Genomic DNA, 130,000 nt, shown 5'->3' with positions numbered 1-130,000 from the left:
TTGTTGTGTTTATGTTGTGTTACGGTGCGGATGTTCTCCCAAAATGTGTTTGTCATTCTTGTTTGGTGTGGATTCACTGTGTGGCGCATATTTCTAACAGTGTTAAAGTTATTTATACGGGCACCCTCAGTGTAACCTGTATCGCTGTTGGTCAAGTATGCATTGCATTCACGTGTGTATGCGTACAGAAGCCGCACATATCATGTGACTGGGCCGGCACGTTGTAAGAATGGACGAAAAGCAGACGTGACGACAGCTCGTAGATGACGTTAAACGCAGTGCCTTTAAGGCACGCCCCCAAGACTGTGGTCCGGGTGGACTACGAGATATAATGACTGATGAACAACTTTGTTCGATAATGAAGGTTGCCTCAGCTCAAAGCCTGAGCCCCGACATTAATGAACTAGCATCCAAGAAAAGATGCCAGGTATCTGGCTTGGGCACATCAGATTAGATCAGTGTGTTGCAAACTGAGCAGTTTAAAGTCCTGAATGGTTGGTTTATTCATTGTGATTTTATTTTCTAATTTATTAGCCTGTGGAAAAAGTTAATGTTGATATTTACCTCAGAAGGCTGCAAATAGAAAAGAGGCATTTAATTTTTATTTAAATTGTATTTGATATGCCATTGATATTTTTTTATTATTATTATTTGAAACTCGATTTTGCATGTCACTATAAAGTTATATAAGCCTTGCTTGTTCAATATTCAATGCAAAACTTGTTTGGGTCCCTATTAAAAGGTTAATTTGTTCAACCTTGGCCCACGGCTTTGTTCAGTTTAAAATTTTGGCCCACTCTGTATTTGAGTTTGACACCCCTGCCATAGATACAAGCAGACAAAAACAAGAATAAACCAAAAAGCGGGCCGATAGCATGGGAAACTATGGCGAAGCTTAGCGCAGGAACAAGAATCAAGAATCACAGCAATAACCAACGTAACTTGTTGCGTGGAGCAAACAAAGAAGCCAGGACGAGTGTGGCGAGAGAGGTGAATAATACACTACCGTTCAAAAGTTTGGGGTCACCCAAACAATTTTGTGGAATAGCCTTCATTTCTAAGAACAATAATAGACTGTCGAGTTTCAGATGAAAGTTCTCTTTTTCTGGCCATTTTGAGCGTTTAATTGACCCCACAAATGTGATGCTCCAGAAACTCAATCTGTTTAAAGGAAGGTCAGTTTTGTAGCTTCTGTAACGAGCTAAACTGTTTTCAGATGTGTGAACATGATTGCACAAGGGTTTTCTAATCATCAATTAGCCTTCCGAGCCAATGAGCAAACACATTGTACCATTAGAACACTGGAGTGATAGTTGCTGGAAATGGGCCTCTATACACCTATGTAGATATTGCACCAAAAACCAGACATTTGCAGCTAGAATAGTCATTTACCACATTAGCAATGTATAGAGTGTATTTCTTTAAAGTTAAGACTAGTTTAAAGTTATCTTCATTGAAAAGTACAGTGCTTTTCCTTCAAAAATAAGGACATTTCAATGTGACCCCAAACTTTTGAACGGTAGTGTATATATATATATATATATATATATATATATATATATATATATATATATATATATATATATATATATATATGTATTCATACATATATATTCCTTGCGCACTAATTGACTTAAAGAGCGCACTTGCTGCATGTCACGTTATCGATGGTAAAAATGCATTTTTAGACAATATGATTTGCCTGAGTGGCTAGGAGACAGTAGAAAATGGACTAGAAAGGACAAATTCAACAACAACAAAAAAAAAAAAAACATTTTTTTTTTTTTTTAACCTGGGACTTCCCGCGGGCCGGATTTTGGACGCTGGGGGGGCCGTATCCGGCCCGCGGGCCGTAGTTTGGGGACCCCTAAGGCGCACTTAAAATCCTTTTATATATACGCTGTATATAAATCCCCTGTACCTCACCTGCTGTATGCAGGTTACAGAACTAGCGCAACCGATCCAATCGAACATGCCACAAAACACACATTTTCGTCATGTTCTAGTTTGTATTTGACACATTTTTCCGGTTTCCTTCCACATCTTCATACCCCACCCTGCACTCGTTCCCCTTCCCTTGGAGTGGGCGGTGTTAGCGATACCTCTGATTCATACACTTGTTTGAAGTAGGATCATATTTCCAGCTGTGCACATGCCCTTCAAGCAGGTATCCACCCACACAAACAACTCCTACAGCCCCCCCACGCGTCCCCTCCCCTCCTTACGCCCTTTCACGCCGCCGATGGACTTTTGGAATGCCGCATTTGAAAAGATGAGCCGCGAGCGTTGATAAAAGCGAGGAGTAAAAAAGGGAACGTTTTCTAAAGATAATTGGAGATTAGATGGTGAGCACATTTAAAGGGGATGTAACACCAGCACTGATTGTTTGGTCATGCTTCAAGATCAGATTTCTACTCTGCCAGTTTACTGTAAATCCAGCCGGGGTGAGTTGTTAGAACCAGACCCCGTATCAGGTGCTTGGCATTCATCCAGCCACCCGACGCAGGAGCCGTTAATCCTTAGAGTGGATGGAAGATAAGCGACCGGTTCTCACAAGTCGTTGTGAAAACTTTACGACTGTCGCTACCTGACCCGAAACGAAAGCAGGTTTACGCAACAAAAATGGGTTTGAAAACAGCATATTTTCCGGACTATAAACCACTACTTTTTTCCAATGCTTTGTACTTAATGTAATTTATAGATTGTTCTTCACTAACAACCATAGTGTTTTTTATTCAACAAACTGTCATGTTTTGTTTAGTTATGTTCTGTTAGGATTGGACTCCTTAAGTTCTTGTTTTGTGCACTTCTGGGTTTGTTTTGGTTACCATGGGTACTAATTGGTTTCACCTGCCTCTAATCAGTGTTCGCCACGTTCACCTGCCGCCGAGCACTAATCAGAGACCGGTGAAACCGATTAGTACCCATGGTAACCAAAACAAACCCAGAAGTGCACAAAACAGTAACTAAGGGAGTCCAAAACTAACAGAACATAACTAAACAAAACATGATCCGGCCTACGGATCATGACAGTAAATACTTAGCGAAGGAAACATAGAACTATGGACCTGGAACACTCACGAAACTGTGGCATGAAATAAACAAGACTTACGTAGTAGGTTGCGTGAAGCAAACAATGACGCCAGACCGAGTGTGGCGAGCAACGTGAATAAATAGCTCTCTGATTAGTGCTCGGCGGCAGGTGAACGTGCCGAACACTAATCAGAGGCAGATGAAACCAATTAGTACCCATGGTAACGAAAACAGACCCATAAATGCACATAAACAGGAACTAAGGGACTCCAAAACTAACAGAACATAACTAAACAAACATGATCCGGGCCCACGGACCATGACAGTACATACTTAGCGCAGGAAACATAGAACTATGGACCTGGAACACTCACGAAACTGTGGCATGAAATAAACAAGACTTACGTAGTAGGTTGCGTGAAGAAAACAATGACGCCAGACCGAGTGTGGCGAGCAACGTGAATAAATAGCTCTCTGATTAGTGCTCGGCGGCAGGTGAACGTGCCGAACACTAATCAGATGCAGGTGAAACCAATTAGTACCCATGGTAACCAAAACAGACCCAGAAGTGCACAAAACAGGAACTAAGGGACTCCAAAACTAACAGAACATAACTAAACAAAACATGATCCGGCCTACGGATCATGACAGTAAATACTTAGCGCAGGAAACATAGAACTATGGACCTGGAACACTCACGAAACTGTGGCATGAAATAAACAAGTCTTACGTAGTAGGTTGTGTGAAGCAAACAATGACGCCAGGCCGAGTGTGGCGAGCAACGTGAATAAATAGCTCTCTGATTAGTGCTCGGCGGCAGGTGAACGTGCCGAACACTAATCAGAGGCAGGTGAAACCAATTTGTACCCATGGTAACCAAAACAGACCCAGAAGTGCACATAAACAGGAACTAAGGGACTCCAAAACTAACAGAACATAACTAAACATCCGGCCCACGGATCATGACACAAACATGTTTCTTAGAACACGACAGAGACACTGAAAAGGTGTGTTAGTGTTTGTGCTATGGCGCCATCTTCTGTGAGTTCAGAATGTGCTTCGTGCGTCGTTTCTGGAACTGAAAGTACAACACGTTCGTTTATAACAGGGTCGACAAACCGGTTTGGGCCACATTGCAAGTACAGCTGTCCTCAGAGGTAACTGTAAGAGTGTATAATTTATAAGTATACATTGATTGCAATTCATTATGATTTCATTATATAATTGCCTATGAGTTTGATGAATATAGGTTTTAACAAACACTTAAAAATATATATATATATACCATATTTTTTGGATTATAAGGCGCACTTAAAATCCTTTAATTTTCTTAAAACTCGACAGTGCGCCTTTTAACCCGGTGTGCCAAATGTACGGAATAATTCTGGTTTTACTTACCGACCTCGAAGCTGATTTATTTGGTACATGGTGAAATGATAAGTGTGACCAGTAGATGGCAGCCACACATAGATATGTGTACACTGCAATATGACTCAAGTAAATAACACCAACATTTTATATATTCCATTGAAAATATAGAACATTACGCACGGCACTCAAAAATCGATCAAAATGTTTTAGTACGACTTTGGTAAGCTAATAAGCCGCACCACTTGATGGATTGTACTGTGCTTCAACATACGAGTATTATTATGGTGTGTGTATAAGGTAAGACATATTATATGGCGTTTTGTTTCGCAATATTATGCAAAAGCAACTTTTCTTACCTTCTGGTACCTGCTTTTGGGGATCTGCATAAGTCCTGAAAAGTTGCGTGGGTCCGCCTTTGTAGTCCGTGCACTGTAGTCGATAAGCTTCTTTTTTTTCCCACTATCTTCTTGTAATGGGACATTCATCCTCCGCTGTTGCCATTTTTAATATAAAGTAGTGTAAAGTTCTTACTTATATCTGTCAGTAAACTCGCCATGAAAGCGCTAAAATTCATCGGCAGTGCGCCTCATAATCCGGTGTGCCCTATGGTTTCGGAAAATATGCTAATTTTAAGTTATTACAGACACCAACATTTGGAAAAACATGCAATTTTATTGTCAGAATGTGATACAGGAACATTTTTTAAATGTTTTACTAGAATGAACAGTCATTTATCGGATCAAAACTCTGTAACAGTTTAATCAAAACTCCTGTTGGGTTTTATTTTGAAGGGAAATCTGCTAGCAAGCACTCATTTTTGCACTGGCGTATAAATTGACCTGATCACTGACCTTACAACAACCCATCCGCCTGTCAGGCAACCATCCGCAGTTAAGGTAAAGGAGCATGTACAGTCAAAATAAATTATGTGATTAATCTTCATATAAACATAAATAACCAATACTTTTTTGTAGAGATGTCCGATAATATCGGCCTGCCGATATTATCGGCCGATATATGCGATAAAATGTAATATCGGAAATTATCGGTATCTTTTTTTTTTATTATCGGTATCGTTTTTTTGTTTGGTTTTTTTTGTTGTTTTTTTTAAATTAAATCAACATAAAAAACACAAGATACACTTACAATTAGTGCACAAACCCAAAAAACCTCCCTCCCCCATTTACACTCATTCACACAAAAGGGTTGTTTCTTTCTGTTATTAATATTCTGGTTCCTACATTATATATCAATATATATCAATACAGTCTGCAAGGGATACAGTCCGTAAGCACACATGATTGTGCGTGCTGCTGGTCCACTAATAGTACTAACCTTTAACAGTTAATTTTACTAATTTTCATTCATTACTAGTTTCTGTGTAACTGTTTTTATATTGTTGTACTTTCTTTTTTATTCAAGAAAATGTTTTTAATTTATTTATCTTATTTTACTAATTTTTTTAAAAAGTACCTTATCTTCACCATACCTGGTTGTCCAAATTAGGCATAATAATGAGTTAATTCCACGACTGCATATATCGGTTGATATCGGTATCGGTTGATATCGGTATCGGTAATTAAAGAGTTGGACAATATGGGAATATCGGATATCGGCAAAAAGCCATTATCGGACATCTCTACTTTTTTGTGATTAATCGCATGAGTTAACTCTGTATTTTGACAGCCCTAAAATATGTATAAATGATGCATGGGCATTGATACAAAACACTTTAACACGTTAATTATTTTTAAATCAATCATTAATATGTATACCTTATTTGTTGTTTTTAAGACTCAAAAACGTTGACAAAATTGGGAAATTTACAAAATTGCAAATAAAATAAATATAATACACAATATTTAAAATGTGAATGGCATATTGAACAAATTAGACATAAACACTTTTAGTTGCATGTTTGTACGACAATAGCATTTAGGATTAGAGGCAAACTTTTGAAAACATTTAAAAAAAAAAGTCTTTATGATTAAAATAATACGCATTGGATAAGCTTTGATGTGAATAACGTGAAAATTAGTTTCTTTTAATTCAAATGTTGAGTTCGATTTTAGAGGTGTTCCCATATTGCGAATGAAACCACGCCCCACTCTCTACACAAGTTTCATCATGTCTTTTTTGAAAATGTTCACTGTTTAAATATATATCTTGAAGTTCTCACCGCTATTTTATTTTTTCCAGACATGGTCGAAAGTAAACATCATAAATGTTGTATAGATTCACCCGGCCACCACAGTAGGTGCACTTGCACACTCTCCGATCGATTCAGACTTTAGCATCATTTATGATGCTAAAGTCATAAATGATGATTGCATGTTGCAAGTTGCTGTTATGCACATGCCAAGATAATAGGAAAATAATAATGTATCTTTCATCATAGCCTGAAGCAGAGGGGGAGGAGCTTGACTAAATTTTTACATAAGTACATACAGATAATGTGTCATGAGACATGCACATATAAATTCAATACAGAGAGGACATAAGTAAAGGGAATTAAATGAGCTCAAATATACCTACAAATGAGGTATAAGAATGCAATATGTACACACAGCTAGCCTGATTAGCATGTTAGCATCGATTAGCCTGCATCCATGCACTGACCAAATATGCCTGATTAGCACTCCACACAAGTCAATACCATCAACAAAGCTCACCTTTGTGTATTCACACACAGTATAAAACGTTTGGTGAACAAAATAAGACAAAAAAGGACTGGCATATTTTTTTTTTTTTTTTTTTTTGTGGCAGCGTAAGAGAAAGTTATACAAGTAAACAAACTGTTGCGTCGCAGTCCACACGACAACGGTGAGTTCAAGGACCGTAGGACAAAACGGTGCACGCCAAATGCTCTCATCAGTGAAGCATACACACAAACATATTAAACATCGGGCTTTCTAACAATTACGAAGTTTTGTGTCTTGTTTGACAGAAACAATATTAAAACTAAAATTATTTTTTCTCCAGTCTTTTATCATTTTCGTACATTTTGGAAAAAGCTCCAGGATGCCACTAGGGCGGCGCTAAAGAACCGCGGGTTGCCGACCCCCGAGTTAAAAGAACACAATGTCTGATCACTAGGGATGTCCGATAATGGCTTTTTGCCGATATCCGATATTCCGATATTGTCCAACTCTTTAATTACCGATACAGATATCAACCGATACCGATACATACAGTTGTGGAATTAACACATTATTATGCATAATTTGGACAACCAGGTATGGTGAAGATAAGGTCCTTTTTAAAAAAAATTATAAAATAAAATAAGATAAATAAATTAAAATATTTTTTTGAATAAAAAAGAAAGTAAAACAATATAAAAACAGTTACATAGAAACTAGTAATTAATGAAAATGAGTAAAATTAACTGTTAAAGGTTAGTACTATTAGTGGACCAGCAGCACGCACAATCATGTGTGCTTACGGACTGTATCCCTTGCAGACTGTATTAATATATATTGATATATAATGTAGGAACCAGAATATTAATAACAGAAGGAATCAACCCTTTTGTGTGAATGAGTGTAAATGGGGGAGGGAGGTTTTTTGGGTTGGTGCACTAATTGTAAGTGTATCTTGTGTTTTTTATGTTGATTTAATAAAAAAAACAAAAAAAACAACAACAAAAAACCTATACCAATAATAAAAAAAACGATACCGATAATTTCCGATATTACATTTTAAAGCATTTATCGGCCGATAATACCACACATCTCTACTGATCACTACTATAAAATCTACATGCCAGATTATTCTCATAATTATATATCAATAATGCATGCACATTGATACAAAACAACACTTAAAATAATTAAATTATAGATACTCTTTTTTTAATTAAATCATTGAAATGTACACCTTGTTTGTTGTTTTCAGACTAAAAAATTATTGGTATGCAAACAATTGGACAACATTGGGTAAATGTAAATAAAATAAATATATTAAAATTTAGATAAACTGTGCACGGCGGTATTTGACAACAGAACTCTTGAACGCATCATAATTAAATGATCCCCTCAACTCCCCCCAAATGGATTAACTCGCTGGAATAAAAAAGACAATATAACATACATCCATAAACGTGGACGCATGTGAAAAAGTGCAATATATTTATCTGTACAGTAACCTATTTATTTATTTATGTATGCACCTCATTGCTTTTTTATCCTGCACTACCATGAGCTTATGTAACAAAATTGTGTTCTTATCTGTACTGTAAAGTTCAAATTTGAATGACAATAAAAAGGAAGTCTAAGTTAAGGGATGAAAGAGGAAAACTTCACATCTGAACACCAAAACTGCTTGTCTGCAGAAACGGAGGAAGTCATATTCATTCATAAAACGACAACCTCTGTAAAGCGTCCAGAATAGTGGGCGTTTACTGTGAAACATGACTCCCATAAGACCACGTGAACAGTGAACAACTTTTAACAATGCGAAAAAAACAAAACTTCTGCAGTATGCAAACATTTGGAAATTTAAATATTCTTCCATTCACATTTTTTTTCTCCTACTCTACCAATAGGCTCTTCACACACCCACGTAGGCGTAACACACACACATTATTGTATTTCTGACCTTCTTGAGACCTCAGAAAAATGCCTACCTCTTTAGGAACCCCCTTTCTAGATATATAAAGATTTGTATTTTCATCATCAATAATATATACATACTATGCAAATATAAAAAAAGGTAAGCTTTTAGTTATTTTAGATTTTTTTTTTGTAATTGGTTTTTAATTTTCATTATTTAATTCAAGTTATTACAGTATGTCTCGATATACATATTTATTTATTTTCATTTGATACATTTTGGCCAAAGGGGGCACATTTCAATACACACTTGTTATTACATATGTTGGCCAGAGGGGGAGCACTTACATTTTTTTACACACACACTTGTTATTTCACATGTTGACCAGAGGGGGAGCACTTTTAAAACCGACACACAGTCAATTTGAAAAATCTCTCCTTTTTGGGACCACCCTCATTTTGATAGATTTCACCACCAGGGGTGCAAATGAGACATTCTCTATTAGATGCAATGGTTTTCCGTATTGGGACCATGATTTATGTCCTAACTTGTTCACCGGTCCTCATATGGAAGGTACTTTTCCTTGTTGATGTCTCAAGAAGGGTGTAAATACAATAAACACACACACGTTTGTATTTGTTACCTTCTTGAGACCTCCAAAAAATGCCTACCTCTTTAGGACCACCCTTTCTAGATATATAAAGAATTGCATTTACAACATTAATAATATATACAAACTATACAAATATAAAAACGGCACGCTTTTATTTTTATTTTTTTTGTAATTGTTTTTTTAATCTTCATTATTTACTTCAAGCTATTACAGTGTCTAATAAATATGTACACATATTTATTTTATTAATTTTGGCCAGAGGGGGCGCATTTCAATTTCTGACACACACTTGTTTTTACATATGTTGACCAGAGGGGGAGCACTTCAAATTTTTACACTCACTTGTTATTTCATATGTTGACCAGAGGAGGAACACGTTTAAAACCGACACACAGTCAATTTGATGAATGCCTCCTTTTTGGGACCACCCTAATTTTGATAGATTTCACCACCAGGGGTGCAATTTAGACATTCTCTATTAGATGCAATGGTTTTCCATATCGGGACCATGATTTCGGTCCTAACTCGTTCATGGAAGGTACTTTTAAATACAAGAAAGACACACACAATCTTGTACACACACACACACACACACATTTGTATTTGTTACCTTCTTGAGACCTCCGAAAAAGGCCTACCTCTTTAGGACCACTCTTTCCAGATACATAAAGATTTGTATTTACAACATTAATAATATATACATACTAGAGATGCGCGGATAGGCAATTATTTCATCCGCAACCGCATCACAAAAGTCGTCATCCACCCGCCATCCACCCGAACCAACATTTTATCAAAACCACAACCGCCCGCCACCCGGGCGGTATTTATCATTATTATAATATTATTGTCATTTCCATTAAGAAAGTGTTGACTATTGTTGCCAGGAGTGCGTTCCTCACACTTTGTGTGTGCAGTTGCAGCAAGCAGAACGATGCTTTTAAGAAGTTAAAAAAATGTTTTAGAAAGACAATGCCTATATTTTCGTTAGGTAAAAAAAAATGTTCTGAATTTATTTCAATGAATATTAACTTGTTAACGTCAAAGTGCTCAAATAGGGACGAGGGCGGGTTGCACAGTGAAACAGTGAACAATTTTGCGACAAAGATGAACCTTTATTGATTGATCTGCAGCCATGACAAAATATCAGACAATCTCCATTGTCAACGACAGGCAGGTAAATAAAGATAAACACATAGCCTATGTTGTAGGCATAGGCTCATACGTTTTTAAGTTGAAATAAAAAAATAAATAAAAAATGTGCCTCATAGGCCTTAGGCTGTCAATCACGCGCACAAACTTAAATTATACAACAACATATGTATGTCATCCCTATTTAAATTAAAATAAATTAAATAAATAGTAATAATTGAATTATAATGAAAATAGACGGTCGCGACAAACAAAGCAGGCTAAATGGCCTTACATTGTAGCCAATCGGAGATGCGCTTCACTTGAAAGCGAGGCCAATAATAGTCAGGTTACTTCTAGACCTCCACCCCAGATCCCACCTCACTCCTACCCACTTCTCTAAAGTGGGCTGGCTCAAGGTGGAGGACAGAGTTAAACAACTTGCACTGAGCCTAGTCTATAAAATCCGCTACACCTCCCTGATACCGAAGTACATGTGAACCTACTTCCTTAATGTAAATGACCGCCATAACCACAACACCAGGGGGAGCTCCACTAACCACGTTAAACCCAGATTCCGAACTAACAAAGGTCTTAACTCATTCTCTTTCTATGCCACATCAATGTGGAATGCGCTCCCAACAGGTATAAAAGAAAGGGCATCTCTATCCTCCTTCAAAACCGCAATAAAAGTTCACCTCCAGGCAGCTACAACCCTAAACTAACACCCTCCCCGGATTGCGGATTGCTAACAATCAAATGTAAACAATCAAATGCAGATACTTTTTATTATGCCTTCTGATCTCTCTCTCTCTCTCTCTCTCTCTCTCTCTCTCTCTCTGTCTCTCTATGTCCACTACTTGATGTCCATATCCTACCCCCCCCCCCCCCCGCCCCCCCTCCACACCCCTGATTGTAAATAATGTAAATAATTCATTGTGATTATCTTGTGTGATGACTGTATTATGATGATAGTATATATCTGATAGTAAATATCTGTACCATGAATCAATTTAAGTGGACCCCGACTTAAACAAGTTGAAAAACTTATTCGGGTGTTACCATTTAGTGGTCAATTGTACGGAATATGTACTTCACTGTGCAACCTACTAATAAAAGTCACAATCAATCAATCAATCAAACACAGTAGTATAACTCCAATAGAAAAAAAAACACAATAAACAACACAATTGCCTTAATTCCTTTGCATTGTAGTGCGCCCAAACAACACGTAACCATCACAATTATTCAGCTGACCGAACTCAATATAGGTTAGACATGGTCTTATTTGGTATAGCCTAGGTAACGTAGACTAATTTGTTTAACATATCCAACCTTACTTACTTTTTTTCTTTTTAGCACTATGCAGGAATAAAATGGCATCTACAGTGCCAGGATTCATGCAGGCGAGAGTGCCTGGCCTCTAAAATGCGCCCTGCTGCGCTGAAGGAGCGCTCACTTGCGGCACTTAATTGTTGCTGGGACGCATAGGATTCTCTTTATACATTTACTATGTATATATATTTAGACTTAGACTTAGACAAACTTTAATGATCCACAAGGGAAATTGTTCAAGACAGTAGCTCAGTTACAATGATGGAAAGGACAATGCAGGTATAAATAGACTAATATAGCTATAAAAAAATCTAACATATATACGAATATATACATAATATGTGTACAGAGTAATTTATATACAGATATAGTATATTATGTCTATAACATATATACAATATAAACCAATGACCATGTACAATATTACAGTATATACAGTCTATATGACAGCAGCAGCATAAAATAGAGAGTAGGTCCAGCAGGAAATAGAAAATAGACATTATAAACAAAGAGAAGTAGCTAACATGTCAGGTGTCAGGTAATAGGCAGATGTTATCTATTGCTGTATGGCGAGTGATTATACAGCTGGATGGAGTGTGGAATGAAGGAGTTCTTGAATCGCACAGTGCGGGAAGGAAGTTGAAGGAGTCTGTTGGAGTATGAACTCCGCTGTCCCTTAATTGTCAGGTGGAGTGGATGGGCAGGATTGTCCGTGATGGCCAGCAGTTTGTCCAGTGTCCTCCTGTCCCTCACTGACACAAACGCCTCCAATTGTGTGCCAATAGTTTGGCCGGCTTTCCGGATCAGATTATCAATCCGGTTTGAGTCCCTTTTGCTGGTGCTGCTCCCCCAACAAACCACTGCAAAGTACAGTGCACTGGCCACAACAGACTGATAAAATATCTCCAACAGCTTGCTGCACACATTGAATGACCTAAGCTTCCTCAGGAAAAAGAGTCTGCTCATGCCCTTCTTGTAAACAGCTTTGCAGTCCGAATTGGTTCAACCGCCATCCGCCCGAATCTATTTAAAATCTATTTTTTTCGTCATTCATCCGCCCGACCCGCGGGTTACCCGCGGACACCGCGGATGTGTCCGCAAACCGCACATACATACAATGCAAATATAAAAAGGTAAGATTTTAGTTATTTTTTAATTTTTTTTTATTGTTTTTCAATAGTCATTTACTTCAAGTTATTACAGTATGTCTCTATATACATATTTATTTTATTAATTTGGGCCAAAGGGGGCGCATTTCAATTTCTTACACACACTTGTTATTTCATATGTTGATCAGAGGGGGAGCACTTTTAAAACGACAAACAATTAATTTGATAAATGCTTCCTTTTTGGGACCACCCTAATTGTGATAGATTTCACCACCAGGGGTGCAAATGAGACATTCTCTATTAGATGCAATGGTTTTCTGTATTGGGACCATGATTTATGTCCTAACTTGTTTACCAGCCCTTATATGGTCCTTGTTGATGTCTCAAGAAGGGTAGAAATAGAATAACACACACACACACACACACACACACACACACACACACACGTTTGTATTTGTTACCTTCTTGAGACCTCCAAAAAATGCCTACCTCTTTAGGACCACCCTTTCTAGATATATAAAGAATTGCATTTACAACATTAATAATATATACAAACTATACAAATATAAAAACGGTACGCTTTTATTTTTATTGTAATTGTTTTTTCATCTTCATTATTTACTTCAAGCTATTACAGTGTCTAATAAATATGTACACATATTTATTTTATTAATTTTGGCCAAAGAGGGCGCATTTCAATTTCTGACACATACACTTGTTACTACATATGTTGACCAGAGGGGGAGCACTTTTAAAACCGACACAGTCCATTTGATGAATCCCTCCTTTTTGGGACCACCCTAATTTTGATAGATTTCACCACCAGGGGTGCAAATGAGACATTCTCTATTAAGATGCAATGGTTTTCCGTATTGGGACCATGATTTATGTCCTAACTCGTTCATGGAAGGTACTTTTAAATACAAGAAACACACACACAATATTGTATTTGTTACCTTCTTGAGACCTCCGAAAAAGGCCTACCTCTTTAGGACCACCATTTTCAGATATATAAAGATTTGTATTTACAACATTAATAATATATACATACTATGCAAATATAAAAAGGTAAGCTTTTAGTTATTTTTTTTGTTTTTTGTAATTGTTTTTCAATAGTCATTTACTTCAAGTTATTACAGTATGTCTCTATATACATATGTATTTTATTAATTTTGGCCAAAAGGGGGCGCATTTAAATTTCTTACACACACTTGTTATTTCATATGTTGACCAGAGAGGGAGCATTTTTAAAACAACACACAGTCAATTTGAAAAATCCCTCCTTTTTGGGACCACCCTAATGTTGATAGATTTCACCACCAGGGGTGCAAATGAGACATTCTCTATTAGATGCAATGATTTTCCGTATCGGGACCATGATTTATGTCCTAACTTGTTCATGGAAGGTACTTTTAAATACAAGAAACACACACATTCTTGTATTTCTTACCTTCTTGAGACCTCTGAAAAAGGCCTACCTTTTTAGGACCACCCTTTCTAGATATATAAAGATTTGTATTTGCAACATTAATAATATATACATACTATGCAAATATAAAAAAGGTAAGCTCTTAGTTTTTTGTTTTTTTTTTGTAATTGTTTTTTAACAGTCATTTACTTCAAGTTATTACAGTATGTCTCTATATGCATATTTATTTTATAAATGTTGGCCAAAGGGGGCGCATTTCAATTTCTTACACACACTTGTTATTACATATGTTGGCCAGAGGGGGCACACTTTTAAAACGACACAGAGTCCATTTGAAAAACCCTTCCTTTTTGGGACCACCCTCATTTTGATAGATTTCACCACCAGGGGTGCAAATGAGACATTCTCTATTAGATGCAATGGTTTTCCGTTTTGGGACCATGATTTATGTCCTAACTTGTTTACCAGTCCTCATATGGTCCTTGTTGATGTCTCAAGAAGGGTAGAAATAGAATAACACACGCACACACACACAAACACACACACACACACACACACACACGCACAGAGGTGAGAGGTAAGTGTCTCTCCCACACAGTTACACAAGTCACCTTTGTCCAAAACTATAAATGTCACCTCGGAAAGGTTACAAGTGTGCACCATTATCTCCCCATATTTGAGCAATTATTGCCCCCCGAAATTAACACACCTGCATGTGCTCTCTCACACACACACACACACACACACACACACACACACACACACACACACACACACACACACACACACACACACACACACACACACACACACACACACACACACACACACACACACACACACACACACACACACACACACATCTTATAATAACTACTTTGTTATTTACTCACTTTTTTGGCTCTCCTTTTCACCCTCAAAGCACTTGAAAATTCCATTAAGGGTGGATAAATACGATTTTTTGTAAAACTAATATTAAAAAAAGCCTCTAAAGAGCTCGAAATGTTACGTATGACTTTTTGTGCAATACATGAATAATGTAATACCATATCCTCCTGAGAAGCAAAGTCCTCTGGAGTTATTTAGGTCTACTTTTTACACATTTGGGGGAAAAATATCCTTGTATACAAAAAAAACGATCTATCAAAGACTAGAACTATTTGACTATACAGTGGTTTTCAAACTGTTTTCACCAAGTACCACCTCATAAAAAACGTGGCTTTTCAGGTACCACCATAATGACTCAAACTGAAATAGAGTACTCTCCGGTGCTCATACTGTCAGCATAATGCTTTTGTTAACTACTGTGCTTTTTTGTTGTTGTTGTTTTTAAGCCTTTTCAGGACATTTTATTTTTATTTTTAGCTCGATATGATTCCAAATAAAGCAATGGACATGCGACGTGTGGTTTGAAACATCCAGGAAGTGTCCACAGCGTTGTCGAAACTGCCGCGCCCCCCCCTTCCACAGCATGCATAGAAGATTAACCACATGGTAAAGAATGCATTACCCCATGGATAAAATGTCTCTGCTAAATTTCTCAACATGTCCTTGATGATGGTTGTAGTAGTTTTTTGCAGCATTGTAGCCACGTCCATTTAACATAAAGATAATTGCTCATTTAGTGTTTAGATTTAAAGTTTATATTGTTGCCGGACTGTTTCCCAAAAATATATAAAAAAGGTATAAAGAACAATAATTGCATTTTATGTTTTTTACCAATTTATTGTGTTTTTTTTAACTTTTCAATTACTACCGAAGTGGCATAAAAGTTTAAAATGGGCTTATTGAACACATTTCTTTCCCCCTAGGACAGGAGTCGGCTACCCAAAAATGTTGAAAGAGCCATAATAGAATCTGTCTTGAGCAGCAAAAAATTAAAAGTCTTATATAAGTGTTATAATGAAGGCAACACATGATGTAAGTGTCTATATTAGCTATAATAGCCTACTATCAATACGACTTTAAAAGTCTTGTATAAGTGTTATAATGAAGGCAACACATGATGTGTCTATATTAGTTATATTAGCCTACTATCAAAATGACTTTAAAAGCCTTATATAAGTGTTATAATGAAGGCAACACATGATGTAAGCGTATATATTAGCTATAATAGCCTACTATCAAAATGACTTTAAAAGTCTTGTATAAGTGTTATAATGAAGGCAACACATGATGTAAGTGTCTATATTAGCTATAATAGCCTACTATCAAAATTACTTTAAAAGTCTTGTATAAGTGTTATAATGAAGGCAACACATGATGTGTCTATATTAGTTATATTAGCCTACTATCAAAATGACTTTAAAAGCCTTATATAAGTGTTATAATGAAGGCAACACGTGATGTGTCTATATTAGCTATAATAGCCTACTATCAAAATGACTTTAAAAGTCTTGTATAAGTGTTATAATGAAGGCAACACATGATGTGTCTTTATTAGTTATGTTGGCCTACTATCAAAATGACTTTAAAAGTCTGATATAAGTGTTATAATGAAGGCAACACATGATGTGTCTATATTAGTTATATTAGCCTACTATCAAAATGACTTTAAAATTTGTATATAAGTGTTATAATTAAGGCAACACATCATGTAAGTGTCTATATTAGCTATATTAGCCTACTATAAAAATGACTTTAAAAGTCTTATATAAGTGTTATAATGAAGGCAACACATGGTGTAAGTGTCTATATTAGCCATATTAGCCTACTATCAAAATGACTGTAAAGGTTTTATAAAAGTGTTATAATGAAGGCAACGCATGATGTAGGTGTCTATATTAGCTATATCAGCCTACTATCAAAATGACTTTAAAAGTCTTATAATGAAGGCAACACATGATGTAAGTGTCTATATTAGCTATAATAGCCTACTATCAAAGGCTGACGCAAATCTTCGTTGACAGAAATGTTGTATTTACATTCTTATGCCACACATTTTTGCAACTTTGGAAATCATTAGTAAAACTTTTCACAGGTTGAAATAACTTCCAGAAATTACTGGCTCAGAATGGCCAAAGGTATAGATGTGTCTGTCAAAGTTTAAATAATTGGCAAGATGTCTTCTTCTAATGGATTCATTACAATATTTGCAAGCTGGGTAACGTTTGCTGTGGTCTGGAACAACATGGCACACAAACAACTATGAGAAATGTGGCCAATATTACATACAGATAATGTGTCATGAGACATGCAAATATAAATTAAATACACAGAGGACATAAGTAAAGGAAATTAAATGTGCTCAAATATACCTACAAATGAGGCATAATGATGCAATATCAATATCAATTTAAGTGGACCCTGACTTAAACAAGTTGAAAAACGTATTCGGGTGTTACCATTTAGTGGTCAATTGTACGGAATATGTACTTCACTGTGCAGTCTACTAATAAAAGTCTCAATCAATCAATCAATCAATATGTACATACAGCTAGTCTAGCTAGCATGTTAGCATCGATTAGCTTGCAGTCATGGATTGACCAAATATGCCTGATAAGAACTCCAGCAAATCAATGAAAAAGGTCACCTTTGTGCAGTCACGCACAGCATAAAATGTTTGGTGGACAAAATGAGACAAAGAAGGAGTGGCATAAAACATGTCTTTCTGTGGCAGCATTGGAGAAAGTTGTACATGTAAACAAACTACGATGAGTTCAAGGATCGCTGAAATGAGTAGGACAAAACGGTGCTCGCCAAATACTGTCATCAGTGCAACATGTTTAATATAAACAGTGGGATTTCTAACAAGTAGGAAGGTTTGTGTCACGTTTGTCCTCCTACAGAAAATATGTTAAAACTTTTTTTTTTTTTTTCTTCATCTTTTTCCATTTCCACACATCTCACTAGGGCGGCGCTAAAGAGGACCTATCAACTATTGTTTTGTATTTTCATATGAATTTTGGACATTATCTGAAATATAAACACATGATTATTGAAAAAAATATTCAAATGAAATGAAATGTATTTGTCAATGTAATCTTTTTTGTTTATAGTTCATACGTGATTATTTATAGTACATACAAATATTTACATAACTTAAACTAATCATAAACATACCTTAACTACATTGTTGGCATGGCACGCCCAGACCGCATTCCTTTATAAATACGCAAATTATTATTATTATTAATAAATGTGCTTAAAGGGAATCTGCACTTTTTTGTTTTTTAATTTAGTTCACAATCTTTATTACAGATAAGAACCCAAAAAAGGTTTTGTTTTTTTTGCATTTTAATTTGTAATAATCGGTTCATTTGTGGTAAGCAATGCAGCTAATTGGACCGATCAATTATATCTCTAAATCACTTTAAAAATGTGTTAAAAAGTGGTCACCAATACTTAATTCACGTTCCGTAACCTGTATGATAACAAAGCTGTAGCCACATTGTTATTGTCAAAGTGAACACTGAGGAACTACTTTTCTAGCATGGTAACACATCCGCATGCTTTGGCATTAGCCGTGCTAATGTTTTTGTAATAACACGCATGACGTGCTACGTGTATCATAATCAATTATTACAATGTGACTCACATGATGGACAGTTGTGGGTTTGGTCCAGCTGGCCCGGGGATGTTTTTTTTAACGTTGTATCCGGGTAAGCACTCCATTAATGTCGAAATGGCATGGCTCCAAGCTCCACGTTCATAGCGTCAAAGTCACTTTCACCTCGCTCTCTCGGCTTCCGTCTGCTCCGAAGGCTCACCTTTCCTTCGTGCTGGCTTCTATGAGCAGCAGTTCATCCTCAGTATATTCAGCTTCAAAAAGATAAGGTTGTGAACCCTCATTTGTGCAAAAATAGTGGTCTTTGTTGTCCGTTATCGATTTTGTCACGATTAGAACACACACGCGCGTTTGTTACAGGAACTCGCACGGCTGCGGTAGTTGTGACCCCAAGATGCAGGAAACAGGAGAACGAGGTGCAGGTACGAGTCCTTATTGTACTCAACAGAGGAGGAGGAGCAGCCATGCATGCAGCAGAAGGTCCTTGGCATGATTAGTCCCCGAGATCTGACGAACGGGCGAGGCAGGCATAAATAGCAGCCTGATTGGCAACTGCAACCAGGTGTGCCAGGCCGCCAATCAGGGACAGGTGAGGGAAACGAGCGCTCAGGGAGACATGCAGGAAGGGGAACAAAAATAAGAGCGCCGACAGGAAACACACACCAACCAAGGAAGAGGTTATTGTGTTCTTGTCTCTCATAATGATCTCATGAATTCCCCAAAAAAGCGCAGTTACCCTTTAAGCTCGGCACGGTCTGACTAGGATTGTACGGTATACCGGTATTAGTATAGTATGGTGGTACTAATGAATCAAAAACGGTACTATAGTCTGTTTGAAAAGTACCGGTTTGCAATATTTATTTTTTAACGGGCATGACAGCGTGTCGTCACACCATGACATTGCCGGTTTTGCGAGCAGTGGAGCATGTTCGGCAGCGCACAATCACAGAGTACTTACAAGCAGACACAGTGTGTAGACAGAAAGGTGCTTTAAGACATGGCTAGATAGCTAGCGGCTAAAGTCCATCCGCGGACTGCAGTGTTTATTTAAATCACTAATCCTCGCCTCCATTGCGACAAATAAAGTATGTTTCTTACAAGTATCATTATCAGTGGAGAACGAGGAATAGCTAAACATGCTGCACTACACACCGTAGGAGGATATAATAGCTCACCGGCGTCACAATGTAAACAAACGCCATGGGTGAATCTACACCTGACATCCACTGTAATGATACCAAGTACAGGAGCATATCTACTCGATACTACAATGATTACATCGATATTTTTTATCATCACAAAATCACAAAAGTCCTGACTTAAACGTGTGGACAATGCTGAAGAAACAAGTCCATGTCAGAAAACCAACACATTTAGCTGAACTGCACCAATTTTGTCAGGAGTAGTGGTCAAAAACTCAACCAGAAGCTTGTGGATGGCTACCAAAAGCGCCTTATTGCAGTGAAACTTGCCAAGGGACATGTAACCAAATATTAACATTGCTGTATGTATACTTTTGACCCAGCATATTTGCTCACATTTTCAGTAGACCCATAATAAATTCATAAAAGAACCAAACTTCATGAATGTTTTTTTTGTGACTAACAAGAATGTGCTCCAATCACTCAAAAAAAAAAGAGTTGTAGAAATTATTGTAAACTCAAGACAGCCATGACATTATGTTCTTTACAAGTGTATGTAAACTTTTGACCACGACTGTACCTACAAATGAGGCATAATGACGCAATATGTACACACAGCTAGCCTACATAGCCCGTTAGCATCGATTAGCTTGCAGTCATGCAGTGACCAAATATGCCTGATTAGCACTCTACACGAGTCAATAACCAACAAAGCTCACCTTTGTGCATTCAGGCACAGTATAAAACGTTTGGTGGACAAAATGAGACAAAGGAGTGGAAGATTTTACATGTAAACAAACTGTTGCATCACAGTCCACACTATGGTGGGTTCAAGAACCGCCGGAGCAAAACGATGTTCACCAAACGCTCTCATCAGTGGAATATACACACACACATATTAAACAGTGGGCTTTTTCAGTAGACCCATAATAAATTCATAAAAGAACCAAACTTCATGAATGTTTTTTTGTGACCAACAAGTATGTGCTCCAATCACTCAAAAAATAAGAGTTGTAGAAATTATTGTAAACTCAAGACAGCCATAACATTATGTTGTTTACAAGTGTATGTAAACTTTTGACCACGACTGTACCTACAAATGAGGCATAATGACGCAATATGTACACACAGCTAGCTTAAATAGCATGTTAGCATCGATTAGCTTGCAGTCATGGACTGACCAAATATGCCTGATTAGCAATAACACCAACAAAGTTCACCTTTGTACATTCACGCACAGTATAAAATGTTTGGTGGACAAAATGAGACAAAGGAGTGGAAGACTTTACATGTAAACAAACTGTTGCGTCACAGTCCACACTATGGTGAGTTCAAGAACCGCCGGAGCTAGTCGGACAAAACGATGTTCGCCAAACGCTCTCATCAGTGAAGCATACACACAAACATATTTAACAGTGGGCTTTCCAACAATTGGGAAGGTTTGTGTCATGTTTGTCCTCAAACAAAAAAACATACTAAAACATAAAACATTTCCAATTTCAATCCTTTTTAAAAAATGATCCAGGGAGCCACTAGGGCGGCATAAAAAACGATGTTTTTTGTCATCGTGGCGACCTAAAATGCGCAAATTTGCAGAAGCTTTGTCAGAAAGTTGCGACGAAATTTGAGGCCTTTTTTTCCCCCTAATAACATTAAGGGAATTTTAAGTAGGTTTTTTTTTAAGCAGATTTTCTGTATTTTGGCCTGAATTAAGAATGTTCCTGCATATACATTTATAAATATGAATAAAATATCAATACTATAGTAGTATTGGACACTGGATAGAACCAAACTTACTAAAACATAAAAAATGTCAATTTTCAATCCTTTTTTAAACATGCTCCAGGGAGCCACTAGGGCGGCACAAAAAACGATGTTTTTTGCCATCGTGGCGACCTAAAATGCGCAAATTTGCGACAGCTTTGTCAGAAAGTTGCGACGAAATTTGAGGCCTTTTTTCCCCCTAATAACATTAAGTGAATTTGAAGTAGGTTTTTTTAAGCATATTTTCTGTATTTTGGCCTGAATTAAGCATTTTCCTGCATATACATTTATAAATATGAATAAAATATCAATACTATAGTAGTATTGGACACTGGATAGAACCAAACTTACTAAAACATAAAAAATGTCCATTTTCAATCCTTTTTTAAACATGCTCCAGGGAGCCAATAGGGCGGCACAAAAAACTATGTTTTTTGTCATCGTGGCGACCTAAAATGTGCAAATTTGCCGCAGCTTTGTCAGAAAGTTGCGACGAAATTTGAGGCCTTTTTTCCCCCTAATAACATTAAGTGAATTTGAAGTAGGTTTTTTTAAGCATATTTTCTGTATTTTTGCCTGAATTAAGCATTTTCCTGCATATACATTTATAAATATAAATAAAATATCAATACTATACTAGTATTGGACACTGGATAGAACCAAACTTACTAAAACATAAAACATTTCCATTTTCAATCCTTTTTTAAAAATTCTCCAGGGAGCCACTAGGGCGGCACAAAAAACGATGTTTTTTGTCATTGTGGCGACCTAAAATGCGCAAATTTGCAGCAACTTTGTCAAAAAGTTGCGACGAAATTTGAGGCCTTTTTTCCCCCTAATAACATTAAGTGAATTTTAAGTAGGTTTTTTTAAGCATATTTTCTGTATTTTGGCCTGAATTAAGCATTTTCCTGCATATACATTTATAAATATCAATAAAATATCAATACTATAGTAGTATTGGACACTGGATAGAACTAAACTTACTAGAACATAAAAAGTGTCAATTTTCAATCCTTTTTTAAACATGCTCCAGGGAGCCAATAGGGCGGCACAAAAAACAATGTTTTTTGTCATCGTGGCGACCTAAAATGCGCAAATTTGCCGCAGCTTTGTCAAAAAGTTGCGACAAAATTTGAGGCCTTTTTTTCCCCCTAATAACATTAGGTGCATTTTAAGTAGGTTTTTTTAAGCATATTTTCTGTATTTTGGCCTGAATTAAGCATTTTCCTGCATATACTGTACATTTTTAAATCTGAATAAAATATCAATACTATAGTAGTATTGGACACTGGATAGAACCAAACTTACTAAAACATAAAAAATGTCCATTTTCAATCCTTTTTTAAAAATGGTCCAGGGAGCCACTAGGGCTGCACAAAAAACGATGTTTTTTGTCATCGTGGCGACCTAAAATGCGCAAATTTGCAGAAGCTTTGTCAGAAAGTTGCGACGAATTTTGAGGCCTTTTTTCCCCCCTAATAACATTGAGTGAATTTTAAGTACCGTATTTTTCGGAGTATAAGTCGCTCCGGAGTACAAGTCGCAACGGCCGAAAATGCATAATAAAGAAGGAAAAAAACATATATAAGTCGCACCGGAGTATAAGTCGCATTTTTTGGGGAAATGTATTTGATAAAACCCAACACCAAGAATAGACATTTGAAAGGCAATTTCAAATAAATAAAGAATAGTGAACAACAGGCTGAATAAGTGTACGTTATATGATGCATAAATAACCAACTGAGAACGTGCCTGGTATGTTAACGTAACATGTTATTGTAAGAGTCATTCAAATAACTATAACATATAGAACATGCTATACGTTTACCAAACAATCTGTCACTCCTAATCGCTAAATCCCATGAAATCTTATACGTCTAGTCTCTTACGTGAATGAGTTAAATAATATTATTTGATATTTTACGGTAATGTGTTAATAATTTCACACATAAGTCGCTCCTGAGTATAAGTCGCACCCCCAGCCAAACTATGAAAAAAACTGCGAGTTATAGTCCGAAAAATACGGTAGGTTTCTTTTTAAGCATATTTTCTGTTTTTGGCCTAAATTAAGCATTTTCCTGCATATACATTTATAAATATGAATAAAATGTCAATACTATAGTAGTATTGGACACTTGATAGAACCAAACCAATCGGTACTATATCTTGGCCACTGATTGGCTCAGCCTCAGGCAGCATTACTATATTGCAGGGGTGTCAAACTCATTTTAGATGGGGGGCCACATGGAGGAAAATCTACTCCCAAGTGGGCCGGACTGGTAAAATCACGGCACGATGACTTAAAAATAAAGACAACTTCAGATTGTTTTTTTTTGTTTGAAAATAGAGCAAGCACATTCTGAAAATGTACAAATCATAATGTTGTTGTTTTTTTTTTTAGACTTACATGTTGCGGTTAATAGTATTCTATCTTTATTCGTCGTTATTTATACTTTCTGAATAAATGATGTGATAATTATCATCAGTCAACTCATTGGTGTTAATTTTCAATCTATCAAGATCAAAAAGTAATATCAAAATCAAATTACAGGATGTTATTTATGTAGTTTGCTCATTTTCCTCGACTGGTGCACTAACTTCATGTGGTTTATTTTTATTGTTTTACATATGTAGCATCATCTACAAAGGTACAAAGAATTGCTATTGCGACATCTAGTGGACACATTTACAACTGCTGTTTCTTTCATTCAAAAATTTCGACTGATTTTTATACTTACCAAACTCATCCCGCGGGCCGGATAAAACCTGTTCACGGGCCTGATCCGGCCCTCGGGCCGTACGTTTGACACCCCTGCTATATTGGATTATCTATCAATCAAAGTTTACTTATATGGGGCCGGCGTGGCGAAGTTGGGAGAGTGGCCGTGCAGGCAACCGGAAGGTTCCTGGTTTGATCCCCAGCTTCTACCAACCTAGTCACGTCCGTTGTGTCCTTGAGCAAGACACTTCACCCTTGCTCCTGATGGGTCGTGGCCGCCATCAGTGTGTGAATGTGTGTGTGTGAATGGGTGAATGTGGAAATAGTGTCAAAGCGCTATGAGTACCTTGAAGGTAGAAAAGCGCTATACAAGTATAACCCATTTACCATTTAAAGAGCCGACCCCCCCGGTATAGTGACTCTATTCAATATAAAATGCAGGATCTTGTGATTAAAATGCGAGGACGTCCGTTAATGTATGGATACGTTTTTTTTTCAGGCCATGATGGAGGCTCTTAAGTCGGCCACACTCCCCAAACTGAACAAGGCACAAAAAGCGACACGACCACCCTACTCATTCCGCGGACAAAAAGTTACGCCCGCGATAAATCAACGCCCGATTAAAAATGGCCGGCGCGCTACGACATCACCAATCATGTGCTGAATGCAGAAAAGGAGTAAAAACAACGCTATCCAGAGGTTGGGGGGGGGGGGGGGAGTGTATAGAGGTGGACATAGGCGCTTGAGGAGGGGGGGGATATAGGAGGAAGGGCCACCCTGATAGTCCAGCCATAGCGATGCAACGTGGGCACTCCAAGGATGGAAGGCAGAAGCTGGGGGGTGTGGGGGGTTGGTGTGTGTGGGGGGGGGTTCCTCCCTCTTCAAAGCTTTTCCGCTGGTTCTGAGACCCAGTGCATGGAGAATGTAGGTGGGGGGAGAAAGGGAGAGAAAGGGAGAATTAGGGAGCCCTCTCTTTGTGTGCTGGCATGGGGGGGGACACTGAACGCCTCGGGAAGATTAACCGGCCCAAGCCTGGTCGGAAGCTGAAGGGTGGTTGGTTGGGGATGGGGGGCTTGGGCTATAATGGAGGCCTGCTTTGTCTCTGGTCCATGATGGGATGCTGGAGAAGAGTGATGGAATGTCTAAAAAAAAAAAAAAAAAAAGGGCAATGATGGATGTGTACAGCGGTGAGGGGACAGAGAGGGTGGAGCTGTCAATCATACCGGAGAACTTCAAATATGGAGGAAAGAGGAGGGGATGCTTAGGTGGGAAGGAAGGAAAAGTTTGTTGGGGGGCTTTTTCCCTCAATACGGATTAGGGGAACTCCGTGGCGAGGGCCGAAGGACGGATCGGGGCGAGGAGGAAACTAAGGGAGGAGAAGGATAAAAGTTGGGGTGAGCGCCGAGGGTGAGAATGAAGAATTGTCATTCGCTTCACTCACTTCAGGACACAGGAACAAAGCATGATGGGAGGTACTTGACATAACACTCTTCCAGGCCGTGTGTGTGTGTGTGTGTGTGTGTGTGTGTGTGTGTGTGTGTGTGTGTGTGTGTGTGTGTGTGTGTGTGTGTGTGTGTGTGTGTGTGTGTGTGTGTGTGTGTGTGTGCGTGCTGCTCAGTATCTCATCATTTCAGGTTTGTGTTCTCAACCAAATTACCTAACACACACAGATTACCATGAAAAATCGCTCATATACTCTCTTGAGAACCAATGTCCCCTACAATGGACATTTGCTTTTTTAGGCTACTGCTGCTTAAAAAACAAACAAAAAAAACAATGGAAGTTTGAACAATACAGCAGGAATATTCAACAAAATTGTTCTGGAGGCAGCATTTCTCGAAAGCTAAGTAAGGACCGAGGGACGGGCTTCTCTCTTCACTATTAGTCTTGTTTTGTACAAGACCCCCAAAACCAGTGAAGTTGGCACGTTGTGTAAATGGTAAATAAAAACAGAATACAATGATTTGCAAATCCTTTTCAACCTATATTCAATTGAATACACTGCAAAGACAATATTAGCTCAGTCGGAATTTGATGCCTGCCACATGTTTCAAAAAAGCTGGCACAAGTGGCAAAAAGGACTGAGAAAGTTGCGGAATGCTCATCAAACACTTATTTGGAACATCCCACAGGTGAACAGGCTAGTTGGGAACGGGTGGGTGCCATGATTGGGTATAAAAGCAGCTTCCATGAAATGCTCAGTCATTCACAAACAAGGATGGCGAGGGTCAACACTTTGAGAACAAATGCCTGAGCAAATTGTTTAAGAACATTTCTCAACCAGCTATTGCAAGGGATTTAGGTATTTCACCATCTACGGTCCGTAATATCATAAAAAGGTTCAGAGAATCTGGAGAAATCACTGCATGTAAGCAATGATATGACGGACCTTCGATCCCTCAGGAGGTACTGCATCAAAAAGCGACATCAGTGTGTAAAGGATATCACCACATGGGCTCAGGAACACTTTAGAAAACCACTGTCAGTAACTACAGTTTGTTGCTACATTTGTAAGTGCAAGTTAAAATGATATTATGCAAAGCGAAAGCCATTTATCAACAACACCCAGAAACGCTGCCGGCTTCGCTGGGCCCGAGCTCATCTAAGATGGACTGATGCCAAGTGGAAAAGTGTTCTGTGGTCTGACGAGTCCACACTTCAAATTTGTTTTGGAAACTATGGACGTCGTGTCCTCCGGACCAAAGAGGACAAGCATCATCCGGACATCTGTGAAGGCACCATTAATGCTGAAAGGTACATACAGGTTTTGGAGCAACATATGTTGCCATCCAAGCAACGTTATCATGGACGCCCCTGCTTATTTCAGCAAGACAATGCCAAGCCACGTGTTACAACAGCATGGCTTCATAGTAAAAGAGTGCGGGTACTAGACTGGCCTGCCTGTAGTCCAGACCTGTCTCCCATTGAAAATTTGTGGTGCATTATGAAGCCTAAAATACCACAACGGACTGTTGAGCAACTTAAGCTGTACATCAAGCAAGAATGGGAAATAATTCCACCTGAAAAGCTTTAAAAATTGGTCTCTTCAGTTCCCAAACGTTTACTGAGTGTTGTTAAAAGGAAAGACCATGTAACACTGTGGTAAAAATGTGCCATTAAATTGTAAGTTAATGATTATTTGCAAAAAAAAATTAAGTCTCTCAGTTCCAACGTTAAATATCTTGTCTTTGCAGTCTATTCAATTGAATATAAGTTGAAAAGGATTAGCAAATCATTGTATTCGGTTTTTATTAACCATTTACACAACGTGCCAACTTCACTGGTTTTGGGGTTTGTACATAAGTGAGGCGTTCCTCAAAGCACCCCTTTCAGTCCTCTCCTTTTTGGTAGTTATATTGTTTTTTTTTGTTTTTTTTACATTGTGATTGATGTAACTAAGGTGTTGCTGTAGCTTGTTTACTTCAGATGCAGTCAGCAGTTATTTTTGTCATCTTCTTTAGTTGTTCTAGTGGTGTTCCTCAAGGTTCCGTTTTATCATTTTGGGCTAAGCAGGGGCGTCCATGAAAAAGACGTTGCTTGGATGGCAACATATGTTGCTCCAAAACCTGTATGTACACTACCGTTCAAAAGTTTGGGGTCACATTGAAATGTCCTTATTTTTGAAGGAAAAGCACTGTACTTTTCAATGAAGATAACTTTAAACTAGTCTTAACTTTAAAGAAATACACACTATACATTGCTAATGTGGTAAATGACTATTCTAGCTGCAAATGTCTGGTTTTTGGTGCAATATCTACATAGGTGTATAGAGGCCCATTTCCAGCAACTATCACTCCAGTGTTCTAATGGTACAATGTGTTTGCTCATTGGCTCAGAAGGCTAATTGATGATTAGAAAACCCTTGTGCAATCATGTTCACACATCTGAAAACAGTTTAGCTCGTTACAGAAGCTACAAAACTGACCTTCCTTTGAGCAGATTGAGTTTCTGGAGCATCACATTTGTGGGGTCAATTAAACGCTCAAAATGGCCAGAAAAAGAGAACTTTCATCTGAAACTCGACAGTCTATTCTTGTTCTTAGAAATGAAGGCTATTCCACAAAATTGTTTGGGTGACCCCAAACTTTTGAACGGTAGTGTACCTTTCAGCATTAATGGTGCCTTCACAGATGTGTAAGTTACCCATGTCTTGAGCATCACAGATGCTGGCTTTTGAACTTTGCGCCTATAACAATCTGGATGGTTCTTTTCCTCTTTCTTCCGGAGGACACAAGGTCCACAGTTTCCAAAAACAATTTTAAATGTGGACTCGTCAGACCACAGAACACTTTTCCACTTTGCATCAGTCCATCTTAGATGAGCTTGGGCCCAGCGAAGTCGGCGGCGTTTCTGGGTGTTGTTGATAAATGGCTTTCGCTTTGCATAGTGGAGTTTTAACTCGCACTTACAGATGTAGCGAAAAACTGTAGTTACTGACAGTGGTTTTCTGAAGTGTTCATGAGCCCATGTGGTGATATCCTTTACACACTGCTTACACGTTTTGATACAGCACTGCCTGAGAAATCCAAGGTCACAGGCATTCTATTACATGCGGTGATTTCTCCAGATTCTCTGAACCTTTTGATGATATTACGGACCGTAGATGGTGAAATCCCTAAATTCCTTGCAATAGCTCGTTGAGAAATGTTGTTCTTAAACTGTTCGACAATTTGCTCAAGCATTTGCTCTCTTTAGGGGATTTCGAAATCCCCTGAAGAGCAGGGAAACCTGCGAAACGGGCTGATAGGGATTAAATAGCCTCCGTGTTTTTCTCTCCTGACCTAACAAATATTCCGCTCTACAGTTAGACAGGTTTAGGAAATGACCTCGTAAATTGTATCAGGGTTTCCTTCCAGCTCAGAAACCCAAAGTCATGCTTTTGAAAAAAAAACAAAAAACAAAAATAAATAAAATAAAAGGAATGCAACATCTGTTCCCACGGCGTATGACCTGGGGGCCGCATTTCTTAAGTGCTCATTAATTACAGTGCCATTATCTCCACAGGTGATCGCCCACCGGGGTTTCACTTTCTGGTCTCCGAGCAGTCGAGGCCTATTTGCAGGTAAACATGAACATGTCTTTAAGGAGGATGGTAATGACAAGCTGTAGTAATGCAGAAGGTATGCGTCCTCACAGTGCGTGACACCTTCCTCACATGTTTGCCTCCCAACACCTTTATTACTCGCCTCCTGTCACAAGTGTCATTTTCTGTGGCAGGGTGCCCGCTAAAAATGGATACCCATGATCCCTTGCAAACAACAACAATTGGGCAGCTGGCGATGGCTTCAGAATGGACTTCTCATCACTTTTTATCTCTAGAATGCATGTTTGTTTTTTTTAAGTGGGCTAAGTCATTCAGCTTGGTGAGAGGGGTGGTATAAAGCTATATATCGCCAACATAACATGACCACATAACTGGTAGTCTGTTGTGAAACAGTTCCGAGGAAAACTGCATCTGTCAATCAGAAATTGAAAAAACATGCTAACAGTTAGCATGTTGACATAATTATGCTAGCATGCTTAACTTTGCACTTTTTTCACTAACTTTGCAGGCGTACACTTCAGAGTCAAAAACTTGGTACTTGCGAACTGCCAACATGCAAACAATAGCATGCTTTAGCAAATGTTACCAGTGCACACCACTGAACCATATACCTTGGTACTTGACACATGTGAACTGTAAGTATGCTAATTGTTAGCATTTTTAGATACATTTTCACTTTTTTTTCACAAAATTTGCAGGCGTACACCTCAGAGTCAAAAACTTGGTACTTGGTACACATGCTAACTGCCAACATGCAAATATTAGCATGCTAGTTTCTTTAGTAAATCTTACCAGTGTACACAATGAACCATATACATTGGTACTTGAGACATGTGAACTGTAGTATGCTAATTGTTAGCATTTTTAGATACATTTTCACTTTTTTTTCACAAAATTTGCAGGCGTACACCTCAGAGTCAAAAACTTGGTACTTGGTACACATGCTAACTGCCAACATGCAAATATTAGCATGCTAGTTTCTTTAGTAAATCTTACCAGTGTACACCACTGAACCATATACATTGGTACTTGAGACATGTGAACTGTAGTATGCTAATTGTTAGCATGTTTAGATGATTTTGCACTTTTTTTCATTAATTTTACAGGCATACACCTCAGAGTCAAAAACTTGGTATTGTTAACTGCCATGCAAACATTAGCATGCTAGTTTCTTTAGCACATTTTACCAGTGTACACCACTGAACCATATACTTTGGTACTTGACACATGCAAACTGTTAGTATGCTAACAATTAGCATACCAGCATTTTGAGATACTTTTTCACTTTTTTTCACTAATTTTGCAGGCATATACCTCAAAGTCAAAAACTTGGTACTTGTTAACTGCCAACATGCAAACATTAGCATGCTAGTTTCATCAGCAAATGTTACCAGTGTACACCACTGAACAATATATCTTGGTACTTGACACATGTGAACTGTTAGTATGCTAATTGTTAGCATTTGTAGATAATTTTGCACTTTTTTTCATTAATGTTGCAGGCGTACACCTCAGAGTCAAAAACTTGGTACTTGTTAACTGCAACATGCAAATATTAACATACTAGTTTCTTGAGCACATTTTTCCTGCGTACACCACTGAACCATATACCTTGGTACTTGACACATGTGAACTGTTAGTATGCTAACAATTAGCATACCAGCATTTTGAGACAATTTTGCATTTTTTTCACAAATTTTGCAGGCATACACCTCAGAGTCAAAAACCTGATACTTGTTAACTGCAAACCTTAGCATGCTAGTTTCTTTAGCAAATGTTACCAGTGTACACCACTGAAGCATATACCTTGGTACTTGACACATGCAAACTGTTAGTATGCTAACAATTAGCATACCAGCATTTTGAGATCATTTTTCACTTTTTTCACTAATTGTGCAGGTGTATACCTCAGAGTAAGAAACTTGGTACTTGTTAACTGCCGACATGCAAACATTAGCATGCTAGTTTATTCAGCAAATGTTACCAGTGTACACCACTAAACAATATATCTTGGTACTTGACACATGTGAACTGTTAGTATGCTAATTGTTAGCATTTTTAGATAATTTTGCACTTTTTTAAACTAATTTTGCAGGCGCACACCTCAGAGTCAAAAACGTTGTACTTGGTAAACATGTTAACTGCGAACATGCAAATATTAGCATGCTAGCTTCTTTAGCAAATTTTACCAGTGTACACCACTGAACCATATACATTGGTACTTGACACATGTGAACTGTTAGTATGCTAATTGTTAGCATTTTTAGATAATTTTGCACTTTTTTCACTAATTTTGCAGGCGTATACCTTAGAGTCAAAAACTTGGTACTTGTTAACTGCAACATGCAAATATTAACATACTAGTTTCTTTAGCACATTTTTCCAGCGTACACCACTGAACCTTATACCTTGGTACTTGACACATGTGAACTGTTATATGCTAACAATTAGCATACCAGCATTTTGAGATAATTTTGCATTTTTTACACAAATTTTGCAGGCATACACCTCAGAGTCAAAAACCTGGTACTAGTTAACTGCCAACATGCAAACATTAACCTGCTAGTTTCTTTAGCAAATGTTACCAGTGTACACCACTGAACCATATACCTTGGTACTTGACACATGTGATTTGTTAGTATGCTAATTGTTAGCATGTTTAGATAATTTTGCACTTTTTTTCATTAATTTTGCAGGCGTACACTTCAGAGTCAAAAACTTGGTACTTGGTACACATGTTAACTGCCAACATGAAAACATTAGCATGCTAGTTTTTATAGCAAATGTTACCAGCGTACACCACTGAACCATACACCTTTGTACTTGACACATGTGAAATGTTAGTATGCTAATTGTTAGCATTTTTAGATAATTTTGCACTTTTTTTCACAAATTTTGCAGGCGTACACCTCAGAGTCAAAATCTTGGTACTTGTTAACTGCCAACATGCAAACATTAGCATGCTAGTCTCTTTAGCAAATTTTACCAGCGTACACCACTGAACCATATACATTGGTACTTGACACATGCTAACTGTTAGTATGCTAACAATTAGCATACCAGCATTTTGAGATAATTTTGCATTTTTTACACAAATTTTGCAGGCATACACCTCAGAGTCAAAAACCTGGTACTTGTTAACTGCCAACATGCAAACATTAGCATGCTAGTTTCATTAGCAAATGTTACCAGTGTACACCACTGAACCATATACCTTGGTACTTGACACATGTGAACTGTTAGTATGCTAATTGTTAGCATTTTTAGATAATTTTGCACTTTTTTAAACTAATTTTGCAGGCGCACACCTCAGAGTCAAAAACTTGGTACTTGATACACATGTTAACTGCCAACATGCAAATATTAGCATGCTAGTTTCTTTAGCAAATTTTACCAGTGTACACCACTGAACCATATACCTTGGTACTTGACACGTTAATTGTTAGCATGAACACATTAACATGCTAGCATTTTTTAGCTATATTTACAGGCATACAGTACACCTCTGAGTTATAACTTAGTATTTGATACATGCTAACTTAGAGCATGTTAGCTTTTTTAGCTAGTTTTGCCGGCCTACACCTCAGAGTCATAGCACGCTATCCAACCAGCTGCCCATTTCAGCTAAGCCCGGTTTAATGCAAGTATTGAAGGGTTTTTGCTCAACTTGTCTTACAATTCTTCCCCAGGGAAACCAAAATAGTGATTTATCAAGCACAAAGTCATAGATATAAAACATAGTTGCTCAGAATCGATGGTTTAGCAGCCTGCGACTGTATTTGACCATATTTTGGTCGCCTCAAATGAAAGCCAAGTCAAATAATAGCTTAGTTTCACATGTTCACAGTTGTAACATTACAAACACACACCAGCAACAAGTAATTAAGCAGAATGTGAAAAGTACAATAACCCCCCCCCCCTCCCCCTTCGTCCATTAACAGTCCACTAAAAGAAAAGCCTGTTTCAACCTCTGCGAAGTCCTTTCTCCCAAAACAAAAACTTCCTTCCATCTCCTTTCCCTCATCTAGCTGGTTTCTGTCCTCTGTAAAGTCAGTGGTCCGACTCTGTCAAAGGTACCTAGAGACCCCAGCCTGCTCCCATTGGTCCCCGCTTTCTCGCACGCACTCAGTGCCCATGGCTCCTGAAGTGATGCTCTTTGTGTGGGGTTCAGGGGTCGTGCCTATTAGCGTGAAGAAAGCCCTGCTGGGTCTTATCCCGACCCGGAGGAGGACGTAGGCCTCTTCACCCCAACCCGGGCTCGGGCCAGCCCCCTCTCCTGGACAGGACACTTTCATCCTTTGTTGGGAGGTCAATGAGCGGACCCCCAGAGGGGAAGGAGGGCCTCCGCCAATAATGATATGCATGACAGTCATTGTATGACCCCCGTGGGAGGGTCATGGTTGGTTGAGGTGGGCTGGATGAGGGAGTTGGGGGGGGGTTATCTTATCCAAAAGTTGCAGAAATGTTGGTGTTAAATTTGAGGTGAATCCTCCTTGAAGTATGGGATCCAGTACTTTATCTCACGTCGCGTTTTCTCATTTAGCGTCATTATCGATAAATGCAACAAGCAAGTTTGATTATGAACAAGTAAAACTCGCATTTCTATCCTAAACCTCGACCTGACCCTTCAGCAGGGGGTTATGGATTTGATCTGGTTGGCTTTACATCCTGCACAAAAGTCAGCTGTTTTTCTTTTGGGGTGTTATGCAATGCAATCACATATCAAATAAAATCAAACCTAATTTATAAAGTGCTTTTTATACATAAAATAAATACAAGACAAAGTGGATTACAGATTTAAAATCAATGATCCACCGCCCCATTAATCACAGACACAGACACAGATGAATGCATGGCTGAGTACAGAGGAACCAGGTGAAGAAACACTATCACAGACTATCACTACACAAAAAGGTTATCAGACCACGGCCACCATGTAAGTAAGTACATTTTATTTATAAAGCGCTTTTCACAGATAAAATCACACAGCGCTGTACAAAACATAGGTGAAGTAAAACAACAATTCAATTAAAACATCATAAAAAGGATACAAAGTGGATTAAAATTGATAGTTAAAAGGTGCATTAACTGAAAGCTTTACTAAAAAGAGAAGTTTCTTAAACGTTTCTTAAAAGTGTCAACACAGTCAAGATCACGGAGGGACTGGTGCAAGTTGTTCCAGAGTCTGGGAGCTATAGCCTGGAATGCCAGGTCTCCATGGGTTTTAAAACGAGTTTTTGGGATCTTTAGAAGACCCTGGCCTGAAGACCGGAAGCTACGCTCTGAAGAGTAGGTCAAGTCAAAGCATGTCGCTGACACAAAGCATCCCCACAGCCAGGGCCGATATCATGCCTGACGCAGAGAGCCCCCTCCAAGGACGCCGGAAGGTAAAAATAATAAAACATACAATTAGTAAGAACCAATAGTAATAATAAAGGATAAAGTAGGAGTACAAAATATTAAGAAGATAAATATACATATATATTGAACAAAAATATAAACACTTTTTGCTCCCATGTTTCATAAGTTGAACTCCATCAATCCATCCGTCTTCTTCCACTTATCCGAGGTCGGGTTGCGGGGCCAGACTTCCCTCTCCCCAGCCACTTCGTCCAGCTCTTCCCGGGGGATCCCGAGGCATTCCTAGGCCAGCCGGGAGACATAGTCTTCCCAACGTGTCCTGGGTCTTCCCCGTGGCCTCCTACCGGTCGGACGTGCCCTGAACACCTCCCTAGGGAGGCGTTCGGGTGGCATCCTGACCAGATGCCCGAACCACCTCACCTGGCTCCTCTCGATGTGGAGAAACATCGAGAAAACTAATTTTGGCCGCTTGTACCCGTGATCTTGTCCTTTCGGTCATAACCCAAAGCTCATGACCATAGGTGAGGATGGGAACGTAGATCGACAGGTATATTGAGAGCTTTGCCTTCCGGCTCAGCTCCTTCTTCACCACAACGGATCGATACAGCGTCCGCAATACTGAAGACTGCGCACCGATCCGCCTGTCGATCTCATGATCCACTCTTCCATCACTCGTGAACAAGATTTTTAGGTACTTGAACTCCTCCACGTGGGGCAAGATCTTTTGCCCAACCCGGAGATAGCATTCCACGCTTTTTCGGGCGAGAACCATGGACTGGGATTTGGAGGTGCCGATTCTCATCCCGGTCGCTTCACACTCGGCTGCGAACCGGTTCAGTGAGAGCTGAAGATCCTGGCCAGATGAAGCCATCCGGACCACATCATCTGCAATAAACAGAGACCTAATCCTGCAGCCACCAAACCGGATCCCCTCAACGCCTTGACTGCGCCTAGAAATTATGTCCATAAATTGAACTCAAAGATCTAAAACTTTTACTACATACACAACATACCTGTTCACAAATCTGTCCAAGTCTGTGTTATTGAGCACTAATTCTTTGTGAAGATAATCCATCCCACCTCACAGGTGTGGCATATCAAGATGCTGATTAAACAGCATGATTATTGCACAGGTGTGCCTTAGGCTGCCCACGACAAAAGGCCACTCTGAAATGTGCAGTTTTGCTTTACTGGGGGTCTGGGGGTTCCGAAAAGCAGTCAGTATCTGGTGTGACCACCATTTGCCTCAAGCAGTGCAACACATCTCCTTCATTGATTAGGTTGTTAACACTAGAAGTCCCAGCATTTTTCTGTCTACCTAGAAGACCCAGAGAGGGGTCATTTGGCCCGACGCTTTTCCCGAATACACTAATCACTCATTTTGTTATGGTAATGAGGCTGTTAGGGGCAGTTTGTCTAGGTAGACAGAAAAATTATACATGTGGGAAATGCCGAAAGGAGCAATGGCAGTGCCAGGATTGTGAGTGACTGCTCAAATGTATGTCAGTCACGTTTACATGGACATGGTTTTTCATTCTTTGTAAATATGCTTTTTTCTTTGTAAATTTTTTTTTTTAAACTATTTTTGGCACACAAAAATAACAATTGCTTCTGCAACAACCCTCCACACCAAAACTGGGAAAACAGTTGCTTTTTCATTCTTTGTAAATATGTTTTGTTTTGTATTTTTTTTAACAATAAATGTCAGAGTGTTGATCCCTTCATTCTGTTGATCCTTGCAAAAACACACACAACCTACCTCAGAACTAAAGCTTGAGCTGTAAGGTCCCCTCCCCCACACAGGCTCAAGTGGCCCCCTGCCGTGTGCCACTAACAGCCACATTTTCATAACAAAAGGAGTGTCCACAGGGGGGACTAGGGGTCAAATGACCCTCTTGTGTGTTTTCTAGGTAAAAATGTCAATTGACCCTTCTCTGGGACTTCGCGTGTTAATAGTGGCCTGTGGAATGTTGGTCTTCGGCGGTCACTCGAAGCGAGTATGACGATCCTCCTGGTAGGGTGGTATCCCTTTATGGAGGATGCCTTTGCGTGACTTTGTTTAACGTGGGGAGACTGGTGCACAGACAGTCACCACACAATCCTTGACAGATCCGGGTCAGGGTCCAGTGGCATGGAGTCCAAGACGACTGGGGACCCTTTTCTGCTGCAGCCTTCTTCTGCCATCCCAGCCGTTGTGACGCTACATAGGGTTAGCAATCATTCTCCGCCTGTTCTACCGTTGAGGTCCTGGGTTGTTATTTCCCCATGGATGTGGGGATGCCTTATTTTGCCATCGCAGCCGTTGTGGTGGTTCTTACATCTACCGTCTTCCGCCTGCTTCGCCGTTGATGTCTTCACCGTATCCCTGGCTAGGGGGCAGTCAGGTACTAGGCCTTTGCCAAGGGCCACCTGGGGTAACAGTAGTAAAGGGGTTAACCTCCTAGTGCCCCAATACCCCATAGAGGAGCCTCCACTGCCGGATGCACTTTAACGTCATGCCCAGGACACGGAATGTTGGTACACTCCTCTTCAATGGTTGTGCGAAATTGTTGGATATTGGCAGCAATTGGAACACGCTGTCGTACACGCCGTATCCACAGCATCCCAAACATGCTCAATGGGTGACACGGCCAGTGAGTATGCTGGTCATGCAACCATGCAACAACTGGGATGTTTGTACAGATCCTTGCAACATGGGGCCATGCATTGTCATGCTGCAACATGAGGTGATGGTCTCGGGTGGATGGCGCAACAATGGGCCTCAGGATCTCGTCACGGTATCTCTGTCTATTCAAAATGCCATCGATAAATTGCATTTGCATTTGTTGTCATACCATACGCCTGCCCATACCATAGCCACACCCCCGCCATGGGCCAATCAATTCCCAACGGTGACATCAGCAAACCGCTCTCCCATGCAGCGCCACACACGTTGTCTGCCATCCAACATGCCAGGCGCCATCGAAAGTGAGTATTTGCCTCGGTTTAGGACGACAAACTGCAGTGAGGTCGAGACCCCGATGAGGACGACGAGCATGCAGATGAACTTCCCTGAGACCGTTTCTTACAGTTTGTGCAGAAATTATTTGGTTATGCAAACCGATTGTTGCAGCAGCTGTGCGGGTGGCTGGTCTCAGACGATCATGGAGGTGCACCTGCTGGATGTAGAGGTCCTGGGCTGGTGTGGTTACACGTGGTCTGCGGTTGTGAGGCCTGTTGGATGTACTGCCAAATTCTCTGAAACGCCTTTGGAGACGGCGTATGGTAGTCAGATGAACATTCAATTCAAGGGCAACAGCTCTGGTGGACATCCCTGCAAGTCAGCATGCCAACTGCACGCTCCCTCAAAACTTTGACGCCTGTGGCATTGTGTTGTGTGATAAAACTTCACATTTGAAGTATATTGAAGTGAAGTATATTTTATATAGCGCTTTTCTCTAGTGACTCAAAGCACTTTTACATAGTGAAACCCAATATCTAAGTTACATTTAAACCAGTGTGGGTGGCACTGGGAGCAGGTGGGTAAAGTGTATTGCCCAAGGACACAACGGCAGTGACTACGAGGGCGGAAGCGGGGATCGAACCTGGAACCCTCAAGTTGCTGGCACGGCCACTCTACCAACCGAGCTAGTCACCGTTTCAGAGTGACATTTTATTGTGGGCGGCCTAAGGCACACACATGCAATAATCATAAAGTGTTGCGTTTATATTTTTGTTCAGTATACATACATACATATATTTATACAAAACCCAAAACCAGTGAAGTTGGCACGTTGTGTAAATGGTAAATAAAAACAGAATACAATGATTTGCAAATCCTTTTCAACTTATATTCAATTGAATAGACTGCAAAGACAAGATACTTAATGTTCGAGCTGGTAAACTTTGTTATTTTTTGCAAATGTTAGTTCATTTGGAATTTGATGCCTGCTACACGTTTCAAAAAAGCTGGCACAAGTGGCAAAAAAGACTGAGAAAGTTGAGGAATGCTCATCAAACACTTATTTGGAACATTCCACAGGTGAACAGGCTAATTGGGAACAGGTGGGTGCCATGATTGGGTGTAAAAGCAGCTTCCATGAAATGCTCAGTCGTTCACAAACAAGGATGGGGCGAAGGTCACCACTTTGTGAACAAATGCGTGAGCAAATTGTCAAACAGTTTAAGAACAACATTTCTCAATGATCTATTGCAAGGAATTTAAGGATTTCACCATCTATGGTCCGTAATATTATCAAAAGGTTCAGAGAATCTGGAGAAACCACTGCACGTAAGCGGCAATGCCCGTGACCTTCGATCCCTCAGGCAGTACTGCATCAAAAAGCGACATCAGTGTGTAAAGGATATCACCACATGGGCTAGCCAAACCCATTTATCAACAACACCCAGAAACGCCGCCAGCTTCGCTGGGCCAGAGCTCATCTAAGATGGACTGATGCAAAGTGGAAAAGTGTTCTGTGGTCTGACAAGTCCACATTTCAAATTGTTTTTGGAAACTGTGGACGTCATGTCCTGCGGACCAAAGAGGAAAAGAACCATCAGGACTGTTATCGGCGCAGATTTCAAAAGCCAGCATCTGTGATGGTATGGGGGTGTATTAGTGCCCCAAGTAACTTACACATCTGTGAAGGCACTATTAATGCTGAAAGGTACATACAGGTTTTGGAGCAACTGTTGCTTGGATGTTGCCATCCAAGCAACGTCTTTTTCATGGACGCCCCTGCTTATTTCAGCAAGACAATGCCAAGCCCTGTGTTACAACAGCGTGGCTTCATAGTAAAATAGTGCGGGTACTAGACTGGTCTGCCTATAGTCCAGACCTGTCTCCCATTGAAAATGTGTGGCGCATTATGAAGCCTAAAATACCACAAGGGAGACCCCGGACTGTTGAACACTTAAGCTGTACATCAAGCAAGAATTCCACCTGAAAAGCTTCAAAAATTGGTCTCCTCAGTTGCCAAATGTTTACTGAGTGTTGTTAAAAGGAAAGGCCATGTACCACAGTGGTAAAAATGCCCCTGTGCCAACTTTTTTGCAATGTGTTGCTGCCATTAAATTCTAAGTTAATGATTATTTGCAAAAAAAAAAAAAGTTTCTTACGTCGAACATTAAATATCTTGTCTTTGCAGTCTTTTCAATTTAATTTAAGTTGAAAGGATTTGCAAATCATTGTATTTTGTTTTTATTTACCATTTACACAACGTGACAACTTCACTGGTTTTGGGGTGTGTATTTTACTCATTCGCTCCTCATCCTTTCCACCAATACAACCTCTGGAATTTACATGCATGTTGCGCGGCCCTTCGATATTTTTTGTAATTATTACATTTTCATGATCGTGAGAAGACATAATTGAAATCGAAAAATTTGAGTAATTGTTCAGCCCAAATACATGATTATCACAATAAAACAAAAATAGTGACAGAACCCAGCGAATGTTAAAAAAACAAACATGTTCATGAAAGCTACTTTGCGGAGACCCTTATTTGTTTGACCGGATTTGCCGCAGAGCGTTTTTATTGTGAAGGCCGGAAGTGTGTTGGTCTTTAGGGCTCTTGAATACTGCTTTGTTTTGAAGGCAGACAAGGCTGTGTTCATATTACTTCCTGCCTGTTGTCCTTTTTTTCAACATCTTAAACAACCTTTAATCACACTTGTGTTGTATTGTTGAAGTTCAGAGCGTCAGACTCTGTGTGTCTCTGTATTTTTGCTGAAGCAACATGTTAGAGATGTTGAAGTGTGATGATAATCTTTCATCTTCTCTCATTTAGAAATAAAACATCTCAACAATTCACAAATGCTCCTAATGTACTTTTCAAACATGAATGAATGTTTAAGATGGACAAACATTTTTCAATCGTAAAATAACCAAGTCTGCAACCTATGGACGACAGTGTTTCCTTCTGTAATTATAATCAACCATTACAATAATAGTTATAATGAATTAAAACAGTACAGTAACTTGACAATTAATTATGAGTATGTGCTTTTACTGCCACCTACAGTCTACTTTTAAGATGTGCGGTATGAAATAAGTAAAACATCAATAAAAAACATTTTTTAATTGTTGAAATCCTGTGCTTTTTTTTAGGATGAGGTAACAAAGAACACATAAAACATTAATAAAAACAAGTCATAAAATCCCAAGTTGATTAAATGTTATTAAGAAATAAGCCTTAAAGAAACTTTCTGAAAAACACAATACAAAAAGGCTACACAAAGTGTTACATAATGAATGGAAGGGTGTGTGTGTTCTTGTATTTCTACCCTTCTTGAGACATCAACAAGGAAACGTACCGTCCATATGAGAACCGGTGAACAAGTTAGGACATAAATCATGGTCCCAATACGGAAAACTGTTGCATCTAATAGGGAATGTTTCATTTGCACCCCTGGTGGAGAAATCTATCCAAATTAAGAGGGTCCCAAAAAGGAGGGATTTTTTAAATTGATTGTGTGTCGGTTTTAAAAGTGCTCCCCTTCTGGTCAACATATGAAATAACAAGTTTGTGTAAAAATGTGAAGTGCTCCCTCTCTGGCCAACATATGTAATAACAAGTGTGTGTAAAAAATTTAAATGCACCCCTTTGGCCAAAATTAAAAACATGTAATGTATATTGAGACATACTGTAATAACGTGAGGTAAAGCTGCACCATATTGTTCTTTTATCCTGCACTACAATGAGCTAATGTAACAAAATAGTGTTCTTATCTGTACTGTAAAGTTCAAATTTGAATGACGATAAAAGGAAGTCTGAGTCTAAGTCTAAATAATGACAATTAAAAAACAATTACAAACCAAAAAATAAAAATAAATAATTAAAAGCTTACATTTTTTTGTATTTGCATAGTATGTATATATTGTCAATGTTGTAAATACAAATCTTTATATATCTAGAAAGGGTGGTCCTAAAGAGGTAGGCCTTTTTCGGAGGTCTCAAGAATGTAACAAATACAAGAATGTGTGTGTCCATGTGTTTCTTGTATTTCTACCCTTCTTGAGACATCAACAAGGAAAAGTACCGTCCATATGAGGACCGGTGAACAAGTTAGGACATAAATCATGGTCCCAATACGGAAAACCATTGCATCTAATAGAGAATGTTTCATTTGCACCCCTGGTGGTGAAATATATCAAAATTACGGTGGTTCCAAAAAGGAGGGATTTATCAAATTGACTGTGTGTCGGTTTTAAAAGTGCTCCCCCTCTGGTCAACATAAGAAATAACAAGTGTGTGTAAAAAATTGAAGTGCTCCCCATCTGGCCAACATATGTAATAACAAGTGTGTGTAAGAAATTGAAATGTGCCCCCTTTGACTGAAATTAATACAATACAAATGTATACAGAGACATAATGTAATAACTTGAAGTAAATAATGAAGAATAAAAAACATTTACAAACAAAATACTTTGATTAAAAAAAAAACAATTAAAAGCTTAGTTTTTAGATTTGCATAGTATGTAAATTTTGTTAATGTTGTAAATACAAATCTTTATATATCTAGAAAGGGTGGTCCTAAAGAGGTAGGCATTTTTCGGAGGTCTCAAGAATGTAAGAAATACAAGAATGTGTGTGTGTGTGTGTTTCTTGTATTTCTACTCTTCTTGAGACATCAACAAGGAAAAGTACCGTCCATATGAGGACCGGTGAACAAGTTAGGACATAAATCATGGTCCCAATACAGAAAACCATTGCATCTAATAGAGAATGTGTCATTTGGTGGTGAAATCTATCAAAATGAGGGTGGTCCCAAAAAGGCGGGATTTATCAAATTTAAAAAGTGCTCCCCTTCTGGTCAACATATGAAATAACAAGTGTGTGTAAAAAAATGTAAGTGCTCCCCATCTGGCCAACATATGTAATAACAAGTGTGTGTAAGAAATTGAAATGCACCCCCTTTGGCCAAAATTAATCAAATAAAAATGTATATAGTAATAACTGAGTAGTCGTGAGTTCAATCCCGGCCTCGGGATCTTTCTGTGTGGAGTTTGCATGTTCTCCCCGTGACTGCGTGGGTTCCCTCCGGGTACTCCGGCTTCCTCCCACCTCCAAAGACATGCACCTGGGGATAGGTTGATTGGCAACACTAAATTGGCCCTAGTGTGTGAATGTGAGTGTGAATGTTGTCTGTCTATCTGTGTTGGCCCTGCGATGAGGTGGCGACTTGTCCAGGGTGTACCCCGCCTTCCGCCCGATCGTACCTGAGATAGGCTCCAGCGCCCCCGCGACCCCGAAGGGAATAAGCGGTAGAAAATGGATGGATGGATGGATAGTAATAACTTGAGATAAAGCTGCACCTTATTGCTCTTTTATCCTGCACTACAACGAGCTAATGCAGCGAAATATCGTTCTTATCTGTACTGTAAAGTTCACATTTGAATGACAATACAAGTCTAAGTCTAAGTCTAAGTCTAAAAAATGAAGATTAAAAAACAATTACAAACAAAAAATGTAAATGAATAAAAAATAATTAAAAGCTTACATTGTTTTTATATTTGCATAGAATGTATATATTGTTATATAAATGTACATTTTGTTAATACAAGATTGTGCGTGTCCGTGTGTTTCTTGTATTTCACCACCGCTGGCGATGAAATCTATCAAAATTAGGGTGGTCCCAAAAAGGAGGGATCTTTCAAATTGACCGTGTGTCGGTTTTAAAAGTGTTCCCCCTCTGGTTAACATATGAAATAACTAGTGTGTAAAAAATTTGAAGTGCTCTTCTGGTCAACATATGTAATAACAAGTGTGTGTAAGTAATTGAAATGTGCCCCCTTTGTCCAAAATTAACAAGATAAATATGTATATAGAGACATTCTGTAATAACTTGATGTAAATAATGAAGATCAAAAACAAATTAAAAGAAAAAAACAAAAAAAACAAATCTTACCTTTTTTATATTTGCATAGTATGTATATATTATTAATGTTGTAAATACACATCTTTATATATCTAGAAAGAGTGGTCCTAAAGAGGTAGGCATTTCTCAAGAAGGTAAGAAATACAAGAATGTGTGTGTGTGTGTGTGTGTAATTGTTTACAGGGGGTTTACTGTGGTTGAACAGAAAGGTGAAACGTTCAAGTTTACTCTATCTTGTTCCTCTTCTTGAACTCCAATGACATGAGACAAAAATCAATTCGGAGCGCCGAAGGATGCTCATTCCTGAAGGCGGAACTCTGCGCCAAGTGTAAAGTGTCCTTTCATCGATCCTGGAATATGTCATAGCATCATGTTCGGAAGCCATTTAGTAGCTATAAGAGACCCGGAGCGTATCTATTATTAATGTTCTCAGCAGTCCATTATGGTTGCTTCATTAAACATGAAAACTCCAGCTGGGTGCATCCCTCTGCATTACAGACAGGAGTTTTATTTCCCTTCCGAGAGTTAGTGTGCGGTCAACTGAACCGCTACAAATCAAACGAGAAGATTGCGCTTATTTTTGAAAGACACTGACATAATAACAGAGAGCTGTCAGTAAGGGGAAAGGCGGAGGTACAAAACCCAAAACCAGTGAAGTTGGCACGTTGTGTAAAAGGTAAATAAAAACAGAATACAATGATTTGCAAATCCTTGTCAACTTATATTCAATTGAATAGACTGCAAAGACAAAATACTTTTGAACTGGAAAACGTTGTTATTTTTTGCAAATATTAGCTCATTTGGAATTTGATGCATGCAGCGTGTTTCAAAAAAGCTGGCACAAGTGGCAAAAAAGACTGAGAATGTTGAGGAATGCTCATCAAACATTTGTTTGGAACATCCCACAGGTGAACAGGCTAATTGGGAACAGGTGGGTGCCATGATTGGGTATAAAAGCAGCGTCCATGAAATGCATTCACAAACAAGGATGGGGCGAAGGTCACCACTTTGTCAACAAATGCATGAGCAAATTGTCCAAAAGTTTAACAACAACATTTCATATTGCAACAAATTTAGGGGTTTCACCATCTACGGTCCTTAATATCATCAAAATGTTCAGAGAATCTGGAGAAATCACTGCACGTAAGCGGCAAGGCTGAAAACCAACATTGAATGCCCGTGACCTTCGATCCCTCAGGCGGTCCTGCATCAAAAAGCGACATCAGTGTGTAAAGGATATCACCACATGGGCTCAGGAACACTTCAGAAAACCACCGTCAGTAACTACAGTTTGTCGCTACATCTGTAAGTGCAAGTTAAAACTATACTAAAAAAGCGAAAGCCATTTATCAACAACACCCAGAAACGCAGAGGGCTTCGCTGGGCCCGAGCTCATCTAAAATGGACGCATGCAAAGTGGAAAAGTGTTCTGTGGTCTGACGAGTCCACATTTCAAATGGTTTTTGGAAACTGTGGAAGTCGTGTCCTCCGGAACAAAGAGGAAAATAACTATACAGATTTCTATAGGCGCAAAGTTGAAAAAAGATGGTATGGGGGTGTATTAGTGCCCAAGGCATGGGTAACTTACACATCTGTGAAGGCACCATTAATGCTGAAAGGTACATACAGGTTTTGGAGCAACATACACTATATTGCCAAAAGTATTCGGCCACCTGTCTTTACTCACACATGAACTTGCCATCCCATTCCTAACCCATAGGGGTCAATATGATGTTGCAGCTATTACAGCTTCAACTCTTCTGGGAAGGCTGTCCACAAGGTTGCAGGGTGTGTTTATAGGAATTTTGCACCATTCTTCCAAAAGTGCATCGGTGAGGTCACACACTGATGTTGGTCGATAAGGCCTGGGCTCTCAGTCTCCGTTCTAATTCATCCCAAAGGTGTTCTATCGGGTTCAGGTCAGGACTCTGTGCAGGCCAGTCAAGTTCATCCACACCAGACTCTGTCATCTATGTCTTTACGGACCTTGCTTTGTGCACTGGTGCGCAGTCATGTTGGAAGAGGAAGGGGCCCGCTCCAAACTGTTCCCACAAGGTTGGGAGCATGGAATCGTCCAAAATGTTTTGGTATCCTGGAGCATTCACAGTTCCTTTCACTGGAACTAAGGGGCCAAGCCAACTCCTGAAAAAAAACCCCACACCATAATTCCTCCTCCACCAAATGTCACACTCTGCACAATGCAGTCCGAAATGTAGTGTTCTCCTGGCAACCTCCAAACCCAGACTCGTCCGTCAGATTGCCAGATGGAAAAGCGTGTTTCATCACACCTGTGGCCGGGCCAAGTGATTAGGACACCTTAGTCTGATCATTTGGATGGGTGGCCAAATACTTTTGGCAATATAGTGTATGTTGCCATCCGAGTCATACATAAAAATGGGACCCATTACCTCCCTGCTTGGCACTCAGCATCAAGGGTTGGTATTGGGGGTTAAATCACCAAATCGATTCCCGGGCGTTGCCACAGCTGCTGCCCACTGCTCCCCTCACCTCCCAGGGGGTGAACAAGGGGATGGGTCAAATGCAGAGGACAAATTTCACCACACCTAGTGTGTGTGTGACAATCATTGGTACTTTAACTTGAACTTTAAGCAACATTATCATGGACGCCCCTGCTTATTTCAGCAAGACAATGCCAAGCCAAGTGTTACAATAGCGTGGCTTCATAGTAAAAGAGTGCGGGTACTAGACTGGCCGAAACATTGGGTGATGAATAAGAAAGTTACACTAATCGAAGTTTTCACATAATTCGCCACTGTGGAAAGGTGAGAGACCTACTGGCTGTTCATTACCAGCACATTTGGTAGATGATGTAACATATTCATACATTAAACTTTTGATTATGGACAGAAAACACACCGTGCTGTTCTAGGACACGTTCTGCTGAAGAGTTGCTATTTCCCGCCAAAAACTCTCTTGGCGGCAAAGACGACGTTAATTAAGTGAGCCGCAAACAGAGAGAGTGCCGACAGACGGTCAGCCACTTGACGACGCCTCCTGCCGGCCCCGTGACTTCCTGGCGGACTTTTTGGCCTGGCGGGGGTCACGGCGGCCGCAACGTCGCCGCGGCCGCCCTTTCTCGCCGTGCGCTCTCCAGACGGCGATGTGTGCGTGTCGTGAAGATGAAGAGTATTAGCCCGCTCCCCGCTGCTAGAGTTGTGAGTGTGAGCTGCCAGAGGAGAGGGGGTAATTATGGGACCTGTTGTGCTGAAAGGAAGCCAGGCCACCAAGGAGGGATTAGGCCTTCTTCTACTCTTGTCTCCGTATTCCCTTTGAGCCGAGTCCCAAATTATCCCCGAATCATCTGTTTTAAAAGACGTAGTCAAATATGTCAAATGTCTTTCTTAATTAAGTTCAACAATGGAGGTCCGGCAACCTTCTGCATCTTTCCGCTAAGACAGGGGTCGGCAGCCCAAAATGTCGCGCCATATCGGACCAAAAATACCAACAAAAAATCTATCTGGAGCCGCAAAAAATTAAAAGTCTTATATAAGTGTTAGAATGGAGACAACACATGATGTAAGTGTCTATATTGGCCTACTATCAAAATGACTTAAAAAGTCTTGTATAAGTGTTATAATGAAGGCAACACATGATGTAAGTGTCTATATTAGCTATATTAGCCTACTATCAACATGACTTTAAAAGTCTTATATAAGTGTTATAATGAAGGCAACACATGATATAAGTGTCTATATTAGCTATATTAGCCTACTATCAAAATTATGTTAAAAGTCTTATATAAGTGTTATAATGAAGGCAACACATAATGTAAGTGTCTATATTAGCCTACTATCAAAATGACTTAAAAAGTCTTATATAAGTGTTATAATGAAGGCAACACATGATGTACATGTCTATATTAGCTATATTAGCCTACTATCAAAATTATGTTAAAAGTCTTATATAAGTGTTATAATGAAGGCAACACATAATGTAAGTGTTGTGATGTGCGGTCACAAACCAACCTCCCAGAGACAGTTTTGTTTAAAGTTCAAATGCAGCAGCGTTGTTTTATTCAGTCAGTTTTTCTGAATAAAGGTTAACTTAAAGTTCTTCCCGATTGGGGCTTCCATTGAAACAAACAAATTGTCACTTTTTCCAAGTCTTGATCATGTCTCCTAAATTGCCTGGAACATATAGCAAAGAAACTGATCAGTGCAAAGTTAAATAAATCCCAGCATTCAATGAATCAAACATCTTACACATTTAGCAGACTAATTTACAAACTATATTTCAGTGGAGCAACACACTTACCGCCCGATGGAAGCAGACCTTTCCCAGCAGGGAGCCAGCCACACCATGAGTCAAACACCGAGGTGCTATTTAACTCCAACACAGTGATTGCCAACCTGCCACAGCTGCCTTGGGGCAGGTGGCCACACCTCAGCCTGATTGAGGATAAAATTAGGGATGTACTTGCCTTCAATGACCACACCTAAAGAGTGGCGTAGTTTGACCTCCTGGTGCATGCTTTCACTGTGATGGCTGGCCCTCTGCCCAGTCTCACCTGTTCGGAGGTATTGTGATGCTCCACAGTGTCTATATTAGCCTACTATCAAAATGACTTTAAAAGCCTTATATAAGTGTTACAATGAAGGCAACACATAATGTAAGTGTCTATATTAGCCTACTATCAAAATGACTTAAAAAGTCTTATAATAATAATAATAATAATACCTGGGATTTATATAGCGCTTTTCTAAGTACTCAAAGTCGCTTTACATGTTAAAAACCCATCATTAATTCACACCTGGTGGTGGTAAGCTACTTTCGTAGCCACAGCTGCCCTGGGGAAGACTGACGGAAGCGTGGCTGCCAATTTGCGCCTACGGCCCCTCCGACCACCACCTATCATTCATTCAACATTCATTCACCGGTGTGAGTGGCACCGGGGGCAAGGGTGAAGTGTCCCGCCCAAGGACACAACGGCATGGTAAGAGGCGGGGAGCGAACCTGCAACCCTCAGGTTACTGACACGGGCGCTCTACCCACTACGCCATGCCGCCCCCTTTAAAAGCCTTATATAAGTGTTATAATGGAGGCAACGCATGATGTGTCTATATTAGCTATATTAGCCTACTATCAAAATATCTTTAAAAGTCTTATATAAGTGTTATAATGAAGGCAACACAAAATGTAAGTGTCTTTATTAGCTATATTAACCTACTATCAAAAATACTTTAAAAGTCTTATATGGCGAAGTTGGTAGAGTGGCCGTGCCAGCAATCGGAGGGTTGCTGGTTACTGGGGTTCAATCCCCACCTTCTACCATCCTAGTCACGTCCGTTGTGTCCTTGGGCAAGACACTTCACCCTTGCTCCTGATGGCTGCTGGTTAGCGCCTTGCATGGTAGCTCCCGCCATCAGTGTGTGAATGTGTGTGTGAATGGGTGAATGTGGAAATACTGTCAAAGCGCTTTGAGTACCTTGAAGGTAGAAAAGCGCTATACAAGTACAACCCATTTATCATAAGTGTTATAATGAAGGCAACACATGATGTAAGTGTCTATATTAGCTATATTAGCCTACTATCAAAATGACTTCAAAAGCCTTATATAAGTGTTATAATGAAGGCAACACATGATGTAAGTGTCTATATTAGTTGTATTAGCCTACTATCAAAATGCCTTTAAAAGTCTTATATAAGTGTTATAACGAAGGCAACACATGATGTAAGTGTCTATATTAGTTATATTAGCCTAATATCAAAATAACTTTAAAAGCCTTATTAAAGTGTTATCATGAAAGCAACACATGATGTAAGTGTCTATATTAGCCTACTATCAAAATGACTTTAAAAGTCTTATATAAGTGTTATAACGAAGGCAACACATGATGCACGTGTCTATATTAGCTATATTAGTCTACTATCAAAATGACTTTAAAAGTCTTATATAAGTGTTATAATGACGGCAACACATGATGTGAGTGTCTATATTAGCTATATTAGCCTACTATCAAAATGACTTCAAAAGCCTTATATAAGTGTTATAATGAAGGCAACACATGATGTAAGTGTCTATATTAGTTATATTAGCCTACTATCAAAATGCCTTTAAAAGTCTTATATAAGTGTTATAACGAAGGCAACACATGATGCACGTGTCTATATTAGCTATATTAGCCTACTATCAAAATTACTTTAAAAGCCTTATTAAAGTGTTATCATGAAAGCAACACATGATGTAAGTGTCTATATTAGCCTACTATCAAAATGACTTTAAAAGTCTTATATAAGTGTTATAACGAAGGCAACACATGATGCACGTGTCTATATTAGCTATATTAGCCTGCTATCAAAATTACTTTAAAAGCCTTATTAAAGTGTTATCATGAAAGCAACATATGATGTACGTGTCTATATTAGCCTACTATCAAACTGACTTTAAAAGTATTATATAAGTGTTATAATGAAGGCAACACATGATGTAAGTGTCTATATTAGCTATATTGGCCTACTATCAAAGGCTGAGGCAAACCTTTGTTGACGGAAATGTTGTGTTTTAATTTTTTTCTACACATTTTTGCAACATTGGAAAACATTAGTAAAATGGAGGCTTCTCAGTGGATTAGATAACTCCTGGAAATGACTGGCTCAGAATTGCCAAAGGTATAGATGTGTGTGTTCAAGTTTAAGGAAACGGCAGGCTGGCCTCTTCTAATGGATTTAATACAATATGTGCAATCTGGGTAACGTTTGCTGTGGTCTGGAACAACATGGCGCACAAAAAACTATGAGAAATGCAGCCAATATTACATACAGATAATGTGTCATGAGACATGCAAATATAAAGGAAATACACAGAGGACATAAGTAAAGGAAATTAAATAAGCTCAAATATACCTACAAACGAGGTATAATGATGTATTATGTACATACAGCTAGCCTAAATATCACGTTAGCATCATGCAGTGACCAAATATGCCTGACTAGCACTCCAACAAGTCAATCAAATCAACAAAGCTCACCTTTGTTCATTCACGCACAGCATAAAACGTTTGGTGGACAAAATGAGAGAAAGAAGGAGTGGCATAAAACATGTATTTTCTGTGGCAGCATCGGAGAAAGTTGTACATGTAAACAAACTGCAATGAGTTCAAGGATCGCTGAAATGAGTAGGACAAAACGGTGCTCGCCAAATACTCTCATCAGTGAAGCATGTTTAATATAAACAGTGGGATTTCTAACAATTAGGAAGGGTTTTTTTCATGTTTGTCCTTCTAAAGAAACCATATTAAAACAAAAATTTGTATGCATTTTTTTTTTTAACTCCAGGGAGCCTCTAGGTTGTAGCTATACAGAGCTGCATGCGGCTCTCCAGCCACTGATGGCTGACCCCCTGGTGGTGCATGTCTTTGGAGGTAGGAGGAAGCCGGAGTACCCGGAGGGAACCCACGCACTCACGGGGAGAACATGCAAACTCCACACAGTAAGACCCCGAGCCCCGGGATCGAACCCAAGACCTTTGTATTGTGAGGCACACGCACCAACCCCTATGTGACCGTGCTGCCCTTCAGCTTGATCACTGCAACATATTATTTTCGGATCCCCCCCATGTCCAGCATTAAAATATTGTATTTGGTACAAAATGTAGCTGCTAGACTTGACTAGGACAAGAAGGTTTGATCATATGACGCCTAAACAGGCCCACATCACTGGCTCCCGGTTTACTTAAACTGCAATTTTAAGGTTTTGTTATTTACATACAAAATACGCAACAGTCTAGCACAGAGCTGGGCAAATGTTTTGACTCGGGGTCCACATTGTGTCTGGGGGGCCAATGTGTATGTGTGTATAAATTATCTATAAACATTTAGCTGTAAAAATCTGCTGTACAGTATTTTTTTTTGGTCCCTTTTTTTCAGGAACACTAATACCAAAAGTCACAATGTCCGATATAATTCTAAAAAAGTTATGACAGACCACCTGAAAAAAACCGGAATGGAATTTTACAGTTTTTTACTGAATGGGACACCCATTCATGAAAATAAAGAGAGGGGGATTTACAATATTGACTATGAACAATAAAACACTGAATATTAACAATATATGAACATATCTTTTACCTCTTAGACCAGCTCCTCGATAGTTGTGTATCTTTTACAATCAAGCAAAACACAAAATATGAATGCAAAGGGTAATAAACACCCACAATATGATATATTATCTTTTTTATGCAGAAATTTGGGTAACACTTTAATATGGGGAACACATATTCACCATTAGTTGCTTATTAACATGCAAATTAGTAACATATTGGCTCTTAATTAGTCATTATTAAGAACTTATTAATGCCTTATTCTGCATGGCCTTATTATATAACCAGTAAGCCATTAACTAAGAGTCTTCCCTCAATAACCTCAGAATTATTGCTTATTAGTAACCCTAACCCTAACCCTTATATGTTCCCCTAGTGTTCAAATAACTCTAAATTAAGTTTGTGTTTGTCACGACCAGGTCGCATGGTGCTGTGCAGTTCGTTCTCCCGGGATGCAAACGGACGACTCCGGACAGGACTTGCAGGTAGGAACATGATTTAATCTTAAAAAACACTCAACGAAGTGCAAAACGGAAAACAAACCGACGGAACAAGGTGCCGATCGCACTTGAAGCTAAGGCTACTGCTTAGCACAGACTAAAAGACAAACAAAACTTACATAATAGTAGCGTGACGCAAACAAAGAAGCCAGGATGAGTGACCGGCAAAAGCAGGCTTAAATAGTGTCTCTCTTGAGCAACAGGTGAGCGTCCCGAACACAAGAGGCAGGTGAAAATACTAAGCAGCTATGGTAACAACTCAGAGGTGCACAAACAGGAACTACTGGAGTCCAAAACTAACTGAAAACACAAAACATGATCCAGACCACGGATCATGACAGAGTTACTTTAATAAGCAATTCATTAATGGTGAATATGTTCTCCATACTAAAGTGTTACTGAATGTGTTGTAAATAAAGTGCATTTCCTATATAATTAACATTTCATTGAGTGATGTACAAGCGACAGACAGTCGCCATCCATTGGACCAGGGGTCACCAACGCGGTGCCCGCGGGCACCAGGTAGCCCGTAAGGACCAGATGAGTAGCCCGCTGGCCTGTTCTAAAAATAGCTCAAATAGCAGCACTTACCAGTGAGCTGCCTCTATTTTTAATTTGTTTTTTATTTACTAGCAAGCTGGTCTCGCTTGGCTCGACATTTTTAATTCTAAGAGAGACAAAACTCAAATAGAATTTCAAAATCCAAGAAAATATTTTAAAGACTTGGTCTTCACTTGATTAAATAAATAAATTAATTGTTTTACTTTGCTTCTTATAACTTTCAGAAAGACAATTTTAGAGAAAAAATACAACCTTAAAAATGATTTTAGGATTTTTAAACACATACACCTTTTTACCTTTTAAATTCCTTCCTCTTCTTTCCTGACAATTTAAATCAATGTTCAAGTAAATTTATTGTTTTTATTGTAAAGAATAATCAATACATTTTAATTTAATTCTTCATTTTAGCTTCTGTTTTTTCGACGAAGAATATTTGTGAAATATTTCTTCAAACTTATTATGATTAAAATTTAAAAAAAATATTCTGGCAAATCTAGAAAATCTGTAGAATCACATTTAAATCTTATTTCAAAGTCTTTTGAATTTATTTTAAAATTTTTGTTTTGTAAAATCTAGAAGACATAATGATTTGTCTTTGTTAGAAATATAGCTTGGTCCAATTTGTTATATATTCTAACAAAGTGTAGATTGGATTTTAACCTATTTAAAACATGTCATCAAAATCCTAAAATGAATCTTAATCAGGAAAAATTACTAATGATGTTCCATAAATTATTTTTTTAATTTTTTCAAAAAGATTCGAATTAGCTAGTTTTTCTCTTCTTTTTTTCGGTTGAATTTTGAATTTTAATGAGTCGAAATTGAAGATAAACTGTTTCAAAATTTGATTGTAATTTTTTTTGTGTTTTCTCCTCTTTTAAACCGTTCAATTAAGTGTAAATATCATTAATTATTAATAATAACATAGAGTTAAAGGTAAATTGAGCAAATTGGCTATTTCTGGCAATTTATTTAAGTGTGCATCAAACTGGTAGCCCTTCGCATTAATCTGTATCCAAGAAGTAGCTCTTGGTTTCAAAAAGGTTGGTGACCCCTGCATTGGACAGTAAATCTCACAGATTTTAACAGGAATTCGGTTGAAACCAGCTTTTTAAAAACACTTAATTAGATTGTGCTCCGCTTCTTAAGAATCGGAATAACATTAGGCGGAACCTGAACTGAACTTGCTGGCCACCAGTTGAATAGCGCAAACGATGAAAAAGAGAGGACCTTCAATGGAACCTTGAGGAACACCCCTAAAGAAGTAGAACAAATGACTACTGACTGCATCTGACGTAAACAAGCTACAGCAACACCTTAGTTTAATAAAACACATGTTTGAAAAATGTGTAACCGCCATACAGGAGAGGACTTAAAGGGGTGCCTTGAGGAATCACTCAGCTATGTAAACACTGGACCCCAGTGTTCTATGTTTGCTAGCATGGTTAAAATGTCAACATGAGAATCTGTGGTCCAAGTTCCTCTACACAACGGGAACCCTCTCGTGCACGGGTGTCAAACTCAAGGCCCGAAGGCCAAATCTGGCCCGCCACATTATTTTATGTGGCCCGGAAAAACCTGGAAATAATGTGTCAATCACATGCTTAATCTTTTCTTACTAAATATATTTTTTCTTTCCCTTTTGACATTAAAAATTATGTACTGCATGCAATTGCATATCTTTTAAAATTAAATATTATCAAAATCAAAATATTATATTATCATGTATTCCAAAAATATTTGTTGTTAAAATAAAGACAAATACTGTACTTAAATATCTGCTTATCTTATGATTTCCAAACAAATTATCAATCAAATCGTAGACTGTAAAATTGACGATAGATTTTGCGGTTAAATTCCGCCGACTGAGTTTTTTACCATAAAATCTTTGGTACTGTTTTTTTGGTACTCTAGTACTGTTTTTTTTCCATATACAGTAAGACACTAAAATGTAAACAAAAAACAAGAACAAAAACATTAAAACAACAAGATTTTACGGTAAAAAAAACAAGCTGGCAGCTCTGTTGCTTGAATTTTACAGCTAAAAACAGCGGTATTGTTTCTCCATTCCATTCTATTTATTCCATGTTTTTATATGCTGTAAAAAACACACTGCTTTTACTGTAAAATTCTGGTGACTGAGCTGCCAGTTTTTAAAGTAAAATGTAAATATTTGTACATATATATAAATATATTGTTAATGTATTACATATATATATTAGGGCTGCAACAACTAATCGATTAAAATCGATTATAAAAATAGTTGGCGATTAATTTAGTCATCGATTCGTTTGATCTATGCTATGCCCATGCGCAGAGGCATATTTTTTATTTTATTTTATTATTATTATTTTTTATAAACCTTTATTTATAAACTGCAACATGTACAAACAGCCGAGAAACAATAATCAAAATAAGTATGGTGCCAGTATGCTGTTTTTTTCAATAAAATACTAGAAAGGATAGAAATGTAGTTTGTCTCTTTTATCCGATTATTAATCGATTAATCGATGTAATAATCGACAGATTAATCGATTATCAAATTAATCGTTAGTTGTAGCCCTAATATATATACATGTATATTCATATATCTGAGGGCAACCATAACTGCGATGTGGCCCTCAATGAAAACCAGTTTGACACCCCTGCTCTAGTGTGTTTAGGAATTTGGTACCAAAATGTTTGTCTCTCTTTTAAGCTAAACTCATGCCATACCAGGTGGAAGGAGCCATTTTGTATTTTTGTAGGTCATGTCTGGCACAAACAGCAACATTTCTAATAGAGTGGTACCTCATTTTAAAAAAATATACGACCCACTTTTATTAGGATTAGATTATCGGCCAAAATATTTTCATTTCCGTATACCGTCTCGGTTATTGTCCAGCCAAATGTTGTTTGTAAAAAAAATTAAAATATTTTTTTTCCGGTTTATTTTGGGTACGCACTCTATTTATGTCAAAACAGCATGGCTCCAATTTCCACATTTACAGCTTTAAAGCCACGCCGACCTCACTCTCTCAGCTTCCGTTTGCTCCAACGTTTCACCCTTCCTTTGGGCTTGCTTCTATAAACGACAGTTCATTCTCCGTATTTTCATCTTAAAAAAAGATAAGGTTGTGAATCTTAATTTGTCCAAAAATTGTCGTCTTTGTTGTCTACTACCAAGGCTGCCATGATTGGTAAACACTCGCGGTTGTTTCCGGAAGTAGGAACACACATTTGTGTTCCCGGAAGTCAGAAATGCGCTGCTATGGAAACGTAAGTGTGAGACGTTTCTGTCTCGGGTTCCTCTTGGACCACCGGGGAAGGCACAACACTCTCGGATGTGGTTTTAACAATTGTTTTAATTCCCTTACACAAGTCTCTCTTGAGCTTTTCAGCTCTTCGCACACACAATGTCTCTACTTGGCTTTTCAGCTCGTCTCACATATAATGTCTCTTGTTGGCTTTTCAGCCCTCTCCTCCAGTGTCCTTCCTTCCGTGCTTCCCGGCTTTCCCTCTCATGGTCTCTGACGCTGCTAATAAAGGAACAGGTGATTAGATAACTCGTTCCAGCTGAGCCATCCACTCACCTGTCTGCTGCTTCATGGCCGGCCCCCGCACACACCCCGCCCGCAGGGAACACACGACCACGCCCCTCTCCACATGCCTCCACCGCTAGACTCAGGCCGGGCAGCCGTCCGGCCGCGCCCACACCCCCCCACACCCCCCATAGCGGGGCGAGAGAGGAAGTCGGCCACGGCCATCTGTGCCCCCGGCCCGTGGACCACCCGGAAGTTGTAGGGCTGTAATGCCAGATACCACCGGGTGATCCGCGCGTTGGCGTCCTTCATGCGGTGGAGCCACTGGAGCGGTTTGTGGTCCGAGCAGAGACTGAAGGCACGCCCCAACAGGTAGTAGCGGAGGGCCCGACCGCCCACCGGATGGCAAGGCACTCCCTCTCCACCGTGCTGTACCTTGCCTCCCGGTCCGAGAGTTTCCGGCTGATGTACAGCACGGGGCGGTCGACGTCCCCCACCCGCTGGGACAGCACCGCAACCCAGTCCCCGGCCCGACGCGTCCGCCTGCAGACAGAAAGGGATGTCAAAGTTAGGCATGGGCCGCACCGGCTCCTCGCAGAGTGCTGTTTTTACCTTCTCAAACCCCCGCTGGCACTGCTCCGTCCACTGGACCAGTTCTGGAGCACCCTTTCGGGTGAGGTCAGTCAGTGGGCCGGTCAAGTCCGCGAACCGGGGAATGAACCGGCGGTAATAGCCCGCCAGTCCCAAAAACTCCCTCACCTCTTTTTTTGTCTTGGGGGGTGGACAGGCCGCAATTGCCGCTGTTTTATCTACCTGGGGCCGCACCTGCCCCCCCCCAAGTGGTACCCCAGGTACTGTACCTCCCTCCGGCCAACTGCGCACTTCGCCGGGTTGGCGGTGAGCCCCGCCCGCCTCAGGGACTCGAGCACCGCCCCCACCCGCCGCATGTGTTCTTCCCAGCTGCCACTCTGGATGATGACATCATCCAGGTAGGCAGCCGCGTACGCAGCGTGGGGGCGCAGCACGCGGTCCATGAGACGCTGGAACGTGGCGGGCGCCCCGAACAAGCCAAACGGAAGTGTCACGAATTGGTACAAACCTTCCGGAGTGGAGAAGGCCGTTTTTTCTCGGGACTCTGGTGACAAGGGAATCTGCCAGTAGCCCTTGGTCAAATCCAGTGTCGTAAAAAACCGAGCAGTGCCCAGCCGATCTAGGAGCTCGTCGACCCGAGGCATTGGGTACGCGTGAGATCCGTGCGACCGGGCCGCGAGGAGAACACATCCGAGTAGCGCCGCTGTAACTCAGCAACCTCCGCTCTCTGTGCCAATGTGAGCTGGTCATCACAGGACAGCTGAGGGGCCGGGCCAGAGCACGGGACCTCCGGCCCCAACTCCTCCTCCTCCTTCACTACTGTCACCATGGAAACAGGCTCCGCCTCTTTCCATGCCTTCAGCAGGTTCAGATGGTAAATCTGCGTGTCTCCGCGTCGGTCCGAGCGCAGAACCTCGTAATCGACATCACCCACTTGCCGTGTGACCTCAAAGGGTCCCTGCCACTTTGCAAGTAATTTGGAGCTTGAGGTTGGAAGCAATACAAGTACTTTTTCTCCCGGTGGGAATTGGCGTAGTTGGGCCCCCCTGTTATACGTTGGCCTCTGACGCTCTTGGGCACGGAGCAAATTCTCACGTGACAAGTGCCCCACCTTGTGGAGTTTTGCTCGCATGTCCATGACGTACTGAATTTCATTTTTGCTGGAGCTCGGACCTTCCTCACAGCTTTCCTTAATGACGTCCAGCACTCCGCGAGGCCTCCGGCCGTACAATAACTCGAAAGGTGCGAAACCAACTGAGGCCTGGGGTACCTCCCACATCGCAAACATTAGGGGGTCCAACCATTTATGCCAATTCTGTTTGTCCTCGTGCATAAATTTACGGATCATGGTTTTCAGCGTTTTGTTTAATCTCTCCACCAGCCCATCCGTTTGCGGATTGGTACACGCTGGTGCGGATCGCTTTAATTCCCAGTAACCCGTAAAGTTCCTTTATCGTGCGTGACATAAAGGACGTGCCCTGGTCAGTCAGAATCTCTTTCGGGATTCCAACTCGGGAGATGACCTGAAACAGCGCTTGCACAACACTCTTGGCAGAGATAGAGCGCAAGGGCACTGCTTCGGGATAACGCGTTGCGTAATCCACCAGGACTAACACAAAGCGGTATCCCCGTGTGCTTGGGTGAAATGGTCCGATGAGGTCCATCCCAATTCTTTCGAACGGGACCTCCATGAGCGGTAATGGGCGCAAGGGCGCCTTCGGGGTGGCCGCTGGGTTCACCAGCTGGCAGTCCGGGCAGGCAGCGCACCAACGGCGCACGTCTGCCCGGAGGCCTGGCCAATAGAATCGGACCATGACCCGATTGAGTGTTTTATCATACCCTAAGTGGCCAGACATGGGATTAAAATGCGCCGCCTGGAAAACCATTTCCCGGCGGCGTTTTGGCACCAACAACTGGGTGTGTTCCTCCCCGGTTTGAGTGTCACGGCCCACTCGGTATAATCTATCCCGAATAATTGAAAAATGGGGGAATACCCGTGCTTTCCCAGGGCGCACCAGCTGACCGTCAATATAATCCACCTGGTCCCAGGCCTCGCGCAAGGTTTCATCACAGGACTGCTCGAGGGGAAAATCCTCAGTAGGTTGCCACCGGGGGGCCGGGGGGGCCTCCCGCGAAGCCCCCGCCGTTTCCCGCTCGGCAGTACCGGATGAAGCCGCGTCGCCGCTGAGAACTGCGCGGATACTCCCCTCTCCTACTGTCCGTGAACGCACCCCTACGCATTGTGTCACCAAATGGTTGAATCCCGGCCAATTCGTCCCTAGAATTACGGGGTGCGTAAGGTGCGTGCTTACGGCAACCTTGACATTATGCTTTTGATTATTATATAAAATTTCCACTGGCACCATATGGTACTCGTGCACATCCCCATGAATACACCTAATTTTCCCCCGTGTCGCCTGCCTCAACGCCCCGGGTCAAACCAGGTTTTGGTGGATCATGGTCTGTTTTCAGCCCGAATCCACCATCGCCCGATATGTACTCCCTTGTACCCTTACCGGGACACAGTACGTCTCTCCCCGATCGGGGGCGGGTGCTGGAGGCCCGACAACCCGCATCACCTCCATTACGGAGCACTCCCGCGCCGGGAGTGCTCCGGGCCGTCCGCACCTCCAGCACACCGGCCCTGGTGTTTGAGGTGCCATCTGCAAGGGAAGCCCTTTCTCCGCAGCGCCGGTACCCTGGAATGCACACATCGGAGAGATATTATAACCCCGTGTGTCCCCCTTTGTGTGTCTCTGGGTGCGTGTGGGTGTGTGTTCTTTTTTCATGCCCGCGTGGGGAACCTGTTCCCGGGCTCCGGGTGGCTCCGCCGGGCGTGGTCGCCGCTCCAGAGGCGCCCCCTCCACCCCTCCCCATAGCGGGGCGAGTCGCCGGCGGGGTGATTGGGGTGGGCCCCTCGGCCGTCTGGGTTTCCGCCTCCCGCTGGACCGCCAGGTGTTCCTCCGCCAATTTCACCGCTGCTTTGACGTCCGGGGGGCTGTGGTACTTTACCCACGCGGAGGTCCTGGCCGGGATGGCCTCCACGAACCGCTCCAGGACGATGGCTTCCAGCATTTTTGGATCCAACCCGTTAGGCTGGAGCCAACGGGTTACTGCGTCTCTCAGCTGGAACGCCAGCACGAATGGCCGGTCCCCTGGTCCCAACTTCATGGCCCGGAACTTTCGCCAATGGTTTCCGGGGCTGCTGCCGACCCGGTCCAGTATGGCGTGGCGCAAGTTTGAATACTGCATGCGAGCGGCCGCCGGGAGACACAATGCCACTCGCTGCGCCTCCCCCACCGGGAGAGGCAGCAGTTTCACGCCCCATTCCTCCTCCGGCCACTTACATAATGTCGCCGTGGCCTCGAAGACATCGAGGAATGTCTGGGGGTCCTCCCCCTCCACCATGCGCTCCATGGAGGACATGCCTCCCGCCGCCTCTGCTCTGTCCATTAGCGCCTGCAGCACCCGTGTCTGCTGCCGGCTTGCCGTTGACACCTCGGCCAGCACTTGGCCCAGTGCCTCCAGCGGGGATGTTGTCGACATACCTTCTGTGGTCCGCCTTGTTGGGTGCCACTGTGAGACGTTTCTGTCTCGGGTTCCTCTTGGACCACCGGGGAAGGCACAACACTCTCGGATGTGGTTTTAACAATTGTTTTAATTCCCTTACACAAGTCTCTCTTGAGCTTTTCAGCTCTTCGCACACACAATGTCTCTACTTGGCTTTTCAGCTCGTCTCACATATAATGTCTCCGTGTTGGCTTTTCAGCCCTCTCCTCCAGTGTCCTTCCTTCCGTGCTTCCCGGCTTCCCCTCTCATGGTCTCTGACGCTGCTAATAAAGGAACAGGTGATTAGATAACTCGTTCCAGCTGAGCCATCCACTCACCTGTCTGCTGCTTCATGGCCGGCCCCCACACACACCCCGCCCGCAAGGAACGCGCGACCACGCCCCTCTCCACAGTAAATAAATGTGCTGAGAGAATAAGTTCCGGCATTGCTTAAAATTACCAAATACGGTAAATACTGTACAGTCGTGGTCAAAAGAGTACAAACAGTTCAAGTTTTGTTTCATCTGACCACAGAACTTTCCTCCAGAAGGTCTTATCTTTGTCCATGTGATGTCAGAAAAATTTAGCTGTTTGGCCACAATACCCAGCGATATGTTTGGAGGAGAAAAGGTGAGGCCTTTAATCCCAGGAACACCAACCCTACCGTCAAGGATGGTGGTGGTAGTATTTTGCTCTGGGCCTGTTTTGCTGCCAATGGAACTGGTGCTTCATAATGTGTCATGAGAAATGCAGATATAAATTAAATACACAGAGGACATGGGAAATTAAATGAGCTCAAATATACCTACAAACGAGGCATAATGATACAATGCGTACATAAAGCTAGCCTAAATAGCATGTTAGCATCGATTAGCTTGCAGTCATGCAGTGACCAAATATGCCTGATAAGCACTCCATATATAAAATCAATAAAGCTCACCTTTGTGCATTCACACACAGCATAAAACGTTTGGTGGACGATATGAGACAACGAAGGAGTTGCATAAAACATATCTTTCTTTGGCAGCCTCGGAGAAAGTTGTGTACATGTAAACAAACTCCGGTGAGTTCAAGGACTGCCAAAATTAGTAGGACAAAACGGCACTCGCCAAATACTCTCATCATAAAAGCATGTTTAATAAAAATAGTGGGAATTTCTAACTATTAGGGAGGTTTGTGTCATGTTTGTCCTCCTACAGCAGGGGTGTCCAAACTTTTTCCACTGAGGGCCGCACACGGAAAAATTAAAGCATGCGAGGGCCATATTGATATTTTTAATTTTCAAACCATAACAAAGTATATGGATTTTGTTTGTTTTTTACCTTTAGGGATCCCGGGGACCATAAAGGGTCTAAGTCATTAAATTGTTAAAAACAAGTCAAATTATTATTTTTTTAATTTATATAACGCTTACAGTAAATCTGTACAGTATATCAACTTCAGGTTGATATAAAGTTTAAAAAAACAAAAAGGTTTTATGCCTTTTCTGTCAAAGACAACTTAGTTTTTTATAATACAATTGAAATATGCAGTATTTCCTCCACTGCCCAAAACATTCAGAAAGCAATGTTTGATGTGAAGTAATTAGAGCCTTAAAAATATCAATAATGCAAGACACCATTGATTTCAATTCATTATTATTTTTGAATAATCACAGTGAAAAGATAAATAAAATCCCATTAAATATATTTAGGATCCAAAAGGTGCCCCACTCAGAAAGTGATACATTTTTATTATTTTTTTTAAAACTTTCAACACTTAAGTTACGAGCTCAACTTCAGATATATCTGTCGATTTTACGTTTAAACTATTATTTTGTTTGTTTTATGCTCTTTTGTCAAATAAAATGTTGATGTTTTTGTATGGCAACCACACAATATATGCAATATTTCCCACATAAAACATTTTAAAGTGAAATATTTGAAATAATTGGAGCCTTGAATAGGTCAATAATTCATTATAACATTGATTTTTTTTTTTTTTTGGAGCAATGGCAAAAAAAGAAAAAAGAAAAAACAAAGATAGACAAAAGAAAGAAAAAAAGCCTGCATGGTAGCTTTGTGTCAACATTGCAACTTTGTCTAATTAGATTTCACCTCATTCCACTTTTTTAAATATTTTTTTAATTTTTGCAATAGCATTTCCAGAATGTGTGGCGGGCATGTAAACAATTAGCTGCGGGCTGCAAATGGCCTCCCGGGCCGCACTTTGGACACCCCTGTCCTACAGGAACCATTTTAAACAAAAATATATTTTTTCCTGCCCATCGTTTTCTATTTTCATACATTTTTGAAAGAGCCGCATGTTGCAGACCCCCGCACTAATGTATGGATGACGTGTATACACAAGCCTAATGGTTTTGTATTCTCTTCCAGTGGTCCCTCGCGGCACCTCAAAGTGTCCCGGGGGCATGTGAGGGTCCAAACCCTCCGTCCTCATGTTAAAAGCCTGTTCCTGCACATACGTTTAGTCAGTATGTGCTCACGCCCACAGATACAAGCACACAAATGCCATTGTGTCGTGAAAGGGGAGCCCTTTGACGGTTCCATTATGAAGCCTACACAGGCCAATTACCTTTTTTTTTTTTTTTTTTTTTTTAAAGGGAATGTCTGGCCTCCCCCTGACTGCCCTCCTTTCATCCCCAGCATCCCTCCATGCGTCACTCACACAGATCAGGTATATAACGTTTCCACCCGGCTCGGTAGTTGCTGCAAAATGTTTCCTGTCTTTGGCTCGCGCTGATGACTCGCAGATCGTTTCTCTTCTCGTCATCTTCCCTCATAGCTGATTGTTTGGGGCGATACGGCGAAACGACTTAACAACTGAGGTCGGTTGACAGAAAGTCAAAGGGGGTAAAAGTCTAAAAAGTAGGAAAATATGGATAATAGAGCGAGCGAGAGCATGACCGAGGTCTCCATTGGTGGTTTGTTTGATCAGGGAAGAGCAGGAGTCCCCCACCTTCCTGCAGCCCCAGTCACCCATGCCGATTCATCCAAATGGATACCAGAACACCCCATAGAAGCTCTAGTACAGCTAGCGCCATACATCACATAACACAAGCCAGACTCGTGTAATCACACACACCTCAGTGCCCATCCAATCAATCCGTCGGTAATTTCTCAAACTATCATGATCAGGCGACTGGATAGAACAAATTGCCAGACGCTATATTATTGCTGTGTAACGTCTACTTAAAGTGTTATTGGCGTCTATAAATTGTAAACTCTGCACAGCGTCAAATTCCCTGCATGATAACACATACTAAACTGCAATTAAAGACCACCAGTAAAAGTGCAAAACCCAAAACCAGTGAAGTTGTCACGTGGTGTAAATGGTAAATACAAACAGAATACAATGATTTGCAAATCCTTATATTCAATTGAATTGACTGCAAAGACAAGATATTTAACGTTCAAACTGGTAAACTTTGTTGTTTTTTGCAAATATGCCTGCAACATGTTTCAAAAAAAGCTGGCACAGGTGGCAAAAAAGACTGAGAAAGTTGAGGAATGATCATCAAACACTTATTTGGAACATCCCACAGGTGAACAGACTAATTGGAAACAGGTGGGTGCCATGAATGGGTATAAAAGCAGCTTCCATGAAATGCTAAGTCATTCACAAAACAAGGATGGGGCGAGGGTCACCACTTGGTGAACAAATGCGTGAGCAAATTGTCGAACAGTTTAGGAACAACATTTCTCAACGAGCTATTGCAAGGAATTTAGGGATTTCACCATCCACGGTCCGGAATATCATCAAAAGGTTCAGAGAATCTGGAGAAATCACTGCACGTAAGCGATGATATTACGGACCTTCGATTCCTCAGGCGGTACTGCATCAAAAAGCGACATCAGTGTGTAAAGGATATCACTACATGGGCTCGGGAGCACTTCAGAAAACGACTGTCAGTAACTACAGTTGGTCGCTACATCTGTAAGTGTATTGTAAGTGCAAGTTAATACTCTACTATGCAAAGCCAAAGCCATTCATCAACAACACCCAGAAACGCCGCCGGCTTCGCTGGGCCCGAGCTCATCCAAGATGGACTGATACAAGGTGGAAAAGTGTTCTGTGGTCTGACGACGTCCACAAACTGGAACAAAGAGGAAAAGAACCATCCGGACTGTTATAGGGTCAAAGTTCAAAAGCCAGCATCTGTGATGGTATGGGGGTGTATTAGTGCCCAAGGCATGGGTAACTTACACATCTGTGAAGGCACCATTAATGCTGAAAGGTACATACAGGTTTTGGAACAACATATGTTGCCATTTAAGCAACGTCGCTACCATGGACGCCCCTGCTTATTTCAGCAAGACAATGCCAAGCCACGTGTTACAACAGCTTGGCTTCATAGTAAAAGAGTGCGGGTACTAGACTGGCCTGCCTGTAGTCCAGACCTGTCTCCCATTAAAAATGTGTGGCGCAATATGAAGCCTAAAATACCACATCGGAGACCCCTGACTGTTAAACAACTTAAGCTGTACATCAAGCAAGAATGGGAAAGAATTCCAGCATTAAAACAAGTGAGAGTGAGTGTAGAGTTTGAGCAGAAAATGCTGTATTGCTGTTCTCTTCTTGGGTGTTCCAGTCGTTCAAATAGAGAGATAGGAAATAGCTTTCATAGAGTCCCGAAATAAGTGGTTCATGAAGGTAATAAAGTCAGGGGGAAAAAAGCGAAGGTGCGTCAAAGGAAATGGCTCTTAAAAAATATCACTTTAATCATCTTGTGGAATACAATCGGACCACTTGTGTCTGCAGCGATCACTTTGGAAAATGCTTGTTTGAGCATTCGATTTGTTTGAAAAACTTTCTGCGATTTAATCGAGTTCATTCTCTACTATATTAGTAGTTTGATCGCAGAATTAAAATGAAAAGGACAAGAGATCACATTAGTTTGTGTTCTTTTGTGGTTGCTATGCCTAAATATAACTACAAAGACCTGGTTTTGCAAATAAACTAACGTCATGTTAAGTCCTAGTGATAAATATTGTGATAGTTGGTCCAACCCACTATATTTTCACTGTCCATTTTCATAACAGAAACTAAAGTTTTGTTGTTGTGCAGGAAAGCCAAGTGCTTTATTCGACACTGATGACCACATTATAGCGTCTTTGGTGATATTTGTTAGCATCAAGAAAATATTCTAATTATTAATAAACAAGATGAATAAATCTCTTGTAAACTCAACAGCATATACTCAATCTTGATGTCGCGAGCAAACATTGCTGAACAACAGGGACATTTATAGTTAAATAATGACACAACATATGAACTTCACAGCATAAAAAGAACTACAGACATGAACTGTAAATGAGACTAATATTTGTAGTAGGAAATCAACTGCGAACAAACTTATCTTGTTTCTCATTAGCGTCAAGATTAAAGCAGCACTCGTTGTGTCAATCAAATATGTTACTTACCGATGCACGAATAAGTCCAACTTTGTCTTTTACCTATTTACTTTGTGGACCCCTCAGATGTAAAGACATGATGTGCTGCCCATCTTTTTTTTAGTTTACATTTGATTATTAGCAATCCGGGGAAGGTGTTAGTTTAGGGTTGTAGCTGCCTGGAGGTGAACTTTTATTGCGGTTTTGAAGGAGGATAGAGATGCCCTTTCTTTTATACCTGTTGGGAGCGCATTCCACATTGATGTGGCATAGAAAGAGAATGAGTTAAGACCTTTGTTAGTTCGGAATCTGGGTTTAACGTGGTTAGTGGAGCTCCCCCTGGTGTTGTGGTTATGGCGGTCATTTACGTTAAGGAAGTAGTTTGACATGTACTTCGTATCAGGGAGGTGTAGTGGATTTTATAGACTAGGCTCAGTGCAAGTTGTTTAACTCTGTCCACCTTGAGCCAGCCCACTTTAGAGAAGTGGGTAGGAGTGAGGTGGGATCTGAGGTGGAGGTCTAGAAGTAACCTGACTAGCTTGTTCTGAGATGTTTGGAGTTTAGATTTGAGGGTTTTGGAGGTGCTAGGGTACAAGGAGGTGCATGCGTAATCGAAAAAGGGTTGAACGAGAGTTCCCGCCAGAATCCTCAAGGTGCTTTTGTTGACCAGAGAGGAGATTCTGTAGAGAAATCTCGTTCGTTCGTTAACCTTTCTGATTACCTTGGTTGCCATTTTATCACAGGAAAGGTTAGCCTCTAGAATGGAACCTAGGTAGGTGACCTCATCTTTCCTGGTGATAACAATGTCACCCACTTTTATGTTGAAGTCATTGACTTTCTTAAGGTTGATGTGGGACCCAAACAGGATGGATTCTGTTTTACCCAAGTGTATGGATAGCTTGTTGTCAGCGAGCCAGGTGCAAGTTCTACAGAGCTCAGCACTGAGGATTTTCTCCACCTGTGACTTGTCCTTGCCGGATACCAGCAGGGCAGAGTCATCCGCAAACAAGAACAATTCACAGTCGCATGCCGATGACATGTCGTTTATGTATATATGAACAGTAAAGGTCCCAATATACTGCCTTGGGGGACTCCACAGCTCACCGAGAGGGGGGTTGGGGGGGGGACACGGTGCCGTTCACCTCTACCACCTGCTCCCTCTCCTCCAAGTAAGATTGCATCCAGCTCCATGAGGTTTTGTTAAATCCGATTGCTCTGAGCTTATCCATCAGTATAGCGTGGTTAACGGTGTCAAAGGCCTTCTGAAGGTCCAGCATGACCATGCCGCAGTATTTGCCCGCATCCACCTCATGTTTGATGTGGTCGGTCAGATAGAGAAGACATGTGTCAGTGGAGTGGTTAGTTCTGAATACCGTGAGTGTCAAATGAAGTGAAGTTGTGGCGAGCAGTAACGTCTCGGTGATGATAAATGGTTAAAATTCTTCAAAAAATATTGTTCTTAAGAGCATATGAATCCACTCCATCCAATTGTAAATATTTTTTTCATGATCGCTTACATATTTGCCTCTAAACATTTGAAAATATGCCTAAATCTGCACTCATGCAGGCAAATAAATGTAGCCTCTGAGACCCTAGAGTCTAGGGTCCCCAAACGTTTTGACCCGGGGGCCGCCTTGGGTTAAAAAAAATTGGCCAAGGGCCGGGCTATATATATATATATACACTACCGTTCAAAAGTTTGGGGTCACATTAAAATGTCCTTATTTTTGAGGGAAAAGCACTGTACTTTTCAATGAAGATAACTTTAAACTAGTCTTAACTTGAAAGAAATACACTCTATACATTGCTAATGTGGTAAATGACTATTCTAGCTGCAAATGTCTGGTTTTTGGTGCAATATCTACATAGGTGTATAGAGGTCCATTTCCAGCAACTATCACTCCAGTGTTCTAATGGTACAATGTGTTTGCTCATTGGCTCAGAAGGCTAATTGATGATTAGAAAACCCTTGTGCAATCATGTTCACACATCTGAAAACAGTTTAGCTTGTTACAGAAGCTACAAAACTGACCTTCCTTTGAGCAGATTGAGTTTCTGGAGCATCACATTTGTGGGGTCAATTAAACGCTCAAAATGGCCAGAAAAAGAGAACTTTCATCTGAAACTCGACAGTCTATTCTTGTTCTTAGAAATGAAGGCTATTCCACAAAATTGTTTGGGTGACCCCAAACTTTTGAACGGTAGTGTATATATATATATATATATATATATATATATATATATATATATATATATATATATATATATATATATATATATATATATATATATATATATATATATATATATATATATATATATATACATATATACAGTACAGGCCAAAAGTTTGGACACACCTTCTCCTCATTCAATGCGTTTTCTTTATTTTCATGACTGTTTACATTGTAGATTGTCACTGAAGGCACCAAAAAAGGTGAAATAACTGAAAACATGTTTTATATTCTAGTTTCTTCGATGAGCTTCAAGAGGTAGTCACCTGAAATGTTTTTCACTCCCCAGGTGTGCTCATCGAGAGAATGCCAAGAGTGTGCAAAGCAGTAATCAGAGCAAAGGGTGGCTATTTTGAAGAAACTACAATATAAAACATGTTTTCAGTGATTTCACCTTTTTTTGTTAAGTACATAACTCCACATGTGTTCATTCATAGTTTTGATGCCTTCAGTGACAATCTACAATGTAAATAGTCATGAAAATAAAGAACGTTTGGCCTGTACTGTATATACAGTATATATTTATATACTCACAGATTAGACAAACTGCCTTCTCCTTGCACTGAACAAAAAAAAAAGTCATATGTCCACTGATGTTTAAAAACTCTACACTCGGAATCTATTTTACATTTCCCCAACGATTTCGCCATTTTTTTTTCCTCATGCACTAATTGACTGAAAGCGCGACACTGCGGCGCGAGCGTGATGACGTCACCTTATCGATGGGAAAATGCATTTTTAGACAATAATAATAATAATAAGCGGCTAAGAGACCTCGAGAGTAACAAGCAGTAGAACATGGATTGATGGATGTGCTAGAAAAGACAGATAATAAAAAAAAAATAATAAAATAAAAAATAAAATAAAATACATTTTACCTTGGATTTCCCACTGGCCGATTTTGGACGCTGGCGGTCCGTACGTGGCCCGCGGGCCGTAGTTTGTGGACCACTGCCTGAAACCAAAAAGTGGCACGAGGTCACGTGATTGCAACCCACCTATTGCCTAGGCAGCGATACAACAAAGTAGTGATGAGACAGTATCAGCTGTATATTCCATGAAGGAGAGTTGGTTTATTAAGTGTTTATTTACAAATTAGCATCGCAAACATATTTGCGAGTCTGTGTGAATGGTGTTAAAGTTAAAAAAATGGTTATGTGTATACATAATGAGTGACACTTCCAGGAGCGTTGGAGTGGGGGGTCAATGGGGGATGTTGTACTGGGGCCCTGATCACAGTGGGGGCCCCTGAGGTTTTGTAAAGTTGGAAAATGTTTTTTACTGCCATTTAATAAACTATTTATAACTATACAAAATACACTATATTGCCAAAAGTATTTGGCCACCCATCCAAATGATGAGAATCAGGTGCCCTAATCACTTGGCCCGGTGTATAAAATCAATCACTCAGGCATGGAGACTGTTTCTACAAACATTTTAAAAGAATGGGCCGCTCTCAGTGATTTCCAGCGTGGAGCTGTCATAGGATGCCACCTGGGCAACAAATCCAGTCGTGAAATGTCCTCGCTTCTAAATATTCCAAAGTCAACTTTGTTATAAGAAAAGTGAAGAGTTTGGGAACAACAGCAAGTCAGCCACCAAGTGGTAGGCCACGTAAACTGACAGAGAGGGGTCGGCGGATGCTAAAGCGCATAGTGCAGGGGTGTCCAAAGTGCGGCCCGGGGGCCATGTGCGGCCCGCAGCTAATTGTTTACCGGCCCGCCACACATTCTGGAAATACTATTGTAAAAATAAAAAATAACATTAAAAAAAGTGGAATGAGGTGAAACCTAACGAGAAAAAGTTGCAATGTTGACACAAAAGCTGCCATGCAGGCTGTTTTTTTTCCTTTTGTCTTTCTTCATTTTTCTTTTTTTGCCATTGCTCCAAAAAAAAAATAATGACAAAAAATTCATGTTATAATGAATTATTTTCAGGGCTCCAGTTACTTCAAATATTTCACTTTAAAATGTTTTATGTGGTAAATATTGCATATATTGTGCAGTAGCCATATAAAAACATCAAAGTTTTCTTTGACAAAAGCGCATAAAACAAACAAAATAATAGTTCCAGCATAAAATGGACAGATATATCTGAAGTTGATCTCGTAACTTAAGTGTTGAAAGTAAAAGAAAAACATAATAAAAACGTATCACTTTATGAGTGGGGCACCTTTTGGATCCCAAATGTATTTAGTGCTTTTTTTATTTATATTTTCACTCTGATTACTCAAAAATATGAAATTATTAAAATCAATTGTGTCCTGCGTTATTGATCTTTTAGGGCTCTAATTACTAAATACTGCATATTTCAGTTTTACTATAAAAAAAACTAAGTTGTTTTTGACAGAAAAGCCATAAAACATTTTTTTTTAATTTGTATTACTTTATATCAACTTGAAGTTGACAGAGATTTACTGTAAGCATTAATAATTTAAAAAATAATAATAATCTGACTTATTTTTAACATTTTAATGACTGAGACCCTTTATGGTACCCGGGACCCCTAAAGGTAAAATCAATAAAAAATGCATATATTTTGTTATGGTTTGAAAATGAAAAATATCAAAATGGCCCCCACATGCATTAATTTTTCCGTGTGCGGCCCTCAGTGGAAAAAGTTTGGACACCCCTGGCATAGTGCAAAGACTTTCTGCACAGTCAGTTGCTACAGAGCTCCAAACTTCATGTGACCTTCCAATTAGCCCATGTACAGTACGCAGAGAGCTTCATGGAATGGGTTTCCATGGCCGAGCGTCTACATCTAAGCCATACATCACCAAGTCCAATGCAAAGCGTGGGATGCAGTGGTGTAAAGCACGTCGCCATTGGACTCTAGAGCAGTGGAGACGCCTTCTCTGGAGTGATGAATCACGCTTTTCCATCTGGCAATCTGATGGACAAGTCTGGGTTTGGAGGTTGCCAGGAGAACGCTACATTTTGGACTGCATTGTGCAGAGTGTGAAATTTGGTGGAGGAGGAATTATGGTGTGGGGTTGGTTTTTCAGGAGTTGGGCTTGGCCCCTTAGTTCCAGTGAAAGGAACTTTGAATGCTCCAGGATACCAAAACATTTTGGACAATTCCATGGGGTGGCACTTCAAGTTCATATGTGAGTAAAGGCATGTGGCCAAATACTTTTGGCAATATAGTGTATTTCATAAATGTTAATATGAAATTGATATAGTTGTGATTAAGAATGTCAAATGTCTGGAATAAGGACAGGTGATGGAAGGAAGGTAAACATAAAACAAATGTATGTGTGGCAGCATAGGAGAAAGTTACGTATAGTTTCTCTTTTGCATTTCATTGCCCAAATCTTCGGTGCATTCGAGGACCTTCGATGAAAGTTACAAACAAAGTTGTCACTAGGTTTTCAAAACAGAGTAACTTCTAGGAGATGGACTAACAAAATCGTAATAATAACTACTGATTTGTTGTATCCACTGATAATAATCTTATGTGGACTGTATCAGCTAATCTCTAGTTTGCACCCAGAAGTAAAGGGAAACGTGACAGATTTATAACCATGTATAAGTGAATAGGTTATACGGTTATTGAAAATGCATATTATGGCTATTCTATGTTGAATTTGTTGACACAAAATGTACAGCACAGGCCAAAAGTTTGGACACACCTTCTCATTCACAGCACAACTGATGGTCCCAACGCCATTGATAAAGCAATAAATTCCACTAATCAACCCTGAAAAGGCACACCTGTGAAGTCAAAACCATTTCAAGTGACTACCTCTTGAAACTCATGGAGAGAATGCCAAGAGTGTGCAAAGCAGGAATCCGAGCAAAGGGTGGCTATTTGAACAAATTAGAATATAAAACATGTTTAAGTACATAACTCCACATGTGTTCATTCCTAGTTTTGATGCCTTCAGTGACAATCTACAGTGGAAATAGTCATGAAAATAAAGAAAGTGAAGAAGAAGGTGTGTCGAAACTTTTGGCCTGTACTGTATATATATATATATATATATATATATATATATATATATATATATATATATATATATATATATATATATATATATATATATATATATATTTATATATAGAGGGGGTTTGTTCAGGGTTGGGCAGCAGGATGGTACAGGGTTTAGTGTGTGTGCCTCACAATAAGAAGGTCCTGGGTGCGATTCCCGGGCTCCGGGTCTTTCTGTGTGGAGTTTGCATGTTCTCCCCGTGACTGCGTGGGTTCCCTCCTGGTACTCCGGCTTCCTCCCATCTCCAAAGACATGCACCTGGGGATAGGTTGATTGGCAACACTAAATTGCCCCTAGTGTGTGAATGTTGTCTGTCTATCTGGGTTGGCCCTGTGATGAGGTGGCGACTTGTCCAGGGTGTCCACAGTTTCCAAAAACAATTTGAAATGTGGACTTGTCAGACCACAGAACACTTTTCCACTTTGCATCAGTCCATCGTAGATGAGCTCGGGCCCAGCGAAGCCAGCGGCGTTTCTGGGTGTTGTTGATATATGGCTTTGGCTTTGCATAGTAGAGTTTTAACTTGCACTTAGAGATGTAGCAATAAACTGTAGTTACTGACAGTGGTATTCTGAAGTGTTCCTGAGCCCATGTGGTGATGTGGACTCGTCAGAGTTTTGTAAATATGTTAATCCCATCTTTAAAAAGACAGAAACCTAATGAAGTTGTTTTGTACATTTGGCTGGTTTTCCACCGAGTCTATGCAATATTTCATGTTTTAATCCATGTAAACATACCAAGGGTATGTGAATGGGGTGGCGACGTTGGGTGGAGGGTGGAATGGAGTCTTTAGGAGTCTTGTGTATGGGGGCCCAGAATTTGGTGCTCCGCCCCTGGTTATGTCTATAGCTTCAAAGGACAGTGGTGCAGATGCCAAAACAGTATGGGAGTTTCTCTTTCTTTGCCTACACTGTGTGTGTGTGTGTGTGTGTGTGTGTGTGTGTGTGTGTGTGTGTGTGTGTGTGTGTGTGTGTGTGTGTGTGTGTGTGTGTGTGTGTGTGTGTGTGTGTGTGTGTGCTCTTGTATTTCTACCCTTCTTGAGACATCAACAAGGAAAAGTAGCGTCGATATGAGGACCGGTGAACAAGTTAGGACATAAATCATGGTCCAAATACGGAAAACCATTGCATCTAATAGAGAATGTCTCATTCGCACCCCTGGTGGTGAAATCTATCAAAATGAGGGTGGTCCCAAAACGTTTTTAAAAGTGTTTAGGTTTTAAAAGTGATCCCCCTCTGGTCAATAGGGTTGGGTATCGTTTGAATTAGAACGATTCCGATTCCGATTCTGATTCTTTGTTTCGATTCCGATTCCTGGCGATTCTCGATTCCGATTCTTCTTGTACCATGCCGGGATCAATGTGTTTGACAGGTAGTCCCTGGAAGGTGGTTTTTATTTTGGGTTGAGAGTTTTCACCGTATCCCTGCAAACATAAACAAACATGTAATGTTGCTGTTACTGTTTAGCCCAGTATCAATTAGCTTAGCTCTAACGTTATTGCTTAACTAACCTAAATGTCGGAGATTCCACCTCTGAAAAGGGATGCAGTCTTTTGACTATGTGTGCAGTGACCTTTCTGTGGCACTCTTCCGTCTGTGGCACCGACATCTTCCCCATTGCCGCTACGGTGAACGGAGTACGCTGAGCACATCGCGGAGCCTGGCTAGCAGGTTGTAAATTGTCTATGAAAAAATATGCGGGCTAATTTGTTAGCTGCCTCGACGTTGGCGCAAAACACATTATTTATTGCATATATATTGTTTTACTTACCGGATTCGGACTGCAATGCAGTCACTGAGGTGCTAGGCTGGGCGTCAAAGCCAGAGGAAGAGGCACAGGAGGACAGTCGGCGCAGCGCGTCGAAGACGGGACACGCATTTATTTGTACTCGGAGGTACTTCATCATGTTCGACGTGCACCCTCCTAAGCACGAAACAGTCCTGTCGCACGTGTTACATTTCGCCAATATTTCATTTTTTTTAGTAAAATAAAGCCACACTTCGACCGCCGACGCCCACTATCCATGCTTGACTGACTCGCTCGGCTACATAGGCTCGGCTATGCTAACACTTCCGGCGGTGGGCGCTTCTTCGTTGGTGTTTAGCGGCTTCTTCTTCCGGTCGGCGGACTTATTCTTTTTTTCCGGTCGGCGGACTGGGTATCGAAAATAGGATTTAAAATTTAAACTTTTGAACGATTCTGGGAGAATCGGAAAGTTAGTCCCGGTTCCAATCGATACTCGATACCCAACCCTACTGGTCAACATATGAAATAACAAGTGTGTGTAAAATTTTGAAGTGATCCCCCTCTGGCCAACATATGTAATAACAAGTGTGTGTAAGGAATTGAAATGTGCCCCTTTTGGCCAAAATTAATTAAAAAAAATTAATAAATATGTATATCGAGACATACTGTAATAACTTGAAGTAAATAATGAAAACCAATTACAAACAAAAAATAAAAAAATTAACTAAAAGCTTACCTTTTTTATATGTGCATAGTATGTATATATTATTAATGTTGTAAATACAATTCTTTATATATCTAGAAAGGGTGGTCTTAAAGAGGTAGGCATTTTTCGGAGGTCTCAAGAAGGTAACAGATACAACAATGTGTGGTGTGTGTGTGTGTGTGTGTGTGTGTGTGTGTGTGTGTGTGTGTGTGTGTGTGTGTGTGTGTGTGTGTGTGTTCTTGTATTTCTACCCTTCTTGAGACATCAACAAGGAAAAGTACCGTCCATATGAGGACTGGTGAACAAGTTAGGACATAAATCATGGTCCTAATACGGAAAAGCATTGCATCTAATAGAGAATGTCTCATTTGCACCCCTGGTGGTGAAATCTATTAAAATTAGGGTGGTCCCAAAAAGGAGGGATTTTTAAAATTGACTGTGTGTCGGTTTTAAAAGTGCTACCCCTCTGGTCAACATATGAAATAACAAGTGTGTGTAAAAAAAATTGAAGTGATCCCCATCTGGCCAACATATGTAATTGTCATGTCTGTGTTCATGTTTTTGTTTGGCCATGTGCTGTTTTGTTTTTTGGACACTTCCTTAGTTCCTGGTTTCACTTCCTGGTTTTGTTTGTCACCATAGCAACCATTAGTTTCACCTGTTCCACGTTTGGACTCACACACACCTGTCTCACGTTTTCACAGTCATGTCATGCACCTGTTCACAGTTAGTCACGCACCTGTTTTCACTTTTCATGTCACTATATAGGCTTTTCTGTTTCTGTTGTTCGTCCTGGCGACATCACCCATTCATGCCATGTTCACAGTTCCTTGTCACGTTAGTTCTTGTCTCATCTCTTGTCACGTAAGTTTTTGTTTGTTTAATGTTCATAGTTCTCCGCCATTGTGCGCGCCTTTTGTTTTGTCTAGTCAAGTTTTTTACCTCCGCTGTGAGCGCCTTTTGTTTGTACCTTTTGTTTGAGTTTATAGTAATAATTAAACTATGTCTTTACCTGCACGCCACGTCCGTTCCATTTCTTTTGCACCACGGGAGAGCAAACCTCGCCATAGACCAAGTTATGACAGATGTCGCCAGCACGAGAGCTCTCCCGCAAAAAAATGGGACAATTTTGACGAGGTAACGTGGGAGGTCCTGCGCGCCATGGAAGCCGAGACACTCCGCCATTCCCCCATGGAGCGCAGGGATCTCATGTGGGGTCCGACCGGCAAACTGGTGCCGATCAGCTCCCTTTGGTCCGAGGATGGCGCTGCGTCACCGCAGTCCCGGAAGCGCCGCTCCCAACGAAGGACGTCAGGGAGGGCTTCCACAAGCATTGGAAAGGACGCATCGTTCCCGCAAGCTCCTCCCCCTCCGGGCGGAAACGAGCTGCAGCCAGCCCGGCTTCCCCAGGACGACGTCACGCCGCTGCCAGTGGGTGACGTCATGGATTTTTTTCCCCTGAACTCTTTTTCTTGTCAGCCACATCCAACCAAAGACTCTAAATCCATGATTAAATATTACCAAGACATGTTTTTAGAAATCAGATCCTGTCAATCACAGTCACCCAATTTTCATGCCCCGCCCCCCAGGACTCATGCCACGCCCAAGTCAGAAATTTTTTTTTCACCCACAAAAGCCCAGGTGGGGGGGAACGAAAGACCTTTTGGACAATTTAGAGGGGAGGATTCTGCCCTCCTCCTGAACCCCCTCCGCCCACCCCAAAAGACGGTTCCAGACCGCGGGGAGCGCGTCTGGGATCCGCTCCTTGAGGGGGGGGCTAGGGCTGGGAATTGTTCAGGTGGGGTGGGTCAGCATCGTCACGCCAAGCCACAGCCTCCAGCACGACCACCACCACCTGTCTTTCGACCTGCCAAGCCACAGCCACCAGCACGACCCCCACCACCAGTCTTTCGTCACGCCAAGCCACAGCCACCAGCACGACCACCACCACCAGTTTTTCGACCATGCCAAGATCCACCTGCTCCACGCCCAGCTCCACGCCAAGCGCCACCAGTACCTGCTCCACGCCAAGCGCCACCAGTACCTGCTCCACGCCAAGCGCCGCCAGTACCTGCTCCACGCCAAGCGCCGCCAGTACCTGCTCGACGCCAAGAGCCACCCGTCGCAGCGCCACGGCTGGCACCCGTCGCAGCACCACGGCTGGCACCCGTCGCAGCACCACGGCTGGCACCCGTCGCAGCACCACGGCTGGCACCCGTCGCAGCACCACGGCTGGCACCCGTCGCAGCACCAGCTCCACCACGCCAAGACCCACCACGCCGAGCTCCGGTACCAGCTCCACGACGGCAAGCTCCGGTACCAGCTCCACGACGGCAAGCTCCGGTACCAGCTCCACGACGGCAAGCTCCGGTACCAGGTCCACACCAAGACCAAGACCCACGCCAAGACCAAGACCCCCCACGCCAAGACCAAGACCCCAGTCAAGACCAAGACCCCCCACGCCAAGACCAAGACCCCAGCCAAGACCAAGACCAAGACCCAAGCCAAGACCAAGACCAAGACCCCCGCCAAGACCAAGACCAAGACCCCCGCCAAGACCAAGACCAAGACCCCCCACGCCAAGACCAAGACCAAGACCCCCGCCAAGACCAAGACCCCCACCAAGACCAAGACCAAGACCAAGACCCCCCACGCCAAGACCAAGACCAAGACCCCAGTCAAGACCAAGACCCCCCACGCCAAGACCAAGACCCCAGCCAAGACCAAGACCAAGACCCAAGCCAAGACCAAGACCAAGACCCCCGCCAAGACCAAGACCAAGACCCCCGCCAAGTCCAAGACCAAGACCAACCACGCCAAGTCCAAGTCCAAGACCAACCACGCCAAGTCCAAGTCCAAGACCAACCACGCCAAGTCCAAGACCAAGACCCACGCTGCCAAGACCATGACCCACGCTGCCAAGACCAAGACCGCCAAGGCCAAGACCACCCACGCCAAGCTTCGCCGCCTGACGCACCACGCCAAGCTTCGCCGCCTGACGCACCACGCCAAGCTTCGCCGCCTGACGCACCACGCCAAGCTTCGCCGCCTGCCACGACAACGCGCCCACCTCCTCGTCGGCCAAGGATGTGGCCATTCCATGGGCGTCCGCCACGCCAGGTGCGCCGACCTCCTCGTCTGCCACGAATGTGGCCATTCCCAGGTCGCCCACCTCGTCAGGTTCAGCGGCGGTCTACCCGCCGCCGCCACCTGACTCTGCCCCGGTGGATTCGGGGACACCTGGTCTGGCGACCCACCGCCATGTCCCCCTCCCCCCCTCCCATGACTCTTGATCCTGTTTTTTGTTTTTGGACATCTGGGATCTGTCCGTAAGGGGGGGGTTCTGTCATGTCTGTGTTCATGTTTTTGTTTGGCCATGTGCTGTTTTGTTTTTTGGACACTTCCTTAGTTCCTGGTTTCACTTCCTGGTTTTGTTTGTCACCATAGCAACCATTAGTTTCACCTGTTCCACGTTTGGACTCACACACACCTGTCTCACGTTTTCACAGTCATGTCATGCACCTGTTCACAGTTAGTCACGCACCTGTTTTCACTTTTCATGTCACTATATAGGCTTTTCTGTTTCTGTTGTTCGTCCTGGCGACATCACCCATTCATGCCATGTTCACAGTTCCTTGTCACGTTAGTTCTTGTCTCATCTCTTGTCACGTAAGTTTTTGTTTGTTTAATGTTCATAGTTCTCCGCCATTGTGCGCGCCTTTTGTTTTGTCTAGTCAAGTTTTTTACCTCCGCTGTGAGCGCCTTTTGTTTGTACCTTTTGTTTGAGTTTATAGTAATAATTAAACTATGTCTTTACCTGCACGCCACGTCCGTTCCATTTCTTTTGCACCACGGGAGAGCAAACCTCGCCATAGACCAAGTTATGACAGTAATAACAAGTGTGTGTAAGACTTTGAAATGTGCCCTCTTTGCCCAAAATAATAAAAATAAATAAATAAATATGTACATAGAGACATACTGTAATAACCTGAAGTAAATGATGAAAACCAATTACAAACAAAAAATAAAAATTAACTAAAAGCTTACCTTTTTATATTTGCATAGTTTGTATATATTGTTAATGTTGTACATACAAATCTTTATATATCTAGAAAGGGTGGTCCTAAAGAGGTAGGCCTTTTTTGGAGGTCTCAAGAAGGTAAGAAATACAAGATTGTGTGTGTGTGTGTGTGTGTGTTTGTGTGTGTGTGTGTGTGTGTGTGTGTGTGTGTTTGCCAGATCAAAGGGCAGCGGTAAAGACACCAGAGCGGCAGGGATCGGAGCATCCCCACAGCGGTGTAGCGACACACAACCAGACAGCAACACAAAACACAACAATAACAGAGAATATCATGCCTCTTCCTTGTGCGCGTAACCCGGGCAACCCTGGCACGGAGCGGTACCCCATCTCCTCCGCCCCTGCTGCCGCCTCTTCCCCGTCCACAGGATCCTTTAGGCCCCGTCCAGCCGCATGTCAAGTTCGCCCTCCCTCCTCTACAAGCTGCTTCCCAGCAGGCCCTTGACTGGAATTGGCGCGCCCCGGAGGCTAAAGGGGGCCTTCCGCGCCACAGAACCCACCCCAAAGTGGGTTTAGCCTGCGTGGGGTACGTCTCAATCAGCAGGGGCACGGCCCAAAGAGGCCCCGCTTTTTTCCATTCCTTCGCCATCTTAGCACCACCTCTCACTGGCATGGGCGCCTCCATCGCCTCCCACTGACTGGCGCACTTGAGGCGGGGGGTCTTTACCCCCCAAATGTCTTTTCATTTCCCCTACTGTCCTCTAGTGAATGCAGTGAATTGCGCTCTCTGTGAAAATGAGGAGCAAGGAAACAATGCCAGGCTGAATAAACACTTTGACGAGTCGGCGGCTGGCGAGGAGGACAGACGGCGGAGGGACTTAGCAGGGATGCTGATGGCTTCATACGAGTGAGTGGAAGAAAGTGTTCCTTCGCTCACACATCCACTTTTCTCACCCCTTCTGGTCGAGGACATAAGCAGGAGACGGAGGAAGAAGGACGAGAACGAGGGGTGACGTTATCACAGCGGGAGGCGAGGACGGGAGCGGAGGCAGTGATGATCCCGTCCGTCTCCTCTCATTACTAGTTCATTCATGCCTGGCTTCACTCACGTCTGTTTGATCTCTTCATGTTTGGCCTTTTTGTCACTGCCACGCAAAGTCAAATCGAGTTTGACTGCAAGTTGAACTGATTGAATTTCAGGTAATTTCTAGCATTAAATATTTAAAACCGTTATTAGTGCTGCCACTAACGGCTAATTTGTACTGATTGTTCAAACAGATTACCAAACTTTCCGGTCTATACAGCGCACCGCTTTTTAAGCTGCACCCACCAAATCTGATAATACATAAATATTTTTACATATAGTAGAGGCCAAAAGTTTGGACACACCTTTTCATTCAATGCGTTGTCTTTATTTTCATGACTACCATAATTTCCGGACTATAAGCCGCTACTTTTTCCCCTCGTTCTGGTCCCTGCGGCTTATACAAGGGTGCGGCTTATTTACGGCCTGTTCTTCTCCGACACCGACGAAGAGGATTTCGGTGGTTTTAGTACGCAGGAGGAAGACGATGACACAATGATTAAAGACTGACTTTTCATAGTCAGTAGGCTGGTTATTTTGATAACGTACAGGCGAGCACTTTGTATTACTTTAACAATAATAATACCTGGGATTTATATAGCGCTTTTTCTAAGTACCCAAAGTCGCTTTTACATGTTTAAAAACCCGTCATTCATTCACACCTGGTGGTGGTAAGCTACTTTCGTAGCCACAGCTGCCCTTGTATTATTTGTACTCTGCACGAATGCTGTTCGCCATGTCAAAGATGTGAAAGTTTGATTGAATGATTGAAAGATTTATTGTTAATAAATGGGACGCTTTGCGTTCCCAAACAGTCATCTCTGTCCCGACAATCCCCTCCGTGGTAGCAGGAACCCCTATATACTACGCTAATTACACATCAAAACCCTGCGGCTTATAGTCGGGTGCGGCTTATATATGGAGCAATCTGTATTTTCCCCTAAATTTAGCTGGTGCGGCTTATAGTCAGGTGCGGCTTATAGTCCAGAAATTACGGTATTTACATTGTAGATTGTCACTGAAGGCATCAAAACTATGAATGAACACATGTGGAGTTATGTACTTAACAAAAAAAGGTGAAATAACTGAAAACATGTTTTGTATCCTAGTTTCTTCAAAATAGCCACCCTTTTTCTCTGATTCATTTTTCACACACTCTTGGCATTCTCTCCATGAGCTTCAAGAGGTAGTCACCTGAAATGGTTTTCACTTCACAGGTGTGCTTGAAGCTCATGGAGAGAATGCCAGGAGTGTGCAAAGCAGTAATCAGGGAAAAGGGTGGCTATTTTGAAGAAACTAGAATATAAAACATGTTTTCAGTTATTTCACCTTTTTTTCATGTGTTCATTCATAGTTTTGATGCCTTCAGTGACAACCAACAATGTAAATAGTCATGAAAATAAAGAAAACGCATTGAATGAGGAGAAGGTGTGTCCTGTACTGCAGTGGTCCCCAACCACCGGGCCACGGCCCGGTACCGGTCCGTGGATCGATTGGTACCGGGCCGCACAAGAAATAAAAAAAAAATTTAAAAAATAAAATATATATATATATATTTTTTTATTTATTTTTTTATTTATTAAATCAATATAAAAAACACAAGATACACTTACAATTAGTGCACCAACGCAAAAAAACCTCCCTCCCCCATTCACACTCATTCGCACAAAAGGGTTGTTTCTTTCTGTTATTAATATTTGTGGTTCCTACATTATATATCAATTTAGATCAATACAGTCTGCAGGGATACAGTCCGTAAGCACGCATGATTGTATTTTTTAATGAAAAAAAAACAAACAAATATATATATATTAGGGCTGCAACAACTAATCGATTAAATCGATTAAAATCGATTATTAAAATAGTTGCCTGTTAAATTAGTTATCGATTCGTTGGATCTATGCTATGCGCATGCGCAGAGGTTTTTTTTGTTTTGTTTTGAATATTTTTTTGTTTGTTTGTTTGTTTTTCTTTTTTAATAAACCTTTATTTATGAACTGCAACATGTACAAACAGCTGAGAAACAATAATCAAAATAAGTATGGTGCCAGTATGCTGTTTTTTTCCCCAATAAAATACTGGATAGGATAGAAATGTAGTTTGTCTCGTTTATCCGATTATTAATCGAAGTAATAATCGACAGATTAATCGATTATCAAATTAATCGTTAGTTGCAGCCCTAATATATATATATATATATATATATATATATTTTTTTTTATTTTTTATTTTTTTATTTTTATTTTAAATCCTCCCCGGTCCGTGGGTCAAATTTTCAAGCGTTGACCGGTTCGCAGTTACAAAGAGGTTGGGGACCACTGCTGTACTGTATATATTTACACATATGTGCATATATACAAATATATACATACATACATATATATATACTGTATACATACATATTTGTGTATATGTAATATATACATGCATTTGCCATTCCCCTATAAGTTACATGCACTGCAAAACAAACCTACATTTGGGTTACAAATAAAGTCACCTGACCTGAGAAATATCTGGATTTTATTTTCACCCAAAATCATGTAGCCCTATTTGGGGTTTGCGTGTGTTGGGACATTGCTGCGTGTGTGCCCCTGTCGGCCACTGTACTTTAAAGATGGTGAAACAAAACATACAGAAAGGGACACGTTTGGGTGTATACAAAACCCAAAACCAGTGAAGTTGGCACGTTGTGTAAATGGTAATTAAAAACAGAATACAATGATTTGCAAATCCTTTTAAAATGATATTCAATTAAATAGACTGCAAAGACAAGATAATTAACGTTTGAACTGGAAAACGTTGTTATTTTTTTTCAAATATTAGCTCATTCGGAATTTGATAATGATAAATAAATGATAAATGGGTTATACTTGTATAGCACTTTTCTACCTTCAAGGTACTCAAAGCGCTTTGACAGTATTTCCACATTCACCCATTCACACACACATTCACACACTGATGGCGGGAGCTGCCATGCAAGGCGCTAACCAGCAGCCATCAGGAGCAAGGGTGAAGTGTCTTGCCCAAGGACACAACGGACGTGACTAGGATGGTAGAAGGTGGGGATTGAACCCCAGTAACCAGAAACCCTCCGATTGCTGGTACGGCCACTCTACCAACTTCGCTACGCCGTCCCCATGCCTGCAACATGTTTCAAAAAAGCTGGCACAAGTGGCAAAAAAGACTGGGAAAGTTGAGGAATGCTCATCAAACACTTATTTGGAACATCCCACAGGTGAACAGGCTAATTGGGAACAGGTGGGTGCCATGATTGGGTATGAAAGCAGCTTCCATTAAATGCTGGACTGATGCAAAGTGGAAAAGTGTTCTGTGGTCTGACGAGTCCACATTTCCAATTGTTTTTGCAAACTGTGGACGTCGTGTCCTTCGGACCACAGAGGAAAAGAACCATTCGGATTGTTATAGGCGCAAAGTTCAAAAGCCAGCATCTATTAGTGCCCAAGGCATGGGTAACTTACACATCTGTGAAGGCACCATTAATGCTGAAAGGTACATATGTCATGACGTGGACTGTGAGGGTTTTGTTTTCCCGAGATGCAAGAATTGGAGCGGACGTGGCGTGAAGGTAAAAACATCATTTAATTTTACTATAACAAAAAGAACAAACTAAAGGCGCGCACAAGGCGGAAGTACAAACTTGGCTAAGAAAACAAAACTAGCACTTGGGCAAAAACTATGAACATGAAATAAATAACACTTGCTAACTGTGACGTGAATAAACAAACATTTACTTGAAAAGCATGGAACTATGGCATGGAACACATAATCAATGGAGTAACAGGGATAACAGAGTTAATGTCGCCAGGTCGACCAACAGAAAAAGACAGGCTAAATAGTAGTGACATGATTGCTGACAGGTGTATGAGTCCGAACGTAAAAACAGGTGCAACTAATGGGTTGTCATGGAAACAAAAACAAGGGAGTGAAAAAGCAGGAACTAAGTGACCAAAACCCAAACCGAACATAGCCAAAACAAAACATGATCACATAGACATGACAACATACAGGTTTTGGAGCAACATGTTTTGCCATCCAAGCAACGTCTTTTTCATGGACGCCCCTGCTTATTTCAGCAAGACAATGCCAAGCCACATTCTGCACATTCAAGAGTGCGGGTACAAGACTGGCCTGCCTGTAGTCCAGACCTGTCTCCCATTGAAAATGTGTGGCACATTATGAAGCCTAAAAAACCACAACAGAGACCCCGGACTGTTGAACAACTTAAGCTGTACATCAAGCAAGAATGGGAAATAATTCCACCTGAAAAGCTTCAAAAATTGGTCTCCTCAGTTCCCAAATGTTTACTGAGTGTTGTTAAAAGGAAAGGCCATGTAACACAGTGGTAAAAATGGCCTTCTGCCAACTTTTTTGCAATGTGTTGCTGCCATTAAATTCTAAGTTGATGATTATTTGCCAGAGGTGGGACCAAGTCATTGCTTTGCAAGTCACAAGTAAGTCTCAAGTCTTTGCCCTCAAGTCTCGAGTCAAGTCCCGAGTCAAGACAGGCAAGTCCCGAGTCAAGTCCAAAGTCAAGACTGGAAAGTCTCAAGTCAAGTCACAAGTCCTGCATTTTGAGTTTCGAGTCCTTTCAAGTCCTTTTGACCACAGACTAATATTTTTACACAGATTGTGTATGCTTTTAAAACGCTGTATTTATTTATTAAAACAAGTGCATTTGAAATAGCAGGAAAGAAAATAGTACTGACATTGCAATTCATAATAGCACTATTAACCAGTCATTTTAATAGTTTAAACAATTTTAAACATTTAACTCATTCCTTTACAGAATAAACACATTTGCAAAAACAAGTGCAACTGTACTTATTTGTACAAAAGTGTTAACATTGTATTTCCATGGCATATTGCATTGTAACTAGTTCCACAGCAGTTTCTATTCTGTTCTTACCTTATCTCATTGATCTCATCTCATACTGTATGTGTGCTGATGTGTGCGTACACTTGAAAAACATAACAAATACATGAACATAACAATGAACAGAGTTGTACTTTTTAGATGTCAGGGCCCTATGCAATATGTACACATATTCTTAATATAGTATATATTTTAACTGACCTTTATTTGACTATGTTTGTCTTTTTGTAGGTGGCTAAAATATGCGGTGCTGCTGACCGCCGTCTAACGTTACGTTACTGTGTGTGATACATTGACTAACGTAACGTTAAGTATAGGTACCTCATGCAACCCTGCTTAAAAAATCACTTGACAGAAAGTATGAATAAGGTAGCAAACTGCAGTGGACGCAACATATTGCCGTGTTTGAAATGACGTTATAACCATAAACATCTTATAAGTAGACGCAATATTGGTTGCTGTGACGCGAGCAATTTGCATCTTGAAGTGGTAATGAGGAGCCGGCGAGCAGCCTAAACTGACAGTTGACAGATAGAAAACAAAGATGCCAGGCTGGTGTTCAGCGTTTTCCTGCTCAAACGAGCGGACTGTTGAAAATAGGAATCGGGGGATTACTTTTCACAAGTAAGATTTAACATTAATGTACTATTGGTTGTATTTTATGAAAATAACATTACCACAGAGTTGAGAAGGAGCAAAGATCTTCAATATTTGTATGTGAAAATCACAAATAAATCTTCTGGGGGAGGATGACGCCCCTAAAGGGGTTTGGTTTACAAACTTTCAGCCCCACCTAAAACAAAATTCACCAGCCGCCATTGATTATAATGCATTCTCATTTTAGGCAAAATATAAGACAATACTTTCTTAACAGTATAATTGTAACCAGGAATAAGTCTTCAAGTAACAATATTCAAATACTAACATTGTTGGGTAAAACAGAATTTGGTTTTATTCTGAATCCAGTGAAACAGATTGGTGGTTTTAGCTGATATAAAGACTTTCAGGTGTTTGTATATGTTTAAGTATTTGGCAGACGCTTTTATCCAAAGCGACATACATAAAAAATACATATATAACAATCACTGTAAACATGATCATTTAAGGGAAGAATGTAATACAAAATATCAATACAAAGTGTCACGACAGAATAAACTCTCCGCTGCTGCAGCAACAGAGATACGGTCTATAATATATATAGATATCTAATGTATTCATACATTGTTTATGTAGCATGTATATATAACGTAATCATATTGTTTCTTCAATTTAAAAATATCTGACCGTTTTTTCCCCCCTTCTCTGGGATTATATTCCCAGTTTTAATCTCGGACGTCTGGTCATTTATAGCGTATAAGAATATTCTATTACTGTTAAGCAAACTATGAATAATAAAACATGTGTCCGTTATCATAGCTACACGTATGACAAAAAAGCGCGTGAAAATGAGTGGTATTCAGTGAGGTAAAATGAATTAAATGCGTTGACAGTGCATTGCTCCTGCCAAATGAATTGCACTGAGTGGAGCGGCTCACCACTCCAAGATGGCGGCCCCGCGTCTCGTCTGCGCCTGTAGGCAGTAGCGCTCGATGCTGTGTACCCTTATAAGATGTCTATGGTTATGACGTTAGCAGTGAGTTTACAGCCTCACTGATTTAACTACACAGCATATAAAAGTCATGTTACTTACCTAATAAACGTTATCTTACATTCAAAACTTACCCTTCTTTGTGCAACTTCAAATGTCGAACTAAGTTGGAAGTTGTTGCGTCTCCGTCTGTAATATTCGAACTGCGTGATTTGCATACGGCAATTCTTTGACCAAGTTGTAGTTTTTATACCCGAACGAAACCAACTTTGGTATAAATCTTTCTCACTGGCGCGTTGTTTGACAACTCTTGTTCATTGGTTGTCCTGCAATTTGATTGGATCAATGCTGTGTGATGAAAAAATGTAGATCTAATTTGATTGGCTGTTGTACTGAGAGCACACACGCTGACACGCAGCACACACGCTGATGGACAGACACGTACAAAATGAAAGCTACGGAGCGCTCCCAAATAACTTTTTAAGCTTTAGGTTTTGGGGAAAGTAGCAAGTCATGTCAAGTCAAAAGGCTCAAGTCCAAGTGAAGTCACAAGTCATTGATGTTAAAGTCTAAGTCGAGTTGCAAGTCTCTTTACATTTTGTCAAGTCGAGTCTAAAGTCATCAAATTCATGACTCGAGTCTGACTCGAGTCCAAGTCATGTGACTCGAGTCCACACCTCTGTTATTTGCAAAAAAAAAAAAAGCTTCTCAGTTTGAACATTAAGTACCTTGTCTTTGCAGTCTATTCAATTGAATTTAAGTTGAAAAGGATTTGCAAATCATTGTATTCTGTTTTTATTTACTGGTTAGTTTTGGGTTTTGTACATATGAAAGCACACACCAGACTGCTGTTGTCGGTGCTACGTCGATACAAACACAACAATGTCAACTAGTCAGAAAAAAACATCCCAAAATCCCAGAACAACCCTCATGGTAGTAAAATAAAAAATAAAAACACACTACGATAGCATGCGTGCTACCTTAGCAAACAAAGGGCTCGTTCCGTGTTTTTTTGGGACACCACTGCGGCGGTTCAAGGGTTTAATGTTTCTGCATGAGTAGAAAAACAGCATCCGTGATCCACTTTACTCCCGTTCCATCAACGACACATTCTCTTAAGAACATCCAGTCCTGCTCTTCCCAAGCTTCGGCTTCCCCGGGGTGGTTGATACTGACCCACTTTCCCCTCTTCAGCCCAAACAATCCCACTGCAAAAAATGGCTGATGTCTGACTTTCAGTCTGGAAGCTCAGCAGGTGTGTCAGCAATAATGTAGCAAGTGCGCTTTTATTTATTCATTGTTTTGATTCTGCAGCAGATTTCAGACGGACTAACAACATGTATGATAAGTAATGGCTTGTTTGGGCGTTGGCGGAATCCTAATTTGGACATTTCTAGTCTCCAGAGCTCTTGTGACCCTGGTTCTGTCTTTCGGTCAACTTTGGGTGAACATTGTCATTGCGGGTATCAAACGTCGACCTGCACCCGTAACAAAGCCATCATGTCAGCGGGTTTCCAAAGCCTAAGTGTCACCGTGTGAGAGTGTCGGCGGCCTCTGTGCTTTATCTGTGTGACGCAAGCAAAAAGTAAACAAAAAACGCTGCGTCGGGACATTCTGCGGCGCAGAGGCGGACCGACGTGAGCTATCCCAACATAGGTAGACAAAAAACAACAACATTCTGTTGATTGTTGTCACCGTTAAAGGCCTACTGAAACCCACTACTACCGACCACGCAGTCTGATAGTTTATATATCAATGATGAAATCTTAACATTGCAACACATGCCAATACGGCCGGGTTGGATTATTAAAGTGCAATTTTAAATTTCCCGTGAAATATCCTGCTGAAAACGTCTCGGTATGATGACGTTTGCGTGTGACGTCACGGATTGTAGCGGACATTTTGGGACACCATTGTGGCCAGCTATTAAGTCGTCTGTTTTCATCGCAAAATTCCAAGTATTCTGGACATCTGTGTTGGTGAATCGTTTGCAATTTGTTTAATGAACAATGAAGACAGCAAAGAAGAAAGATGTAGGTGGGAAGCGGTGTATTAGTGGCCGGCTGCAGCAACACAAACACGTAGCGGCTACGTCGTAGCCGGTGTTTCATTGTTTACATTTCCGAAATATGACAGTCAAGCTTTACCATTGGCCTGTGGAGAACTGGGACAACAGAGACTCTTACCAGGAGGACTTTGAGTTGGATACGCATGCTTGTGGAGAACTGGGACAACAGAGACTCTTACCGGGAGGACTTTGAGTTGAATACGCGCTACCGTGAGTACGCAGCTGCGGCTTCCAAACATTTGATCGCTTGCCCGTATGTGCGTGCCGCTATGTGCATGTCACATACGTAACTTTGGGGAAATATATGTGCTGTATGAACTTTGCGGAGGTGAACGGTACTTTGGGCTGTGGGTATGAGTGTGTTGTGCGGGTGTTTGATTTGTATTGGTGGGTTATATGGACGGGAGGGGGGAGGTGTTTGTTATGCGGGATTAATTTGTGTCATATTAAAAATAAGCCTGGTTGTGTTGTGGCTAATAGAGTATATATATGTCTTGTGTTTATTTACTGCTTTAGTCATTCCCAGCTGAATATCAGGTCCCACCCGCCTCTCACAGTATCTTCCCTATTTGAATCGCTTCCACTGCCCTCTAGTCCTTCACTCTCACTTCCTCATCCACAAATCTTTCATCCTCGCTCAAATTAATGGGGAAATCGTCGCTTTCTCGGTCCGAATCGCTCTCGCTGCTTGTGGCCATGATTGCAAACAATGTGCCGATGTGAGGAGCTCCACAACCGGTGACGTCACGCTACTTCCGGTACAGGCAAGGCTTTTTTATCAGCGACCAAAAGTTGCGAACTTTATCGTCGATGTTCTCTACTAAATCCTTTCAGCAAAAATATGGCAATATCGCGAAATGATCAAGTATGACACATAGAATGGATCTGCTATCCCCGTTTAAATAAGAACATCTCATTTCAGTAGACCTTTAATAAGCGACACATTTTTACTGTGATGAAAAATCTGAACATACTGTAAGTAAAGTGGTACCGCAGTTTTAGTATGACTCCATTTAAAGGCATAAACGTACCGTATTTTCCGGACCATAGGGCCTGAGCTGCCGATGAATGGTCTATTTTTGATCTTTTTTCATATATAAGGCGCATTAAAGGGGTCATATTATTATTTTTTTATGTAAAAGACTTCCTTGTGGTCTACATAACATGTAATGGTGGTTCTTTGGTCAAAATGTTGCATAGATGTTGTTTTACAGATCATCTTCAAGCCACTTTCTGACAGTCGCTTCAGGATGCGCCGTTTTGTGGGCGGTCTTATTTACGTGGCTCACCTTTGACAGCGTCTTCTCCCCGTCATCTTTGTTGTAGCGGTGTAGCGTGCAAGGACGAGAGTGGAAGACGTGTCAAAAGATGGCGCTTTTTGTTTTAATGACATTCAGACTTTTCTTCAATCAATAACGGAACAGCATCTCCTCATCCGAAACAACAACACCGGAAATGTGTCCCGTGAAAAACCGTCCGACTGGAACTCTCTAATAACTAAAGTTCCTTGAGTGAATAATGTAAACTCACTACACCGGTATGTTTTAGTGCTTTCATGGCGAGTTTACTGACAGATATAAGTAAGAACTTTATACTACTTTATATTACAAATGGCAACAGCGGAGGATGAATGTCCCGTAGTAAGAAGATAGAGAAAAAGAAGAAGCTTATCGACTATGGTGTTATCATGGATCCCACATACAGATCAGCAGGTACCAGAAGGTAAGAGAAGATGATTTTGCATCATTTTGCGAAAAAAACGCCAGATGATTTGTCTTATCTTATACACACACCATAATAATACTTGCATGTTGAAGCACAGTACAATCCATCAAGCGGTGCGGCTTCATAGCTTACCAAAGTCGTACTAAAACATGTTGATGGATTTTTGAGCGCTGTGTGTAATGTTCTATATTTTCAATGGAACATATGAAACGTTGGTGTTGTTTACATGAGTCATATTGCAGTCTACACGTATCTCATATGTGTGACTGCCATCATATTGCAGTCTACATGTATCTCTTATGTGTGACTGCCATCTACTGGTCACACTTATCATTTCCCCATGTACCAAACAAAAGAGCTTTGGGGTCGGTAAGCACAACCACAAGTATTCCGTACATTAGGCGCACTGTCAAGTTTTGAAAAAATTTAAGAATTTTAAGTGCACCTTATAGTCCAAAAATATGTCTCAGTTTCCATACACTATTTTAGATTTAGTACGATTAAATACACATTGGTGACTCAGTCTCCGTGTTTTTTTAAATGTACACAGCCCTAAATAACCCACCATAGTTCTAATTAAAGTTATCGTATACGACAGGGATATTTAACTAAAGTATTTTCCGGACTATGGAGCGCACCACCATATAAGCCGCACCCACTAAATGTTAGGAAAAATCTTTTTTTTACATATATTAGCCAAACCGGACTATAAGATGCAGATATATATGTTGTGAATTGAGATATTTACACAGAAATATTTTAGAAATGTTTATATACATACCTTAATTGTTTCTAAACGTGCCTGCAACACAGCTCTGTGTCGGTGTTACTATGGTGTAAGTTTGTTGTATACAAAACATCATGGCTGTTGGTGAAGACAAATCCATAGATTAGCCTCACCTTTGTATAAGCCGCGGGGTTCAAAGCTTTAGAAAAAAGTAGCGGCTTATCGTCTGAAAAATTGACATGGTTCGCTCACAGAGGCATTTGCCGCGGTTTAAAGTTTCGTAAACCGAAAAGGACGGCGTGGCGAAGTTGGTAGAGTGGCCGTGCCAGCAATCGGAGGGTTGCTGGTGTCATGACTTGATTCTTGGGGTTTGCTTCTCCGGAAGGCAAAGGAAAATTGGCGCGGGCAAGGCGTGAATTTAAATACATGATTTATTTTTTAACACTAATAAACTACAAAAAAAGGAAGCAAACAAATGGCGCGCACAAAGGCGGAAATACAAACTTGACTAAGAAAACAAAAGACATGCACGTGGGCACAAAAACTATGAACAAAGAAACAAAAACACTAACTGTGGTCTTAATAAACAAAACTTACTTGGTATGACAAAAAACATGAAAAAGAGCAGCATGGATCATCAGAGTGGCAGGAGTGTGAATGTGTGAGGACGCCAGGACGAACAACAGAAACAGACAGATTTAAATAGTGACGTGATCAGTGAAAACAGGTGCGTGACTCGAAACGTGAAACAGGTGCGTGACAAGACAGGTGAAAACTAATGGGTGACCATGGAAACCAAACCAAACAAGGAAGTGCAACCAGGAACTAAAAAGAGTCCAAAAAACAAACACATGGCCAAAACAAAAACATTAACAGACATGACGCATGACCAAAACAAAAACATGAACAGACATGACAGCTGGTTACTGGGGTTCAATCCCCACCTTCTACCATCCTAGTCACGTCCGTTGTGTCCTTGGGCAAGACACTTCACCCTTGCTCCTGATGGCTGCTGGTTAGCGCCTTGCATGGCAGCTCCCGCCATCAGTGTGTGAATGTGTGTGTGAATGGGTGAATGTGGAAATACTGTCAAAGCGCTTTGAGTACCTTGAAGGTAGAAAAGCGCTATACAAGTATAACCCATTTACCATTTATTTATTTATAAATACAGGTGTATGTAAATCGAGGTTCCACTGTATATTTATTATCAATGACAAAGCAGGAAGGTTCTCTGCAGAAGGATACATTTGCAGTATATGAAGCGCCTTGTTATTCAGTGATTGACATTTTACATGCATCAATTCATGCAAAACAGGGCCCTGTACAGATTTGCGGGGCCTGACGGACAGCGCTTGAGGGAGAAGCGCCTGCACAAGAGTAAAAAATTTGACAATCAAGCCCATTCTCCCTTACTGAAATGCAGTGGCGGGCTGTGCGTTTCTCACCTAGGCCTTCAGTGATGTCCTACTTAGACCGACTTCACCTCTCAAAATACCGTACTTTATGTCACCACATGGACACAAATGAAGATACCATACAGAAACCCACTTGCACACTACTGGGCATTCAATCCCCTCAACAGTGGACAAAACGGTCATTTAACGTTCAATAAAACCGCATCAGCAATTAAAACATATCTTACGTGGTACTGTCAAAATTAAAAGAATTGTATAACCTAAATTAAACGTGAAAAAAATAAAGAAATAAAATATTTGAACTCACAATTTGTAGCACCCATTCGACGCCGTATAAGCCAGTGGTACCCCTTGTAGTCGGTTGATTTGTGTGAAAGTGGCGGAGAAACCATTTCAAAATGGGATTGCCTGCCAATAATCGATGTCATCCGCAGGAGCGCGCACCGCTCGCTAAACCTGCATTGCTTGGCTCTGTCTGTCCACAGTGAATTACTGGGTGTAACACAAACACTTTATCTTCGTGGTTATTGTACCTGTGAGTTTTCTGTGGCTTTCTATGGCTCGTATGGCTCCGGTGCCACTTCCTGTTTTCGCAACTTGTTATTGGGACTCCCAAGTGAGTATCCAATCACATTCATTACTAGGGATGATGTTTGATAAGAAATTATCGAGTTCGAGCCTGTTATCGAATCCTCTTATCGAACCGATTCCTTATCGATTCTCTTATCGAGTCCAGATAGGTTGTTGTATATGGAAAAAAACACACAATATTTGGTTTAACAAAAGCTCACTTTTATTATATAAGAAAACAATTTAATCTAATAAATAAATAAATATTGACTGTTACCCCCCTAAAAAAATAAAATAAGATAAACAAATATTGACTGTTGTTACCCAAAGTATATTAAGTGGGATTTTTCAGAAAAACAAATATATACAGTAACACAAAAACAACCTGTTTCTGTGATCACTATAGGTGTATAAATAATAATATAGTGTTAAATAAAATCAGTCCCTTGGGCACAAAACTGAAAATAATACAGCTCTCCAAAAAGTGCAATTCTGCTGCTATTTGACATAACTGTTTGTTATGATGCTTTGACATTTTTGCACTTTATTTCTTTATTGAAAGAAAATTCTATGAAGAGAAAAGTTATTTGCAAATGTGGTTACAATGCTAAAAAATGAAAAGTTAAAGCTAAAAAAAGAAATACACTTTGAGTTAACATTATTTCTTTATAGGGGGAAAGATGTTATGAGCTAGGGAATATAACAACTACACTACCCAGCATGCAACGGGAGTGACGAGCATGCGCGGTAGCCCCGAAAAGTGTTGTTGCATATCGTCACCCGGCAGCTAAGAATGAGCACGCTGTGAAAGTAAACGTCAAGAACTCAGCCAACACGCCTCGTCTGCACTATTTATAATTAGACAGACAACACATATACAGTGTGGTTTTGTTTTGTTTACAAGGAAAGAAAAACAAAAGTTAAAAAAGGGAGATGGCATATATGTATGTGCTGCGGTTGCTTTAAGAACGTTGCGACAGCTGCCGTAAAGGAGGTGCGTTGCTAGCCTGGTTGCTATGTTTCCGGTTGGTCGTAAAAGTGTTCGTCATGTGTTTGTACCCTGCTCAAATCTCTCAGTAAAGTTATTCATTGGATTATACCTTTTGTTTTGAACTTTATTACACCTTGGAGCGCTTTTTCCCGTCCATTTTTTTCCTGCTTTCGCTATCTGCGCCTAATGACTGAGCTACGTGACGCCATTTCTTGTGATGTCTCACGGGGCATTTCTGGTCGGGACGGGATTCGTTCCGAGGGATTCGAATAAAGAACCAACTCTTTTTCTTTACTATAGTGGTCTCGATAACGGGTACCGGTTCTCAAAAAGGGATTCGAGTCAGAGGACTCGGTTCTTTTCTTATCGAACAACCGGGAAAACCGGTTTCGAGTATCATCCCTATTCATTACCATGAATTGATTAACGTGGACCCCGACTTAAACAAGTTGAAAAACTTATTCGGGTGTTACCATTTAGTGGTTAATTGTACGGAATATGTACTGTACTGTGCAATCTACTAATAAAAGTTTCAATCAATCAATCAATCAACAAACAGGACGCGTAAATGTCAGGGCCAGCTAGGATCCTGTCTACATTAAGCCGGATAACTCATTAAACGACTAATTATTTATCTTAAGCCCCGTTTCGGCCACACTAAACCAGCGTTTAAGGTTCCCCTCCTTGGATATTTTTTTACATGGGTACGTGCGCCGTGTATTTCTTGTCTTAGCTTTGTATGGACTCATTGATCGTTTACAAAGTGAGTTCTGAGAGGAATTGACGCCAGAAAGACCGCGCCCCACACAGGAAGTGACGTCAGAAAGAACGCGCCACAGCCAGCTTCATAATAAAGCGGTTTCGTAACTCGGAGGTAACCACTGAAAAGATGGAGGCGAGTCATCCAGACATGCCCGTGTTTCTCCTTCTTCCACATGTACAGACGCCTGTGGAAATCACACATGAATACCTTAAGAGAAAGCGATTGCAGCTATTTGGGATACAACACTTCTCAGACGGCAAGAGAACTTTCGAATGTCAGCTGTGATTCTACTTGGCGAAAAACTTTGTCCATTTGTCGAAGGAGAGACAACGACAATGCGGGCTCAAGTGGATGTGATAAAAAAGGTAGCGTGTGCTTTGTATTACCTGGCCTTTGAGGGAACTACGGAAAACAGCGAATGCTTTTGCACTGGCAAAGCAGACTGTATCAGTTATTGTCCGCTATGTATGTCGCGGACTCAACGTCTAGGTCCAGTGTATGTAAAGTCACCAAAAACGAATGGACAATGAAGGTGAAGGCAAAAGAGTGTTGTAAAATGTTCTTTATCACATTGTTTACGTGTCTAATACAGATTTGATTAATTTATGATGTCTCAGGTGTGATTCACTTCAATAGGGCCCCACAGAACACTGGATTCCAGTTAAATGAAATACCACAACACTGGATATTGGATAAGGTTAGGTGGGATTTACCCTGGATAACCTTAGCCGTAGAACCTTAGTGTAGAAGGGGCCTAAAATTCCTTACTGACAACAACTCGTGATCTGATTGGCTATTGCAACTGTCTATCAACTGTATGTGCCCGTTCACTTACAGTGCATATATGCCTGCGTTATTGATTCTAAAGGTCCCTGGCAGATTCCGTACTGCATGGCAACATAAGCTAGCTGAATTCTGATTGGATAAAAACTCTCACCTAAAAACACTGGAAGGAGCATAATATGACATAAAAATAATATGAATACTTTTAGATCAGTGGTTCTTAACCTGGGTTCGATCGAACCCTAGAGGTTAGGTGAGTCGGGCTCAGGGGTTCGGCGGAGGTCAAGACACACCCAACTCATCGTGTATATAAAAACTTCTCCCTATCGGCGTATTACGGATACGGCAACAGCAGAAGTCAGACTGATTTGCAGGTGTGTAATTTGTTGTGAGTTTATGCACTGTGTTGGTTTTGTTGTTTGAACAAGGCGATGTTCATGCCCGGTTCATTTTGTGCACCACTAATAAAACATGGTAACACTTTAGTATGGGAAACATATTCACCATTAATTAGTTGCTTATTAACATGCAAATTAGTAACATATTGGCTCTTAACTAGTCATTATTAAGTACTTATTAATGCCTTATTCGGCATGGCCTTATTATAACCGTAACCCTGGCCCTAACCCTCTAACCCTAACCCTAACCAAATAACTCTAAATTAAGTCTTTGTTACTTAGAGAATGTTCCCCTAGTGTCCAAAAAACTCTAAATTAAGTCTTTGTTACTTAGAATATGTTCCCCATACTAAAGTGTTACCAAAAACATATAACTTTGTCTTGAATTTGAAAACATTATTTTTTTTATTTTTCACTAAAGAAGGGTTCGGTGAATGTGATATGAAACTAGTGGGGTTCGGTACCTCCAACAAGGTTAAAGGCCTACTGAAACCCACTACTACCGACCACGCAGTCTGATAGTTTATACATCAATGTTGAAATCTTAACATTGCAACACATGCCAATACGGCCAGGTTAAATTATAAAGTGCAATTTTAAATTTCCCGCGAAACTTCCGGTTGAAAACGTCTACGTATGACGACGTTTGCGCGTGACCTCGATGGTTGAAACGGAAGTATTCGGACACATTGTATCCCAATACAAACAGCTGTGTTTTCATCGCAAAATTCCACAGTATTCTGGACATCTGTGTTGGTGAATATTTTGCAATTTGTTTAATGAACAATGGAGACTGCAAAAAAGAAAGCTGTAGGTGGGATTGGTGTATTATCGGCTGGCTGCAGCAACACAACCAGGAGGACTTTGAGATGGATAGCAGACGCACTATCCGACGCTAGCCGCCGACCGCATCGATGATCGGGTGAAGTCCTTCGTAGCGCCGTCGATCGCTGAAACGCAGGTGAGCACGGGTGTTGATGAGCAGATGAGGGCTGGCGTAGGTGGAGCGCTAAAGTTTTTATCATAGCTCTGACGAGGTCCCGTAGCTAAGTTAGCTTCAATGGCGTCGTTAGCAACAGCATTGCTAGGCTTCGACAGGTGGCACAGCATTAACCGTGTAGTTACAGGTCCAGTGTTTGGTTCGGTGTCTCCTGATAGTAGCATTGTTGATCTTCTATCTATCCTTCCAGTCAGGGGCTTATTTCTTTTGTTTCTATCTGCATTTAAGCACGATGCTATCACGTTAGCTCCGGAGCTAAAGTGCTTCATCAATGTATTGTCGTGGAGATAAATGTCACTGTGAATGTCCATTTCGCCTTCTCGACTCTCATTTTCAAGAGGATATAGTATCCGAGGTGGTTTAAAATTCAAATCCGTGATCCACAATAGAAAAAGGACAAAGTGTGGGATCCAATGAGCCCTTGTACCTAAGTTACGGTCAGAGCGAAAAAAGATACGTCCTGCACTGCACTCTAGTCCTTCACTCTCACGTTCCTCATCCACAGATCTTTCATCCTCACTCAAATTAATGGGGTAATCGTCGCTCTCTCGGTCCGAATCGCTCTCGCTTCATTGTAAACAATGGGGAAATGTGAGGAGCCTTTCAACCTGCGACGTCACGCTACTTCCGGTACAGGCAAGGCTTTTTTTTATCAGCGACCAAAAGTTGCAAACTTTATCGTCGATGTTCTCCACTAAATCCTTTCAGCAAAAATATGGCAATATCGCGAAATGATCAAGTATGACACATAGAATGGATCTGCTATCCCCGTTTAAATTTAAAAAAAATCATTTCAGTAGGCCTTTAAGAACCACTGTTTTAGATATTTAGGGAAAGTCAATTAAAAATTACGTTTATCGTTAATTATGATCATGATTTCTGGTTACGTTAGGCCAGCAGAGAAGGCCTTTATTATAGATCTCACATTAAAGGCCTACTGAAACCCACTACTACCGACCACGCAGTATGATAGTTTATATATCAATGATGAAATCTTAACATTATAACACATGCCAATACGGCCGGGTTAACTTATAAAGTGACATTTTAAATGTGCCGCTAAACTTCCGGTTCGAAACGCCTCTGAGGATGACGTATGCGCGTGACGTAGCCCGGGGAACACGGGTATGCCTTCCACATTGAAGCCAATACGAAAAAGCTCTGTTTTCATTTCATAATTCCACAGTATTCTGGACATCTGTGTTCGTGAATCTGTTGCAATTATGTTCATTGCATTATGGAGAAAGAAGCTGAGCAAGCAAAGAAGAAAGTTGTCGGTGCGAAACGGACGTATTTTTCGAACGAAGTCAGCAACAACAGTACACAGCCGGCGCGTCTTTGTTTACATTCCCGAAAGATGCAGTCAAGATGGAAGAACTCGGATAACAGAGACTCTAACCAGGAGGACTTTTGACTTCGATACACAGACGCCTGTAGAGAACTGGGACAACACAGACTCTTACCAGGATTACTTTGATTTGGATGACAAAGACGCAGACGTGCTACCGTGAGTATGCAGCTTTGGCTTCTAAACATTTGATCGCTTGACCGTATGTGCGCAACTTTTTTTTTGCGTATGTACGTAACTATTTTAAAATATATAAGCTTTATGAACCTTGGGTTAGGTGAACTGTCTTTTGGGCTGAGTGATTGTGTGTGTTGATCAGGTGTTTGAATTGTATTGGCGTGTTCTATGGAGCTAGGAGCTAGCATAGGGGCTAGGAGTTAGCATAACAAAGACGTAGGTGTGTTTATGCAGGATTAATTTGTGTCATATTAAATATAAGCCTGGTTGTGTTGTGGCTAATAGAGTAAATATATGTCTTGTGTTTATTTACTGTTTTAGTCATTCCCAGCTGAATACCAGGTACCGTGAGTATGCAGCCTTGGCTGCTAAACATTTGATAGCTTGACCGTATGCGCGCGTCACGTACGTAACTTTTTAAAAATATATAAGCTTTATGAACATTGGGTTAGGTGAACTGTCTTTTGGGCTGAGTGATTGTGTGTGTTGATCAGGTGTTTGAATTGTATTGGCGTGTTCTATGGAGCTAGGAGCTAGCAGAGGAGCTAGGAGCTAGCATAACAAACACATAGGTGTTTTTATGTAGGATTAATTTGTGGCATATTAAATATAAGCCTGGTTGTGTTGTGGCTAATAGAGTATATATATGTCTTGTGTTTATATACTGTTGTAGTCATTCCCAGCTGAATATCAGGTACCGTGAGTATGCAGCCTTGGCTGCTAAACATTTGATAGCTTGACCGTATGTGCGCGTCACGTACGTAACTTTTTAAAAATATATAAGCTTTATGAACCTTGGGTTAGGTGAACGGTCTTTTGGGCTGAGTGATTGTGTGTGTTGATCAGGTGTTTGAATTGTATTGCCGTGTTCTATGGAGCTAGGAGCCAGCAGAGGAGCTAGGAGCTAGCATAACAAACACGTAGGTGTTTTTATGCAGGATTAATTTGTGGCATATTAAATATAAGCCTGGTTGTGTTGTGGCTAATAGAGTAAATATATGTCTTGTGTTTATTTACTGTTTTAGTCATTCCCAGCTGAATACCAGGTACCGTGAGTATGCAGCCTTGGCTGCTAAACATTTGATAGCTTGACCGTATGTGCGCGTCACGTACGTAACTTTTTAAAAATATATAAGCTTTATGAACCTTGGGTTAGGTGAACGGTCTTTTGGGCTGAGTGATTGTGTGTGTTGATCAGGTGTTTGAATTGTATTGGCGCGTTCTATGGAGCTAGGAGCTAGCAGAGGAGCTAGGAGCTAGCATAACAAACACGTAGGTGTTTTTATGCAGGATTAATTTGTGGCATATTAAATATAAGCCTGGTTGTGTTGTGGCTAATAGAGTATATATATGTCTTGTGTTTATTTACTGTTGTAGTCATTCCCAGCTGAATATCAGGTCACCCCCGGCTCTCACAGCATCTCCCCTATCTGAATAGCTTCAACTCCCCACTAGTCCTTCACTTGCACTTTACTCATCCACAAATCTTTCATCCTCGCTCAAATTAATGGGGAAATTGTCGCTTTCTCGGTCCGAATCTCTCTCACTTCATGCGGCCATCATTGTAAACAATAGGGAACTTTGCGTATATGTTCAATTGACTACGTCACGCTACTTCCGGTAGGGGCAAGCCTTTTTTTATCAGATACCAAAAGTTGCGATCTTTATCGTCGTTGTTCTATACTAAATCCTTTCAGCAAAAATATGGCAATATCGCGAAATGATCAAGTATGACACATAGAATAGATCTGCTATCCCCGTTTAAATAAAAAAAAATCATTTCAGTAGGCCTTTAAGGACATCTAGAACGAGGAGAGCCATTTATCATTTCACTGCAAGTGGATCTACTGGCTACGTTTCAAAGGACCGGATTCGTTGTGTAAGTTCTGTTATGACATCCAGGATGAGTAATGAAGTCGAAGAGGCCGAGCAGTCGCAAGCAACTGCTGAATAGTCTGACAAGTCACCAAGCAACTTCACACAGTGGCTTCCCCCCCCCCCCCCCCTCAGGCAATATCTCGCCATGCAGCCTGTTAACAGCACCTTTGGCTAAAAAAGTGCCTCGCATATTCTGTTACAGTACTGGACTTTGCCAAAGAACCTGGGCTTGGCGTTCACAGCCAAACTACGGAGAATGTTCTGCCAGCTCTACCTAATATCTTCTCGTTGCATTCCTCCTAAACTCGCACAACAACTTTAAAAGCTCTCCGCCTCTTCCTCACCCCCCGTGTCCACAAACCCTCCATTGTCCCTTTTCGCCTTTTTGTTTAGGAATATAAACTGAACAATACACCTTTGTGACTGCCGGTGCATCCTAAAGGAAACGACTCAGCGGTAAGGGTGCAAACGACCGCTCGACAAAGGTGGGCTCAAATCTAAGTACATTTGGAAGGAAGTGGTGTGGAGGGCGTACTTTGAAATCAATTCAGTAGTCGACCAAACCATTCATGAAATAAACGACGCAATAGTCATGCAGACATGTTTAACAGTGGTCATCCCACACAGTCTAGGCCTGCACACGGCCGGGTTCAAACCAGTGACCACTGGGGTTGTCCCGGTACCAATATTTTGGTACCGGTACCAAAATTTATTTCGATACTTTTCAATACCTTTCGATACTTTTCTAAATAAAGGGGACCACCAAAAAATGGCATTATTGGCTTTATTTTAACAAAAAATCTTACGGCACATTAAACATATGTTTATTATTGCAATTTTGTCCTTAAATAAAATAGTGAACATACTACACAACTTTTCTTTAGTAGTAAGTAAGCAAACAAAGGATCCTAATTAGTCTGCTGACGTATGCAGTAACATAATATGTCATTTTTAATTATATTATTTTGTCAAAATTATAAAGGACAAGCTGTAAAAATGAAGTATAAATCCACTTGTTCATTTACTGTTAATATCTGCTTACTTTTTCTTTTAACATGTTCTATCTACACTTCTGTTAAGATGTAATAATCACTTATTCTTCTGTTGTTTGGATACTTTACATTAGTTTTGGATGATACCACAAATGTAGGTATCGATTCGATACCAAGTAGTTACAGGATCATACATTGGTCATATTCAAAGTCCTCATGTGTCCAGGGTCGTATTTCCTGAGTTTATAAACATGATATGAATTTAAAAAAAAGGAAGATAGATTTTGTGACGGTAAAAAATATCGTTGTAATCATAGTAGTATCGACTGGATACGCTCTTGTGCTTTGTATCATTACAGTGGATGTAAGGTGTAGATCCACCCATGGCATTTGTTTACATTGTGATACCGGTGAGCTATTGTATCCTCCTACGGTGTGTAGTGAAGCATGTTTAGAGATTCCCTGTCCTGTAAGAAACTTACTTTATTTGTCGCCATGGAGGCGAGGATTAGTGATCTAGAAGTAGCTAAAAACATGTCAATTGTGGATGGATGTTCGCTGCTAGCCAGCTAGCCATGTCTTAAAGCATCTCTTCCTGAGGGCGTTTCAGTGTTATAACTTCACCTTTATCTTTAGTTTTTAAGCCAAAATGCGTCCGTTCTCCCTTTTCTGTCTACTCAGTGTGTCTGCTTGTAAGTACTCCGTGTGTGTGCGCTGCCGAACATGCTACGCTGCTCATAAAACCAGCAATGTCACGACGTGACGAGGCGCCGTCATGCCCTGGAACCGGTACTTTTCAAACAGATTATAGTACCGTTTTTGATTCATTAGTACCGCCATACTATACTAGTACCTGTATACCGTACAACCCTAGTGACCACTAATCTTGAGAGTTACAGTAATTTCCCGGCTAGTAGTATTTAAGCCGAACCAGCCAAATTTGAGAAGAAATAAATATATTTACATATATTAACGGCACATGACCATAAGACGCAAATATATACAGATACAAAAATAAATTTCAATGTTTATTTACATACTTTAATTGTTTCCAACCTGTGCCTGTAACGCGGCAGTTAAATGGATGATCAAACAAAACAGAAGTAAATGGTAAATGGGTTATACTTGTATAGCGCTTTTCTACCTTCAAAGTACTCAAACTGCTTTGACACTATTTCCACATTCACCCATTCACACACCCATTCACACACTGATGGCGGGAGCTGCCATGCAAGGCCCTAACCACGACCCATCAGGAGCAAGGGTGAAGTGTCTTGCTCAAAGACACAACGGACGTGACGAGGTCGGTAGTAGGTGGGGATTGAACCAGGAACACTCAGGTTGCTGGCACGGCCACTCTCCTAGTCATCGTCATGGACCCACGAACTGCGGAAGCTAGCTCGCCAATCAGGTAAAAAGACTGAATAACTCCACAGTGCATTTTGGTGTAGTAACAAAACTAAAACAATACAAAAAGAATGCATTGCAGGTTAATAATACTAACACATGTACAAAACCCAAAACCAGTGAAGTTGGCACCTTGTGTAAATGGTAAATAAAAACAGAATACAATGATTTGCAAATCCTTTTCAACTTATATTCAATTGAATAGACTGCAAAGACAAGATAACTAACGTTTGAACTGAGAAACTCATTTTTTTTTTGCAAATAATCATTACCTTACAATTTAATGGCAGCAACACATCGCAAAAAAGTTGGCACAGGGGAATTTTTACCACTGTGTTACATGGCCTTTCCTTTTAAAAACACTCAGTAATCGTATGGGAATTCTTGAAGCTTTTCAGGTGGAATTCTTTCCCATTCTTGCTTGATGTACAGCTTAAGTTGTTCAACAGTCCGGTGTCTCCGTTGTTGTATTTGCGCCGCACATTTTCAATGGGAGACAAGTAGGGCTGTGAATCTTTGGGTGTCCCACGATTCGATTCAATATCGATTCTTGGGGTCACGATTCGGTTCCAAATCTTTTTTTTTTTTTTCCATTCAACACGATTCTTGATTGAAAAACGATATTTTCCCGATTCAAAACGATTCTCTATTCATTTAATACATAGGATTTCAGCAGGATCTACCCCAGTCTGCTGACATGCAAGCAGAGTAGTAGATTTTTGTAAAAAGCTTTTATAATTGTAAAGGACAATGTTTTATCAACTGATTGCAATAATGTAAATTTATTTTAACTATTAAATGAACCAAAAATATGACTTATTTTATCTTTGTGAAAATATTGGACACAGTGTGTTGTCAAGCTTATGAGATGCGATGCAAGTGTAAGCCACTGTGACACTATTGTTCTTTTATTTATTTATTTTTTATAAATGTCTAATGATAATGTCAATGAGGGATTTTTAATCATTGCTATGTTGAAATTGTAACTAATATTGATACTGTTGTTGATAATATTCATTTTTGTTTCACAACTTTTGGTTTGTTCTGTGTCGTGTTTGTGTCTCCTCTCGATTGCTCTGTTTATTGCAGTTCTGAGTGTTGCTGGGTCGGGTTTTGTTTTGGAATTGGATTGCATTGTTATGGTATTGCTGTGTATTGTTTTATTCGATTGATTAAAAATAATAATAAAATAAAATAAAATAAATAAATAAATACATAGATTTAAAAAAAAAAAAGAGAATCGGTTCTGAATCGCACAACGTAAGAATCGCGATTCAAATTCGAATTGATTTGTTCCCACACCCCTAGAGACAAGTCTGGACTACAGGCAGGCCAGTTTAGTACCTGCACTCTTTTACTATGAAGCCACACTGTTGTAACATGTGGCTTGGCATTGTCTTGCTGAAATAAGCAGGGGCGTCTATGATAACGTTGCTTGGATGGCAACATATGTTGCTCCAAAACCTGTATGTACCTTTAAGCATTAATGGTGACTTCACAGATGTGTAAGTTACCCATGCCTTGGGCACTAATACACCCCAATACCATCACAGATGCTGGCTTTTCAACTTTGCGCCTGTAACAATCCGGATGGTTCTTTTCCTCTTTGGTCCGGAGGACACAACGTCCATAGTTTCCAAAAACAATTTGAAATGTGGACTTGTCGGACAACAGAACACTTTTCCACTTTGCATCAGTCCATCTTAGATTAGCTCGGGCCCAGCGAAGCCAGCGGCATTTCTGGGTGTTGTTGATAAATGGCTTTTGCTTTGAATAGTTGAGTTTAAACTTGCACTTACAGATATAGTGACGAACTGTAGTTACTGACAGTGGTTTTCTGAAGTGTTCTTGAGCCCATGTTGTGATATCGCTTTTTGATGCAGTACCGCCTGAGGGATTGCAGGTCACGGGCATTGTCGCTTACTTGCAGTGATTTCTACAGATTTTCTGAACCTTTTGATGATATTACGGACCGTAGATGGTGAAATCCCTAAATTCCTTGCAATAGCTCGTTGAGAAATGTTGTTCTTAAACTGTTGGACAATTTGCTCACGCATTTGTTCACAAAGTGGTGACCCTCGCCCCCATCCTTGTTTGTGAACGACTGAGCATTTTATGGAAGCTGCTTTTATACCCAATCACGGCACCCACCTGTTCCCAATTAGCCTGTTCACCTGTGGGATGTTCCAAATAAGTGTTTGATGAGCATTCCTCAACTTTTTCAGTCTTTTTTGCCCCTTGTGCCAGCTTTTATAAAACATGTTGCAGGCATCACAGTCCAAATGAGCTAATATTTGCAAAAAATAACAATGTTTCTCAGTTCGAACATTAAATATCTTGTCTTTGCAGTCTATTCAATTGAATATGAATTCAAAATGATTTGCAAATTATTGTATTCTGTTTTTATTTACGAATTACACAACGTGCCAACTTCACTGGTTTTGGGTTTTGTATTTACAAAGTTATACAAAATCAATATGTGAATACAAATACAAATGTACTAATATGATCCACTTCAAGAAACTCTTCAAACTTAAAGTGTTTACAAAGTACAAGGAAGAAGAACCATGATAAACATTCTCAATTTATTTAATCCATCCATTTATTCATTCTTAAAGTAATCTTACTTATCTCATCATATGAAATATGACTTACTTCACCAATTATTATTATTAAATTATTACTATTATTTATTTATATTGTGATTACTTATGGAGTTTATTGCGAATAAGTTGTGAACAGGAAGTGAACAAAAAGTTTTAGCAACTGTTATGTAAAGAAAAGGGGTAGGATTAAATAAGCTCTGCTTCTTCCTACTCCTTTTCGAACATGTTGAAAAAAGAAACTGGAAATTGTAATGTATCATGTTGTATGCTTGCATGTTCCAAATAAACTCAAACTCAACTCAACTCAAATATTTATACACTTCACAAAATGTGTATATTACACAATAGTTTGGATGTATGATATTACTTTAAAACTGTCTGTTGGCAGCTACACATAGTGAGCAGAAAGGTGGTTTTCCTATTTCTTTGGATCTGTGTGGCTTTGATGCACTGTGGACTAAACTGTCAAACATAATGAAATCTAACATTGCTTGATGTCTTTTTACACATCAAAATCTCGAAAGTTACAAATGTAACTTTTTAATATCAGTGGTTAACTTATTTTTGTAACTGGTATGAGCGAGTGAACCACATGTTGTACACCCCTGGTTGAAGGCGAGACCTAAGGACGGCACAGGAAGTTCAAGCCTGGTTTGTCCTCAGGGTGTTTCAAACCGTTAATCAATCAACTCCTTCCACCGTCACAAAAAAAAGAAACAGCTCCGGGCGCCGATCCGCCCCTATCATCATTCTGTCACTCGCCTAGACCCAACGCAAACCTCTTCCCACCCCCCAACCTCCACCCCCACCCCCACCAACACATTCATACCAGCCACATTCATTCTCCTCCTCTTCCCCCCCCGAAAGTTTCACCGTTTCGCTCCCCAGGTCGCAATCCTTATCAGGGATCAGACTTCCGTTCAGTGGAGTGTGACGCCTGGAAGTTGGAGGCTGCAGGTGTGACCCAATCATGGCGGTAAATCGGCCTATGCGTGCGTCTTCTGGTACCCTCATGGCCCGCAGGGGGGCGGGCTTTTTAGTCTAGTGGAAAGGTGTCAAAGTCGTTGAGGGCCACTGAGGGCCACATCACAGTTATGTTTGGCCCTCAGAGGGCCGCTTCTAACAGTGAACACTATTATTACACAATTTTTAATGCATTTTATTATTTTTTTTAAAAAACTAAAGTGTAAAAAAATGATGGTAAGTTGCAATAATTTCACCTTAAAATGTAGTGTATATTACTGTAAATGGAAAATCAGTACTGCTGTTTTTATGGTTAAAAAAAAAGGTAGCTCAGTTGCCAGAATATTACTGAAAAATGTACATTTGGTTTTTTTACTGTGAATAAAAAAAACTGCAATTTTAGAGGAACATTTTGGCACCTGATCTGCCAGGTTTTTTTTTTTGTTTTGTTTTTTTCCGCAAATCAACAACTGTAGATGTGTCGGTGTATTACTGTAAATGCCAAAACGGCGCCACAGTTTATTACAGTAAAAAAAGTAAAAATGTTTTCTTTTAAAGAAAAATGCTGTAAAAACCACAGTAAATTTCACAATTTTACCATGAAATCGATTGCGACTTTTACATTGCACAATTTGATGGATAACTTTCTTTGAAATCATTATTAGTAGCATGTATTTGTCCATTTAAAAATTGGTTTGAATGTTTGATCATATATTTTTGCATAATTAAACAATATTTAAGTTAACATAATTTTCGATTACATGGAGTACATTTAGTAGGAACAGTTACAGTACTTTTTTGATACATATTATTTACAGGCTTTCGAGGGCCAAATAAAATGAAGGCCTCTCCCAACTTGACTTAGCACACACACACACACACACACACAAACACACACACACACACACACACACGCACACACGCACACACACCCACACCTAACCGGTGCAATCACAAGTATGCAAAGTCATAACAGCCACAGAGACATAACTTGCCTGGAAGGGCCGTGAGAAAAGCAGAGGCGCTCGCTAAAAACGTGACATCAGGTATGCAAAGTGGAATTGAACAATTGCTCAACACCCATTGTGCATCCATCATGCAAATGTCACCTGGCCGGGATTTAAACCTGCAGCAAGAAAGAGACAAAGCTGTTGAGAAACATGAACACACCGACTCCATTGGCAGGGCGCTCCATGTGACCAAGCCTTGCTGCAGGTTCACGCACCTACCCTCATCATCTCTACTTCTCACACACACACACACACACACACACACACACACACACACACACACACACACACACACACACACACACACACACACACACACACACACACACACACACACACACCCTACATACCATCCTCAGTGGTGGCAAGCACCAGCTCATCCAGCCTGCCGCCTTCTCAGCTGCACGATCAATCACATGATTTTGATGGTTCTTATTACAGGCTAAGCTCCTCTGGGTCAGGAGGCGGGAGTCTTTTTAGCGGCGCATGCGGGCAGCTCGGAAACTTCACATCCTCCGGTAGAATAAGACGTGGTCGCACAGGTGTGATTTATTAGCCCCCTTTTTTGATGGGGGGGGAAGTCAAATAATGTGCATCATCTCCTGATAGAAGGGGCTCAAATAGTCTATTTAATTAATGTGTTTAACTTTTGGTGAGCTGGAGCCTATCCCAGCTGACATGGCCAACCGTGCCAATCCCTTATTTGGATCAAAGATCATAACGAGTGATGGGTGCATGCATTATGAACCACAAGGAGTGACATTGTGTCACAATTATATATATATATATATATATATATATATATATATATATATATATATATATATATATATATATATATATATATATATATATATATATATATATATATATATATATATATATATATATACATATGCTTTATTGAGCATAAACACTGCAGTACAACACAGTGCATAGATAAACAAAAGTTATCATGTTTTAATTAAAATTTAACTTTTTTTTTCAGTTTTTAAAAGTGGAACCTCCCTCAGTTTTCCCATGCACCCCTTCCCATCAAAAAATCCTAAAGCATAAATAAATAAATAAATAAATAAATAAATAAATAAATGATATTAAATAAATAAAGTATATGTTTTGATTGCCTTTGTGTGTGTGTATATATATATATATATATATATATATATATATATATATATATATATATATATATATATATATATATATATATATATATATATATATATATATATATATATATATATATATATATATATATATATATATATATATAATGATTTGCAAATTTGTTTCAACCTATATTCAATTAAATAGACTGCAAAGACAAGATATTTAATGTTCGAACTGGAAAACGTTATTTTTTCGCAAATATTAGCTCATTTGGAATTTGATGCCTGTAACATGTTTCAAAAAAGCTGGCACAAGTGGCAAAAAAGACAGAGAAAGTTGAGGAATGCTCATCAAACACTTATTTGGAACATCCCACAGGTGAACAGGCTATTTGGGAACAGGTGGGTGCCATGATTGGGTGTAAAAGTAGCTTCCATGAAATTCTCTGTCATTCACATAAAAGGACGGGGCGAGGGTCACCACTTTGTGAACGAATGCGTAAGCAATTTGTCAAAAGTTTAAGAACAACATTTCTCAATCAGCTATTGCAAGGAATTTAGGGATTTCACCATCTACGCTCCGTAATATCTTCAAAAGGTTCAAGAATCTGGAGAAATAACTGCATGTAAGGGGCAAGGCTGTGACCTTCGATCTCTCAGGTGTTACTGCATAAAAAAACGACAACAGTGTGTAAAGGATATCACCACATGGGCTCAGGAACACTTCAGAAAACCACTGTCAGTAACTACAGTCTGTCGCTACATCTGTAGGTGCAAGTTAAAACTCTACTATGCAAAGCCAATTCCCTTTATCAACAACACCCAGAAAGGAACAGCGATGTAACACAGTGGTAAAAATGCCCTTGTGCCAACTTTTTTGCAATGTGTCGCTGCCATTAAATTCTAAGTTAATGATGATTTACAAAAACAATAAAGTTTCTCAGTTTGAACATTAAATATCTTGTCTTTGCAGTCTATTCAATTGAATATAAGTTGAAAAGGATTTGCAAATCATTGTATTCTGTTTTTATTTACCATTTACACAATGTGCCAACTTCACTGGTTTTGGGTTTTGTATTTTAACAGTGTACATTTTTAAAAAGATAAATGATGATACTTTTGAAGCGGGTTGGATGTAGACGGTTGAAAGAGTAACTCAAAACATGTGTTATAAATGTGACTGTGGAGCAAAATTTACACCAAAGCATAGCCAATATGTATCAACTCCACCAGGGATGCCCAAATTTGGCTGGTCGTGTCACGGCTACCAAATTTAATACATAATCCCACTGACCTTTTTCAAGCTGTACAATCATTGATGGCATGTCCGCAAGGCTACACTGTAAAAAAGTCAGTAGATTTTACGATAAAAACCTGGCAGAGCAGTCGCCAGAAATTTACTGTAAAATCAGTAAATCTACTTACAGTAATAGAAATAAAATACAGGGAACATTTAATGAATCTATTTGTGTCCTCAGAATTCTACAGACAATACCCCATAATGGAGGAGAACCTTCCAGAAGGACAACCATCTTTGCAGCAATCCACAAATCAGGCCTGTATGGTATAGTGGCCAAACAGAAGCCATTTTTTTAGTAAACAGTTCGCCAACATTCACCTTAAAGACTCTCAGAACATGAGAAACTAAATTATGTGGTTTGATGAGACAAAGATTGAACTCTTTGGTGTGAATGCCAGGCGTCATGTTTGGAGGAAACCAAGCACTGCTCATCGCCAGGCTAATACCATCCCTACAATGAAGCATGGTGGTGGCAGCATCATGCTGTGGGGTTGTTTTTAGTATCAGGAACTAAGAGACTAGTCAGGATAGAGAACAAGTATCAAACTTAAGGCCCGGGGGCCAGATCTGGCCCACGACATCATTGTATCTGTCTCGCAAACACCTGGAAATGATATGTGTCAATAAAGTACTTAATATTTTCTCATTAAATGTAATGGATTATTTTCATTTTGACAGAAAAAAATATATGTACTGCTTGAAATTGCATGCCTTTTAAACTTTAATAGTATCCATTATTGCAACAAATATTACAGTATATAATCATACTTTCCAATCATTTTGTGTCTTAATAAAAATACTTAACTTTACAGCAAACTACCCATCAAAGTAATAAAAACGACAATAAATGGTACGGTGTTCTTTACAGCATATTACTGTAAATGGAAAAAAAACTACCATTATTAAAATTCTGTTGACTGAGCTGCCATATTTTTACTGTAAAATGTAAATGGAAAACGATACATTTGTTTTTACGGTACAAAAACTGGCAGCTAAGTTGCCAGAATAAAAAAGGAACTTGTACTGTTTTTCCATTAACAATATAATGTTGTAAAAACCAATGTAAATGTAATAGTAAAATTCTGGCAATAAGTTGCAGTGGTACTGTTATTCCAATACCGTAAAATGTTGTTAAAAAAAAAAAAAAACACGATTTCACTGTGAAATTTTGTAAATGTAAAGTTTTTACTGTAAAATGGACAGTCTACTTAAAACAATTTATATAATGAATCATGAAATCTAGAGGCAAATGCATACATTATTCACTGTTACAAGCAGCCCTCTAATGGCAGCCATAACTGCCATGTGGCCCTCAATGAAAACCAGTTTGACATCCCTGGGATAGAGGAAAAGACAAATACAGCAATGTACAGAGACATCCTAGATGAAAACTAACACTTCCCAACCAAACTGATGGAGGTTGAGAGGTGCTGCAAAGAGGAATGGGCAAAACTGCCCAAAGATAGGTGTGCCAAGCTTGTAGAATCATATTTAAAAAGACTTGAGGCTATGATTGCTTCCAAAGGTGTGTCAACAATGTATTGCGTAAATGCTGTGAATACTTACCTGTGTGCACTTGTGATTTTGTAGTTTTAGGTTTTAATATGTTTGCAGATTAAAAAATTAAAAAAAAAAACTTTTAACCAAACCCAAAACCAGTGACGTTGGTATGTTTTAAATGGTAAATAAAAACAGAATACAATGATTTACAAATCCTTTTCAACTTATATTCAATTGAATAGACTGCAAAGACAAGATATTTAATTTTCCAACTGAGAAACATATGTGTTTTGCAAATAATCATTAACTTGGACATTAAAGGCCTACTGAAACCCACTACTACCGACTAAGGCTGCAGCTAACGATTATTTTTCTATCGATTAATCTATAGATTATTTTTCGATTAATCTGTTAATTTATAGATTTTTTTTCGATTAATCTATAGATTATTTTTCCTTTTACCGATTATTTTTTTATTCAAAATGAAGATGAAAAAATAAATGTAGGCCCGTTTTTTCAAAAGGCATTGCTTTTATTTACAAAAAAAAAGAAGTATGGCCACTCAGTCAACATTGACAACAACATGACTAAATATTCTGTAACAATGTAAACATTTAAAACTTTTAACATTTAACACAATTAAAAGTAGCTTATTTGCTTTTTAATGTGCAAATATAAAAGTCAACATCCAGTGCAAATCTTAATATTCTGCAATAGTATAAGCATTTCAAAAGTAAAAGTATTGCTTATTTTGCTTTAAAATGTGCAAAAATAAAGATAAACATCCAATACAAAAAAGTGCAAAACGAAATATTCTGTAACAACAGTGTAAACATTTCAACAAAAGTGAAAGTATTGCTTATTTGCTAAAATGTGCAAAAATAAAGATAAACATCCAATACAAAAAAGTGCCAATCTAAATATTCTGGAGCACTGTAAACATTAAGTATTGCTTTTAAAATGTGCAAAATAAACATCCAGTCCAACACAGTACACAATAACCAATTCTACTCATTCCAGTGAGTGACTAACAGTTGTAATGAAGAAAGGTTAGCATGTGTACATGCTCTGGTTCTTTTCTTGTTTACAATATTCCCAGCAGCTGAAAATAGGCGCTCAGAAGGGGTCGATGTGGCTGGAACTGAGAGGTAATTAGCCTTCACCTCAAGCCAGGTCTGCGAGTGAGCTGAGCTGCAGTTTAAGTTTCTAGAAGGTCAACGGGCTCATAGTGATGTTACTAGTAGTTGACTGGGAGGTGTTTATTATCATTTGGGGAGAGTCCGCTGCCTGATGTTCACCTGCTAAACACCTATCTGCTCCACGCTGAAGCGGTGACTACATGCGCTTTGAATACACACTGCTAATTGGCTGATAATGCTTTGTGTGTACCAATCAGATGGTTGTGTGGGTGGGACAATGCTGCGTGTGTACCAATCAGATGGTTGTGTGGGTGGGACAATGCTGCGTGCTGAGACAAAGGCAGAGGAGCGAAGCAGCTTGTTAAGACTTTAGCAGCTAAAGTTAGCTTTAGTTTACAAACTCGTTCGGTACACCCCCGTACCGAACCGAAAGCCCCGTACCGAAACGGTTCAATACAAAACACGTACCGTTACACCCCTAGCAGATACAAATGACACATTCATGTTTTTTTGTAATGATGACAACGTATGCTCGCGCGGACGATTGACTAGTTGATGGTTTTCTTTTCAAATGTTCGTTCATAGCCGTTGTGCTGCTATGATAGGCCATTTCCGCTCGACACAGTGTGCATACAACAACATTATTAGGCCATTTATTGAAATACTCCCACACTTTTGACCACTTTTGGCATGCTTTTCCCCCCTCGCTCGCATCGTCTGCTTTGATCGTCTGCTTTGCGCTTCTCCATGACGGTAGTGTGACGTAAATATGCGACGCGTCGACGCACAAAAACGGCGTCTACGTATTTACGTAACCGATGACGTCGATGACGTCGACTACGTCGACGAGTCGTTTCAGCCTTACTACCGACCACGCAGTCTGATAGTTTATATATCAATGATCAAATCTTAACATTGCAACACATGCCAATACGGCCGGGTTAACTTATAAAGTGCAATTTTAAATTTCCCGCTAAACTTCCGGTTGAAAATTCCTTTGGAGGATGACGTATGCACGTGACGTAGCCAGTTTAACAGAGGTATGGCTTCCCCATTGAAGCCAATACGAAATAGCTCTGTTTTCATCTCATTATTCCACAGTATTGTGGACATCTGTGTTGGTGAATCTGTTGCAATTTGTTCATTGCATTTTGGAGAAAGAAGCTGAGCAAGCAAAGAAGAAAGTCGGTGCGAAGCGGAGTATTTTGCGAGGGAAGTCAGCAGCACAACACAGTCGGTGTTTCATTGTTTACATTCCCGAAAGATGCAGTCAAGATCGAAGAACTCGGACAACAGAGACTCTTACCAGGAGGACTTTGATTTGGATACACAGACGCAGACGCGATACCGTGAGTACGCTTCCAAACATTTGATCGCTTAATATAACTAGCTCGAGCTAGTAGCTTGGAGCTAGCAGCTAGCATAACAAACACCTAGGTGTTTGTTATGCGGGATTAATTTGTGGCATATTAAATATAAGCCTGGTTGTGTTGTGGCTAATAAAGTATATATATGTCTTGTGCTTATTTACTGTTGTAGTCATTCCCAGCTGAATATCAGGTCCCACCCGCGCGCTTCCAAACATTTGATCGCTTGCCCGTACGTGTGTGTCACGTACGTAACTTTGGTTAAATATATAAGCTTTATGAACCTTGGGTTAGGTGAACGGTCCTTTGGGCTGAGTGAGTGAGCTATAACTAGCTCGAGCTAGTAGCTAGTAGCTAGGAGCTAGCATAACAAACAACTAGGTGTTTTTATGCTGGATTAATTTGTGGCATATTAAATATAAGCCTGGTTGTGTTGTGGCTAATAGAGTATATATATGTCTTGTGTTTATTTACTGTTGTAGTCATTCCCAGCTGAATATCAGGTCCCACCCGCGCGCTTCCAAACATTTGATCGCTTGCCCGTACGTGCGTGTCACGTACGTAACTTTGGTTAAATATATAAGCTTTATGAACCTTGGGTTAGGTGAACGGTCCTTTGGGCTGAGTGAGTGTGTGTGTGTTGTGCAGGTGTTTGAATTGTATTGGCGGGTTTTATGGACGGGATCCCGTCCATATAACCCGCTCGAGCTATAACTAGCTAGAGCTAGTAGCTAGTAGCTAGGAGCTAGCATAACAAACAACTAGGTGTTTTTATGCGGGATTAATTTGTGGCATATTAAATATAAGCCTGGTTGTGTTGTGGCTAATAGAGTATATATATATGTATTGTGTTTATTTACTGTTGTAGTCATTCCCAGCTGAATATCAGGTCACCCCCGGCTCTCACAGCATCTTCTCTATCTGAATCGCTTCCACTCCCCACTAGTCCTTCACTTGCACTTTCCTCATCCACAAATCTTTCATCCTCGCTCAAATTAATGGGGAAATCGTCGCTTTCTCAGTCTGAATCTCTCTCACTTCTGGCGACCATAATTGTAAACAATAAGGAACTTTGCGGATATGTTCAATTGACTACGTCACGCTACTTCCGGTAGGGGCAAGCCTTTTTTTTATCAGCGACCAAAAGTTGCGATCTTTATCGTCGTTGTTCTCTACTAAATCCTTTCAGCGAAAATATGGCAATATCGCGAAATGATCAAGTATGACACATAGAATAGATCTGCTATCCCCGTTTAAAAAAAAAAATTCATTTCAGTAGGCCTTTAATGGAAGCAACACATTGCAAAAAAGTTGGCACAGGTGCATTTTTACCACTGTGTTACATGGCCTTTCCTTTTAACAACACTCAGTAAACGTTTGGGAACTGAGGAGACCAATTTTTGAAGCTTGATGTACAGTTTAAGTTGTTCAACAGTCCGGGGTCTCTGTTGTGGTATTTTAGGCTTCATAACGCGCCACCCATTTTCAATACCATCACAAATGCTGGCTTTTCAACTTTGCGCCTGTAACAATCCGGATGTTTCTTTTCCTCTTTGTTCCGGAGGACACAACATCCACAGTTTCCAAAAATAATTTGAAATGTGGACTTGTCAGACCACAGAACACTTTTCCACTTTGCATCAGTCCATCTTAGATGAGCTCGGGCCCAGACAAGCTGGTTTCTGGGTGTTGTTGATAAATGGCTTTCGCTTTGCATAGTAGAGTTTTAACTTGCACTTACAGATGTAGCGACAAACTGTAGTTACTGACAGTGGTTTTCTGAAGTGTTCCTGAGCCCATGTGGTGATATCCTTTACAAACTGATGTCGCTTTTTGATGCAGTACCACCTGAGGGATCGAAGGTCACGGGTACTGCTGCTTACGTGCAGTGATTTCTCTAGACTCTCTGAACCTTTTGATGATATTACGGACCGTGGCTGGTGAAATCCCTAAATTCCTTGTAATAGCATGTCGAGAAATGTTGTTCTCAGACTTTTTGACAATTTACTCACACATTTGTTCACAAAGTGGTGACCCTCGCCCCATCTTTGTTTGTGAATGACTGAGCATTTCATGGAAGCTGCTTTTATACCCAATCATGGCACCCACCTGTTCCCAATTAGCCTGTTCACCTGTGGGATGTTCCAAATAAGTGTTTCATGAGCATCCCTCAACTTTTCTCAGTGTTTTTTGCCACTTTTGCCAGCTTTTGTGAAACATGTCGCAGGCATCAAATTCCAAATGAGCTAATACTTGCTTAGTTTACCAGTTCGAACATTAAATGTATTGTCTTTGCAGTCTTTTCAATTGAATATAAGTTGAAAAGGATTTGCAAATCATTGTATTCTCTTTTTATTTACCTTTTACACAACGCGCCAACTTCACTGGTTTTGGGTTTTGTAGTGTTTCATGACCCTACTATCAAGCGAACGCTTGTTTTGCTGAAATAATCCCTCACAGTACCCTTTGCTCTAAGGTGTGCTCTGCCCCCGGTGCTGTTAAGTACTTGTAAACACACACTCCTGTGGCCGTCCATCTTCAGTTTTAAAGTAAACCATTTCTTCTTTGCTCTGCAGGTAATGGCAGCGACCCGCACGCACTTACAGCGCGGCGCACCATTTGTCACCGGCGTGTCAGTTAACCAGGTACATCACCTGTTCACCAGCGCCTTAAGAAGTATGCTCATGTTGCAGATCCTCAGAGAAGCGTGGTGTTAACAGAAAACGGGAAAAAGGCGGGAGTTGGGGGGGGGGGGTGCGGGGTGCGGCGTGGAGCCCTGATGAGTCTTTTAGCAGGTGGAGACGCTGCTTGGGAATGTGGCCCGTCATGCAGGCGCATTCAGACTGTGCCTGTCGGGGATGGGATTGATTTATGCAAGCGGGAGCATGATTTGATTTACATTGCAGCGCTCCAGCACCGTGGCAGGCATCCTGCACACGGAACACCCTGAAGCACTTTTTACCCCCCCGCAGCTATAATCCATGGCAAACTCTTCCATTGTCACACGTGTGTGTGTGAAGTCCCTGTTTACATGAATCTCAGGGGATTCTCAAACTGTAGTACGTGTAACACGAGTGGTACAGTGTTTTATTTTCCTATATTCAAACTAGAGTTGTCCCGATATGAATATTTTCTATACTTTTTGATACTTTTCTAAATAAAGGGGACCACAAAAAAATTCATTATTAGCTTTATTTTACAAAAAATCTTAGGGTACATTAAACATATGTTTCTTATTGCAATCGAAGAACAATGTTGTCCTTAAAGGCCTACTGAAACCCACTACTACCGACCACGCAGTGTGATAGTTTATATATCAATGATGAAATCTTAACATTGCAACACATGCCAATACGGCATATAAAGTGCAATTTTAAATTTCCCACGAAACTTCCGGTTGAAAATGTCTTTGTATGATGACGTTTGCGCGTGACGTCAATCGTTGAAACGGAAGTATTCGGACACCATTGAATCCAATACAAAAAGCTCTGTTTTCCTCGCAAAATTCCACAGTATTCTGGACATCTGTGTTGGTTAATCTTTTGCAATTTGTTTAGTGAACAATGAAGACTGCAAAGAAGAAAGCTGTAGGTGGGATCGGTGCGATCTGCGATCTGCAGCGGCTGGCTGCAGCAACACAACCAGGAGGACTTTGACTTGGATAGCAGACGCGCTATCCGACGCTAACCGCCGACCGCATCGATGATCGGGTGAAGTCCTTCGTCGCTCCGTCGATCGCTGGAACGCAGGTGAGCACGGGTGTTGATGAGCAGATGAGGGCTGGCTGGCGTAGGTGGATAGCTACCGTATTTCCTTGAATAGCCGCAGGGGCGTTAATTAATTTAAAACCTCCTGTCACACCTGCGTTTACCGGAAACCGGCGGGATGGCCGTGCATGCGGTAATTATTTTAAAACCTCTTCTCACTCCGGCGTTTACCAAAAGGAATCCATAAAATTTAGGCGTGCGCTTTGAGTGTGATGTAAGCATACCATCATGAAAAGCACATTTAATTAACAAAAACGTTATTATGGTCTTACCTGTACTTATAAATGGAGTCCATTTGCAGCTCCTTCTGACCAAAAGCATCGATAACTTGTTTATAGAAGTCTTCCTTATTTTCTTTCTTCAGTTTTAAAAGTCTCTGTTTCGATGGAGATATTCCTTTAATTATTACCTCCTGCTTCGATTGAAAGTCCAGTTTAGAAAACTGTTTTATTTTAGATACCTGTATGTGATCCTCCAAGTTAGAAGTTCAGGCAGAGGGAAAAAATAAATCTCTTGCTGCGTGTGTTCACTTCTTCTGCAGTACAGGAAGTCGCAAGAAGGATCACTAGCGCGGCAGCGCCCTCTACCACCAGGAGGCGGGAGTGATTTAATGACTTATACAGTATTTCACACACGCAGCTACGGTATATTAATAAAACATAGCTGCTTACTGTTCTCTTTAGCATACTGTACCGGTATTCAATAGCTTGAACCTTAAATCCTACTGAAAAGCTCTTTATCTTTTTTCCTTTGTGCGATAGTAAACTACTGAAATCAGCTTCCTCCATTTTGAAAAGGAGGACAGATGCGTCACTCGTGACGTAACGAATTTGACCCGGTGGAAGTTCTAGCCATATGCTAAATATTTTGCGAAACGAGTTTGACCCGGCGAAAATTATAGACATGCGATAATAAAATTAATATTTTGCGAAACGAATTTGATCCAGCTTCAATAATAAACCGGCGATAAGGCCAAGCATGCGTTAATTATTTTGAGAAACGAGTTTGACCCGGCAGTAATTCTAGACGTGCGAATACTATATTCCCTGCGCCAAAACAAGGAAATACGGTAATGTTTTTAGCATAGCTCTGTGAGGTCCCGTAGCTAAGTTAGCTTCAATGGCGTCGTTAGCAACAGCATTGTTAAGCTTCGCCAGGCTGGAGAGCATTAACCGTGTAGTTACAGGTACATGGTTTAATAGTATTGTTGATTTTCTGTCTATTCTTCCAGTCAGGGGTTTATTTCTTTTGTTTCTATCTGCAGTTAAGCCCGATGCTATCACGTTAGCTCCGTAGCTAAAGTGCTTCGCCGATGTATTGTCGTGGAGATAAAAGTCACTGTGAATGTCCATTTCGCGTTCTCGACTGTCATTTTCAAGAGAATATAGTATCTGAGGTGGTTTGAAATACAAATCCGTGATCCACGATAGAAAAAGGAGAAAGTGTGGAATCCAATGAGCCCTTTTACCTAAGTTACGGTCAGCGCGAAAAAAGATACGTCCTGCACTGCACTCTAGTCCTTCACTCTCACGTTCCTCATCCACAAATCTTTCATCCTCGCTCAAATTAATGGGGTAATCATTGCTTTCTCGGTCCGGATCGCTCTCGCTGCTGGTGTAAACAATGGGAAAATGTGAGGAGCCCTTCAACCTGTGACATCACGCTACTTCCGGTACAGGCAAGGCTTTTTTTTTATCAGCGACCAAAAGTTGCAAACTTTATCGTCGATGTTCTCTACTAAATCCTTTCAGCAAAAATATGGCAATATCGCGAAATGATCAAGTATGACACATAAAATGGATCTGCTATCCCCGATTAAACAAAAAAAATTCATTTCAGTAGGCCTTTAAATAAAATAGTAAACATACTAGACAACTTGTCTTTTAGTAGTAAGTAAACAAACAAAGGCTCCTAATTAGTCTGCTGACGTATGCAGTAACATATTGTGTCATTTATATTCTATTATTTTGTCAACATTATAAAGAACAAGCTGTAAAAATGGATTACTAATCGACTTCTTCATTTACTGTTAACATCTGCTTATTTTCCGTTTTAACTTGTTCTATCTACACTTCTGTTAAAATGTAATAATCACTTATTCTTCTGTTGTTTGGATGCTTTACATTAGTTTTGGATGATACCACAAATTTAGGTATCGATCCGATACCAAGTAGTTACAGGATCATACATTGGTCATATTCAAAGTCCTCCTGTGTCCAGGGACATATTTCCTGAGTTTATGAACATAATCTGAATTTCATAAAAAGGAAAAGAGATTTTGTGACGCTAAAAAATGTTGATGTAATCATAGTAGTATCAACTAGATACGCTCTTGTACTTGGTATCATTACAGTGGATGTCAGGTGTAGATCCACCCATGGCATTTGTTTATATTGTGACCCTATTCCTCGTCCTGCAGGGATGATACTTGTAAGAAACATACTTTATTTGTCACCATAGAGGCGAGGATTAGTGATTTAGAAGTAGCTAAAACACTGCCGACTGCTAGCTAGCTAGCCATGTCTTAAAGCACCTCTTCCTGAGGGCGTTACAGTGTTATAACTTCACCTTTATCGTCAGTGTTTTAGGCCAAATACGTCCATTCTCCATTTACTGTCTACACACTGTGTCTGCTTGTAAGTACTCCGTGATTGTGCGCTGCCGAACATGCTCCTCTGCTTGTAAAACCAGCAATGTCACAACGTGATGGCACACCTTCATGCTCGTTGGGACCAGGTACCGTAATTTCCGGACTATAAGCCGCTACTTTTTCCCCTCGTTCTGGTCCCTGCGGCTTATACAAGGGTGCGGCTTATACACGGCCTGTTCTTCTCCGACACCGACGAAGAGGATTTCGGTGGTTTTAGTACGCAGGAGGAAGACGATGACACAATGATTAAAGACTGACTTTTCATATACCGGTAGGCTGGTTATTTTGATAACGTACAGGCGAGCACTTTGTATTACTTTGCAGTGTTGTATTATTTGTACTCTGCACGAATGCTGTTCGCCATGTCAAAGATGTGAAAGTTTGATTGAATGATTGAAAGATTTATTGTTAATAAATGGGATGCTTTGCGTTCCCAAACAGTCATCTCTGTCCCGACAATCCCCTCCGTGGTAGCAGGAACCCCTATATACTACGCTAATTACACATCAAAACCCTGCGGCTTATAGTCGGGTGCGGCTTATATATGGAGCAATCTGTATTTCCCCCTAAATTTAGCTGGTGCGGCTTATAGTCAGGTGCGGCTTATAGTCCGGAAATTACGGTACTTTTCAAACAGAGTATATTACTGTTTTTGACCCATTAGTACCGCGATACTATTATAGTACAATGCAATCCAATTCCAAAACCAAACCCGACCCAGCAACACTCAGAATTGCAATAAACAGAGCAATTGAGAGGAGACACAAACACGACACAGAACAAACCAAAAGTAGTGAAGCAAAAATGAATATTATCAACAACGGTATCAATATTAGTTACAATTTCAACATAGCAGTGATTAAAAATCCCTCATTGACATTATCATTAGACATTTATAAAAAAATAAATAAAAAAAAGAACAATAGTGTCACTTTGGCTTACACTTGCATCACATCTCATAAGCTTGACAACACACTGTGTCCAATATTTTCACAAAGATAAAATAAGTAATATTTTTGGTTAATTTAATAGTTAAAAGAAATTTACATTATTGCAATCAGTTGATAAAACATTGTCCTTTACAATTATAAAAGCTTTTTACAAAAATCTACAACTCTGCTTGCATGTCAGCAGACTGGGGTAGATCCTGCTGAAATCTATGTATTGAATGAATTGAGAATCCTTTTGAATCGGGAAAAAATCGTTTTTGAATAGAGAATCGTGTTGAATTGAAAAAAAATCTATTTTGAATCGAATCGTGACCCCAAGAATCGATATTGAATCGAATCGTGGGACACCCAAAGATTCACAGCCCTAGTAATTATGGTGGTACTTGCTGAGCAGGCACAAGACATCGATACAACGTTGATTATATATACAGTACTGGCCAAAAGTTTGGACACACCTTCTCATTCAATGCGTTTTCTTTATTTCCATGACTATTTACATTGTAGATTGTCACTGAAGGCATCAAAACTATGAATGAACACATGTGGAGTTATGTACTTAACAAAAAAAGGTTAAATAACATGTTTTATGTTCTAGTTTCTTCAAAATAGCCACCCTTTGCTCCATTTACTGCTTTGCACACTCTTGGCATTATCCCGATGAGCTTCAAGCACACCTGTGAAGTGAAAAACATTTCAGGTGACGACCTCTTGAAGCTCATCGAGAGAATGTTAAGAGTGTGCAAAAAAGTAATCAAAGCAAAGGGTGGTTATTTTGAAGAAACTAGAATATAAAACATGTTTTCCGTTATTTCCCCTTTTTTTTGTTAAGTACATAACTCCACATGTGTTCATTCATAGTTTTGATGCCTTCAGTGACAATCTACAATGTAAATAGTCATGAAAATAAAGAAAACACATTGAATGAGAAGGTGTGTCCAAACTTTTGGCCTCTACTGTGTGTGTCCTTTAAAACTGACTAAGAAACAACGTAGCAAATTAGTTGTATTTGTAAATTGAGACAACGTTTGGTGTCTTAATGTTGTATCCACGTTGTTTGTTGGGAAAAGACCACATTTCTAAGGTCCAATCAACGTCACAACCTGACATTGAATAAATGTCGTCAAAAAGCAGGTTGTTTCAACGTTGTATTTGTGTTGTCGAATACTGGTTGAAAAATGACCAAAATTCAACGGTCATATCAGAACCCCACTTTGATTAAACGTCATCAAAAAGCATGTTTCTCCCAACGTTAGGTTTGAGTTGCTCAACGTCAGGACCTAATTCAACAAGTTCTTTTCTGAGGTGGTACTTGGTGGAAAAAAGTTAGAGAACCACTATTCTAAATGCTGTGTGCCTTTCATTCGCTCTGAGGCAATTGTGGTCATGTCAGCTCAATTTAGCTATGCGAGATTGAGAGGCGAGAAGGAGGATGCTACATGCTAATAGCTGCCACTAGCAGAAGCTTCCGGGTCGTTTGGATATTGTTACTTTCAACACGTCTTTTGTGTTGTTGTCATGTTTTAATGTGTGATTGACATCTGCTATGGTGTTGTAAAAACATCCCCATTGGTAGTTGAGTTTGGTGCCTTTAACATTTGAAAAAATATGGTACCGATTACCGATATCTGGGAATTGGTACTGGTACTCAAGTGCTCGCTGTACATATCCTACGAAGTCAGACCTACACTGTTCATTTCTCAGATGATATTATTGTTGATGACTGAAGTGCTGATATCAACCAAACCTAACCCCCCCGCCCCAACCCCCTCCACATCCCACCCCCCGGATTGTAAATAATGTAAATAATTCAATGTATATACTCTGATGATTAACTTGTGTGATGACTGTATTATGCTGATAGTATATATTTATACCATGAATTGATTAACGTGGACCCCATTTAGTGGTCAATTGTACAGAATATGTACTGTACTGTGCAATCTGCTAATAAAAGTCTCAATCAATCAATCAAACCAATTTTCAGTACTTCTGTATGTGTTCATGTGCTATTAAAGGCCTACTGAAATGAGATTTTCTTATTTAAACGGGGATAGCAGATCCATTCTATGTGTCATACTTGATCATTTCGCGATATTGCCATATTTTTACTGAAAGGATTTAGCAGAGAACATCCACGATAAAGTTTGCAACTTTTGCTCGCTGATAAAAAAAAGCCTTGTCTGTACCGGAAGTAGCGTGACGTCACAGGTTGTGGAGCGCCTCACATCTGCACATTGTTTACAATCATGGCCACAAGCAGCGAGATACTCGGACCGAGAAAGCGACGATTTCCTCATTAATTTGAGCGAGGATGAAAGATTTGTGGATGAGGAAAGTGAGAGTGAAGGACTAGAGGGCAGTGGAAGCGATTTAGATAGGGAAGATGCTGTGAGAGGCGGGTGGGACCTGATATTCAGCTGGGAATGACTAAAACAGTAAATAAACACAAGACATATATATACTCTATTAGCCACAACACAACCAGGCTTATATTTAATATGCCACCAATTAGTCCCGCATAACAAACACCTCCCCCCTCCCGTCCATATAACCCGCCAATACAAATCAAACACCCGCACAACACTCTCAATCCCACAGCCCAAAGTACCGTTCACCTCCGCAAAGTTCACACTGCACATATATTTCCCCAAAGTTACGTACGTGACAGGCACATAGAGGCACGCACGTACGGGCAAGCGATCAAATGTTTGGAAGCTGCAGCTGCGTACTCACGGTACCGAGTCTGCGCATCCAACTCAAAGTCCTCCTGGTAAGAGTCTCTGTTGTCCCTGTTCTCCACAGGCCAATGGTAAAGCTTGACTGTCATCGTTCGGGAATGTAAACAATGAAACACCGGCTACGTGTTTGTGTTGCTGCAGCCGGCCGCTAATACACCGCTTCCCACCAACAGCTTTCTTCTTTGCTGTCTCCATTGTTCATTAAACAAATTGCAAAAGATTCACCAACACAGATGTCCAGAATACCGTGGAATTTTGCGATGAAAACAGACGACTACAATGCTGTCCCAAAATGTCCGCTACAATCCGTGACGTCACGCGCAAACGTCATTATACCGAGACGTTTTCAGCAGGATATTTCGCGGGAAATTTAAAATTGCACTTTACTAATCTAACCCGGCCGTATTGGCATGTGTTGCAATGTTAAGATTTCATCATTGATATATAAACTATCATACTTTGTGGTCGGTAGTAGTGGTTTTCAGCAGGCCTTTAAGGCTATAGCACTGTATTGGATCAGGCTTGCTCTTGTTTTTATGCATATTTGAAATAAAAATATATCAATCAATCAATCAATTTTGACACCGTGAAAGCTATGAAGATGGACAGAAAATACAAATGCCATTGTACCATATTTCCACAAACAATGCATATATCACGTTGACATTTTTAAACTTATAAGCAAAACATTTTTTAGTATATAAAAATAATCACATTTTCCTGTTTGTTTTAAATGAAATGAACCATTAGTCTCCTCCTACCTCCTTCCAAGGGCGCTAAGTTTGCTCAGCTTGTTAGCCTAGCTTCCACACACAGCTCGTAGTGACTCTCCTTAAATGTGACATATAAACAACACAAAAACGAGGCACAATAAAATAACCTCTCACAAATGTTCACACAGAATATGACAAATATATCTTTGTAAGCATGTTTTACCAGTCCTGGAGAAATGGTGAGTATGCTGTTGATGTCAGATGGAACGGCAGCAGGAAGTCAAGCACCAGCAATAAAGGAAGTAACAGAATAAGAGTGGGCTCTTCAAAATAAAGGCACACAAAAAAAAAACCGTTACATTTTTTCCCATGAACAAAATTTGCTGCCATTTACAATCATGTCCCAGTTAGAGCAGTCATGACAGTGAGACTCAAAAACATCCAAAAATATAAACAAACTCCAGAATTGCAGTACTCCATTTTTAAACAGGACCAAGATCTTCGAAATAATTTTGCCACATCAGTGTCAAACTGACTTGAAACGTTAAGCACATTTACAAATGCAGAAGACAGTCTGGAAACAAAATGCAATAATATATCATTCAAACCACTGAAAAACGTGTTCCTCTTACTAAATGCAAACCACACAAAAAAAAGGATGACTCAAGAAATTCTTGATTTCTTGGACTCATGGAGAATATCAAAACAAAACAAAAGTGAGCGCAACACACTGGATAAGCTTATGAAGAAGAAATGCAACATGGCTAAAGAAGTGAAGTGAAGTGAATTATATTTATATAGCGCTTTTCTCTAGTGACTCAAAGCGCTTTACATAGTGAAACCCAATATCTACATTTAAACCAGTGTGGGTGGCACTGGGAGCAGGTGGGTAAAGTGTCTTGCCCAAGGACACAACGGCAGTGACTAGGGTGGCGGAAGCGGGAATCAAACCTGGAACCCTCAAGTTGCTGGCACGGCCACGCTACCAACCGAGCAAAGTCTGGATAAACTCACAATGTGAAGAAATAGGACACTGATGGCAAGTACATGCACCATGGCAAGGGGGGTTTAATCAGTTTGCAATGCAGTCTGCTGAAAATGATAGAAAGTGCCATTCTACACAGCAACTATGATGCTGTGGTCAAAGTTGCAACTGCCACAAAACACAATTTATGATATTTAAAGCTCTACTGCCATCAGTTGTTTAAAGTGGATCGTGCCAACCCCTCCGTCCACCCACCCAATTTGTCACATTTCATGTGACGGGTAAACCGCGATGAACGGGGCCACATGAACCCCCTTCCTACTGTATATCCATATCATCATCGGCGGTCACTCCAACGAGTATGACGATCCTCCTGGTAGGGGTGTATCCCTTTATGGAGGATGTCTGTGCGTGACTTTGTTTAACGTGGGTAGACTGGTGCACAGGCGGTCACCACACGATCCTTGACAGAATCGGGTCAGGGTCCAGTGGCATGGAGTCCAAGACGACTGGAGGACCCTTTTCTGCTGCAGCCTTCCTCCGCCATCTCAGCCGTTGTGGTAGTTCTTAAATCTACCGTCTTCCGCCTGCTCCGCCGTTGAGGTCTTCACCGTATCCCTGCCTATTGCAACCATTCCACCATCAAAACATTCCTTTTAGTCGGGACATCAAAAGTTACTAATTTTGTCGTATAAATTCTCGGTTTTCCAGGAATTCCAAAATACCATATTCTTTCAAGTGTTACTACGTCAACATTTCTCAACTAATTCAAAATATTACAACACCAACCCATTCATATCTTCTAAGACATTTATGCTATTATCTATATATATTTTTTTATTTCCTATTTTTCCTAAATCCTCAAATTTCCAGGAAATTCCCATTCAAATGAATGGGCATTTTCACCCAAATTTCTCACATTTTGCAACATTTTATTACTGGATTCGAGACTTTCAACCATCACACACTCTACTCTCCCTGAATATTGAAGGCAAAAACATGTTTCCCATTCCCCAAAATTTCCGTAATTTCCAAGAATTTATCACCATTGAAAAGGAATGGGCAATATACAAACCTCTTCATATCCCACATTTCTCAACCGAATCAAACTGTTTTACTTTTAACACCTTCCAGTCATCCTGGACAATCAAAGTACTGTTGCCTAAGTTTTAAAAAATGCCAGGAATTCCCGGAATTTCCAGTTTTCCAAAGCCCTAGTTTCACCATCCACATTTTTCAGACTATTCCAACCATTCCACCATCAAAACATTCCTCTTAGTTGGGACATCAAAAGTTACTACAAACTTCATTTCCATATGAGTTGGGAAATTGTGTTAGATGTAAATATAAACGGAATGCAATGATTTGCAAATCATTTTCAACCCATATTCAGTTGAATATGCTACAAAGACAACATATTTGATGTTCAAACTGATAAACTTTTTTTTTTTTTTTGCAAATAATCATTAACTTTAGAATTTTATGCCAGCAACATGTGACAAAGAAGTTGGGAAAGGTGGCAATAAATACTGATAAAGTTGAGGAATGCTCATCAAACACTTATTTGGAACATCCCACAGGTGAACAGGCAAATTGGGAACAGGTGGGTGCCATGATTGGGTATAAAAGTAGATTCCATGAAATGCTCAGTCATTCACAAACAAGGATGGGGCGAGGGTCACCACTTTGTCAACAAATGCGTGAGCAAATTGTTGAACAGTTTAAGAAAAAACTTTCTCAACCAGCTATTGCAAGGAATTTAGGGATTTCACCATCTACGGTCCGTAATATCATCAAAGGGTTCAGAGAATCTGGAAAAATCACTGCACGTAAGCAGCTAAGCCTGTGACCTTCGATCCCTCAGGTTGTACTGCATCAACAAGCAACATCAATGTGTAAAGGATATCACCATATGGGCTCAGGAAGTCTTCAGAAACCCACTGTCAGTAACTACATTTGGTCGCTACATCTGTAAGTGCAAGTTAAAACTCTCCTATGCAAGGCGAAAACCGTTTATCAACAACACCCAGAAACGCCGTCGGCTTCGCTGGGCCTGAGCTCATCTAAGATGGACTGATACAAAGTGGAAAAGTGTTCTGTGGTCTGACGAGTCCATATTTCAAATTGTTTTTGGAAACTGTGGACGTTGTGTCCTCCGGACCAAAGAGGAAAAGAACCATCCGGACTGTTATAGGCGCAAAGTTGAAAAGCCAACATCTGTGATGGTATGGGGGTGTATTAGTGCCCAAGACATGGGTAACTTACACATCTGTGAAGGCACCATTAATGCTGAAAGGTACATACAGGTTTTGGAGCAACATATGTTGCCATCCAAGCAACGTTACCATGGCCGCCCCTGTTTATTTCAGCAAGACAATGCCAAGCCACGTGTTACATCAACGTGGCTTCATAGTAAAAGAGTGCAGGTACTAAACTGGCCTGCCTGTGGTCCAGACCTGTCTCCCATTGAAAATGTGAAGCCTAAAATACCACAACTGTTGAACAACTTAAGCTGTACATCAAGCTTCGAAAATTGGTCTCCTCAGTTCCCAAACGTTTACTGAGTGTTGTTAAAAGGAAAGGCCATGTAACACAGTGGTGAACATGTCCTTTCCCAACTACTTTGGCACGTGTTTCAGCCATGAAAATCTAAGTTAATTATTATTTGCAAAAAAAAAAAAAATGTTATAGTTTGAACATCAAATATCTTGTCTTTGTAGTGCATTCAATTGAATATGGGTTGAAAATGATTTGCAAATCATTGTATTCCGTTTATATTTACATCTAACACAATTTCCCAACTCATATGGAAACAGGGTTTGTATTTTTGTGGTATAAGTTCCCGGTTTTCCAGGATATCCAAAATACCAATTCTTTCAAGTGTTTCTACATCAACATTTCTCAACTAATTCAACTAATTCAACAAATTCCAACACCATCCCATTCATATCATCTAGGACAATTGTGCTATCATATATATTTTTAAAAAATCCATGTTTTCCATAAATCCTCAAATTTCTAGGAAATTGTCATTCAAATGAATGGACATTTTCAAAGTTCTACAACTCCCAAATGACGGATTCGAAACTTTGAACCATCACACACTCTACTCTCCCTTTGCCAAGGGCCACCTGGGTTAACAGTAGTAAAGGGGTTAACCTCCTAGTGCCCCAAGACCCCATAGAGGAGCCTCCACTGCCGGATGCACTTTAACGTCATGCCCGGGACAAATATCAATATACTGTATAGGCGGTCATAATTGTGATGTGGCCCTCAATAAAAACGAGTTTGACACCCCAGCTCTATGGAGTCTGGCACAGCTTGCTTCAATGCTAGCTCAATCAAAGTGTTTACATGCAAGAGGGAACTGGTTTGCATAATCTACTTGTGTTAATCTAATCTTTACACTGCAAAAACTGAAATGTAAGTAAGATTGAATATCTTAAATAAGGGTGATATTTGCTTATTTTCTGTCTGATAAGATAATTCTTCTCACTAAGCAGATTTTATATTTGAGTGTTTTACTTGTTTTAAGTGTTTTGGTCCTAAATGATCTCAGTAAGATATTACAGTTTGTTGCTGAGATTTGATGACCTATATTGAGTAAAACATGCTTGAAACTAGAATATCAACTGATGCAAAGCTGTGTCATCAACACTCACAAGTATAAAACTAATTTTTTAAAGTAATAATTTCTTACTTCAAGCATGAAAAAAAACATCATGACTTTGACACAATTGTGTCTCATAATTAAAACAGATGACAGCCAAATGGACTTTGCTATTTTATTTTCAATGAAACAATAGAAAATACGTACTCATATAGAAGTGCAGTTGGCACAGTACAGTAAACTGACAGCTAATATTTAAACATTTAACATTTGACATTTCAAACAATTTTGAACAGAAATAGTTCATGCACATTCAGATAAATTCTTCAAAATTACAATTAAAAACAATTTGGCCGGGGGCCGGGCTGTATATATGCGCACTAATTGACGGAAAGAGCACGCACTTGGCGCGATGATGTCATGTTGTCGATGGAAAAATGCCTTTTTAGACAATATGATTTGCCTGAGCGGCTAGGAGACCCCGAGAGTCAAAAAGCTGTTGCCTTTCCATTAAGAACAATAAATTACTTTTTAGTATAAGTTTGCTGGTTTCAAGAAATGTAATGCTGAGCGCATATCATTATGTCAAGATAATGGCACTAGCATTTACTTAATTTAAGAATATTTTTCAACATATTGAGCAGTGCACTTTTTCTACCAAAAAAAGTGCACTTGTTATTAATGAGAATATACTTATTTTAAGGTATTCTTGGGTTCATAGAGGTTAGCTAATTTCACTTGTTTTGGAAAGCCTTGACAAGCCGAATTTTCTTGTTCTATTGGCAGATAATTTCGCTTAGTTCAAATAAAATACCCCTAATTTTCGTATTTTTTTTCTTGTTTTTGACCACTAACTTTTTGCAGTGTAAAAATATCTAAATGGGTGTTTATAAGCATCTGAAACGCTGTTTTCAATATTTTTTTTGGTGCATGTCTGTT

The 130,000-nt window shown here is 40.4% G+C and overlaps 1 long non-coding RNA gene across 1 annotated transcript; it reads right to left on the bottom strand.

The window, feature by feature from the left end:
- Positions 1 to 60,428: 60,428 nt before the first annotated feature.
- Positions 60,429 to 124,734, bottom strand: LOC133641198 (uncharacterized). Its single transcript, XR_009824267.1, has 4 exons — positions 124,690 to 124,734; positions 124,515 to 124,584; positions 69,261 to 69,337; positions 60,429 to 61,039 (listed from the first exon to the last, which is right to left on the bottom strand). It is a non-coding gene; the product is annotated as an uncharacterized LOC133641198 (long non-coding RNA).
- Positions 124,735 to 130,000: the final 5,266 nt, after the last annotated feature.

The sequence above is a fragment of the Entelurus aequoreus genome, linkage group LG23 (assembly GCF_033978785.1).
Source record: "Entelurus aequoreus isolate RoL-2023_Sb linkage group LG23, RoL_Eaeq_v1.1, whole genome shotgun sequence".
In the NCBI taxonomy this organism is placed as follows: Eukaryota; Metazoa; Chordata; class Actinopteri; order Syngnathiformes; family Syngnathidae; genus Entelurus; species Entelurus aequoreus.
The sequence above is the reverse complement of the archived record's forward strand: the minus strand, read 5'-3'. Positions and strand labels throughout refer to the sequence as shown.